Source organism: Notolabrus celidotus, chromosome 13, assembly GCF_009762535.1.
Source record: "Notolabrus celidotus isolate fNotCel1 chromosome 13, fNotCel1.pri, whole genome shotgun sequence".
Lineage (NCBI taxonomy): Eukaryota > Metazoa > Chordata > Actinopteri > Labriformes > Labridae > Notolabrus > Notolabrus celidotus.
In genome coordinates this window covers 27,540,400-27,684,578 of record NC_048284.1, presented here as the reverse complement: position 1 = coordinate 27,684,578, position 144,179 = coordinate 27,540,400, and the positions used below count along the sequence as shown (strand labels likewise).

At 39.8% G+C, this 144,179-nt stretch overlaps 5 protein-coding genes across 5 annotated transcripts; 3 read left to right on the top strand and 2 right to left on the bottom strand.

The window, feature by feature from the left end:
• Positions 1 to 1,371: 1,371 nt before the first annotated feature.
• LOC117824415 (tripartite motif-containing protein 16-like) lies at positions 1,372 to 3,045 on the bottom strand. The gene has a single exon (XM_034699887.1). It carries the CDS (start codon positions 3,043 to 3,045, stop codon positions 1,372 to 1,374), a length of 1,674 nt encoding a protein of 557 aa, XP_034555778.1.
• Positions 3,046 to 24,849: 21,804 nt separating this feature from the next.
• On the top strand, positions 24,850 to 49,815 carry emilin1a (elastin microfibril interfacer 1a). Its single transcript, XM_034700029.1, has 12 exons — positions 24,850 to 25,221; positions 39,432 to 39,548; positions 41,077 to 41,273; positions 41,569 to 41,668; positions 42,152 to 42,260; positions 42,356 to 42,529; positions 43,877 to 45,154; positions 45,801 to 46,215; positions 46,577 to 46,702; positions 46,866 to 46,883; positions 46,984 to 47,118; positions 47,894 to 49,815. The coding sequence occupies exons 1-12, from the start codon at positions 25,088 to 25,090 to the stop codon at positions 48,211 to 48,213; spliced, it is 3,123 nt and encodes a 1,040-aa protein (XP_034555920.1). The 5' UTR covers positions 24,850 to 25,087; the 3' UTR covers positions 48,214 to 49,815.
• A 759-nt stretch (positions 49,816 to 50,574) lies between these two features.
• ankef1a (ankyrin repeat and EF-hand domain containing 1a) lies at positions 50,575 to 60,197 on the top strand. Its single transcript, XM_034700051.1, has 9 exons — positions 50,575 to 50,777; positions 52,166 to 52,373; positions 52,778 to 52,939; positions 56,354 to 56,553; positions 56,696 to 56,845; positions 57,039 to 57,162; positions 57,303 to 58,122; positions 59,502 to 59,728; positions 59,984 to 60,197. The coding sequence occupies exons 2-9, from the start codon at positions 52,184 to 52,186 to the stop codon at positions 60,142 to 60,144; spliced, it is 2,034 nt and encodes a 677-aa protein (XP_034555942.1). The 5' UTR covers positions 50,575 to 50,777; positions 52,166 to 52,183; the 3' UTR covers positions 60,145 to 60,197.
• Positions 60,198 to 62,907: 2,710 nt separating this feature from the next.
• Positions 62,908 to 123,472, top strand: snap25a (synaptosome associated protein 25a). Its single transcript, XM_034700052.1, has 14 exons — positions 62,908 to 63,059; positions 64,844 to 65,010; positions 76,314 to 76,567; positions 79,365 to 79,518; positions 81,585 to 81,686; positions 83,304 to 83,386; positions 87,105 to 87,324; positions 104,455 to 104,598; positions 106,362 to 106,403; positions 110,227 to 110,275; positions 114,228 to 114,345; positions 118,500 to 118,619; positions 120,759 to 120,903; positions 122,283 to 123,472. Exons 8-14 carry the CDS (start codon positions 104,527 to 104,529, stop codon positions 122,349 to 122,351), a joined length of 615 nt encoding a protein of 204 aa, XP_034555943.1. The 5' UTR covers positions 62,908 to 63,059; positions 64,844 to 65,010; positions 76,314 to 76,567; positions 79,365 to 79,518; positions 81,585 to 81,686; positions 83,304 to 83,386; positions 87,105 to 87,324; positions 104,455 to 104,526; the 3' UTR covers positions 122,352 to 123,472.
• An 8,767-nt stretch (positions 123,473 to 132,239) lies between these two features.
• Positions 132,240 to 143,897, bottom strand: sccpdhb (saccharopine dehydrogenase b). The gene is made up of 12 exons (XM_034700091.1): positions 143,644 to 143,897; positions 142,930 to 143,042; positions 142,743 to 142,823; positions 142,440 to 142,569; positions 142,146 to 142,195; positions 141,295 to 141,425; positions 139,806 to 139,923; positions 137,482 to 137,601; positions 136,503 to 136,559; positions 134,946 to 135,057; positions 133,716 to 133,794; positions 132,240 to 133,541 (listed from the first exon to the last, which is right to left on the bottom strand). Exons 1-12 carry the CDS (start codon positions 143,837 to 143,839, stop codon positions 133,448 to 133,450), a joined length of 1,281 nt encoding a protein of 426 aa, XP_034555982.1. The 5' UTR covers positions 143,840 to 143,897; the 3' UTR covers positions 132,240 to 133,447.
• Between the last annotated feature and the right edge of the window lie 282 nt (positions 143,898 to 144,179).

Sequence of the window (144,179 nt, the reverse complement as noted above, 5' to 3'; positions counted from 1 at the left end):
CTGAGACCTTTTTTCTTCTTCTACTACCATGTAAGTTGGCATTTTTGGTTTTTGTGTGAAACATCTTAACAACCATGTGATCACATGTGATGGACTGCCATGAAATGCAGAACGGATACTAAAGGTCACCAGATGCTGTAGTGTGTTAAGGCAGTGGCTGTGGATCAAAGCGAGGAGGAGGTCTAGGGGTTGTTCACTAATTGGAACACAAGTTGACACAAGTTCTTTATTAATGCCAAAGTCACAGAGATGCTTCCTTTAGTTGGTGTCACAGGAAACATGGTCATTTTTCAAATTATGCAGATGGTACTTAACAATTCTTAACAATGAAACCAATCTCTTTACTAAAATTGAACCATACTTTAATGTTGCCAGAAAAAATGACAAAGCAGAAAATAAGGGACAGTCCGTCTTTAAAAAAATGGAGAAAAAAACAACTGTATAATTGCGTCTCATCGTCAGTCTCCGTCATGGGCCCAATCTTTATCTCCACCCTCAAGCCTCACTGACTTTGAGGCACGTTCCCGCTAAGTCCGTGAGGGCTTATAGGGCTGTCCCACTGTCAAATCATCGAGTGTGTGAAGGATCTCTCACAGACTTTTCGAGCCCCCGTGAGCATGGACAGGTAAACAAGCACCGTAACATGAAATAAAAAAAGTGCGACAGTAAAAAATAAGCATGAAAGTTGCAGTGATATTTACAGGTAAAAAAGTTTGCCTATTAAATCTGCCTATGTAATTTCTAGTAATGTGGTTATAGATTTTCTACAAATGTGGATCTGATCTCAGTATCATGTCTTTGATATCAAAAAATGAAGAAAAGAAAAACTTCGGGGGTCATCTCAAGTCATGTATTGTGATGCTGCATTCAGGGCACTTGTGAAAATTAGGCAAAAAAAGAGATTGTAAAACAAAACGTTTTTTTTAAATAACAATCTCTTCTACTATGAAAAATGATATTAATCTGATAAGATTTCTACAAATTTACAAAGTAATGAGATCAAAAAATTAACATTAAAGAAAGGTCTGCTGCTCTTTCTTAAGACTATTTATCTGAACAGAAACAACAGCATACAAATGCTAAAATGCAAATAAGTATAAAGTGTAATTAAGAGCAGTGACAAGTTTATATTTTCATGCAGAGAAATGTCAATTGGTGTCCAAAAATCGTCACGAGCAGTGAAAGCCTCCGTGGCTACACAGAGACAGCAATAAACTCAAATATGTACACATCAAGTGAAAATATGTCATTTGACATCAAGTTTGATTGACAGCTGACAATGATCAGCTCTTAGCAACAAACAGAAATACAATTTGAAGTTGAAGAATTCAAACAGAGAGGTTACCCCACTGTCCTTTAAATGACTCCTGTCTATTTCAGTTTACACATCTCAGCTGTGTCTCCAGGAGACCAGTACAACCCTATTCCAGCAAGCAGAGGCTCAGTGAATGTGGTCTGGACTCTGTGGAGGAGAGTCATGGTATCAGAGATGCTGTAGAAGGACAGAACACCTGCACTGTGATCAAGGTACACTCCTACTCTAGAGGACCGAGGACCTGAGACAGGAGTGTGGACATTTTTTTCCCAGAAGTTATAACTGTTGTTGAAACAATATAATGCCTGAGATTTGTCATTGTATCCAAATTTACATTCAGTCCAGCTTCCAGCTCTGCTGATACCCTTATATGTGACTGCTACATATACTCCAAATCCACTCCACTCTACCTCCCAGTAACAACGTCCAGTCATGCTCTCTCTACTCAGGACCTGACACCAACCTGTGAATCTGTCTGGGTGACTAGAAGAAGGCTGATGTTGTGTCATCAATGTTGCTTTTCTGTTCCCATCGGATAATAACAGCTGTGTGTGTGCTGTGTTTGGATCCAGTGTGATGTCACGCGAATATTTTAAGAACACGGCTCTGTCCTTGGGCTCTGGATGTGACAATAAAACATCCACTTCAGTCACTGTCGGTGAGATATTTGTGAAGTTCTCTCCCAGAACGTCCTGTAGTTTATCCCTGACTTCTGACTGAGCTGATGTCACATCCTCAAAGTACCTCAGAGGACAGATCTTGATGCTGAATGAGTGTGTAGATTCACCAAGTGCTGACAGTGAGAGGCAGTCTTTTAGAAACTGGTTGTGGTCCTCTGTGCGTAACAGCATTTGTAGCTCAGCATCATTTCTCTTCAGCTCAGTGATCTCCTGCTCCAGCATCTCCTGAAGCTCTTTAACTCGACTCACTTCCGCTTTCTGCTGGGATCTGACCTGCTGCTTCACATCAGAGCGTCTTTTCTCCATGAGACGGATCAGCTCAGCGAACATCTTCTCACTGTGCTCCACTGCTTTATCAGCAGAGCCATTGATAGCCTCCACCTGCTGTTGAAGCAGCCTCAAATCCTTCTCTCTGTCCTGGATTCTCTGCTTGATGTTTAGTCGACTCCCCTCGAGCTCTCTCTGCCTTTCAGTTCTTTCTGCTTTAGCTGAGACTGTGTCGTGGCCTTTATGTTCATCCACAGAGCAGAGATAACAGATAGCCTGCTGATCAGTACGACAGAACATCTTCATCACCTCATCATGACGAGAGCAGACGTTCTCCTGGAGCTTCTTAGAAGGCTCCACCAGCTTGTGTTTTTTTATCAGATCTGCTTCAAAATGAGGCTGAAGGTGTTTGTCGCAGTAAGAGGCCAGACACTGCAGACAGGATTTGCAGGCTTTTCGTTTTCTCCCAGTGCAGACATCACAGGCCACATCTTCGGGCCCAGCATAGCAGTGAGCAGGAACAGCTTGGAGTCCAGTCTTCTTAAGTTCCTCCACTAAAAATGCCAACATGGTGTTTTTCCCCAGGACAGGCCTTGGCGTGAAGGTCTGCCTACATTGAGGGCAGCTGTAGTCTCTTCTTTCATCCTCTTTATCCCAGTGGGTTGTAAGACAGTTCATGCAGTAGCTGTGTCCACAGGGAACAGTCACCGGATCCTGTAGTAGATCCAGACAGATTGAACAAGATAACGCTTCCCTGGCTAGATGGTTTCCTTGCTGAGCCATTTCTCCTCTCAGTGACAATCAAATAGCTCCTCTTTTTCTGGATCAAAACTTTGTCTGAGCTCTGAAGGATGGCAGCTGTCTGCTCTTGTTGACTTGCAGCGGTGTATAAGGTTTTTTTTTTTTTTTTCAAATGTAATTAAATACTCTGGTGTCCACACCCATCTTACCTGCAGCTGTATCAAGAGGTGTGAGAAGAGACATATTTTGATTGGCTGAGGCCCGCTGTTTGAGAAAGAGAGAATGATCTTCAGGTTTTACTGTGTACCGCAGGTAAATATGGCAGCATTATCATGCCAAAACTTACAAGAAAGTTTTACTGACAAGGATGTAGATGAGCCCTGCACACAAATTCAATAGCCAATGCGCACCTATTATCTTTGCGAGTGCCTGCACAAAACTCTTGTGTAAAATGTTCCTGCTTGCACTATATTTGAGCACGTGCAGACACTGAGTTATCCATGAGTTGGCAGGAGCAGTCACAGTGACCTCCCAGAATATCATTGGCTACAGCTATACAGTCCTTTTTTGATTGGACTCTCAGAATTTATTTTGTAAACTATATTAACAACAGATACAGATTACAATTTCTCACAGGAAGTAGTAAAATGTATTTGCAAAGACAAAAAAAATTTGGATGATGTAAAACAAATGGATAGAATATCAGTACTGTAGGGTGCAATGTAACAAATTACATTTACTCACATTACAGTAATTAAGTAGCCTTTTTAGGGCCTCAGCACCAAGTCGGTGCAAAGAACTAATTGTTATTCCTTAGACGACTGCATTATTTTTTTTTCTGTCAATCGTTGCAAATTTGAAGGCCATGCCTGAAAAGTAATGAAATTTGTATGTGCACCATGACTTACTAATGTGAATTTGATAATAGTTACCAAAATGAGCGCCAAAAATTGGCCCACTTGTGCTCCTCAAGCAGTTTTTAGTGGTCAAGCCCTTCTTGACAGTTTCACTTAGAGAGATTTTCTTTTGCACACACGTCCAGCACTTTGAGACTTAAAAAAACACCTTAATGCTGTGGTGTAATGTCAACAAAAAGTGAGATATTATGGAAAACAGTCAAAAATCACCCCTTCTTGGACCATTTCCAGGGGTCCCTTAAAAAGGGTATTCCCGATCCTCTTGAAATGAGGTTTTGCAGCTTAAAGAGACCCATATCACAAAAAAATCCATAAACTCCTTCACAAAAGTCTGAGGGTATGGCCAAGGTGAGCCCTTAAAATGTGTCTTTTTACTAAGCCAGTTGTTCAATCAATAGATGTTGTAGTGTCCCGTGACATTGCTACTCTGACTGCTAGCACCGACCCTTTTGTGGATGCTCAATTGGATGGAGACGTTGAATAAGATTAGCCTGTTGCTATTTTTTGCGCTAACTATTATTTGGGATTGAAATTGCCTAGTCCCTGTGTTACAGCATCTACTACAACAAGCCTTCTACTACTACTACTACTGCGATGATTCAAGCAGCAGTTTGTTCCAGTTGCCAGGTTGATTGCATCATCACTGCAAACAAACCGTTCCAGACTTTGATGAGAAGCCAGCCAAGACCGCCTCTTCTGGGCAATGTCGCTTGTTCTATTCCACCTCAAGGTGATTGCTGTGTTCACACTTGTTCAAATGATTAAGGCTAAGTTGTCCTGAAAAAAGACGCGACGCCGCACTGAAGCCATAACACAACCTTGCAGTGGTAGTTAGCCAGCCCCCTGTAGCCATCTCGAGCTGACCTAGCCTAGCTTCCCCCTGGCAGATCAGGGATGCAGTGGCTGGGTTACGGTGCAAGGAAAGCATAGACCTAAACAAACACGGGATTTGTGGTGATGAGAGGAATGAAGCAGACTTACTTGTTGCATGTTCCTGTGACTTTTTTGGTTTATAACCTTTTACCAGTTAATATGTATTTCAACAATCTCAACATGATTTGATTTTCAACATATATTTTTTTCACCAGTTAAAATTGAGTGCTTTGACCTCTAAGCTCCTTGATTGCCTCTGATTTGAAGCTTGATGATATTGTTGTAGTTTATTTTCAATGAAAAACGTAAAACCACTTCTTTAGGTCTCATTCCATTAGACTTAATCATATCTGGAAAGACAACAGAACTTTTTGAACCATGAAACTGTAGCTTATTTGAGATTCAAGGTCCTCACCTAACAGGAACCATAACTATTAAGTGTGTATTGTCCAAAGAAATAGGAAAATACTATAATTCAGTCTGTCACCATGCCGCTCAGTAGAGTGTATACTGCACCACAGGGAGTGTGTTTTAAACTCTACTTTTTATTAGCCAGAGGCCTGAAGTGCAGACGTGTACTGCTGTGTGTGTTTGATGTGTGTACTAAAGTGCTGGTTAAAGTTTCTATCAGGTCTTTTTTTTCTTCACGTCTGCAGAATATGGTTTGTTGGCGCTATTACTTCTGTTATGTGTGTGGTAAATTACCTTCTGTCTCCTTCCATTTAGTCTCCAGGCTAAACACATGTGACAGCCCCTCGGTGTTGTGGCTGACCTCGACAGCCAGCAGCCTATAGCTTCTGATCTCAGACCAGCAGGACTTCTCAGCGCAGCATGGAGAGGCAGCCACTGAGGCCTGACGCTTAGATAGAAACACAGAAAAGGTTCTGTTCAGCTGTCACTCCCACTAACTCCCACTAATATAATTAAACTTGTATTGTCTCACACTGTGTTTTCTGTCTTCTCATTGCCTTACACCAAATAGAGCCATCACAGAAGACATCTCATACAAAAAAATATCTCTAGATTTTACTCAATGATCAGAAATATTGGAAAATGTTTCATCTTATGATCTTATCTTTGACTATCTAGCTCAGCTGAGACGTGTCTCGACTGTGATCAGGCTGTTTGTCAGTGGGACTCCTCACAGCCGTAGGAGATTCGGATGAGAACTAAGCTGGAATCCGTGGGTTGATCCCTGAGGAACATAAATTAGAGAAACAGTGTGGCACAGCAGCAGAAATGGTGTGAAACATTTCTGTCAGTTTCAAAATGAGCTCATGGAGAGTTGTTATGAAGTGTGACTCCGAAGATCACATGATGATTTAAATTACCCACAGCTGTGGCTTCAGAGTAATGCAGACGAAACTGAGATGAAACATCGTGACCTGCAAAGAAACACGCATACATTTAAAATAGCCGCAACCACGCACAAAACAAGAAGAAAACATTAAACTGAGAGGAGAGGGAACAGGTTATCAATGAAAATCTCCTTTAATGAGGCCTCCAATAAATGTTACAATTACTGCATGCTGTATGAACTGAAACGAGACAATCACAGCACACACAAACACACACTCGATATAGATACAAATATTCAGCCTCCTGGGGTGAAAACTGAGGCCACAGTAGCTAAAAAAGGAGCCCAGCATGACATGTCAATAGTGATGGATGGTTAATTGAGGCCCTGTGTGGATTGTTTGCACTTTGAACAAATAGATGGATGCCTAAGATGTTTAGACACCAGGTGGCTACAAGTCACCTGGTTGAGTGACATTCATAAATGAACAACCTGAAACTGATCTACGGCTTTAAGCAAGCTGCAACACGGTTGGATGATAACATAGAGAGCATGCCATCAGTAGGTGTTGGTTTCATTCAAAACTACTTTTCTGTTGAAGCTTCCCTCTAAGGACAATTATATCATCTTGTTAATGCTTGTTTGAAACTTGAACAAATGATTAATTTTCAATGCTCTCCTTGATAAGTCGATCTACATTCCAAACCTTACCTATGGATCATGAACAGAGGAATAAGATCGCGGATACAAGCAGCCAAAACGAGTTCCTTCAAAGGGTGGCTGGGCTCAGCCTTAGGGTCAGGGTCAGGAGCTTGGACATCAAAAGGGAGTTTGAAGCAGAAACGCTGCCCATCGAAAGGAGTTGGGTGAGGTTGTTCAGGCATTTGATAAGGATGCCTCCTGGACGCCTCCCTTTAGGGGTATTCAGGACGCTTCTGTCTGGACGGATGCCTCAGGGTTGACCCAGAACTCGGTGGAGAGGGATGTTTGGGTCGATTGCTTAGACGGCTGCTTGTGACCTGACTTTGGATAGCGGGTGAATATAGATGGATGGACGCTCCCTTTGATATCGTTTTATCCACAGCTGTTTCAATAAAAGCATTACGATTATCCCATTCTTAGCGACCTGCACAGAACCAAAGAGTGGCCATCGTAAAGACTTGTTGGACATAGTGGACCATTTAGCAGCTAATGAGACGTGGAGATGTTTTCCTTCCAAATTGCTGCAGAGCAAAATCTATGCTGATCATTGGTCTGTGTTTGCTTGATGTCCAAATAAACTACTGTTTGCTAACCTTGTTGTCATTATGACACAACATTATGATCGTAATACATGACAGAAATTTTATTAAGTGTCCAACAAGGCTAATCCAAGAATATTTTGCAGGACTGAAACATAAATAAATAAGTTCAATGTGAATGACCTCAAGATTCTGAACCTGGCACCTGAAGGTTGAAGGTTATGTTAGGGGAAAACAAATATTGCTAATACCATAAACATCTATTAAATGTCTCACAGTAATGAGGTGGTGAATATCTGGGCCATTTGAGAATTGTACCCTGGGAACATCAAGTGCTCCAAGCAGCTAGCTTACTTAGCCTGCTGGTTGCCTTAGCCTTAACAACTGATATGTGCCGTAATCTATAAAGGCACTAAGTCACGGATTAGGTCGAATTCCAAAGATACGAAAATAGTGATTGCCTTAAAATTTTGAAATTAAATCGTGTGAACTTCCAGTCCTTACCTTCAAAACAACATCAATATCCACAAAACACCCAAAATTATTTTCTGATTTGAAAGTTAATTTTGTTTTTATGTGAAATTAACTTTTTGTTTCCTAACATTTTCTGAGTTGTCTTTGAGTTAACTTCAAATTTCCAATAAATGTCAACATTTAATAAATCCAACATTTCTAGAATGGGACCCCAAGGCTAACGTCACCCTTCCTTATGTTTTCTGTCTTGAAAACATCCTTGGTGGCAGAAGTTAATAATGCTCTTGAGCAGATTAAATTCCTCCGTAAACAGTCTCATTGTAGGTCATGACCAATTGATGGCAGGCAAAGGTCAAGTAAACATGTTGGCTGGATTCCTTCGGCTCCCCAAACAGTCGCTTGGCCACCTGCTGCTGATCTGCTAGTGGGCCCCTGAAACCACAACAGTGCCTGTCACTGTGATACTGTATGAGCAGAAAACAGAGTTCACTCTCATGTACCTTCTGATATAACAGTGTGTCACACATCATGTGGCAGCAAAATATGTATACATTTCTTTTGTTTTGTTTCGCATTGTTCATCCTTTGAAATGAAGTGGTGACACAAAGCTGTTTTCCAAATGTTTGGACACATGGCACAAAATGTCTAGAACCATCTCTCCGGCACACACACTTTATACTCTTACGCACACACACACACACACACTCAAAAGGATCCAGTGCTTCAACCTTGGCAGACGTTCATGTTGCTGGCCCCTGTGCTACTGCCTATGAAAAGGGAGATTCCCAAAGTGCAGCGGGAAATTAAAAAGAAGAAATAAGGTAATGTCAAAGGAATGTTTTACCATAACATTAGCCCGGAGACTTAACAGTGGAGGCACTGACTCAATGTGTATATTTCCCACAATCCACTCAGGCAGAAAGATAAAAGCAAATGAAGGCATATAAATTAAAAAGGGAAGCAAAGTCACTGCATAATAAATCATCTGATGTTAAATTTACAATGTTTGAACCACTGAACCGTTTTGACTCCTACACTTGAACCTCTCCAGATTAATTTATTTGAGATGTATCTTTGTTGGTAATTTGGAGGTGCTGATGTCACAGTTCGGTCTGAGAACAGTCCTTGATAGGCCGATGGCTGTCTGCCAGTTCTCATAGATAAAAGGAAATCATGCTCATAGATCTGTTAGCCCTGCATACTGTATCTCTGGCTTGTAGCTGAGGTCAAGGTGGCTGGTCTGCCCACACAGCTGGCACACATACAGCTCCACACTGGACAATGTTCTTGGCATACTCATCAAAGGAAATGTCTGGTATTTTCAATCTGAGTCTTCAGGTCAGACCACACAACATTCAGTGGCAAAATCTGTCCATTTCAATGATATCAGAGATTTGTGTTTTCACCAGCTGCAACATCCAGCACCAAGCTTCTACAGCCAATTGTGCAATTCTCTTTTTATGACCTGATCTTATTTTTTTTAATTATATTTTGGGGCATTTTAACCTTTAATGGGTAGGACGGTTGTAGATAGATAGAATATGCGGGGAGCAGAGGGAAGACATGAAGCAAATGGTGGAGGTCGGGAGTTGAACCTGTGACTGCTGTGACGAGGACTTTAGCCTCTGTATATGGGATGCACACATACAATACTAGGCCAACGGTGCCCCATGACCTGATCTTTAATCTTACCCTGGAACTTTTGCCAAAGTTTCTATAATGTTGACGTTTTACTATAATACTAACTTCATAGGAATCTAGTAAAGGCTGCGTTGAATCCATACCCTAGGTCTGCATAGCCCTTTTTCAACACAGAAGCCTATACATGTAATGAAATGTAACTATGTATTACCTACATCAGTTCACCTGATCACTGGGTGGTAGATGTCAGCCAGTCAGCTGGCACTCCTGCTGTTGATAGAAACCTAGTATCCCTTTTTACTTTTCATTTTTCTTTTAATCAGTAACTCATGCAGTGTAAAATGTATTGAAGTAGTATACTTCTTATAAAGACATACTTAAGTACAAGTAAAATTACTGATTTTAAAAAGTTATATATAAGAGAAACAAGGACCAAAGACTCTTTGGATGTAGCATCAATGATCAATTGGGGTGATGACTGCCATTTTTAATTCTTATGTTGACATTTTGACGGTCAGCATGTTTTTTGTTTTTTGGTGCCAGAAGTCATAATCGGAGAATCACAATCTATGTCAGTCCATGGCTTTTGCTCACCATTATCTAGTTTACACCATATTCCCACAGAATGTCATTCCAGCTGTGAAATATGATGACAGGTGTTGTTTATTTATTGGGCTAAAGAAGCTCAGAGAACTTGTGGCATAAAGTGGACTCATGCAGTCTCACACAAAACTCTTAGGGGAGAGTGAGTGGCGGATGCACCACACAGACTTGGTAACTAATACTAACCGTGCTTCTTATCACTGTGGCCACCTGTCTTCATGCAGGTAAAAGCCAACAAGAGTCTGAATACCATGTCTTTGGATGAACAACCACAGTCCTGATTATGGTTTACTTTAATCCTTGATTTAAGTCAATCAGGTGAGTAATGCAAACCTCTTTTGTTTATCCAGGCTATAAACATGATCCTTTCTGCAGTTAAATTAAACATTTTAATCTGAAGCCTCAAAGAGAGTGACTCAGTTTTGGAGCCATCCTTAAGTGGCCTATCAAAGAACTGCAGATTTTGGCACTGTCATGTCAGCTTCACTTAGCAGCCAGAGAGGTTGCTGCTTGCTTTTGAGGTAGTGGTAGAATAGGTTAACAGATGTTGTCTGTTCAGACTGCTTATGAAACATCTATCTTGCTTTGATATTTTATGATTTGACTCTAAAGATATCTCTTATCCAGGAATAAAGGACTTCTAACACACCGGCTGACACATGTTGAGCCACCGAAGCGCAAAAACTCGACACAGTCCTTGTAGTAGTTTGATCTATTTTTAGATAAATTGCACTTGTGTTTTCTAAGTTTTCATGAACGATCATACAATAATGTCTTTAAAACGTCTCTGTACTTCTGTCCTACCTATTCTGGCAGCAACCCACACCTTCCATTCCCAGCTTATATCTCTTCTTTTCTACTTTCACTTGAGTTTGGAGGTCGGGCTGGATGTTGGCTCTTTAAAAAAGATGTTTGTTTTTTTTGGGAGTCTTTAGGAGGCTTGTACTGATATCACTTGTTTTGCTTGGCTTCATGTTTCCCATTTATCTAATATGGGAAGTAGTATGTGAAGCACTACTTTTAGTCAAAATGGTCACTGTTATGGGAAAAAGACATCTAGTTTTTCCTTTAAAGCCACTGAAGAGGGCTTGACTTGAGACTTGCTTGAAACCCTTATGACTAAGTGTCTCAAACCATAGTTTATAGACACACTATTCTTACAGTAGGAACAACTTTTTCTCCAGTGGTATAACTCTATAGCCGCAGTTACACCTTTACTTTACTTGAGAATTAAAAGTGGTCAGGCTGGAAACACTGGTGCGTTGTCCTCAAACACTCCCCCCTCAGAAGTCAACATTTAAAACTGTTGGTGTGTTGAGGGGACTATTCATTCACTGCTTTTCATGTTGTTCCTTTCCATGAAATATCAGCTCTACTTTCCTCTCCATCCTGTTGGCTGCTGCTCTCTGTAGCCGTCAGAGCAGTGGGCGTCGAGGATGGTGGACAAACGTATGAATGCTGGGCTTTGTATGCTGGCATGTGTGGGTTATGATCACTAGTCTGGACGTTTAGGTGGAGGCATGAGAGGGAAAAAATCACAAGGTATGCCTTACAACTGGTACAGAAAAGCCTTCCTTTGAATTGGGAATACCTAACTTTCCCAATATAGAGGCAATAAATGGTGGTAATAATGTTCTAAACTGAAAAGGGTTTTGTCAGCTCGTTCACATCAAAGCGCTAAGAGGAGCTGGGATAGTTGTTGCTTGGACCAAAGTACAATGTTTCAATTGGAGGTAAAAGCTTTGGCAGTAATTTACATTCACTGGTTGCAGCTTTGGGCCCCTTGCATCCAGGGGAAATTTACAGGAAGGAGGTTAGCTCAGGAGCTGTGGAGAGCAGAGAAAGGTCTCAGTGGCAGGTCTGTGAGGGCCAATAATCAACTTTGCTACTAATCGTCAGCATGCATATTCAGGTGGGAGTATCTGTTTTGGCTAAACAGCTCTCCAGGGCCAGTTTTAAGTGAGGGTGGACTCCCACGTGCCTCAGCAGATCAATACACGTCAGTGTGGACAAAGAGCGCCTTTTAGAAAACAAAAATTCCAAGTAGCAGGAATCCAAAGTGAAACAGAGGTAGTGTGGTGTTTGCTTTGGATGGGGTTTCACTGTTACACCGCTACCTCTGCAGCTGAACCTGCAGCTGAAGGTGACGGGTGGTTGAGGTGGTAGTTTACAAGATGGTCCACTCCTACAAACACAAACATGAATACACAGAAAGGATCAACACATTTAGGTATTTCTTCACTTACCTTCCTCTCTTTCTTTTCCTCTCACACACACATTCATACACACTCTCACACAAAGGAAAGCTTTCTGCACTTGCTTGTTTAACTCTTACATTAAAGCCTCTGTTCTGGCAGCAGCGTGGCGTGCTGGTTTCATGAAGGAATCATTTGAGCAGACAGGTTTGGCCGTATTTAGTTGAGCATGAGTTTGACCCCAAAAGACCCGTCTTTTCAAGGCAAGAGATTCCCTTCTAGGGTGTTCGGCAGCAAGGCCGGGGTTGTGGATCATGCAATATTACTTTTAAGCATATAACAGTGAAATGGGATTACACAGGATTGATTCACTTTTGATGACATCTCAAAATGTAGACTCAGTGGTGTATGAACTGGAGGAATATTGAACATTGCATTTCATCACCTTTTTTTATCACTTATTTATTCATTTAAAGTTTTGTTTTGCCTTTATGGATAGAGAGACAGGAAATTTGGGGAGCAGAGAGTGGGGGAAGACACGTAGCAAATGGTCGTGGCCGGGATTCAACAGGCAACCTCTGTGACGAGGACTATAGCCTCTGTATGTGGGGATAGACCACTAGGCCACCAGCGCCCCATTATTTATTTATTTTAATGTTTTCCTCTTTGTCAGCCAAAACACTTTGCTTTTTTTCTCATGAATATGCTGTACATGCCACTCTTGTTACTCCTGGAAATAAAAAACTTAAGACTTCCCATTGGGTTTTTTTTGTCCATGAGAAAGAACCACTTGACAACACTTAAAAAAACAAAACACTGTTTACATTAACTAGGTATATTTAGAAAAAAAAAGCAGTGTTAAATCAGTTAGCCATATCAAACAAGTAACAGCAAAGTGAGAATACTTGAGGTACTATTCTAGGAACCTCTTGGGTATTGCTCATAATATATTGGTTATAATAAAATAACTGATTTCGCTATCACTGTCTTTCCCCCAGAGACATTTTTGCATGACAGATACACATCATCTAATGGAGAACAAGCACTTTGTTTCTGCTGCCCAACCTCAAAGCCTGAAAAAGTGACATGGCACACAAGTCTTATCTCTTGTCTTGTTCAATAGCTAAACTTTTGACCCCTGGTCTCCATTCATTTTTCAGCACAATACACTGAGCACAAACCAGTAGAGTAGACAATCTTTGGTAAGTTAGAAAAAATGTAAATGTCTCTAACATAAATGTCCTGAGTTCCTGCTAATGTTGTCCCAAGAGCACCGGCCTCTCAATGAAAGTTCAAACAAGGGGCTGTAGCACTGAAAACACACTGAAATGCAGATAATAGGCTGAGCATAGATAACAAAGACTACTTAGTTTTAAATAGGTTGTGTTCCCCATGGGAGAGCAAAATAACGACAAACAGCAACCACAAGATGCGTGCAATTGCCGTGGCCATATGGTTAAAATTTAGCAACATGTAAAACGCTTGTTAATGCAGAAAATTTGCAAATCTGTTGTTTATATTCATGTGTTTTGATGGTTTGTGTTACGGTGTTAGACTTCTGGTTTAAGTTTGGAGTTAAGGCTTTGCAGCTGTGCAGTGGACTGATGGACTCTTCCTTTTTCTCTCTCGCTCTCCCTCTCTGTCTGTTTCTCACGAAAAAAAACTCCTCATCTGGCCTCCCCTGCAGTCAGTGTGAGAAAATGTCTTTTATAACGGCGCACAGAGCACGCAAACTTAAACAGGAGTTGTTAAAACTATTTTACTGAGCGTTAAAGTGGATTTGCTGCAATGAAGTCGTGGTTTCTGCAATGGATTGAGTTTGATTGCGCTGTAGGAGGAATATAGAAACCATAGAGTTGTATAGTGTCTGCCTTTGTACATAAATGTTAAAAAGGGTGTATATATGTTTGTGTGAGTGGCAGGGGCCCCAGTCTTAAACTCCTGTGGTTCCTAATTCATTCTACCTCACATCCACATAAACATCCTGCTGCAACTCCCTCGTGGGTTGTTTATGAGCGCAGCCTCTTCAAACAAAGCCCACACAGGAGGTCGGATTCATCTTGTATGACGATGGGAATCCCAGCATCACTGACAGTTATTAAGCAGCTCACAAAGTGTCAGCATCAGCAATTATCTGCTATAAAAGATAGAGCAGAGTTGGAGTGTTTTCTTTGTAGAGTAAGCCATGCTATAGCTTCAAAAGTTGCATGCAGCACTTGAAGTACATTGGTATCTTCAACCTTGCATCTATTTTCCATTTAAACTGCATGATTCCTCTTAAAATCCTGTGCTTGTGCCATGCCAAGACAATCCATATGATTAGTGAAGTGGAGCATTGAAGGACGAATGGAAGTAATACCATCCTCATCCTCAGAGAGCTGTGCATGTGCAAGATTTCTTAGACAAACATCCTTGATGATAACAGCCAGTGGTAATGACTAAACGATAGGCAAATTGTTTCCCCTGCACCCCACCCCTCATCTCTGGGACACTAATTCAACAGTGCAGAACAGATAGAAAGGGCCAGGACCCTGGTCTGGATATTTATTTCTGCATGTGATAGCTCCGAGACGCTATCTTGGGAAAATAATCAGAGGTCTCCCTGTGTTTTTGTTGGAGATGTTGAGAGAGTGCAAGCTTTTAAAGTGAAAGTAAAACACTGACTTTACTACAATTTTACATCTGTAAAAATATCAACAATCTGTTCTTAATGGAGAAGGTTTTTGATTAGATAACCTTAATATAGTTTATGTGAGATGGATTTTTGTTTTCTGGTGAGTAAAAGGAAATAACACCGGACCCTGGAACTCCCTTGGCTTTTCAAGGGCAGATTACCACAGATACAATGGTTCCAGCCTTCGAGGACAAGAAGCTCCTGTGATACATGAGAAGCATGATCCTCCATTTGTCAAGTTTATGCCATCAAAATGTCAATCAACACAAAGTGTTTTCTGCACAACAACCACTTTCTTCATCTTCATCTTCAGACCTATGTATTTCATGCGACCACTCACTAAATACAAAAACACTCATGTTTCTAGTTTGTCTGTTCAGTGCTATACGCAGTGTTGAACCAATTCACACTAACAATAAACCAGTTCAAAGTTCAGTTCATACTGTCTAAAATAAACTAGTTCATGTTCAGCTCTTTCTTCTTCTTTTTTTTCTTTTAACAATTTTAAACTAAGTTCATGGTCCAAAAAGTGAACTATTTCACGTAGATTTGTTTCTGCATCTATATTCTTCTTCAGTAGAGCCTCCTATACTTCAGTCTCCAGCCCTTAACCCTTAAAGACCTAGACCATTTTTGGGGACACCAGACTCTCCTAAATTTATTTTGAATATGCTAAATGAGACAAACTGGAATGTCAATGGAAAGCTGAGAATGTCAGCTGTGAGTTCTTAAAGCTTGTTGACAGGATTAGCGGTTCGAAAGTTATCAAACATTTAAGAGCAAGTAGCTGCTGCCAGCTGTCTAGGTTCTTTGAGGGCTAATCACTGACATTTACTAAACTACATGAATTTCTGTATTCTATTTTAGAATTATAGACAGGTATTAAGGGTAAAAGCCAAGAAAATCTGCAGCTATGAAAACGTAGAAACACACATCTAACTCTATGACCTGTCAGCTGAATATTTGGCTAAAGAATCCAACTTTAACGCCCCAATACAGGGGGACAATCCCCTAATAAAGAAGAGCTAAAAAGAAACACTGAACAAACAAGAAGTAAAGTGAACTATTCCTTTCTCTCAAAAAGTTTCCCGTTCATGAGCTGCAAACTGAGCGGTTCAGTTCACCGTCTACTAAATTATGAGCGCTTTCAATAAATGCGTTAATTTTACTGTGTTCATGCACAACACTGGCTATATAGCATCAATATGGCGTTGTACTGGCGGCCTCTGTTTGCCTTTGGAGATATTAGCTTTCTTTCTTATTTAACAAAAGCAAAATGACTCTACTTTTGTACACTAATTTAAACATACTTAAGAAGATCATATTCCATTCTACCAAGTCTGTCCTGCTAAATCCTGCTAATTACCACACACTGACTGTACCTTTAAAGTGAAATTCAGACAGTTTGTATCTAGATTCTCTTTAAAAAAAAACACACATGGCCACAGGAGTGAATGAAGGCTATTTATGCAGAAGGCTCGACTACAAGGCTGTTAGTAGGTTTTGAAGTCATGCACAACGTCTCCAAGTGGTACTGATAGACCCTTGTATTCCTTTCATTCTGCCAACCACTGCCAAGCTGACCTATGCAGCATGGAAGAGGATGTGTATACCTTAACAGAGGTTCAAAATCATGCATCCATTAAGCTGCAAGATTTAATTCTAAACTTTCCATATCAGGTTTTATGCACCATCATGTTGCTCTTCATCTGTTTTATGAGTAAATTAACTGTTCCCATGTTCATCATGTTAACTTTATGAGGTGATAATATGTCAGATGTTTCCTTTACAGCTTCTTTGTTGTGCCCTAAATAGACCAACACATTTTTACTTCTGTGCAGCGCACCACATTTGCTCAATGCCAAGTCAGACAAGTTGCAGAAGTAGTTATTTTTGTAAATGCCGGTAATCTGATGTAACAGGGTAAGTCATCATTTGTTTTATTGTGAGGTTTTACTGGAAACTCCTGACTACTGCAGCTGAAGTCAGCAGGATTATAGAACTGAAACATAGCATTCATCATACTAACAGTGCAATAAAACCTTGATCATGTTCCAAGAACATAACTCAAGTTATGGATTATTACTGTGGGATATAAGTCATGCTCCCATTCTCCTACACGTTTCGACATCATTAGGAATTCCTTTTCCAGCACAAAGGTGAATCAGTGGAGCCCTAGAGTTTGAGTTTCTAATAAAAGAGGTTAATGAACCCTTGTTCTGTGAGGAAGGGTCACGAAAACCACAGAAACATTTATATTACGTTTTTGGGAATTTTGATATGCATGTCTTAATTAGTTTGTATGAAAGTGCAGTCTTACGACTCTTGATAGTAACCCTGATGATGACTAACTCACCTTAGACAAAACAGGCTCAGCACACTCATACAACTGATATGTTTCTCTTTGTCTGACTAAGCTTCAAAGTGACGTCACTTTTCGTTGGAACCAAATAAAAGGGTCGAGATACGTTTCAAAAACAGTGGCTCATGCTGCGTGAGTAAAGTCTGGAGGAAATAAAGGTACTTTGTGTGTAAGGTTTGCTTAGGACTACTGTATGTTTGCTGCACTCACACTGCAGAGTGTGACGTATGAATGAAGGCTGCCTTGTATGTACATGTGGCCTGGGTATCCAAAGCTGCAGAAGAATAAAAGCAGTCAGTGGGTCCAGAGCTTGACTGTAGGCTGACAGAGTTACACTCTAAAGAGACCTCCCTGAAGCTGAAGTCTTTTCTGTGCAGCAGAGCATACCACACCAGTAGAGGCATTTTAAAGGTTCCTCCAAAGTGCGAAATAACAACTGGGGGTCTCCCATAATAGTTAAAGCAAACAAAACACCCTGACCTGCACAAATGTGAAATGCAGGCCAAGCCTCGCAGAATGTCAACATGGCAGCCGCAAAGCATCAGAAACATGCGCCGGCCGAACACACACACACAAAGTCCAGATAAAGGCTGAGGAAGCAGTGGGAGTAGAAAGAAAAGGAACGGGGTGCAACGAAACAACAGAAAGGCAGAACATTTTAAGTTAATAGAATAATAAAAAGTTTAGATTTATTCACTACAGAAAGGTAGGTGTCCTTATCAACACATAATGTGCGTTGCTACAACAGACATCCCTGTTTGTTTTGTTATGTATGGCTTAATCCTCACTATTTGTGATGGCAAGAAACATTACCCCCCCTCCCCTCCTCACTGGAATGTTAATCTTCCCAAGGGCTTTGGTGGCTTTGGTCAAGAGTCCAGTAGACCAGCCAACCAACGCCACACAGCTGACAGGGTCAATCCAAGTACATCCCCACTATGCAAGTTGGCCCTTTAAGGAAGAAGCAATTAATCCAAAACCACAGGAAAGGAAAGAAATGCTGTCCAGTTGCATTCTTTGAAGAAAGCCTCACAGTGCAACCACATAAACCGACGAAAACGCCAGAGATTCCTGTGAATTAAAGCGAACTGTGAGAAAGGAAAACAGAAGAAACTCATCAGCAACTTTCCCCCTGCAGCATCAGCAGGAGAGGATAAGATTTAGCAGCGCATCAACTTAAAGAAACAGTCTGCCACACTAGGAGATGGTCAGATGTATAGAGCTCCTGCTGGATTGGACCCTTGGGTGTCTTTAACATGAATGTTAACACTGGTTTGGGACCAGAGGATGGTCAAGCCATGTAGACCCTGAGAGACATGAAATAATACCAACATGGGCAATCTTTCTAAAGAGGCAGACTTTCTTCTTTCTTGTTCCTAAGACTTATTAACACTGACCAAGCTATCATGATGACCCCAGGGATGGTACTGTGAGCCGGACAGTCAGGTGATCAGCCGGTTCTCTATTGTAGCTGAACTGGATTTATTTTAAACACAATCCTTTGAATGGATTACACATTTTATCAGGACATTCATGATCCTGAGGATAATAATTATTCTATTTTGGTGAATCCTGTTTCTTACTTTCTGTGTTTATGATATGTGGTTTGATTGAATTATCTCCTACTGCTGTATGGGTTTCCTCTAGATTTGGTATGACCCCCTCTGGAAATGGGGCTATGAATCTAGTTATACAAATACACTTAGTGACCCTGCAAGATCCCCCGTCTTTGCGAAATCAATAGTCTGTAACTAAAAACTCTAGGGGAATTCACTAAGACTGGACTGCAGCTGCTTTTTGCAACAAGAAATGCATGTTGTTTGCACCCGCTGTCTTCTTAGTCTCAAGGTCTAATTCACAAAGCAAAACACTTATGATATTGAAGCACACAATTCCTCAAAAAATGTCAAAATTTTGCCTGAGATGAGCTGCCATATCTCTATGTGCTGCACAGAGCTGCACTGTGCGCTCTCATCCTGATGGCGTTTGATTCTATCTACATATATGAGGAGCTGGATGGAGAGGGGAACTTTGTTGTACATAACGACACTTTTGTATGCATGTGGTCTGAGCCTCAAAAAGCCCCAGACTGATTTACCCCTTTATTATTATCCATAAAAACACAGCTAAAGTACTGTTAACAGACTTTATATGCAGAGATGTTATTATTAGGTCATCAAGAGGCTGAATCGTTGTTCTGATCACTGAAAAATTACCACCAGCTCTCAGCAGATGGTAAAAATGTAACTAACTGTGCGAGGGAGTGAGCACCAGAGAGGGAATTAAGTGTATGTGTGTTTGCAGTGAGGCTCATTTGCATAGAAATTGCTTGTTTTGCTTCAATGAATGAATAATGGTTCATTTAAATGTATGCACACAACACTGGTGCACAGTGACGCTACTTTGCTCTCCAGAGCAGTTTGTGGCACATTTAATCCTTTGTATGTGCTTTATGAATTAGCAGTGTCTTTATGGCTCGTTTATCAAGACTTAGAAGGCGCAAAAGACGCATTGTCTTTAGATGTGAGAGGGTGTCAGAGGTTAGGCTTTTAAAGTCTTTCTAAACCAAAGTCTTTTGGTGAATTGAACCTAAACTGACTGATTACTCTGGTTAACAGTTCCATTGGAGTCATCAAATTTGACTAGTTTGTGGAAAGCTGGAGCACTTTAGAGTATACAAGGTTTTTATTTTGTTTTTTTCATCTCAGCTATTTGTTCGTTTCAGCTGGATGATTTCCTACCCAAGGGGCAGTCTTATTATAGGAGCTATCATGTTCCTCTTTAAGGGTAAAAGGAGCTGAAACACAGTAATAGGAACATTTCCAAAAAGTCCTCCACACACTATATGAGAAAGCTCCAGGATGAAGAGATACTCTCTGTTTTGCACAGCACACCGAGGTTGAATGAACTTAGGTTTGTTTGAAAAGTGAACTAGATAAGCTCCCAGAACTGTCTCTGAATGACACACAGGACCATGATGCTCAAAGTGGTACTAAATTACACATCTGATCCTAGAAATGTTTCACAGAGAAGAAAGTGATTTAAGGAAGGAGTAAGGCTGAGAAAGTGAGAATAAATCTGTCAAGAAGAATTGCTTTTAAAGATTTATAGTTAAAGAAGAGGAAAGTAGGAATTAATTTGTGTGCATTTACAAGGTGTATGCCATCCATCTTCACAGTCTTCACCCCTTCTCCTCAACCCCATTACAGTTCTTCTTACATCTGTTTTGTGTCATGCATCACGTGGTTTGTGAGGCCTCTCATTTATTCTCAGTCTTATCACTGTAACTGCAGCCTGGCCAGTCTCTCACACCAGCCACAGATCATCTGAAAGGTAGAGTAGTCCAGATGTAGTCTGCAGCTACAGTTAACGAGCCATAAGCCTCATAGACAAAGCACAGAGAGCCTCCAATCAGCAGACAGAGGTCACCACTCACTGAGCTACTTTATGTGCTCCAACTTCTGTTTGGCTGATTTTAATACTTTGTTTTTCATGGACTCAAAAAGTTCAGAGGTTTATATGTGATGGATTACACTTTACAAGGGTCGTAGAGAGCTGTGGTAACTTTATGTGAATGTTAGAAACTTTTACTCTTAGGGGCTGCTGTGGCTCAGTGGTAGAGTCATCCCTCAGGAAGGCAGGGGGTTCAATAACAGGTCCTGCTGTAGCCATATGCCGAAGTGTCCTCGGGCAAGACACTTAACCCCAAACTGGTGGCTTCACCAGCAGTGTGTGGATGAGATTAGTTCTGATGGGGGCTTTAGCCTCTGACATCACTATATAAATGTGGTGTAAATGTAATGCAAAAGCGCTCAGATACCCCTTTTCCACAAGGCAGTTTCAGGGCCTGTTCAGAGCCGTTGCTCAATTGATAACCAATTTTTAGTGTTTTAAGTGTGAGAGAACCGGCTCCCAGCCAGGAAAACAGGTTCCAACTCAGCACTAACTCGTTGCTGGTCTAAAACAGTGAACCGCTTATGTCTGGGGCAAGGGGCAGGGGGCGGGCTTGCCGTGACCAAAAAGACAAACCAAGCAAGTTTTCACCATTTTCCTGCAGTGAAAAAATAACAAAGAAAAAGCAAATGGATTCCAAGGCTAAGCAGTGGTTGGTCGAGGAAACAGGCAGCCTTCTTGCAGTTCGGTCCTCACAGGAGATCTAAAACAAGCTGGAGGGATCGACCAGGACTAAATTCGGTGCTAGCGCTGCTGGGAAAAGCGGTCTCGTAGAAGTGACGTCATGATGTGGCTCTTCCATGGGCTTGAGCGGCTGGAAAAACAAACTGTTGCCAAGTTGGTTCGCAAGTTGAACCAGCTGTGAACTAGTATGTGCACCAGCCCAGAACTAGAACCAAGTTCACGTTGGTGGAAAAGGGGTAAGAGTGGTCAGAAGACAAGCAAAAGTGCTAAATTAATACAGTTTCTTAATCATTTTAACTGTCAACAAGATTCATAATAATGGTGAGTAACAAAATATAAAATAAAAATGGAAGCCATGGAACAGACTCTCAAACAGTGGCACTGTATATTTTCTTTACAACATTTACTTAAAGGCGCAGTTTGCAGTAATTAGTGACATTTAGCTTTACAGACATGATATAAATTGGATATAATATTCATAAGTTTGTTTAAATGAATGTATAATCACCTGAATTGTTTGATTTTTATTGACTGAGATTGAACCTTTAATATAAGGAGCCCCTTCAAAGGAGGGTGCCATCTTGCACCGCCATGTTTTTACAGAAGCACAGAACGGCCAACCAACAAGGGCCATATGTGTTTTTGTATTTAGTGAGTGGCCATCTGAAAAACACCAGTTAGAAAGCAAAGAAGAAGAAGAGAAGATCCATATAGAAAACACTTTTACTTTTGAGAGTTTTTGATGGTGTGAACTTGAAAAAAGGAGGATCATACTTAACGTGCATCACAACAGCTTCTCATCCTTGAAGGCCACTGTTGCTTAGGGAGCTCACCAATTGGATGAGTGAGTAAGGGCGCCTTCCAAACAATAATTTTACCACTAGATATCGTTAAATATTTCCATTTCCACACTGCATACCTTTAGTTGCCTTCATACAGGCCGATGTAGTTGATATATACTGTACTTGCATATGACGTGAGCAGGAATCTGGTCAACATCATTTACAACCAAATTTGTGTATTTTTCTTACCCTCTCATCCTCCCCAGCTCGTCAGCTCTCTCAATGGGGAGTCGCAGAGTCTGTGACAGAGCAGCTGGGAGAGCTGATCTCATTAGTGGACTGAAGGGAGGATTGCTGAGCTGGGCATTCCTCTGAGACAGCCCTGGAGGAGATGCACAGGTTCAAATGAGTGAAAATGTAGGAATAAACTAGGAGGAAAGAAGTGGAGGGAAAAGAAAATAACCTCCTACAAAAGTTCACACAAAAGTTTGTAATGAAGAGATAGAAAGTGTTTGAGGCTCTTTGAACACGAATAAGCAAGGACTATAAAAGTGAGCACATGTAAATAAATGGGGTTTAAAATATTCTCTCCATTCAGTGAAAATAAACTTCTCAGACGTGGAATTTAAACAGACTTTGGGTGATGTATCTGTGACCAGGGAGCTGCTTTGATTGTGTCTATTTTTAGCCTTTAAGCATAAGTGCTAAATTTGGATACAGATAGCGGCAGTAGAGAGGTGGAAGGGGGAATGGAGTGTAATGTTAATCATGGCACGGAGTCAAAGTCTGTCTCTGCTGTGGGAGAACAGCAGCATCAATCACACCTCAACAACAGCCAGCAGATAAGGAGTGCTAATATGAACTGTGTGTGTGTGTCTGTCTAAATGTCTCAAGAGGGGTCGTTAGATTTAATCTGACAGCCTTGAAATTGTGAGGGAAAATATCACTTATCACGACAGAGTCAGAATGAATGTTTTTCTTGACCTCTGAAGAAAAATAATGACAGCACGAGGTCTATTTTGAAGCTGTTGCTGCAATAATCCCATTTCAAGTTTTTCAAACTTTAAAAGTTTCACTGTAACTTAAAAAAACCCACAATTTTACTTTCATAAATGAAATAACAAGTGCGTCTTGCTTTATCACATTTTCTCAGGGGTTTGGCACTATTTCCTTTTACCTCTGAAATGACCAGTATGGGCCAGAATTGCATTTTTTTCTAGAAAGGCCACGAGAGGTCATTCTGAATGCTAGATACCAAATTGTATTATCTGTTATGATAAATACCCAATATAGAGAATAATGCATTTATTGTTTAAGGATATACTATATATTCATGAAAATATACATATATTTATATGAAACTTTTATCCGCTTCTTATTCAGATAGATCGCTGATCTGCGCTGTCCAATTCCTGGAACAACTGTCAGCTTCCTCAGCAGTCATTTCTCTCTTTGTTTTTCTCTTTGCCATAATTGACAAAATAGAGTTGTTTATTTTTCTCATTTTCAACCCAAAACCTTTCAAATTGCTTAGTACACTACAATGATAGTTGCCAAGCTACGAAGAGGTGTTTCCCCAGCATAAAAATGTATCAATCTAATCTTAAGAGTCATTATGGCTGCCTGGGGCTGAACTAGGTAAAAATAATCATATAATTGTTGCCTTTTGTGCAATTTGTATGAATGGCATTTTAAATATATAAACACACAACTTTCAAAAAAGTCAGGAACTGTCAGCACAGTAATCTTTAATTCAACAAAGTTACATGACATATAAATGTGAAAACAGTCAAAGTGACCCCCTTGGCCTTTCTAGTGTTAATGTGAGACAAATAAAGATAAGGAAAGATATTTCTGTATAGACCTAAGATGACTAAAACAGTTGTTTTCACTCAATGGCTGCCGTGTAGCCTACTGCTGACACATTGAAATGAAGGGATGTGATGATTCAGAGTAAAGGAAATGAATCAAGAATTCTGGGAAATGAAAGAACCTGCTGTTATTGTGTAGACCTAACTGGAATTTACCTTATTTAGTCATTTGAAAAAGTGACAGTTTCATTTTAGGCTGATGTTAAAACTCCTTAAAATCTTTTTAAATGGCTCATTTAAGTATCTGCAATGCCATTAAAACAAGAATAACTCATGCAGGATATGTTTTCAGTTGTGCTAATATTCCTCAAAACAAATAATATTATATGAAAATGTAAATGTAGTTAATGTGATTCAGGAGAATTCTAGATTTCACAATTATATCTTAGGAGTTACAGTGGTGGTGGTTTTCAATAAGCAAAGATTTATCATCTGACCTGAATTCTTTATTTCCCAAATATAAAATGTATAGGACTTTAAACACTCTTATGAATCAAGGTGTTAAGATCCACCTGTTCCAGGACGTTTTTTTAAACTTTGATTTAGTTTGATTTGGTGTCCTGAAAAACTACTAGAGTCCTGGTAGAGTGGTCTCAGATAAGTGAAACTGAGAAAAGTTCAGTCAAGTTGAGTTCTTAGAAACAGAGAGGAAATGTGCATGAGGGCAGAGGGAGAGAGAGGGACACATGGAGAGAGAGAGAGAGAGAGAGAGAGAGAGAGAGAGAGAGAGAGAGAGAGAGAGAGAGGCCCTGAGCAGAGCGGGCATGACTGCTGCTCTTGGAGCCTCTACAGGAAACTTTCCTCATGTTGCTCCACTCCTCCTCAGCAGCAGCAGCAGCGGTCTGCCTCCGTCGCTCCAGTTAACCCTCTGATATGCACTTGACTGGACTGTGCGTCGTCTGTGGGACTCTCTCAGCCTGTGAAGTCATGGCTCACCACAAGCATTATCCGACAGCGCGTCACTGAGGATAAGGAAACCAGGAGACTTTTCTTCGATAAACTTTGGGGCTCAATGACATGTATCTGACTCCGGACCTGAGGATGGAGACGGTGTTTTACCTCCTTGCCTTCATGTTGGCTCGTGTCAGTTGGGGTCTTGGGTATTCTGAGTCCAGTATCCAGACGGGGCAGAGAGCGGCCAGCAGACACAGGTAGGATCAACAGGAGCTCACGCGTGTGCTTAAATATTAACACCTATGTCTCGTGAGCTTATTTGCTTTTATTTGAAGGACAGAGAGGAGCAGAAACACTCATTAGAAGAAGTGTTTATCTAAGAATTCTCATCATGACAAGTGCCACCATGAGTGGTCTTGCGGTGTGGTTACCAAAATGAGGCCGGGGGACCTTAGGGGGTCTTTCGGCTCCTCAGTGCACCGAGGGACAAGTCTTTAATGGTTTAGGGCTGAAACGATGGAGGGAGGTAGTGAAAGAGTATTGATTAGTGCTTTCTTTAGTACTATTCAATCTAGAATTTATTACATTACATTACATTACATTATATTATATATTATTTTTTCTGGGGTGTTTATTGGTAGTATGAACCACTAATCAGTTAATACAATTTGACAGGTTAATTTATAATGGATGGATCTGAAGTTGTCTCCTTAACGTGTTTGTGTTTGACTTTAACTTTAATAATAACAGATCATATTGAGACCAACACAATTGGCTCAGTGAACACAATAATGACAATATCAGCAGCAGAGAGAATCAGTATGGAGCAGAAGTGCAAAAAAATCCCATCAGTACTGTATCTCATTTTGATTAACAAGGTTCCTTAAAGTCTTCATACGTTTAAGTGATCATCAAAGTATGTTTCGCAGACGCAAACATGCTGTAAGATCTCACATTTAGGAAAATGTTATTGGTGATTACATCCTCTGGGGGTCCTACCCGGATGGTGGATGATGGTTTTTGGTGGAGGGGTGTGATGATTCAGGGAGCTGAGAGCTGGACTGGGCTTATTGGGATTATAGTTATTTACTATTTTAGGGCCCCAAGTGAAAAGTTCTCAGGGAGTGCAGAAGTTTGATAACGCTCCCTCAGCCTCAGCCGTGTTTAAGTGGAATCCATCACTTCGACTGGCAGTGTTTTTAGTGAAGTTTACATGAACTGTCAGCTCTATGGGAAGTGAAAAACTACAGCAGCTGAATTATTTTGTGTGCCATTAATCAAAAAGACTAATAATATAAAGTGTTAGAAATAAAGTGACTCAGATTTAAGGTCTGCCACCAGTAGGTTTGTGTTATTGTGCTGTTACAGCCCCAGTGTGTTAGCATGCTGACGATGACATCCCTCATTTCTTTGAACAGTAGTTGCAACCTTGTAATTGAATGACTGAGGGACTTTGGGCTAATGTTTTATTGTTGTATGTATATGAATGAAAAAAGGGGTCACTCACAGTAGAATGAGTGAGTAAATGAAGGACAGAGTCTGTACCTCTCACATGTGGTCTGTGTCTGCTGCATGCCTGCATGTGTTTGTACTTAGCGTGTGTGTACGTGTGTATGCAAGGCAAGCAAGACTTCTGGGAGCTGAGCCCCTGCAATATGAGCTCCTATCAGGTTTTTCTCCACATCAGAGCTGCTACTGCTGCCTCAGTCATGATGTGTGGAAGCCTGACCTCTTTGCTGTAAGATGAAGTTGAAGTGTTGTACCACTGTGGATGGGAGGAAGGGGAGGATGACGCTGGGTAAAACATGAAAAAACAGAGGAAAACATTCAGTGAAAAGTGCAATTGAATGAAAATAAGGAATGGTTGGTGATTGGAAAAATATATTATATCCGATTGACATAAGATATGAGAAGAAAAGGTAAAGATAAGACAAAACAATTCATACAAAAACAATGTAAACAAATAAGCAGAAATCTAGCAGGACAAGGTACCAGAGTGTAAACCAACAGAAAATCTGCTCAGATGTGAGAGAAACCAAGCAAGATGACAAGGGCGGATGTAAAAGTGAGAAAAGTCAGGGAGTAGCACTTCAACAAGAGAAAAGACAGACCATGCTGAAGACAAGAAGAAAGGGCCTGGGTCCCTAAATGCCTTTCCCCTGCTGAAACCAGTAGGCTATGAAGGAGTCAGCATGACTGGCCTGTGACAAACATACACAATCAAACCACACACACTTCCATAGTGATGCATCGGGGGGAAGAATTTGCTGGCCCGTGGCAGTGCGGTTTGCCCCCCTGACATCTGTTTGAACTCAATTGATCTGTTTTGACAGATGTGTGAAGTATTCCATAAGTGGTAAAGGCTGTTGAATGAACTGAAGACATCCAGCAGGGGTGTAATGTGGGGGCTCAGGAGGACCCAGAGCGCTCCAACACATCTCCTGCCAAAACGTCTGAGCTGCATCCAGCTCATCAGCTCCGGGCAGCGACAGAGGAAGAGGGAAGGAGCTGTGTGTCTGGGGCTGGATGCAGGTGGACTGCTGATGTTTTGAGGCTCTCGTGCAGTTTGAAGGATGAGACATGAATTAGATACAGACATGTTTCTCTGCAGGAACCAAACGTTATTCTCCTTCTTCTTTTTTATTTGCATTGGCACAGGGCTTCTTAGAGGGGCCAAATAAGAGACACATGAACCTACGGTGCATTACTGTGAGTTCAGTCACAGGTTTTATTGTATCATGAGTTGTTGTTATTGTTTCTTTTTTGAGGCCTTATGCTGAGGATTGTAAGAGGACCAAAAAGTTTGAAATTCTAACACCTTTACGGTCTTGGGTCATTAGCTCTGAAATGTCCACTGTATGGCCAATATATAAACAACCCCCCTCGCTCATTCATGTTCAGTGAGTACAGCTGGAGCTTGAATCTAATGATGGACAGCATTTCCTTGTTGTGTGCTTCCAACTTTGAGGCAACAGTTTGGACAAGGCCTTTTCCTGTTTAGTGTCACAGTGCCCCCCACACACAAAGGCAGACCCATTCATTCAGGGTTTTGATGTGAAAGAACTTGCCTGATGTTCACACAGCCCTGACCTCAACCCCATCCGACAACTTCAGTGTCAGACTGGCCCTGACCGATTCTTAACCCTGACTCTGTCCTGCATTCACCAGAAAATAAAAGAGGAGTTTTCCCTTCACGTCCCTCAATTTTTTTTTTGCTTCCGGTTTGTTTTGAGGTCTTATTTGACAGTGACATCCAGATCTCTTTTTGTTCTCCCAGAGAATGTCTTTGAATTCTTTGTGATTTCTTTGAATGCATTCCTGTCCAAAGTGCACCTCAAACAAAAGAATCCAGGAAACACTTGAGCCTTTTATTCTTTTAATCACAACAGCTATCATTTGTTTTCCTCCAAGAACACCATGAAGTTTTTCAAACTTATTTTGAATATAATTTTAAACTTGATAACTTTAATATAATATACAAGATATGCTATAATCAGGTAAAGCTTTAATTGACCTACTTCTATGGTTTCACACTTTGTTTTTAGTACTTACTAAAGTCTGATCATTCCCACTTTACTTTTATTTTTAATTAGGAATTAGTTTATCACTAATGAGAAATGTCAATGCAAACATGTTGAAATGTAAAAGAGTAAACAAAGTAAGCATTTCACCTGCTGAACAGAACATTTTGCTCAGGATGTGTTTGAACAGTTTATCAATAACTGTGATTGGTCGTGCAAGGAGTTATTATGCTACATCTTTATTGCCCAGATGCTCTGATAGGGAAACGTTTGTAGCACACCGACATGATGGACTCTCTCAGGACACCATGGAGAGGAAGTGGACAGGAAAAGGAGAGAGGAAAGACGATGAAGATGATGAAGAGAGGCTTAAATGCTAGAGCAAAAATGAGGGGTGGCTTTAATACGTATAGCTTTTCAAGAAGAGGTTTAGTTTTAGTGTGATTGTAGCCCTCTGACCACTGGATATAAAGCCTTAAATCTAGTCTACATACAGTAGCTCAAGGGTTGAAGATGTCCTCCCAGACTTCTTTGATCCTCTTTTGTTACTATACATTTTCAAAATACAGCAGACTATCATGACTACACAGAGTACCAAGTGACTCAAATAGAAATTGCCCCATTAGTGCAAATAGTCACTGCGAGCATGTGTTGGCATATTGATGTTAGCATTTATCAGCCTCACAGAAAAACAGCTTGATGTGCTACCAGCAGGCTGAAGGTGATAGACTTTTATCAGTCACTCTTTAAGGGTGTGTTGTGAAATAGCTTTCATTAACAGTATATTTGCCACAGTTCAATTAAAAGCTAAAAAAACAAGCAACAACATTCCAAGATGTTCCGATATCACCAAGCATGAAGTCTCTAACACGATTGTCCTCATCCTGACGGGATCCTGGAAAAAATCCAAATGCACTTTATCTGTGTGATTTTCTGCTAATTAGAGGAGGAAACAAATCTCATTACATATGGTAATGCAAATGTGGGAAGAAGGATCCTTTTCAGTTCAAGTCATTGTGACCCAATTACCATAGTTCCCAGCATGCAATTCACCGGGGAAAGCTTTCTTTTTTAGATAAAAGTACAGAGTTCTATAGGTATTTGGATCCCTTCCTCAGTTCAAGGATGTTGGATCTCTCATCTTAAAAGAAAATTGAAAACATAGCAAAGACATGAATTGCTTCAGAGCAACTAATGTGAATGTACCTGGAAAAACACAGTTGTAGGGTTTTGAGGGAACTTCTGGTTGAAATGCATGTGCTCCTTAAATGGTTAAAATTGAAGCGAGTCACCAACAAGCCCAGAACAGACCTCAGTGCATGATGTATCGCCAGCCTCATGCTAAAGCAAATGGCAGTATCACAGACATTCTCTGTATATCTACATGACTGCCAGGCTAAACAATCAGAGACAAGTTTACACAGTCGCACTGTCCCTTGATGTTGGAATGAGTCCAAGGGTAGAGTGGTGTGTGTGTGTGTGTGTGTGTGTGTGTGTGTGTGTGTGTGTGTGTGTGTGAGTAAAACTGCAGTTTAAGACAGTGTAGAGAGACTGGAAGAATGTATGTGTCTGCCTTTGTTTGTCTGTCGGCGTGTGTTCACTCAAGCATAAGTGAGTGCACTCGAGTGTGTAGACTGTTGTTTGTGACAGTCTGTGTGCTTTGCGGTGTGTGTACATGGTTATACCTTTTACAAGGACATTGGAGGGGTGCTTGACCTTTGGGTCACAGTTCAAACATTAGACACACCCCTTTCCATCGACTCATTCAGGTCGCTGTCGAAGCCTTCCCTTGAAGTTAAATGAAAGATCCCCGAACAATAGGTACCGCCAAGTGTTTTCTTTGTTTAAGTATTGAACCCCATTTTCTTTCTTTTCCATTCTTTCATTCCTCCTTCCTCCCACTTAGTCACTCTAAGTCTCTATATCACTTTTGTCACAGACTATTCCAGTTTTACACACAATTCCCTTCCGTAGGGCTCACGCAGAGGAGCTCCTTCATAAAATGAACCTGGTGTGTGTGAGTTGAGATGTCAGGTCGCAGCTTCCTGCCCGGCAAAGTGAGTGTCTGTCTGCCTTTTATAAGGAGGAGACATTTATTGGTAAATAAAGTGATGCTCAGACAGGTGCAATAGTTTCCCTCACACTGAGTAATAGCTCAGTAAATAAAAACAAGACATGCACAATGAAAGTTTACTGCAGTGGCTGGCAGAGGAGTCATGAAATCATTGTTTGTATCTGCAGGTGAAGCACAATGTGGCTTACTTAACACGCATGTAAGCGTGTTAAAGGTTGTTCCCTGTGCTAGTTTTTATCTGGTGTGCTTTAAAAGCGTGTGCCATGAAACACTGGAGGATTAGAGTGACTATTTTTGTGCCGAAAATCAATAATTTGTGTCTACATACAAGCCATTTGGTCACTTGTGCTGACAAAGACACAATAAGGTAAGCACTGGACCCTGAAGTTCCTCTCAGCCATACAGAGCTTTACAGCACATCCTGGCTCATTGTTTTGGTTTTATGGTCCCACACTTCACTGTTTTGGTTTATTCTCACCACTCACATCAGTGTTGTTTAACAAGCAGCTGTCTGTGGCAGAAAAAAAGTAAAAAGAAAGTACAAAAAATGCACCAAAAAACCAACTGCACACCACTCTCCCACACCTAATAAGAAACAGCAGCTGTAAAGGGGATGGGCTTATTTCCAGATGGACTTAAACATCACTATAAATATTGGCAGATCTAAACTGTTTTCCTGTATTTTTATTTGTCTATAGAAATAATATGGTATTTTTCAAAGAACTAAGCAATAAGTTGCAATGCTTTGCAAAGAAGCTCATGTGCTGGGGCGCCGGTTAGGACTAGTGGTTAAATCGTGCATCCCATGAGGCTTGGAGTCCTAAGGCAGGCAGCCTGGGTTCATTTCCAACATGTGGCCCTTTGCTGCATTTCATTCCCCTCCTTCTCTCTCCCAGTTTCCTGCTCAATCCACTGTCCTTTCCTCCAAGTAAAAGCACAAAAAGAAACTAAAAAAGAAACAAAAACAGAAACAGAAGCTCATGTGCTGCTGATGGTCTACAGTTAACATGATTGATGGTTGATGGTTTTGATTTGCAATGGAAGCCTTGTAGCATTGTGACAGCAAAGGGAGGAAACCATTTAGTGTTTATGGCTTTAAAAACAGCTTTTAAAATGTTTCACTGGATAACTATTATGTTCATTCTACTTGAAAGGCTTGAAATATGCATGCAGCTGTCATAGGTAATAAACTTAAAGCTCCTGTGAGTTATTATCGGTCTGCATCACTTTTGGCCTTCCCTGTTGAAAAAGCAGTACCTCTTATCTCTTGATGATTATTTCCTGTACGTCTGTAAGTAGTCAGCTTTTTTAAAATAGTCAAATGTACCATCCATCAAGGACCTTTGTTGTGGGATTTTGTGAAAAGGCTGTATAGTGTGCAGTTAATCACCTCGTTTGACACTTCCTCCCTCAGTAGCATGTTCAGGCATTAAAAAATAACTTCAAAGAAACAATCAATTTGTATGCGGTTAGTTTTGTTTGCTTTTTAAGTCATAAAGAGGCATCAATATCAATTTCAGTCTGTTTTACAATCAGCCTAAAACTCCTCACTGGAGCTTTAATGTTATTTGTCTTTTTTAGTGCCTCATATTATTGAACATCATTGTCCAAGATATGGTTTTTTTTATCTATGCTAAAGCATTTAAAGAATGCAGCTTTTAATCAAGTCACTCTACATCATTTTACAGACCTTACTCCAGCTGGTCTTTATTGCATTGGTGAAGTTGGCCAGATGTGGATTTGCCAAACCAACCACTCAGACTCTTTCCACATGTTAAACAAAACATGGTGTTAGAAAACACTTCCAGTAAAAATTCTTTGGTTTGGTTAATTAACTTGTTAATCTTTGATAGAGAGCAGCACAAAACTTACCCCGTACACTGTTCCATTGGAAGCTTGTTACTTCAAATCACACTAAATAGGATATTTAATGCCATGTATTTTACATCTTTGGATACTTTGTAACCTCCAAAAGACTATAGAGTTTTACAGACTTTGGTTGCACTGCATAGTCCATACTGATTTAAGTTCCAAAACAACCCAAAGAAAGCACTTCAGTAATTTTTTAATTAATTTAATCTTTCTTTATCTATTATTTATTCTTCTAATACATTCTGATACTAAACGGTCAGGAACATTATGCAGGAACTGCACTGTTTGTTTGCACTGTTTTCCTGTGACTGATATTAAGGAAACAGATTAGCTGCTGAAAACGCCTTTGTAGGGAGTACACACACACACACACACACACACACACACACACACACACACACACACACACAATTCAAAGGGTTACAACTTGTGTTCCTAATATTTATTCTCTGTACATTTGCATGTCTGGCTGTGTTTTGAAAATGCATGAATTCATATGTTGAAATGTGTGTACTTAAAATTGTATTTTGCACTAATGGAAAGGATGCCAAGTCTCTGCAACCAATACTTGGTCTTTATTGGATTACTGAATGGAGTCTTAACTTCACCGTGGTCAGAGAGAGAGAGGGGAGAAAGTACTGTGAAATGTTGTAAGAGGTGTCACCCATGCGAGAGGAAACATGCACACATGCATAGATGCACATATAAACCTAGAACACTGTACTCTCTTTTTTGGAGGGCATATGCCTAGGCACTCCCACACAGAGACACAAACACACACTCTTTCAGTGCTACACTAACACTTAGTCATCCTCCCTAAGTATAAAGACTTCTCTCAGGGTATTTCAGTGGAGTCATGATTGAAGGATGGAAAACACACTGGCAGGAAGGGTGGTACGCACAGAAAGTATGGGTGTTTGGAAGCTGCAGAGACGAAAAGAGTAGTATGTTTGTATGTGTGTGTGTGTGTGTGTGCATCCACATCTGTGTGTGTTCAGTGGTGAAAAAAAGAGTGATGGTTATGTTTATTTAAATGAGACACAGAGCCTGTTCTCCATCAGGGGTGGTGGTGTGTAAAAGTTGCCAACTTTTTGCTTTATCTCTTCTGTCTAAGACCCTGAGAGTCACTAAGTCAGGATAACAGATTGTTGGAGCTGGCCCACTAAATCATGGTGACTAAAAGCAACAGAGTGGGGCTGCGGGGGGTAGAGACAGAGCGGTTTGATTTATCACCACTGTCTTGTTTTAAACATTTCTGATCCCCTCTGTAGCAGCCTAACTCCTGATGGAGATGTTACATTGTTGTTGAAAAACTTTCAGTCCAATGTACACATTACAGAATACTGACCCACAGTACAAGATAACCCAGCGAACCACCCAATGTTGTAATGAAATAAGGACCACTGTGAAGAACCGCAAGACTGTGGAAACACACGAGCAGAGAGGCAGCTGTGTTTGGATGTACTTGTGTTGGCTGACACCGGATATATGGTGGCAGACTTTCTCTAAATCACCAGCACTCCAAGCTATGATAGAAACATTAAAGGCCACGAAACAAACCACAGAATAGAAAATAGTAATACGATCTTGTGCACAAATAGAGGAGAGTGTATGGATCACTTCAACAAGCCACAAATCTTTGGAAATGGCGTTACAGAACTCCTCAGACGTTTGAACGCTGGTTGACTTCAGCTTAGACGTTCATTTATGCTCAGCTTGGTGCTGACTCCATTCTGATCTGATCCCCCACTATGAGCTTTTTATTTTGAGTCAGCTAAAAGCAACACGATACACTGTGAATATACAAAATAAGCCAATTTTTCACAGTGAAACATTATTCACAAGATTTTAATGTGCAGTCCATTCTCCTGTTGTTGTTGTTTTCTTCTTCGTTTTTGGGAGAAGGAGTTGTTTGGGTTTTGCGTTTATCAACTTTATACTTATCACATATTACTGGCCTCCAGTTCAATACTGTGACAGTGGAACAATCATTAGCATGAGCCTTCAGTTCTTTTAAGAGCTAGTTCACCCAAAAGAATGAAAGACATAAATGCTGTGTTGAAGGGGTATTCCTTTTTACTCTCATACATAACCACTGATATTTTCTCATGAGAAGGAACGCTGGTGTGGGTCTCAGTTTGTGTTTAAAAAGCAGCACACCTGTTGTGAACTCTCATGCTCATCTTCAGCTCACCACTTTGCCCTTTAGCAAGAAAATACTGTGCCATGGAATTAAGACTTTAGGCCAGGTTATTTGTTGGTCAATGGCAAAGTTGTTGTCTATGTCCTCAAAATAGCAATACACTACTTTGTGCCTGACTGCACCTTAATTTTGCTGTAGTCACAATAGATGTCAGACATTTAAAAAATTGCGATAAATTGCAACATTTTAATAGTTAATCACGATTAGTCCCATTTTTAATCAAATGCTTTAAAATCCATTATTTTGCATTTAAAACCAGTTTTATAAAAACAGTCCATATTAAAGATGTAATGCAATATTTACCAGTCTCATGCAATAAAATGAACTTAATGATCTTGACTTTTAGATTTATTGTTCAAATACAAACTGCACTGCTACACCAGTGTGGTCTGAAAGCTTGACTTGGAGGTAGGAGACTTCTTCACATGGTGTGTTTTTTTTTAAAGGATAACCTTGTTACACATAAAGAAATGTGCAAACGTGTATGAACAATTCAGCGTCAATATGGTGTGCAGTTTTTCAAAGATAACTTTGATTATTCACCGACGTCCAGTGATCTCTGGTTAATGCAACAGCATTTGCACTTTTAAGGGGTTCCATTTTGATTGCTCTCTCTGTTTCATACAGGTCCTGTATGCATGAAATTATTGTTCCTGATGATGGTATGGGGCATGGCTGGTCACATCATGCCAACCTGAGGACGTCCTTTAGATCTGAGCTAAAGGTCTGTGGCGATCCCACAGAACAGGATAGTGTCTTGTTGGCTTTAAAGATGCAGTTGTGGGGCGCTGGTTGCCTAGCTGTCTAAGCGCCCCACATACAGAGGCTAGAGTCCTCGTTGCAGGGTTGCTGGTTCGATTCATGTCTTCCCCCGCTCTCTCCCCACATTTCCTGTCTCTCTTTAGCTGTCCTAAATAAAAAAAGGCAAAAAAAACAAAAATACAACTTTAAAAAAAAAAAAAAGATGCAGTTGTGCGCTGACATTAGTCTGATCAGTGCGCTAATGTATACTTACCTAAAAAGTGGCTGCTTAAACTCCAAATACTTTGGTGATATTAATTAAATTTGACACAAAGTGGATATTACTTTTGACTTAGCAAAGCAACATGTGCAGTCTGAAAGCATAGCAGTGTTGTATTTCCCATCAGTGACAACATGAGCTTAACCATGGTGTGCCAAAGGGGACAAAAAAAGGCATGCCATTAGAAAAAAAAGCGTTAATTCTGGACCTTTATCACATCATGGTTAACAGATTAACAGCCCTAGTATTTACCCTCCATGGGGGCTGGGTGTTAAAGATGATGACTGTGTTAGGTGGGAAATTACAGTGACACAAGCACTGTGCACCAAGGGGCTTTGTTCCAGGTGCACGATAGAGCCCTTTAATATGTGTGAGATTAAGGTCAATGATCCCTTTGAATTTTCCCGGTGATTCTTGAGGAAAACCTGAAATGTACAATATGACAGTTAATTAGCCCTGTTCACTTTCCCACGTACAGTAGCTGCAGGAATAGGAGGCCATGAGGAGGAGGTCATCAGGGACAGGGGAGGATCGAAACATGATAATCTCTTTCTGTCAGTCACACCAGCTCAGGAATGAAGGGGAGGCTCAGGGTCTTAAGGGAACAGTGGAGAGGTGTAGTAACTCAGAGGAAGAGATAAAAACAAGTTGAGAGGAAGAGAAGGAGATAATAAACAGAGATGGACGGGGAGAGATACAGGCAGAGAGGGATGAAGTAGAAAAGACTGCGAGATGGAAAGAAAGAATGCCACACAGACACAGAGGGCCAAAAAAGGAGAATTAAATGAGTTCAGCAGACAGACGGATGGACAGACAAGGATGTAGAAAGACAGACTGATAGACAGAGAGAGGAAAGCTGTTGATTGACCTTCCTTCATGAAGGATCTCTTTGTACGATCCAACTTTTTTCTTTAAACCTTCCGTAGTTCTGCTCAGATGAATGCAAGAGTGACACTAATTGGCCATAATAACCATCAGGGAAATAGCAGTGGATGAGGATTCTGGGTAATAGGAAAATGATGATAGAAAGCAACTGAAGGACATCTGTGTCTCGAACCTATCTATGGTTCTTATCACAAGAGATATCTGAGGGTCACGGGGGGGTCAGAGGGGATAAGGACAAATTGAGAAGCGCATGTAGACGTGGGGTTGTATGTGGAGGTGTATGTGTGTGTGGGTTTCGTATAACTCCCTTCCTTTAAGATTGAGTTTTAAGATATGCATGTGGACACTTTCGTGGAATAGTTACAGCCTTATCTGTGCAGAGTACTTAAAAGTTAATAATTGAGTTAGGTTTTAAATCTGAAGTTTAAACCTGTTATTTTATGTATGTAAGTTTAACAAACCCATTTTTATTTCAGCTGCTACAGACAAAAAAGAAAAGTGCTTTAAAATTTCCACTGTGCCCTGCCAGATCAGCACTAAAGCAGACTTAAGGAGTTAGAGACTAGCTGCTAGCATGTCTACAAGCAGTGACCAAATTCTTCTCAGAGGAATTGGTGGAGGGCAAAGAAGGTACTCTAATGGGAGTGAATATTCCAGCTACATCTGCCAAGTTGCCAGAAACACGACTCCATATAACTGCTAATGTTGTTCAGTGTGTCTGGATGAATGAAAAGGCAGCACATTTGCTCGTGCCAAACACACAGAGAATTAGTAAAACAGCTCTCCACAGCCACTTTTTATCTCCATGCATTGGTTTTCCAGCTCACAGAGACATTATGGCGAGCTCTTAGCACTCTCATCCATTCAGTGCTGTTGAAGGGCCGCTTTCAAAGAGATCTTTTATGGGCAAAAAAGAAACTGTGTAAGCCAAAACAGCTAACAGAATAACCTGAGGGAAAGGCTGAATAATAAGATAATCATAGCGAACTTCAAACACAAATAGGGTTTTCACAGGAGGTGGTAAATACATACACAAGGTGTATCATAACTTACTAAACCAGTACCATCTTTGAGCTGTTTCTTTTTTCTCAGATCCAGGCTAGCCTCTCCTACTGCTTGAAGTCTTTATGTCACGATCTGACTCTTTCTTTTGCTGTTTTCGTCCAACAATTGACATGTAGATGAGTACTTAAGGTTTAAAACATTAACATGACTGTCATATAAAAAAAGTAAGTGAACTTCACTAAAACAATGTCTGGACTAAATCTATCTGCCAAACGTATCTTAGCTACCTGAAAACCAGCTGCAAATTGGTATCTAGTGAGGGTGGTGTAGTTTGGTCCTAATCTCTTTTTACTTAAAGATTAGTGGGACCAGATTTGGGTACCATGCCCAAAGATGTTTTGGCTTCTGTTTGTTGTCCAGGTCATATTGTCCACCAGAGTTTAACCTCTGGCATGTGCAAGAAAATGGTCTGTGTGGGAGTTAAAAGGAGCGAGAGACAATCTGTTATATGATCCAGGAAACCATTGAATTGCTGCCGTAGGTTGCCTGCTGCTGTGAACGTTCCAGCTGCTACAACCACCACTATATGTTTCACCACTATAAACTCTCTCTCTCTCTCTTTTCATCTCCTCTATCCCCCTTTCCAACCCCAACACTGTCTCAGCAGATGTCTGTCTAACATGAGTCTGGTTCTGCTCAAGGTTTCTGCCTCTTAAAGGTTTCTGCCTCTTAAAGGAAGTTTGTCCTTGCTAAATGAGTCCTGTCTGTAAGATGGGACTGAATCTTATCCTGTCTTGATGTTGGGTCTCTGTTAATAATTTAAAATGGAGTTCGGTCTAGACCTGCTCTGTTTGTAAAGCATCTTGAGAAAACATTTGTTGTGATTTGGCGCTATATAAATAAAGATTGATTGATTGATCGATTCATCAACAGTCCTTGATATAATTTCTCAACACCTCTTAACTTGTTGGTCAGACTGTAAACAACACAGCAAACAGAAAAGGAATTATTGTCTGGAAGCCTTTGATCCCTAAGTTCTGGCTTTACCTGAAGCTCTGGAAAGTTGGCCCTCAATCAGGGGTAATAACATGTCCAGAAATGTACCACTGGGTTCCAGGATGTATTTAGCCCTAATCTCTCACATTGATCCCCATAAACATGGTGAATTATTACTTGGAATAGGGAACCTTTAATGTATATATAAACAAGTAAGTACTTCAGATACAAAAAATGTGAACCCATGCTTTAACACGCAGACCTAAAGGAAATATTCATCTTCTGTCTCAAAGCAAGTATAGACACACTTCACAATACATCTGAGTTATTTCTGTATCCCAGAGGCCAATTCCAGATACACTCTTTCATTTCATTTCCTGTAAACTAATGCAAATATTTAAAGATTAAAATGGAGTTATACAAATCTGAAGCAAGACACTTTAATCTCAGTTTGATATTATTTGTGGTATTAATGCTGCCAATGGTAGATTTTCACATGGATATGCAGAATAAACCCTACAAGGATATGTACCCATGAGTGTGTGTTTCTGTGGGTTGGTTTGGGCTGAGTTTGGGAGACATACAATGGCAGCCATTGTTGAAATCCTGCAGTTATCCTGAACAGATCTGACATTTGTGCGGGGGAACAATTTCTCTTGAAAGTTGCAGAGAAAAATAAGCACTTTGAGATATGTATCTCAGACCTCACAATGGAGCCTAAAAGTCAAACAAGTGACAAGATTTTAGATTATAGCTTTTCCAATCATTCTTCTCTCTGCCTGAAAACAAAAGGCAGCAGCTGTGTGTGTGTCAGAAGGCTGTTATGTGTGTAAAATCATCACAAAGATATTTACTTGTTCCCTGTTTGCTGCTTGTGTGTTGTTTTATAGGAACTGGTGCGCCTATGTGGTGACACGCACTGTTAGCTGTGTGATGGAGGATGGAGTGGAGACATACATCAAGCCAGACTATCAACGATGTACCTGGGGCCAATGTCCTAGAGTTGCGTGAGTATCTGTCTCATCTGAGGTATTTTCTATCTCCTCTGATCTTTCTTCTGTGACTGAAACTGAATCTGTTCTGTTTAACCACTGCAACTTCCTGCCTTTGGATTCCACAACATCTTGAGCCCTGAGTTCATCCATCTTATCTTGTCTTTGGTGAAGGAACTTATTCACCACTGTGCATTTTAAGTCCCTTTTTTTTAAATCAGGAAAGATGTGTCAGATTGTGCCTCACTTGTTTTGCCAAAGCATCAATACAGATATAATGACAGCCTCTTAGTTACTGATGTTCCCATGAATTGAATTCTGGCCTCAGACTCGCACATATTTCTGTGGTGGAGAGCGACTATGCCAACCTTTGGATATTTGATATTTCAAATGTTGGAGCAAATGTTCTGTGTTTTGAACATGTTTTGCTAACAAGAAAACATCAATCAGGTGTTTGTGTTTTATATCTCTCAGAAGCGTTCACCAGTTTTGACACAGACCTGGTTGCTTGATCCCCGTGCCTGCTAGAGGCCTTGGCCTAAACCTGGGCTATGCTAAGAATGAAGCCGACAGGGGTTCCAGGCACCACAGTCTAGTCTCCTGTCTTGTAAAAACAATTTCTTCTTCTTACTCTTTCTTTCGTTCTTTCTTTCTTTTATGGCTCTCCTCCCTTCTTACTGTTTCCCTTACTGGACAAACTCCTCCTACAGCCATCTATCCGAGCCCTGTTTTTGTTTTTCCTCTGAGAGGACGTCGGATTCCTCTTTCTCACGCTCTCAAAGAGGGAGCTGGAGGATGAAATCTTCTCTGTGGCACAGAGGAAGACCGTGTGGTACCTACAGAAATGTTTGTGGGCTGGCAAAGAGGAAAGCAACATGCTAAAGTTTTACAGTGAGGGCTTGTTAATGCGCCTGCGACTCTGCCATAAATCTTTATTGAGACTTCAGCCGATACAGGTCTATTTATTGCATTGTTAGTCTAACACTAAGTCCTTTCAGCTGTAGAGCTGTGTGGCACATTTACAACAAAACTGTAAAAACAATCTTTATGTCAAAAAGTTCAGATTTAATACTGGCTAGATTCAGATAGTATCTTTGGGAATATTCCTTGATCAGTCTTTGATCATCAATTGATCCTGTTCAGTTGAATCCAGACATGTGCTCTTGAATATTAACAACATCTTAAAACAGAAAGACTGAATGAGAGAATTGTTGTTCTGACGGCGCCTTCATGTTGGTGAAGGAAATTAACTGTGACTCAAGAAAATGGAATTTAAAGTGATCACAAGTTTCAATCTTCCTCCTCTGTGAAAGAAACAGATGTAAATCACTTTGAGATGCGTTTAAGTGCTTGGCATGGAAAATCTGACTCGTACAGTGGTGAGTTTGGAGGCCACTGTGGGTTCTTCACTGAGTTAGCAGGTTCGCTCTGTAATTGTAAACGTTATATGGTGATCAGGCTGGAGTCAGCTTTCAAGCTTTCAAGTGAGGGCAAATAAAACAAAATGAATAACTCAATCTGAAATGTCCATTTCATCCTTTAGCTACCGGACGTACAGGAGACCGAGGTATAAGGTTGCGTACAAAATGGTGACAGAAATGGAGTGGAAGTGTTGCCATGGTTACTCTGGTGAAGACTGCCAAGACGGGCCAAGAGGAACCCCAGACACTCATGTCAGTGGAGGCCGACCCCGCGTCACACAGACCGGCTTCAACAACGGGGGCGGACAGAGAGGAGAAGGTAGAGTGTTTGAAGCTGGTTTTATGTGTTTTCTCTTAACCCACCAATTAATCAATGATTTAATCCTTTGATTATTGAATGCTCCTGACTTTTCGGAGATATATAACCTTCAGAAAGATTCAAGGATAGTTATGTAATACATCACATGTAAAGATAGGAGGAAAGGCATGAAAAGTATAAATGACTTAGATCCAATCTGACATACTGAATTCACTTTATCTGCATTAAATATTCTTGAGTTTTCAATCTCTGACAGCCAAATGATAATCTTTAGCATTACTTTCCTTGTCTTCAGGAGACTCTGAGAGGATCAGACAGCTGGAGGAAACGGTCCGTGGCCTGAACAAAGACCTACACAACATGCAAACCACCATTCACGGCATTAACCAGAGACTGTACGTAAATACTGTGTTCAATGAATCACAAACAAGTTCATTGAGTTCCTAAACCTGCACACCAAAACCTGTTTGCATCACATTTAACTTGCTGGTTGTTAGCTTTATGGGAAGAAATGTAGTACACTGTAAATACTTTGATATTTATTGTAGCTCATATTTAAAGACATAAGTTTGTGGAGGGAGCATACACTAATTCATTGACAGAGGTTTGTAATTAAGGTGGAAGATGCCAATTTTAAAGAACTTGATGCTACATGAACACACTGCATGTGTCTGTTGCGTGAAATGCTTTAAGATAATCAAGAAAGTTTGGACAAAAATGTTTGCCATCCTCTCCTCCCACATTTTGAATTAATATGAAGTCATTTGGAAGCTTTGTTTCATCTACTTAGATGTGTTGCATAATCTATCAACTCTCCACCTTTGATGATAAATATAACCAAATCTTAAAAAGCAAACTTGTATTCTTCTTCTTTGTAGGCCTGGTTTGAATGGGGCCACTGTCCCTGCTGATTCAGCTCAGCCACACATGAAGGACACCATCAACAGCATCCAGACTAAGCTGGACCATCTCTACAACAGAACACAGGTTAAAGCTTCATCCGTCTATTAACTATCTCCTTAATAAGAACTTTAAATGCCAAGATAGATCGTTATACTTTTAGTGGACGTTCTCCCCTTCAGGTCCATGACCAGACTCTGCTAACTATCAACAACCATCTCGTGAATGGAGGGGGCAACGAGCTAGACGGAGTGGCCAAAGATGGAGGAGGTGGGGGAAACCAGCTGAATACTCTGAAGGAAGAGATACTGACCGAGCTGGAGAGGAGAGTGTCTCTGTCCTGCTCCTCCTGCCAGGTGAGGCTCAATATGTACAAATCAGACCTGCGGGCCTCAGGCACAAACATCACTCTTCTTTGATCAAGGCATTTATGGATGTCATGATGTGTTATTTCATAGTCATAGTTTGTGATCCTATAAAATGTATACTTTGCTCCGCATAGTCTTCTGTAAGTGATATCCGCTGCATGAAATGTATCAGCCGCCTGCAGGCAGTTATAAAAGACATTGCATTCCTTTATAAACCACTGCATCAACAAAGGAAGAAATGCTGCACACGAATGCTGTGTTCCAAACTCTATTATCAAGCAACTTTGAAAGGACTGGAAAGTTGGGAATTAGAATAAAACAACATTTTTGGTCCAGCTTGGTTCCTTGTCCTAACTACCACGGCACCTACTGACCTCTTCACTTACAGCTTTTCTGCTTGTTTTCATTCTTTACTCTATACACCAAATGGAACTGAAACAATTTTTTGTTTCTTGAATGTTTAGTGCAGTTTAAGTAAAAGTTAATTGTGGCACCAGTAACCTAAGTAAGGGATAATGTATGGTTAGCAGGTAGTTATGGGAAATAGAATCTTGGTCAAAAGATAATTTTATTTATTTAAAAAGATTTGTATGTTTACAGTTTTTAATAAATAGTCCCAGTGGTTCCTCTGCAGTTAGCGTTCAATAACGATGGATTCTTATCTGTCTGTTTCGGTTGATTTAACATGAAACTGTCCTCATTTAGCTCTCCTTCTTCTCTGAGCTCTGCGGTTCACACAAAAAAATTAAAAGGAAAATTAAAAATAAAGGAAGCAAATGTCACAACTTTGAACCCTGCTGCTATCATCACCACCGCTCATGGTTTAATTTTCTTTGTAGTGACCGGTATCTTAAAGTTTAACTCACCTTCTCCGTTGCCGTTACTAAAATAGCTAGACAGGATCCAATATGTAAACATGCGTAGCCTGCTGATTTGGCATGCTAACTGAATGTGATTTAACCATACTGTTTGGTGCAAACAGAAACTAACAGTTTTACCTCACCTTATGGTCTATTGTGTCAACAAGCAGAAGCAAAATGTGCCGGAACTCTTTTCCACGGATTGATTTGACATGATGTGTGATCAGTTTGCCTCTGGTGTTGCTCATGTTAGTGAAAGTTAATAACTGAAGTCAAGAGGTATTTTTTACCAATCAGAATCCGGCATCTTACACAACCGGATGATCAGTGAGAAAGCTGGGTAATAAGCTCATTTAGATCCATCATTATTGTTACAAACTGTAGGTGTACAGAGGGCTTTTCTAAAATATTTAAGAAGTGGGATGAAACTATTTTGAATGCAGAGACATTGCTAAAAAATCCCTCTCTCTTTTAGGCAGGTGTGGAAGACCTGAGGCGCCAGCAGCAAGAGGACAGGGATCGGATCCAAGCCCTGGAGAAGCTGCTCAGCTCCATGGACCAGCACCTGAGGCAGAGCCTGGATGTCTCCCGTCGTGAGACTGAACGCTCCCAGTCCTGCTGCAACACTGTCACTGAGCTGGAGAAGAGGCTGTCTGCTGTCGATGTTCGCATCACCAACACAGCTAACAAATGTGACACCATCAAAGGGCGGCTGGATAAGGAGCTAGCCGGGACAGGTGGAGGAAAGGGAAGAGTGACAGAGGACAGACTGAATGGCAGACTGAGAGAGCTGGAAAAGAGGGTGAATAGCACAGTGAGGAAGACGGAGCAGAGGTGTACCAACACTGGGAACAACGTGAAGGACAATGTCCAGAGAGACGTCACACAGCTGCGCAACATGGTCACCAGCCGGCTGGATGACCACAGCTTCAGGATTGGAAAGATAGAGCTGGACGTGGCTGTGCTCGGTGATACGGTCACGGACCACAGTCGGCGTTTGAGTCAGTTAGAGAACACTACAGTCTTCCTGGACAGAAGGTTAACATCAACCACAAACATGTGCAATGAAACCTGTGGGCCAAATGGAAAAGGCCGTAAGACTGATGACACAGTTAAAACCCTGCAGTGGAGAGTCGTGGCCAACCAAGAGGAGATTCAAAAGTTCAACACAAGGTTAAAAGATTTGTCTCTTTCAGGAGACTCGCTGATCGACAGAGTGATTGACTTAACAAACGATGTCAAAAACATAAAAGATATAACCGGGGAGAACGGTGAGAAATTCAACCGCATTGTCACTGAGGTTGAAACACTGGGCCATGATTTGGAGGACTGCTCTATCTGCAGCAGTATAGACAAGGACTTACGCTCGCTCACCAACTCCACCACCATCGGCCTCAGCAAGTGCCAGACAGAGCTAACAGATCTGCGCAGAAAGGTGGACTCGGGAGAATCAGTCTGCTCTCAGGTGTGCTCCAACCTTCAAGAGGAGGTGGGACGACTCAGAGAGGAAGTGGAGGAGTGTACGGGGCAGTGTAAAATCAACATAAATGATCTTAAGAAACGTCTGGACGGTCATGGCGTCCACACTGGGAGGTTAGGTGGAGATCTGAAGTCCATCCAAGGAGAGCTGTCCGGAGCCATTGTCAAATTCAACTCCATCAATGACACTCTGAAGGGCCTTGGGAGGACTGTGCAGAGGCATGGGGACACGCTCATTGACCTCACTAACACCAAGGACGACATCATCTCTGAGGTAAGATGATATCGTGATTATGAAGACAACTTTTATTATGTTTATGTTATTAACCTTTGAACTGAAGCAATGTTGTCTAATCAGTTTTTAGAAGTGCTAATCTAACCTTTTTTGTGTTAGCAAAGCGAGAGATAGAGCAGTCAAATCACCAACAAATGTAATCTCTGTCTCGTTAAGTATGTTTTTTCTCTGAGTTCTTTGTTATATTTCCTCATCTTTTAAATGTAGCCCATGGCATTGCATGTTTAACTCTCTGAACTAAAAAGGTCTGACCATCATTCTGATAATAATAACAGTCATTTTGCATGTTATGTTTTTGTTTTATTGAACTGTACATACAAAAATACAACTTTCCTTCATGCACTTCAAAACAGCTTCGTTGTCAATCAAACATTCCTGATGGTTATCTTGGCAACAGTCTTTTCGCATAATATTATTGTAGTTAGAAAAATATTTGAGCATATTACAACCTTAAGTTCTTGACAGACATGGTTTAGATTTTATGCTTACATATATTTGTGTGTTTAAGATACCATATGAAAATAAATCAGAGCAAAGGTGGAGGAAAGTGGCCGTAAGCGAAAATGTTTTCTAAAGAAACTCATCCAAAACACACACATTAACAAGCATTTATGTTCCCTACAAGGTGGACACCCTGCAGAAGGAGCTGACAGAGCACGTTGATGACTCCAAGATTAGAATTGACAGTCTGGGCAGAGACATCCTGGAAATAAGGAGAAACTTTGTGACAGAGATCGGGGAGTGTCGGCTGTCAAGTGATGGCCTAGACCAAAGACTTTCAAAACTTGAAGGAGTGTGCGGACGCTTTGACTCTTTTTCAGACAGCCTGGAGAAGATCAAGGAGGGCCTGAACAGGCATGTGACTGGGCTGTGGACTTGTGTTAATGGACTCAATGTCACAGTGATGTCTCATGGAGAGCATATTGAAAATATCCAGAATGTCCAGCTGGAGAAAGTCCACTCCAACATTCACAGACTGAACTCTTCAGTGGTGGACTTGGTCAAGGAGTTCCACAGTTTCATTCAGCAGGACTTCGTGGGTGAGTTGCAGAGGATTGAGGGCATGGGATTTGTCTTTTTGGATGAGAGATAGCACTCAGTTAAAGGGAGTGAGGGTCAGGGTGAAGGAAAAATAGACCAAAGAAAGAATCCAGGCAGTATTTATCAGAATCATGAACTTTGAGAGTCTATTAAGAGTCCAGTTCCACTGAAAAAGGAGTTAAAGTAAACATGAGGGTGAAAGGCACATTGTGAGTCACAACAGATTAAATGTTTTAGCGGTCTTGGCTTACTGTGCATGCTTTTTAGAATCTCCCAAGAGAACCTATTACTGCTAAAAAGGATTTTCAGGAGTGTGTTTCCCAGCTGTGAGGTCTCATTAAATATATTTTTTGGATCCAGGCCCACCTGGTCTAACTGGCCCCCGTGGAGAGAGGGGCGAGAGTGGACCCCAGGGACTTGTTGGACCCCAAGGGAGGGTGGGACCTCAAGGCAGAGAAGGCAGGCAGGGAGTGGCTGGACCCCCAGGTAAGGATAACAAACTTTCTCTTTGAGTTATTTGATTAAACTTTTAATTAATGATTATTTTGTCTTCTCAAACGTCTGCTCTCTGTTGTCATAAGAGTAAAAAGTCAATTTCCTGAGTGGTAATGTTAGATGATCAAACTTCTTCCTTCATCTTACCTTTCAGGTCTGAGAGGGGAACAGGGTATGTGTTTTTTTTAGTTCTATAATAAAATGAAACACTCAGTTTTTTTCTATTTTTATTTCACTGTAACTCTTACATTTGACCTTTCCTCTGTGATCAGGTCCTGCAGGGTCTGATGCTCATGTGCCACGCCTTTCCTTTTCTGCTGCACTGACTCGTCCGATGAGAAGCGCAGGAACTATCGTGTTCAACAGTGTGTTTGTCAATGAAAATAATGTCTATAACCCCAAAACAGGTGAGTTTGTATCAGATGCAATTATTTGAATAGAGCTCTCCTGAAAATAATTATCTGTTGTTTTACTTTTCTGCTTTAAGATGACCCTCAGGAACAGAGGGGAATGTTTTAATGTGAATTCAAAGGATCAAAAAATCTAATTAATTCTCTTCGCTCTCTATGTAATCCAACCTTGCTAAAAGTAGTGTTTCTTTTGTTTCATTAAGGCAAGTAAAGCTTTTTAAAAATAAATTATGCCCTAGGTAATCAGCTGATTGTAATGTCAACAACTGAGGCATTTTAAAAGGCAAGTACTAGCCAGCTAAGTAGTTTGAACGTAGTAACAGCATAGGCGAACTTTGTGGTAAAGCGCCATTGAATGCCAGGAATCAAGGACACGCTGCGTGTATGGGTCCAATAATCAGATTTTTTATGTAGTGAGCATTTAAAGTTAAAAAAAAGCATTCATAGTGCCTACAGAACTCTGATTGGTTAATTGTGTTAAAACAGATGAAGCAGTTAATTTAAAGGTAGGTCAACACCACAATCAGAATTCCTAGTTTCTTTATTAAGTGGTTGCAGAAATGTAGTGATAAACATTCTTAAACATTGGGCAAGTAATCCAAAGTATCTGTATAGCTTGACCTGACGTAAATAAGACGATATGCATACAAGGATTGCTTGACGCTTTAAATTAGTCTTGTTTCCATACTTTGAATTTTGAAGCAAATCAACATGTACAAAAGCCAAACTCTACAACCTCAAGTCTTTGTTTCAATCTGCATCCATCCTCCAGGTTATTTCACGGCTCCAGTGAGTGGGAAGTACTTTTTCAGCGGCATCCTTACAGGCCACAAGAACATGAAGATTGAGGCGGTGTTGTCCAAGTCCAACAGAGGTGTGGCACGCGTGGACTCTGCAGGGTATCAGCCTGAAGGCCTGGAGAAGCCAATGGCAGAGGCAAAACACATCCCTGGAGCTCTCGCTGTCTTCAATATCATCCTGCACATGGAGGCAGGGGACACGGTCTGCGTCGACCTCGTCACTGGCAAACTGGCTTACTCCTCTGAGCCCCTGACCATCTTTAGCGGGATGCTGCTATACGAGACCGTCTGATTGAATAAAGTCTTATTGTTATCGGTCTCTCTGGGTGGGACTTTCAGTAGAGAGCATTTTATTTGTGTGCCAGACTGTAAAAGTCAGAGACTGAGTAGGCTAAGCAGTCAAGGAGACTGGAATTACTGGACTGAATTCATTCAGCGTGGAGATACTTTATATTTTACTGTACGCGCTTATAAGGAAGGGAAAAAATCCTTTTCAACCACAATCCTTTTTGTTTTTCACAGCTTTAAAGGAAACAATTTCTGCAAAAAGTTTTTATTTTCAAACATGTTTCTTTCATAAAAAGCCACTGCAGGGTTACCTTATTGTTCCATAGATCAGTCCGTGCTCTTTACTTGAATTCCTGACTGATTCCACCAGATTGCTTTTAGTACTTGTAATGACAAAAGGAAACTCTGTAAGACTGTAAAAGATTAACGATTTGGGATTTTCCAGATTTTGTGCTTTCAACTCACAGCATATCAAGTGTTCAGGGGTTATTGTACACTTATTTTTGTAGCTGACGAAGTTTCATTTCTTCATGCTCATTGTTTCACTTTGACCACAAGCAAACTTCCCAGAAACATTATGCTGGATGCCAATTGTCTTGGAAAATCAGTGATGTAGGAGGGGTCACAGTCCAAACCACTATTCTTTAGAAGGAAATGCTCAAATGAAGTCAGTGACGGTTCAGTCGAAAAACCACAGGATTTTATAAATCATACGGCGGGAAATAATAAGACCATTTTAGGACATTAGCTCTGCCCAGAAACACAAGGCAGGCTGGAAGATGGCCATGGGGAAGAATGGGGATATTTTTTCTCTGTCCTAATAAGGGACATGTAAACTTCTGGAGGATTAAGTACTTAAGGTTATGAACTGTTACTATCAGTCCATCTTACAATGGAACTTTTATGCAGAGCTAAAAATAGCAAATAATGAAGTTAGACTTCCCCTTTTTTCCTTTTAGATATCCTACCTCTCAGATGAATACACACACACACACACACACACACACACACACACACACACACACACCTCCTACATTAAGAAGTGTGATACAAATGCCTCTGGAAGAAATGTGTGCATGAGCTTGTAGATATTATAATATGGATTTTAAAAGGAACTTGCACATAATCAGAGAGACGATATGATAAATGGTCCAGATATTGTGTTATACTGACACTGCTGTGGAAGTAATTCAGTTTTAGCACCAGCAAATTAAGTTTATTTTACAGTGCATACATTTTTAACTTTGTTCCCCCCTGTGTTAGGTGTGAAGTTGTATTCTATATGTTTTTTATGCATTGTATAACAGTGAAGGAATGTAAATATTTTTTCAGCAGTTTTTCCCTTTTCAAATGTTTATGAGCTACCACTTCACCTTACCAGGTACTGTATATGTTATTTGTATGTTTTGCCACAAGTATGCCTCAAATACAGAAACTAAGTTTTACACAGCTGGTGTCAGCTCACTTTTATCGGGTGTATGTTCTTTTATCAAACGAGAAAGCATTGGCCAGTTTGTGTCCACTGTTTAGCTTTCTTTTGAACTTATTTAAACTGGCACTTCTTTTGCTTTTGCAAATACACACAGCTGTACTGGCTCTTTCTTGACTCCTGAGGATTATCTTGGGTCTTTCTGCTATCTTTACTGGGCTTATTTTAAATGGAGACCGAATCCTTTTGCTGCACTGCAGTGACACCTTGTGTTCATTATTATGACTGTGATGGTGCTGCTGAACAACCTTGAGGCAAAGCATGGAAGCAAAAAGTAGGCCTACTTACATTTGTTGTACATTATTACTTTTTGATACAGATTATAAATCTCTTTCTTAGCATCTCAGCTCTAAGTAGCTATTATCCCCCTGTCACTCACACAAAGCCCTCTCCAAGACTATGTAAGTTGATCTATGCAGGGGCGGTCAAGGGCTGCGAAGCGGTAATTCTACCTATGGTACTTAAAGATGTAAGGATGCATTGTAAAATGGCATGTAGAGTAGGCTCCTGTTTTCATGCTGGTACTTCACTGTGGACCCTGTTAAGACTGGTAGTCTATGGGGTTAATGAGTGAGAATAAACCAACAATTTCCTGATTGAAATAGTCAACACAAGGGGGGACTAAGCCTCCAGCCTACCCCTGAATGGAGTTGTAGAAGCCTAGTGGGACCAGTACGAAGTAAGTGGGTTTTTTTGCATATAATTGGGTTCATTATAGTAGTGTTTCTAAAATTTGACGTGCATGTCATGATGGTGGAGCTTTAGTCGTTATGGTCATGCTTTGATGCGTGAACTGTGATGAACGGGCTTAGCAGCGGTCCTTGAAAGCAGCATCAGGAAACATCAAAGGTCCTTCCCAGAGTTTTCGCGCGTCCCGTTGCCATGGAGCTGAGTTTGTTTCCTTCCTGTCGCTTACACAAAGTGAAAAGTTGTGCTTTATAAATAAAATCAATGCGGCGTTAAAAAGTCCTCGTTGTCCACACATGCTGGGTATGTGAACAACGAAGTGCACGGGGAGTTCATGTTTTCCAGCTCGGTGGCAAATAAGGAAGCAGGGTGCAATCCTTCGACCTGTGCAGGTGGGTGTAAGGATAACTTAAGGTCAATGCACACTGCCTTTAAATGCAATGCAGAGCTGGCAACATTTGTATTTCCCGTGTTTTTAAGATCTAGTAGTTTTTAGTTTTTGTTTTATTAGTGCAATATACCCATCATAGGTCAAAGGGGTCAAAAGTTAAAGGACAATGCATCATAATAATAACTTAAAATGTATCTTAATGATTCAAATTGGCACTTATACAGAACTATTGATAAATAAGGATGTAACTTATTTAATGTCATAAAGTACCCTACTTTGTGGATGTGGATTCCCGTAAGACTTGTGTTTAGGTCATAATTTAGGGTAAAACGTAAAAATTGGAGAATACATTGCTCTATAATTTGTTAAAACCAAACAACGTGTGCGGGTCGTTGACAAATAAGCCTCTAAAAGTTTTTTTTTACAGTACACATTACGTTTTTTTAAGTGTTTCAATAGTTTTTTTTTTTTTACCCTTTTCTTTACTTGAACACCGAAAAAATGTCAGGTGATGCAACCAGATATTTGTCAAAATATATGTACTTACAGTACCTATCATTTATTCTAACTGAAAGTTTTAGGAAGTATCCCTTAGAGTGGTTACAGTGCTTTACACATTTGTATTTTGTGAATATATTTTTTATTAACAATATATCAGGATTATTGCATTCTATTGGCCAGGTATAAAATATAATTTTTACACTTTTAGGTCGGTTGTACCACCTGACATGGAAAGTGTGACCGTCCGGCTATAAGTTGATAAAAGCTTTTCTATTATTGTTTAAGAGACATCTACAAACCTTTTAACTCAGCCATGACAATTAGTAGGGTCCTCTGAATTGTTTCATATGTTGAAGTCCATTATAACTACTTACTTTCAAAATAAAAGCTCCATGAGTACAGTGGTGCCACCCGGACATTTGAGAACATGCAAATTGCTGGACAAAAGTTTTTAAATAACCTTAGGTGCCTTTAAACTATTGATATTTATGAAATTATGTTTATTTCAAAGCTCGTATATGTAAAATCATGCAATGGTGTTTTAATTTGAATTTATTCTTATTAAAATACATTGTTTATAGTGTTTTAAGTCAGTTCACTTGCTCGGACGGTTGCTCCACCTGACCTTTTCAGGGTTTTAGATACTTAGAAATAAAATAAATCTCAATATTTGAATTTACTGAAATTGTATTCAAAATAAGCAGGTATTATAGAATCAATTGATGTATGTCTTAAAAATAACAAATTATTTCAAAAGAAAATAATGGATTCAGACACAAAAATATGCAGGTCTTGTCAATGACCCGTGTACTGTTATGAGTTATTGTCACTATTTTAATCTTTATAGCAATCAATAAGTTACACAATCCCACTTCTTCTTCTCTCCAGGCCTCATTTAATCTCATAATGAGTGGAAAAGAAGCAGAGGGCCGCTTGCAGGTCCTCCAGATCTACCGCCTGCTGCAGTGTGTCCATGAAGGGGACAAGGTGCAGATAGAGAGGATGGTGAACATTGGGGTGGAGAACCTTATCAATCTCACGGAGCCTAAAGATGGCACGGGTGTGCTTCACGTGGCAGTTTCGGCAAACAATCAAGGTGATGGACCTTCTCTGTAGTCCATCATAGGTGCTGCACTGGCCTGATGTAGCAATCAGAGCCTCCTGAAATGAAGACTTGTCTGAGGCCAGCGTTTGGCAATAACATGCAATGTGACATATCATTAAGAGAGTAAAACCCCAGTTTGATGTTTCACTTACAACTCCCAAAATACCCTTTTGGGGATTTTTTGAATTTACAGTGAAGTGTATCGGCCTTATCGCTGTACAATAGCCATAAGAAGAGGGCATATAAAAAAGATAGTCATCCAAGTTTGAGCATGCTGATATAAACCTCATACCAATCTAGCAAATTCCCTTCCAATGTACTGGTAACCAAAATGTGCTGCTTTAAAGTTGCATAATTGTCCTGACTGTATCCATACTCTGCCTGATCCCTTGCAGACCTGGTCAGCTTCCTCCTATCACAGGGAGTACACCCTGATATCCAAGACAAGAAGGGCCGCACTGCAGCCATGTTGGCAGCGGAATTGGGCAATGATGCCATAGTGGCACTGCTGACCCAGAACCAGGCTGACCTGATGCTCCAAGACACTGAGGGCAAAGGTGAGCAGCAGCATGCATCGGGATACAGTTTGTGCAAACTCTGAAATATTGGGAAATCAGAAAAGTAGTACTTGTTTGGAATCAACACTTGATCAGATCATGCAGGTTAACAAGAAACCTTGAAGTTGCAAGAGAGACCTGAACACAGGAGGACGTAGAGAGATGAAAAATGATCAATGATAAGTTTAATCTTTTAACAAATGAACAGCAAACATGTAAAAATGACTTGTAAACAAATAAGGAAAACATTTTTGACATAAACAATAAAATGAGACCATACAGAAGCACGTAAAATATGTTTGGTTTAAAATCTAGCTTAAATTATCCAGGGGTCAAGACAACCATGCATGTAGTTGTTAGAGGAAGAGATGCAGAGATAGAAGAAAGTAGAAGAAGACAAGACAAGATTTACAGATCAACTATACGACATACAATGATTGAAGTTTAAAGGCATATCCAATTATTTACACTCAGTGATCATCAGAAAAGTTACTTGATTGACAAGTCGGATTAACTCTGGCTATGCAGTATAATATTGTCTTGTCAACATAGGGATCATTTTTTCCATGAGTAAAGCTCTTAGATGAACTCATAAATGCACCTACTGTCAATAATTTAGTAGCTTCAATCAGTTGAGGTAATGGAACAGCTTCTCCTCTTATGTATTCTTATTTGAGCTTGAAGTGTCGATTTCTCAAATAGATGTGTTTTCCATCTCATGTTGGAGCAGCAGGCTGGTTCTGAATGCCCTGCCTTGTCTTACAGCTCATGAAAATGCATGCTGCATCTGTTTACATATTGATGAAGGGACAGTATCCTGGACAACTCCATTCAGCGAACCCAAACTTGTGCTTCAGAACCGTTTTAAACCAATTGTGATAATGACCCTAATTACAGTGTACCCAGGGCATCAATTACTGAGAGAACAAGAGAAGGGGGGAGGAAGATAGGAAGGGAGACAGAGGTCGGATTAGTCAGAAAAGTATTAGCATGTGTGCTTCTCTGCAGAAAAGCATGCTTTTGTGTCATGTATGTACTGCATGTTGTATTGATGTGTAGAGATGTGTGCATGTGTGTGTCAGGCAGCGTCAGTACATCTAATTACAGATCAACCACTAATGGCAACCCTCTCTTGTGCTGAGTAACCTGATATGATCCTGCTCTCCCTGAGGACTGGTTCAACTAAGTCTCAACACTCACAGCCAAGTCTTTCCCCCTGTAGGCTCAGTGTCAATACTCATCTATTTGCATGTTTTAAAGGGATGGAAAATAGCTGCATTTGCTCTTCTTCATGACTTCAACCAAAGTACTATTAAGTCCTCTAACCCCCTGATACACAGTATAACTGAATTTTTATATTATACCAAAGGAGGGATGTTTGGAGTCATTTAAAGCTGACTGATGATACCGATAATTGATCCTGATCCAAACAAACTTGATAGTACATTCTTGAAGTATATAAAATAAATTATAATCAGGCCAAGAGGTATTCTTAATTATTTTTATTGACTTTTTTCTTGCTAGACTTCTGTCGAATTTACAGTGATGTGGTGCGTGTGTTGGTGTATTTTCCCAATGTGTGTCTCTCTGTGCATCCACACAAGTACATTTCAATCAGGAGAGACAAGTTAGTGAAGTAAAGATGATATTTATTTTACAAAGCTTTGGTGATTTTGAATTTATGAGGCTGCATAAGATGCCAAAATACATTCATGATTTATTGTCAGAGTTTCTTTGGCGATTGAACTCTACAGGGAGATAGGGTGATCGAAGGTTGTCTGCTCTGAGCGGCAGCAAAACCTATCCCCCCATGGAGTTCAGACCCCCTACTTTTAAAATGAGAAAATATTCAACGTAACTTTTTGATTTTTACAAAGTGATCAAATATTTGAATATTCTAATATTTGAAAACCATTGCCAATCCCTAAACCGAACAGTGCAATAGCATGCAGGGTCTTCCTGTCTGAACTTATGCAAGAGCTTCATTTGTGAACAACTTTGTATTTTTTTTTTCTTTAAAAAAAGAAATCATCGTCTGAAATCAATTAACTGTGGACCATTTGCTTTCTACACTTCTGAGTACATGTTGTGAATACTTTCTCCACACACGCTCTGTAAGTAATCAGAGGGAGAGAGAGAGAGAGAGAGAGAGAGAGAGAGAGAGAGAGAGAGAGAGAGAGAGAGAGAGAGAGAGAGAGAGAGACACATGCCATGGTTTTGATTGTTTTACTCAGTTGGTTGGTGCCCTCCACTTTCCTTGTAATAGATCATCTTGATGGGCTTCATCATTGACAACAAGCCTCCTCCACACATGGGTCACTAGCTGTGAAATGGGAATATCAAGTATAACTTGTTAAAACAAGAGTTGTGTTATTTGTGCGACTGCATACTGCTGAGGAAGAGATGTGTGTGTAGATGTGTGTGTGTGTGTGTGTGTGTGTGTGTGTGTGTGTGTGTGTGAGACAGGAGAGGTGAAAGAGAGCGAGGTGTGCAGATTCGAGCTGTTTTTGATCAAAAACGCTAAAATAAGTTAGAGAATAAAGCACAAAAGATAACAACCTCTCTCCCACAGTTATTCCTTCATCAACAAACAAAAAAGAGAACAAAACCAATCAGTTCTTTCAGCAAGCACTGAAACTTTTCAATTTACATGTTCGAAAAGGAGTAGGAAGAAGTAAAAATGTATCTAATCCTACCCTTTTATTCACTATTTTCTGGCACTATACGAATGCATTCTCACAAAACAAATCTTCATAACTCATCTTAGTAATTACACAAACAATCAAAGCTAACCTCTCATGATTATTATCGCATTTCTTCCTCCCTGTACCTCATGACAATCATTTCTTCATACTTATTCTTGAACTGGATTATGTTTTGGCATTGTTGTAGCTCCATATGGAGTCTGTTCCACAGTTTTACTCCACAGATCGAAACACAAAAACGTTTCCTTGTTGACCGAACACTCCTAATCTTTAAATTGAACTCCCCTCTTATGTTATAACCCCCCTCTCTTGCAAAGAACACTCTTTGGCTGTGTCCAGACAGCAGATTTCTCCTTGCCTTATACACTATTTGTGCAGTTTTAAAATCCACAAGATCAAATAATTTCAGGGTTTTGGAGTTGAGGAACAATTAATTTGTGTGTTCCCATTGCCCTACTCCCATTCTTGTTTCCTCATTTCATACAAGTCATTTAATATCCTTCAAGTTCAAGTGAAGATGAATTGGGGAGAAAAAAGTTTCATAATGTGTTTTTCTGTCTGTCATGGTATGCAGTGTTTCATCCTAGGCCAAGCTTTGCCTCTTCTTGTCTACATACTTGCAGCTCAGTGGAGTGGATGAGAAACAGGGTGTTGGTCTTGCACTATTGATCACCTCCTACTTATCTTTTGTACCATGTCCTCCCATTAGGTGTTCTGTTCTACTGCATCTACCCCACCAAGCGTCACACTCGCTGCCTGCAGGTGGCATTAAAGTGCCAGGCAGACGTCAACAATGCTTCAGCAGAAGGGAGTCACGTCTTCCAATTGATGTGTGAAAGAGCCGAGGAGTGCACCCCTATGTGTCTCCTAATGCTGGACGCAGGGGCAGACCCTAATGCAACAAATGAGGTGAGAACTGCATGCTGGGACTAACACTGAGGCATTAATAGAACTGAGTCAGTGCCCTGCTGAAAAATGCAGCTGAGGTGCTCCCCAGTTGTGCGTTTAACTTCAAGACTTCATTTCTGCCCTCTCTGTTGTTACTTTCTAGAAAACTGGTGTCACTGCGTTGATGGGGGCAGCTAAGGCCGGCTCACTCCAGCTGGTTCAAGCTATTCTCAAGAATGGCGGAAACCCCAATGCCTTGGACCAAAAACGTCTGGCAGCAGTGCACTATGCTGCTGTAGGCGGCTTTTTTGAGGTGATATATTTTCTAAGCCAATGTATAATTAACCAGATGACCAATTAACAGGGAGATAGGGACCAAATGATCATATGATTAGCTCCCTACACCAGCTGAATATTATAATAGTTTAAAGGAGTTAACATTGATTACAACAGGATTTGAGATTAAGTATTTAGATGTGTTGCTCTTCCTGGTTTGTGTCTCCCAGGTGATTAAGGTGCTGTCAGCATACTCCGCAGACATGGGCGTGCTCAACCTAGAGGCCTGCACACCACTACATTACGCTGCTGCCACAGGCAATGCCAACTGCTGCAAGTTCCTGGCCCAAAGAGGTGCTACAAGAGGGTTTATAAGAACATTGTTTGCGATACAAAGACAAAACAATGACATCTCTGTGATAAATTACCACTATATTAAACATAGTTATTATGTTATCTGATTTTTCATTCTTCAAACTGTGCTGTTGCTCCAGGTTGTAACCCCAAACTAAAGAACCAGGAAGGTTTGCTGCCACGTCAGATTGCCAAAGATGCTGGTCACAAAGCAGCTGCTAAGGAGCTGAGGAAAGCAGAGAGGCAACAAGGAAAAGGCCAAAAATCCAGCGGTGCCCCCCCCCTGTCAGATGTTTGGGCTCTGAACCTTCATGACTGGTCTCATGAGTATGAGACAGACATACGGCAAGCCTGTGGGGACAAATCAGACACAGTTACCACAGAAATGTTTATTTCAGTGCTAGAAGATCTAAAAGCCCCGGTTGAACTAGACCAGCTTAATGCAGTCATCTCAGCCCTCGACAAGGGAGGAGAGGGCTGTGTCAACATCAATGATTTCATCAAAGGTGTCAAGTATATCAAGAAACCATTCCTCCTCTCCTCTTATGTGCCGAAAAAGAAGGGAGAAAAAGCAGGAAAAGGAGGCAAGAGAAAGGGTAAACTTGTCCTCCCCTTGCCTATTTGCACACTTCCTCCAGAGCTCATGATCCGACGACCCGATGGAGGCCCTCCCCGCTTCATGATTGAGACTTACTACAATTGCTCAGACCCCCGTCGATTTGACGTAGGTCACCCACCAGAACATCCCATAATAAATGACTCAGGGTGGTACCTAGAAAAGCCACAAAAGGTCTACCTCAATATCAACTACGCTGTGAAAAGTGGAGACCTGGAGTCTCTGAACCTGGCTTTCAATCAGGGAGTTCCTGTGGATGTGAAAGATCAGTTTTACAAGACTCCTCTGATGGCGGCCTGCTCAAGTGGAAACTACGAAGTGGCCCAGTACCTCCTCAGTCATGGGTGAGAAACATCTTCTCTTTTGTCTTTGAGCCACTAGAAACAAAGATTTATTACAAGTAATTATTACATTTAAGTGAAGCAGATGAAAAAGATTGTGAATTTAAAAATGTTCAATCAAAAATATATTATAACGTTGTATCAAATGTCAATGTGAAAACAGTGTGGTATTATGAGAGGGTTTGTAGCTCCAATCAGCTCATAGACAGCTTGTTGAATTCTTCTACCTGGATGGTATTGTTTTCTTTGCATGTTGCCTACTGTGGAGTTCAACTTTTTTGCTCTTGTTCCACATTTTGAGTCATTCATACTGTTTCTCCCTGACTTCTCTCTCTCTAAACAAACAACTATTTACCAAATTTAGCCATTTCATCCTGTCAGGTACTGTATGTCCAAGGTCACATCAGATACATCCACAAACACCATTTTTCTGCGCTGGCAGCAACCTCAATTTCAAAGCACCTCTCACCATAAATACTTACATAAATAAAAATAAGTTATAACAAAATAAAATACATCTAGGAGAGACAGTAGAAGCCTTACATTGTTCACAATCTCATAAGAGGGCAGTCCAGAGCAGCTGTAAAGTAGGCTTGACTTACATCCATGTCAGATGTCAGTACTTTCTAACAGAAGACTGCAGAGGAGTTGCAGACAAGACGTTTTTTCAAGTAAACATTTAACCAAATGAAAGACATCATGTCATCATACCAACAGCTCTAGACCCGGGAATGTACCCTAAAAAATATAAATAGTTATGTCCCCCGATACAAACCTCCGCCATGATGGTTGACAAATTTGGTATCAGAAGTCCCGCCCCTTCTTGATTTTGATTGGGGGGAATGGAGACGTGACATCGATGAGAGTGGTGTTTCAGTACTAGTTGATTGAATATGAGCTTCCATAAAGCCCTGTAATGGACTGATGACCTATCAAGGGTGTACTCCACCTCTCGCCCAATGACAGCTGGGATAGACTCCAGCTCCCCTGCGACCCCAAATGGGTTAAGCGGTACAGATAATGGATGGATGGATGGATGGATGGATGGATGGATGGATGGATGGATGGATGGATGGATGGATGGATGAACTTTCAAGGTTACTAATGATAGCACTTGTTGTTCTTAAATGCTGTAAATCTCTGAACTCTGGAGGCAGCAAACACTCATTTAGCTGTTGTTCTTTATCTGCATTATGAACTACAAGTGTTTAAAACATGACATGGTGTCAGAGAGAGTAGTTTTCTCAAACAGTTCACTGCCACAGCAGCAGGTTAGGATGTCTTTAATAGAAAAAAAAAAGTTAAACTATCCAATCTTTACTATTTGTTTTTATGTAATGGCATTGAAACGTATTTGCACTGTGATACTTTTTTTCCCACAGGGCGGATGTGAATGTAAGCGACCAGTTCTCCTGGACACCTCTCCACCATGCGGCTTACGCTGGACAAGTGGAACTTATTGAGCTCCTTGTGCAGGCAGGGGCTGCAATAGATGCCAAGACCCTCAGTGGAGGGACGCCCCTCATGAGGGCCATTGAGAGCTCTCGTCCCTCCTGCGTTGATTTCCTCATCAAGGCGGGTGCCAGCGTTCAGGCAGAAAACAAGAAAGGTTTGTATTTGTTTGCATTGGAGATGATCTTTTTAACATACTAATGTGAACATACATACAACGAAGAGGTAGTACTATTTAGTATACTAGTAACAGTTGATTTTTAGGTGTTGTCATACATTTGTTTATTGAACTGTACTTTAAGCTAAATTTACTGACAAAATCACTTCAGTGATGGTGGCATGCTGTCCCTCATTGGTGGTTAAATCATTTCTTTATCTGTTATTTGACTGACCATATTTTCTTTTCCCACAGAGCAAAACTGCCTCGATATTGCTCGAGCTTTCGCAGACTCCAGGATAGTTGATTTGGTCAAAGACAATATGGATTCTCTTCCAAAACCAAAGGAGTCATCAAAGGGAAAGGGGGGCAAATCTGAAAAACCTAAAGGAAAGGTATCCAAGAAAAAACATTAAAACCTTCTGACCACCAAATACAAACACATTAAAACCTTCTGACTGCAAACTTCCCTGTTCTCTATGTGTGTTTCTCTGAGAAGAAAACTTAAGTTTCCTTTTCACTAGTCCTTTCCACTTCTCTCACTGCTGCTGCTATTTCCATTCTAGTGTTCAAAATTAAGACACAAAACCACTTACTGTAAATAAATGCACCTTGAATTATGTCAGAGTAAAACTATATCAAAATTGGATGGAAGTTTCTCCTCACAGGTTTTTTTTACCAGTTTACTCTGGTTGTTCTTGCAGCGTTTGAAACCTAACCGTGTAAAAAGATCGGATCACTGTAGAGAAGAAACTTGTTAGCAAATTAGACCAGAAGTGTTACATTACAACTAGAACACACTACTGCTTAAATTTTCATTCCCTACCTTTGGCTTGAATCTGACAGTCTTAATTGGCTGTAGGACTGAAACTACCTGTTGGTGCCATAGAACATATTTATCATAATACTCACAACTTAATAAAGCAGCAAGTAGTTATCCTGGAGGGGCTAGAAAAAAGTCAATCAACAGAATACGTTACACACAGTTACAACGTGGTGCCGTCAACCCACACAGCATTTATGAGCAAAACAAAAAGGGAGACTCATGGAGAGTATAGCCCACTGGTTGTTTTGTCCCAGCCTCGTGTGTCTGCAATGAATGACAACAGACAGTTGCATTATTCACAGAAATGCATACATTGACTCACTGTAGGAGATTTGATTAGCTTAACAGGTTGTATCTAACATGAGTCAAGCACTGTAAATATTGCAAACATCATCTAATTTGATCAAGAAAACAGGGAAGAAAAAGCATGGCACTCATCTTTAGAAGGGTTAAAACGCCTTAAATTAAACTTGCAAGTCCTTAAGGTAGAACATAATTTAAAAAGTCTGTTCTGACATGTTTCTGCGTCCAGCTTCATCATGGGACTATTTTTGTATTTTGACTAGTTCAGTCTTTATTTATATAGCGCCAAATCACAACAAAAGTTATTTGAAGACTCTTTACAAACAGAGCAGGTCTAGACCGTACTCTATGTTAGATCATTAACAAAGACCCAACATCAAGACAGGATAAGATCCAGTCCCTTACAGATATGACTCAGTCTGATCACATCTTAATCCACCATGAGCAGAGCACTTTGCAGCATTTAGCAAGTTACAGTGGCAAGGACAAACTTCCTTTAACAGGCAGAAACCTTGAGTAGAACCAGACTCATGTTAGACAGATATCTCCCTCTAAATTCTTCCTTGGTTATTCATCTTCCAATTTAAGATAGCACATTTCTTATATATATATATTTATTCATATATTCATATATTTGAGCCTGTGATTCTGGGTTAAGTCAGATTCAATATTTATCTTAAATCAAAATCAAGTTTTAAATGTTCTGCTTTGGCAGAAATAGTGTATCGTTATCAAACAATACACATAATATAAGTTGTTAAAGATGTCCAACACTAGACAAATGAAGCGAGGTATCCTTTAAACAGAAGTAGTTGGTTTTACTGAACCAGCATCATTTAACCATTTGTATCTCTAATCCTTTCTGTATGTTTATTTTACTAAAAGTTTTCTGACAAAAATTTATTTTCATGATAGCGAAGTGTTCTGAGATTCTTGTAGTCAGTCATGAGAAGGTTAAAACTAGACATCAAAGTCTATTTTAGCATTCACTGTTGAAAAGACAAAATGCTTTAACATAATTATGTTCATCTCTGTAAGCACATACGCTCTGAGGCTGAGCCGTCATCACAGTTTATCTTCAATTCCAACCCTGTTCTTTGATGGATCTCTTCTCTCTTTCACCTGCATGTCCTGTCTATCTTCTGAGGCAACACACCTCCCCATACCACCATGATACCACCACCCACACCCATCCACCACAACCACAACCCCCACTAATAAGAAAAGGGTCAATACAGTGGTGGTATGGGTCGGCTGATATTGACCAGATCATTATGTCTCAATCCAGAGCCTTTAAACCAGCCAAAAGACCCATTGAGGAAATTTAAAAGAGAAGGTTAACTGCAAAATCAGTTGCAGGTTGCTAACACCAATATTTCCTACACTGTACCCTGTTATATTTGATTTAAATATCTGTTATCAGCCTTCAAAGTAAAGATACCCTTACTGAAGTGAAAACCAGAGTGTTTGAAGGAAAAAATAGTGTGACTGAAAGAAGGACAAACTTAAGTGTTTTATGTATCAAGATTGTGTTATCCTTCCAGGGAGTAACAGTCTGTCAGGGGCAGCTGTACACATCTGATACACTAACATTGCTACAGCTGCACTTTCTCAAAGCTTACATTTGTGTATTTGTGTGTGAGTGATTATGTGGGCTAGGGATGTAATATTTTACAGTTTGCAGTAAGTTACTCCCAAGAAAAAAACTGAACTTTAATACTATCCTGCAAGTTTTGTTTATTTAATTTTGCAGTTTTCTTTTGTCCTCTTAATTTTACTTCTGAAACCACAACACGTTTAATCCATCTGTTCTATGATTTATCCCTAAAGGAGGATAAAGTTTTAATTCCCAATCTAAAAAGTCTCACACTTTCATTTCTTGATCTTACTCTAAGTGTCTGTGACTGATGTGATGCTGCTATCCCTTCCGGATCTGATCAGTACCCTCCTTACCCGACTGACTGTAATCTGACACAGAAGTGACCTTTGCACAGCACAGCTTGGATGAAATTAAGACAGATCTTAAAGTCTTGGTGTTCCCTTCAGGGTGTTGCTGCCGAAGTGTCGGTGCTTACAGAGACATCGACCGCCACAGCAGGGAGGAGCTCTCTTCAGAAGGATTCAAAGAGCATCATCCTGCAGAACACCAGGATCACTGCTGGGAAAACCAACACAGTGGATATCACCTTTGTGCCAAAAACAGTAGGGCTCATTCGTTGTTTACTGGAGGCTGCCTTATTGTCTGCTTGCTTTCGCTTCCTATCTGTTGAATGCTATTGAAATATATTTTGTGTATCACAAGATGTATTATATCGTTATAAGATACATTAACATTTATGAGATGCCTGTGAAATTTGATCTGTACGAATATATTTTAATATTTTGGACTCATCCTCCTCTAATGTACACAAAACAGGTGGTTTGGCCAAGCTTTTAAAGCCTTACCCCATTAAGTTATTTATTTATTTATTTATTTCCCCTTGTTGTGAAAGATAAATACTGATGTCAGAAGTAGCGTGATCATGTATCATGTTTCCAGCTCAGAAACAATTAAACAAGCGTTGTCTGAAGTGTAATGTGCACTAAGTAGCAATGAATGCAAGGTGTACATAATAACTGTATAACTGTACATTACAATTTCTTTTTTTTTTTTTTGTGATCAAATTTCTACTTTATTGATATTTGTATACAGATAATACTAATAGGAGATATAAGCAAGGTAGTGATGAACACAAACAGCAACAGCATCCCTGTGAGAAAAAAAAGAATTATAATAACTTTATTTAAATAGCTTGACAGACAGCAGGGCACATACAAACAAAGCATAAGAACTCAACAACAAAAAGAGCTTGAACAACAATTAAAATCAGACATCAAGAACACAAAGAACACAAAGAGAACCCAAACAACAATTTAACCTGACATCACAGGCAACACAAGAACCCGACAATATGAACTGAGGGCAGAGGGACCAAGAAAGTAAGACGATTAAAAATATAAAAGGCAAGAAACAATCAAAGAGACTACAAGCAGTAAAAAGGAATAAAGCACCAAAAGAGGGTTAAAACTAATAAGGTGAAATAAAAGCAATACAGAGATAAAATCATTAATATAGATAAAGCACTTGAAAATATGAGTGATAAAATAAATTTAAAAAGAAGAAATGAAAGCTAAGAAGCTAAAAGACAATAACAAGAGGTAAAGACATGAAAAAAAGATAAAAGCATTATATGCAGATAGAACCAGTTAAATGAATAAATAAATCAGGATGAATAAAAGCAATAAAGGCAGTGAACGAGGTATTAGGAGAGTAAAACAATTAAAGGAAATAAGATGGGATAAAAAAAAAGTATAATGATAACAAAAGCATTAAGAAGATGACGACATCACATGAAAGCAAATCTATAAAAGTGAATTTTAAAAAGTGAGTTACCAGATCTCTGTTGTCGCCTCTTTTGCTCATGCATGAACTCTGGCTGTTGATGGTTAAAGGTACACAATGTCTAGGTACGTTAAGATCCATACTTGAAAAAAAAGTGAGTGCTGGGGTTTCCAATGCGTTGCAATGAGATTTATCGCTGCTGTGAGGCCAGCTAGTACCTACCTTTTCCTATTAAGTGTCAAGCATATATTAGCAAGATTATTTCATATATGTGTGACAGTTTGAAAGAGGGAAATTGATCTCAGATATCTCAGATAAATTGGAGGAAACCATCCCCAAATAGCTGGCCACTGGACCCTCCCACTCCCAAAACATATGAGCAAAAGTACTGAAGGCATGTAGGGTCAGAAATCCCATTCATAGAACAAAGCGAATAAACTCTATGAACAAAGTTACGGTATATTTGCTGGTGATCTGGTTTCCTGGATGTCAAGTGAATATTTGCCCAGACTTTATCCCATTCAAAAGCTGAATCAAGATCAGGGATTTCTGCACATACATTTAAATTTCCTTCTCATCAAACTGTGTCCCCTGTCTTCTTCAGATGTGGGGGAAACCGCCAACCACCAGCCAGCTGATGTCAAAGATAGAGCGTCGGAAGGAGCTCTTGTCCCTGGAGGTCGACTTTGAGGACCTCATGATGCCTTTCAGTCAGAACATCTAGAGGGAGAAGCTGGAGCTGGCCAAAACCACAAACTAGATTCAGAGGAGGTTAGGCAGAGAGAGGCACTGACACTTTGGAGTTATAGTCTAAGACCAGAGCTGACTAGTCACACATCACATGTGTCTTAGGTTGCTTTGGTTAGTCTCTATATGTCAGCACATTTAATCAATCATTAATCTAGCTGAGTGGCTTCAGGAGATCAATATCATAGTAAGACATGTTCAGCAGGTAGCACATCCCAGCAATGCACATTTATATTCAAAGGTTATTTACTAACTGTAGAATCTGTAATAATGTTCGAATGACAAAGATATATGAGTAAACACTTTTATAAACTTAAAAGTAGAGGTAACTCTCAGGTTCAGCACTTTCTGTTCACAATGCACAGCAGGACCATCGTGTCACTTGGCGACTGTTAAACAAATGTAAAGATCTGCGTCTCTAATTGTAAATACGTATGAAAATGCTCTGAATAAATAATTCACATACAAAGAAAGAACCAGTTGCAGCTGTACTTACTCTGTGTTAAGGTATAGTTTTCACTCAGAACCATGTAATATCTTAAATCTTATGGAGACATAAACTGTAAACCTGAACACTACTTCTAACTCATCCATTAAGGGTACAGCACTCAAAACCAGCTGTTTAGTTAAACCAACTATTCATTATTGAGTAATCCAAATGATTAATGTTGTTTTAATTATATATGGATCAATTTTATTGAGTTAATATCCATGTCCAAATAACCTCTTTTGAGTGTACAGAGGGACACTGCGTATGACTTCATCAACGTCACCACGTAAGTCTTCATACACTTGATAAACCACAATGGCTGTGCTTCACGAAGCAGCAAGTAACAAGGAAAGACAACGCCAAACTGCTGTACCGGTACAGGGAAGACGAACAATGATCCAACAAGGGACAGGGGACACAGAGGAACTAAATACACAGAGTCATCAACACAGGTGTGAACACAGGACACAGGTGAGACCAATGAGGGGAATCACAAAAGGAGGAAACACACAAGGACATGACGTAAAACTAAACTGGAGATACAAGGATTCAGAACTACAAAATAAAACATGAAACACAAGGCTAGATTAAGAAAACACAACAAGAGACATGGATCACTAAACACTGAAGAGAGACAAAGGATAACTAACACAGAATAAACACAGGGAGGAACCAAGGAATGAAACCCAAGGATAAAACTAAACTAACCAAACTATGATATGTACTCAGTTTCATCTAGTATGTATGAATTTTAAAAATATAAAAAAATGTAACTAATACATTTGAGTTAAGGACACTTGAAAATGATTTTAAAAAGAGAAAGAACTGAACTGAAATCGTATTTTATAATATCAGTTATACTCAAAAATTGTATTTCCGCAACTTAAAAACTCTTCTGTAATCAGTTATGACAAACATTTTGAGAGTTTCAACTTGTTCACAGTTTCACAGTGTGAGAAGCATTGTTCACAGTTTTTAAGTCTTATGTATAACATCGGTCAGGGTCCTTCAGTTCCTTCAGTGCGTACTGTCACAAACAGGTTATTTGCACCTGGCCCTGTTGCATACTTTGACACTCATTGATAAGGAGGAATTGTTTGCAGCAGGATGTTTGTATTATGACTTTGCTCTTGTTAAGTGTTACTCAGTCAAACAATCCAGGCTACTCATAAACTTCCTCAGACTGATGTCCTATTCAGCATCAAAGAGCTCAAGTTTGATTGTGCATAGCGACAACTGTACTGTAAGTACATACTGCAGTCATAAAGTTGGTTAAATCCTCCCCTGACTCTGCAGTGTCTGGATCTGCAGTGAGAGACGTGAAGAGTCTGTTAGAAGTGGCAAAGAGAAGCTGCTGAGGGGAGGAAGTGACAGAGGCTGCTGGCTCACAGAATACATAACTGCTAATTCTTTTTTTCTCTCTATCTCTCTTTCTGCTTTGCTGCATCTCATTCTTTGTTTTCCTGATTTGCTGTTTTTTCTCCTCACTTTCTCATTAATTAGAAAGGCAAGTCATGAGGCCAGCTGTACGTTTACCAGCTCTCTTTATGTCCTTCCTGCTTTGCATCATTCCCTACCGTCTTTGCATCTGCTCTTTCTGTCTTTCTTTCTTTTCTGAACATCCTTTGTAGTGTGTGAAACATGCACCATGACATGTACAACAGTCACACAAGGGAAACCCACATTTTCCTCTCAGATAATCACCTCTGAGTGTTTAAGTAGTCTCAGACTTATTTACTGTAGTTGCAAATATCTTCCACTGACTGTTCTGGTTTTTACTGCACAATTTATGTTGCCATGACTGACTGCAAGACATTAGTCTGCTGTCAGAATATAATTGTGTAGCCAGATGTAGTTCTGTTTTGTCACCAGCGTGTGGTGCTGTTTGGCTAACTTAGCAATGCAGAGGTTTGGTTGTTTATAGCTGCGTTCTGGGAGGACAGAAAAACTTGGAGGGAGCTGTTGAGTTCCCAGCACAGAAAGACTTCAAAATGGCAGCCGTGTGTTTACTGTTCACACATTAGCCACTCAGACTGCTTTGAACCAAGAATCTTCATCTTACATAGAGATTAATGAGGAGTTCAGTAAATAGTGTGTACCTCTATCCTCCGTGTTGTTATTACACCATAAACGTCTTACATAAATGTCTACAGAGCGGCTGGCTGCAGACAGTTTTTGGGTCATGCTAGATATATTGATGTTTGAAACAGAAATCATCTGAGACAAAAGACATCTTTGTCTTAAAAGTCATAATGATGCACTCTCCCATCATCACCTCCAACATCTACTGATAAAATTAGATTGCAGTGTCCTCAAGGTCCATGGGGACGCAGTTATATAATCAAATAAACAGGCAGGGGGGCGAGCAGGGGGTTGGAGGCTTGGAGGGTCATTATTCATGGACTGGACTGTTTTAATATTCATTGTCACAATACTATTGATGACAAGTGTGTGAAGGCAGAAGCAATGCATTAGAGCCATAAGAGAGAGGTAGAGAGGGATGAAAGCAGATAGATAAGGCAAAAGCGGCATGCACATATGTAAAGAAATACAGAGACAGAGAAATAGAGAGAGGAAAACATCAGCAGAAGCATTCATAATGAGGCAGGAAAGATGAGGGAAGTGGAGGACTGACTGCAAGGGAAGGGAAGGCGAGGGAAGGACATGAAGATAGGAGAGGAGAGGGGGTGGGGTGGAGAATGAACAGCAGAGGGTGACTCAGAGGATGGGGAGGCAGCACGGCAGAGGGATGAGATGGGAGCGGAGGAGTGGGTGGGAGGAGAAGATGAGGGCTTTTCTAGCACAATAAGTGGCACACGGGTTAGAGGGAGTAAACAAGGCTGCTGGCTCTGACTGTCCGCCGTGACGCAGTGTGTCTGTCAGGGCGTGGGCTTCGGCTCTTGCAGTGTGCATGCTTGTTATGAGGGCATTGTTAAAGGTGTCCCTGTTGTGCAAGCATGTGTCAAATTAAGAGAGAACAGAGAGATAGATTTGGCTTTTTATGTGTAGGAATGCTCATGGATAAGTGATGTGCATTATAAGGCATAGATAGATTATAGTGTGCCTTCATGAACACAGACTTTGTGGTGCGTGAGTGAGTGTTTATATTGTACCATGTGCACCTGCATCTAAGCCTTTGTGCATTTGAAAACATGGATTTTTTTTTGTTTACTTCATAACTCAGCCTTTGCTTTGCTTAATATAAACATCACATTGCAGTATGTGTTGAATATGTCAGTGTCAGTGGAAGTACGCGCTAATATCTTGTATCCTGGAATTTTTTTCAAAGTTTCAAGCCTTTGCCTCCTCTTTTTTCTCCTCTCCTCTCCTTTCTTCTCCTGTCCTCCTCTCTTCGCCCTCCCCTCCCCCCTCTGCTGAGTATCAGTCTGAGCTTGGATCAGTGTGTGTTGCTGCCAGCAGCACTGCAGTCTCCCAGCTCTGGTCCTGCACCGCTTACTCAGCACTCAAGTTTCCAACCCTTCACTTCCCCAAAACAACCAACTGGGACACACACACACACACACACACACACACACACACACACACACACACACACACACACACACACACACACACACACACACACACACACAAACACAAAGACACCCGAGCACTCAGTATATTGTAGCTGTTTACCACATGATATGATGTTATTAATTAGATCTATTAAAGCATTTCCTACATCGAGTATGTGTGCAGACAGATGTGCTTAAACGTGCATATAATTCAAAAATTGCAAGCAGGCGTTCACAGATGCTCTCTGTCACATACGTATGCACATGCAAATACTGAATACCATGATGCATTGGCAGTACAGTGTTCCCATGATAAAAGTATACATTATGGCTACTTTGTGAACGACAGAAAAAGACAAAGCCGAAAAAAAATTATCATTTTACCACTGCAGAGAGCAGGGAAATATTTAAGGCACTTTTTCTTATCTTACAAATAGAGGCAATGGAAGATTTGCATGAGCAGGTCTCAAGCTGATACTTGTTCTGTGAAATAAACAGTCTGATATAATCCAGTGCAACTGCTCTGCCTCATATTCTAGCTTTACAAAGCTCAATAGGGCCGTTTTTCTTTATACTGTCTGAGAGATGTTTACTGAGTTAACTGTTATCATATACTAGACTGCCTTACATTGACATTTACCTCAGACAAGAGACAACATTTGAACCTCTTCTCTTTAAATGCAATCAATTTCAACAGAACCAGCTGTAACTTTAACATAACCCTCTCAGACAGCGTTAGTCAAAGCTTGCATCAGTTCCTTAGTAAAAGTAGAACTTGCGGCTCTGCTGTTGTTTTGTCTTGCTGTGGATTTGGATACAGCTGTACCCAAGACAGTGGCCACCAGGAGTAGATGCAGATTAAATCAATCCCAAATTAATCAATCTCTGTCTTTTTTGCCTCAATTCACAAGAAATGTTTTCTTAAGAGGCTTTACAAAAAGACAAGGTCATATTATTATTTACAAAGACCCAACATCAAGATATATAGACCATCCTGTTCCATCCTATAGACAGGACTCAGTCTGATCTCATCTTAATCCACCATGTGCAGAGCACTTTGCAATTTAGCAAGATACAGTGGCAAGGACAAACTTCCTTTAACAGGCAGAAACCTCGAGCTGGACCAGACTCATGTTAGACAGATATCTGCAGAGACTGTGTGGATTGGAAAGAGGGATAGAGGAGATACAGAAAGAGAGAGATGAATGGAGCAGACAATAACAAGAGCAACATTAACAAACACAGTTCATGCAGTTGGTTCGTGTGTTGTATTAAAGTCAACAGATCTAATATATTATACTGTATATATAAGCATTTACAATTATGATGTTGACAACAGAGTTAGATCAAAGACATTAGTTTCAACTCCAATGTGGACAGTCAGGACAAACACAACGATCACATTTCATACTGGTTGTCATTGTGAAGCAATCTCATTTAGTTTCAGGCTTTCTATTTTTTGATTAATAAATTGAATCAACAATTTCAAATCCAGCACAAATTAAAACTGAACTGACTTCAAAAGTTAGAGGTGAGAAAACGTATTCACAGTTTCAGGTTCAGAGAAAATCCATTTCCTGTAATTTCACGCTGAGCTGGACTCAGTAGTCCCCGTGCCTCTGTTTCCCAAAAGAGTCAATAACTGTAAACAAAGTATCAGGGGTCTGGAAATGCTGTGTCTAGCGAAACAATGGTAGTGTTGTGCAGATCCAAGTTTACCATCCATTATTGATGAGGGAGTCATGTTTCACACCAGCCTGACAGACAGTATGTGACACTACAGGAAGGCACATGTGTCCACTGCTTGTCTGTGCAAGCATTTCTGTGGTTCTCTGTGGATGTTTGAAACCAGCGCAGGAAAACTGAGTGACCAGATGTGTATCTGTGTATGCCTGCATGCTTGTGTGTTGCAGTGATTCATCATTCATTAGGGCAGCCTTGGCAATTCCATAGATCTTTTTAGCTTTCCAAGCTATAGATTCAAATTTGCTGCAGCCTGGGACTTTTATTACGAGGATATTGATTTGAATTTCATAGTGGGACCGACGACACTGGGTGGTAAACAGAGGTCTGAGTCTTGGCTCAGATAAACGAACCAGTTCTAGGGAAAGCAACCAAAAATTGATGCAATAAATATCTCGTTGGATAGACTACAGCTGCAGCACTTTACTACCAATACTTACTTCATAAACGGGATTTTTAAAACATATAAATTGTCAAAGATGAGATGGTAGTTTTCAGTCTATCTAAGCAATAAATAAAGAAATATCCTGTGTAAGAATGAGAAACAGTATTGTTGTGCTGTTAGGGATTTTCTGTTAGGTCAGCTTCATGAGATACTTACACTATTGAACACATGTTGTTGTAAGATATGAAACAGCTTCTGTTTGGGGTTTAATAGCAGCATTATTTGGGTTATTTACCTGCTTTGTTTTAGGAGAAGTTTTCTGCTCCCTAAAAACAGCTGATTAGTGTTTCTGGCAGTGATCATGAAAACCAGAGAGATGCCTCTTGGCTGCAACCACAGTAGCTTCTGCTGTATTTTAATTTGGCTCTCTGTTTATCATTGTGAATTTATTTTAGTCTATAAAGTCTTTGTACAACATCAATGCATTCATACACATTTAAAGGTGACTGTACTACCTTCAGTGTTCAATGTGTCACAAAGATGTTAAATAATATCCAGTGAGGATCTATTCACGGTCAGTGAAAAGCTAAGTGTGTATTTATATCTAATGACTGTTATGATCATACAGCCACAATGTGGACCATGAACAGGGCGGGAACACGTCAGAGTTATGTGAGGCTGTGGTGGACAGGCAAGAATCAAAACATATAAGAGCAATTTGAGTTGATGACAAACAACAATCATTAATGTTTGGGTAGTTCATAGAAAGTATTTTAGTGTCTCTCAGCGCTTTGTTTTGTGTGATGAACTGATACTTCACTGTTCAGGTTAATTGCCATTACAATAAGCGTCCTTTCCATCTCCAGGCTGCAAAAAACACTGTATGCCTCTGCTTCGTGCTGTCATGTTAAAGAGAAAACAAAAAGAGGATCCAAAATGCAGACTAACATAAAAGTTTAATTAACAAAAGAAAAAAAGAGAAGATAAAACAAAACTTACTTAACACAAAATCCATGGAAAACACAAGAAACACAAGAGCACTGGGAACACAGGAATCTTTGAAACACTCAGGTAGACTAAACATAACAGTGAACTAAACCGGAAGGGAGGAAACACAGAGACTAAATACAAACAGGGGCAATCAGATACAGGTGAGACAATGAGACACAGGTGGAACTAATGATAATACAATAATAATAGAGGGAAACACACAAGGGAAGTCAGTGGCTGTTTTCCAAACAGCCTGCTACATACTACCTACGAATGTAATATGCAGTACACCATATTAAATACTGGGTTTGAAGGTAGTATGTAGTATGACTGTTCTGTTGGATCTGTCCTGCAGTATGTTGGGTCAGGCGTCACTGGATTTCCGGTTTTCGGAAAGCAGAAGTAAACAACGGCCAAGCTGATAACAAAATTTCTTCTTTAGCATCGCTTGTGATTTGAAAAGTTAAGAAGTGGTTTATATGTAATTTAATAATTTTCACAGCATCTAAAAACTGAGTGCCCCCGTCAAAAAAGAAGAAAAAATAAAAGGGGAAAGTTAGCGCTGTGCATTGTGGGAAACAGTATGGGAGGGAGACTGGTCCGCTGCAGACTGAGACACTTTCCCAAATCAGTACGACTTCCAGGGGGTTGCTCTTGTTCACATACTACATACTGAATTCTGGCCAAATCAGTACGTACTGCTAGTTGTAGTAGGCGGTTTTGAAAACAGCCAGTAAACATAAGCAGATACACACGGGGCAAGATCTACAAAATAAAACAGGAAACACAGGAGACCAAACAAAGAAACGCAAGAGAAAATACATACACAAGACATGAAATACAGGGAAAAAGACAACAATTAACACAGGAAGAACAATACACAAATCTTAACAAAAGCAACTCATGACATGCACCAAAGATCAGGTAGAAAAGCATTAGCATCTTGTTTGTTAGGTGGGTTTTTTTGGTTGTTGAAAGACACTATCAGAGCAGAAGATTAAATGAATGTAGGACTTCGCTTTATCAGACATCCACTCAAAATGAAACCCTGTGTGAGTGTGTAAGCAACGTTATAGCCTGTTCCACCTGCTAACATGTCCTGATGTTGTCTGAAGGTTTTAATTGCTGCCTCTTGTTATTAACCAACGTACCATGTTGAAATGCTCCTAAAGGCTGCAACAAGTCCAACATTTGAGAATGTAACAGTTGTTGTCTTTTAACATTTAAACTGCAGTATCATCTACACCCCCCAAAACGGTCTCCTCCTCCGTCCTTTGGAGAAAGGAGAAAAATGCTGACTCTCTCTCTCTCTCTCTCTCTCTCTCTCTCTCTCTCTCTCTCTCTGTCTCTCTCTCTCTCTCTCTCTTTTTTTTTTTTCTCTCTCTCTCCCAGTGTACACACACACACTTGTGCACACACAAACACACACTCTGTGTTGATTAAGGCCTCCTCAGTGGCCAATCTCTCAGCAGTCGTCTGAATCCTGAGCAAGAAGGATATTTTAATCAAACTTCAACCAGAAAACAGTCATAAAATATAAATGCTATATCAGTAATTTTCATCAGGGCTTTCTGATACGTGATGAATAATACAGACACATATTATGTAAAGGAGGGAGGCTGATAAACAAAGAAGATCTTTTTTATATCTGCAGCAGTGTTTATTATTGAGGAATAATCATATCTTTGATAATCATATTCAGATTTATGGAGATATTCCTTTTATGTAGCATCTTTTATGACAGGAAGTAAAAATGTCAGAATATGTATGTCCTTTTTCAGAGTAAAATATGTTAGTTTCTTGCTTACACGATGCATTTGTCTCATCATGGGGCCTTATTGGGAAGCTGATGAGTTTCTCATTAGAAGGATTTCCTCTGAAGCTCCTTTATCACAGTGACAGATCATTAGTTATCTCTTATATCTGGGTGATTATGATGCTGGATCCATGGCTTCATTTTCCTTTAGCAGGGAAATACCGAAGCTGCTAGGTGTAAACAATTAAAACAATGCTAAACATCTGTGAACAATTAATGTGTCTGATGTTTCTGTATGTGCCTGTAAAATATGTATACACTGCAGGGTGGGACGGACTCAGTGGGTGAAGGATTAGGCCCTGCAGATTACAAATAAGAGTAACCTGAGGAGGGGAGAAAGGAGTGGCCTCAAAGAGGATGTGCATCGGGGTTACGGCAGGTCAAGAGGGTTTTAATGTCAGACACAGCAGAAAGTCAGATGGTGAAGAAGCATGGCGGAATAAGCGTGTTTGAATTATATTGGTATTGGTATAAGAAGACAGATGAAAAAGGAAAAGTGATGTTGGGCTGTATTCTGGAAAAGTAAATAGTCATTGTTGCATTAGAAATAAACAGGGATGAGGAGGTGTCCTTAAATGTAGGAGGGGAGTGAAGGGGGGAGTCACCAGTGTGTTGTGTTTGGGCTGGGGGCTGACATAATGGATGCAGAGGGAGGGAAAAAAGGGGGTGGTTTCCCAAAGCTGGGTAGCCACTGCAGTGCCTGAGAGTGAGGAGGGATTTTTTTTTTGCCAGAGATTTGTTATGCTGCTACTGCTGCTGCTGCACTGAATCGATGAGGAGAGGAGGGAGAGAAAGGAGAGAGGGGAGGAGGGTCAGCCTGGTCGAGGGGTGGCTCACTGCAGTGGTGGCTTTTGGTCCTCCCCCTCTTACTCTACATTGAGAGACCCCATACCCTTCTCTCCTCTGCTGTCATCCTGACAAGAGTATTTTCTGTTTGTCTTTGCGTAACTCTTTGTTCTTCTGTCCTTATCCTCATTTCCCTCAGGACGTCTGCTTTCTGATACTCGGTGCCCTGCTGTCTAGAACTAAACTGGCAACCTGTGCTACAGTTGTTTCTGGGATGTGCAGTGCCAATGTATCTCAGAGCTAGCCAGGACCTACGCTGTTATGTATTAGGTGCATCAGCACCTGCCAAATAGTGACTTTGCAGTATTGCATAAAACTTATACTAATAGTTGTCCGTGAGGCAGTAAACAGGAGTAAGGTGTGTGTTTAAGATAAGATAAGTTAATACTTTATTCGCCCCACAACGGGGAAACTTACAGGGTTATAGCAGCAAAGTGGATACTGCAAACATTAATAGCAAGCATATACAAAAGTAAATATTAAATTATAAGTAATTAAAAGTAAATTAGTGTATCCTATTAAAAATATTTACAGAAATAAGCATAACATTGAATAAAAGTAAATGTACAGTATATTTAAAGAACAAATAAGATGCACATGTAGATGACAGAGGTTGCAGCACACTTAACAGGGGAGATTGCGCTCATGTTCTTTGGATAAATGACTTAATTACTTTATGAAGTCAAAGGAGGGGTGAATGCTTGTGTCCTGTGTTAAACCACAAGTTAACATTAGCTTTCTTTTAAAGTTTATTTTTATTGTCATGACAAGAAACTAACAAATTCAGTATATATTTAACTCTAACTATGTTCATACTTCAAATTGTACCAGTTTGTTTTTGCCTGAAACCGGACAAATTCAAGACTCTTTCCAAACAGAGCAGGTCTAGACCGTACTCTATGTTATATTATTAACAAAGAACCAATATCAAGACAGGATAAGATCCAGTCCCCTCTTACAGACAGGACTTAGTCTGATCTCATCTTAATCCACCATGAGCAGAGCACTTTGCAGCATTTAGCTAGTTACAGTGGCAAGGACAAACTTCCTTTAACAGGCAGAAACTTCCAGCAGGACCAGACTCATGTTAGACAGGCATCTGCTGAGACCGAGTTGTTGTCAGAGCTAGTAATGAATAATGACTGTGGGTGGTTTGAACACCTCTGGTCCATAAGTTAAAACACATCTGTTTGCTCAGCTATTTTTTAAAGAACAAACCTGCTCGGCAGCTTTATTGTGTTATTTCCCCTGAGATCCACATGTCTCAAATATGCTTCATAGTTGTTGTTGATATGATGTGCCTGATGGTGTTTGTGCACAGCATGATTTGTGCTCAGTGTGAAGCTATGTTGCATACTTTAAATAATGCGTTAAGATTTAAAGACAGTGATTTGTGACCAGTACTTTATCTTTGAGTAAATGTGTGTGTGTGTGTGTGTGTGTGTGTGTGTGTGTGTGTGTGTGTGTGTGTGTGTGTGTGTGTGTGTGTGTGCGCGCGTGCGTGCGTGCGTGCATGCGTGTGTGTGTGTGTTTCTTTTTCAGCAAGCATGGTGTGGACAACTCAGAGAGGAGGAGAGACGCAGACAGTAAAAAAACGACCAAAGTGAGAGAGCGAGGGAGAGAGAGAGAGTGAGAGGGGGAAGCTAATAAAAAGGAGCAGGAAACCAGACCAAACATGGGCACAGGTGACGCACAGAGGATACCCAGTTTCCATAGCAACAGGCAGGTGCAAGACACTGGGAGCTAATCTAGCATTTTCGATCTGCTGAGGTGAAACATTGCATGCAAATTACAGTGTGAGTAGCAAAAAACACAAGGCACACAGAAACGCATACCAGCACAAGACGAGATGAATCTTAGAGGAAACCAGACCACACACACACACACACACACACACACACACACACACACACACACACACACACACACACACACACACACACACACACACACACACACACACATACACACACACACACACAAACAAACAAACATGTGGAGAAACACTCTGACATAAATGAAAAGCCTGCTGAGCTCAAAGAAATACCAAAGCAGGCCATGTGCCATGACAAATATGGGTATTAACTGGTTGTTGTAGAGAAAATGTAATTGGCCATCCAGAAACCTGACCTCACTGACCCCATGCATGGGAATGCCTAGCACACTTAAGACACAGAGGGATGGCAGGAGGATGAAATGGAGTTGACAAGAAAGGAATAGGAGGAGAGGCATGGCTGAGGCAGGAGGGTGAGATTAAAGGGGAAACAGAGAAAGAGGGAAAGAAGGGTTGATTCGTGCCCTGGGGGTGAAACACATGATAAAGGAGGGGGAAAGACAGGGAGGGGGATGAGGGTGGGTGTAGGAGGGGAGAATTCCATGTGGAAAAGTAAGTTAAGGAGAAAAAGGGTAGGAAAGAGGAACAGAAGTGGAGGAGCTGAGAGGGAAAGATGGGGCAGCTACAGTTTCTGTTCAGGAAATCTTTTTCTTTTGATGAGAAAACATGGCCTCTTAGCAAACAAAACAATGAAAATGTGATGCTTCTAAAGCTCACAAATGTACAGTTGTGCTAAAGGCTCTGTATACTCTACCGGTGTACAGCACCGTTCGACATAAATGCTAATGTCATCATGCTTATGTTCTTCTGACGATGATAATGCTGGCATAACTTTTTGGCTTAAGCACGAGTGTGGAAAAGTGATTCAAACTTTGACCACATGATGAGGCACTGGTTAAAAGCTTTTCAAGTTCATATCTGTGCCAATAAACAATCCATCCAGCAGTTGTCGAGACATTTTACTCATAATACAAAAATCAATGTCATGGTTGCTCTAGACAAAAACGTGATCACAAGGAATCATTATCCGAGACAATGCCTACGGTGGCTGACAAGGGCAGACGATCTGCAGCAGCCCCAATGATCTTCATCAGGAGATTCGAGCAAGCATCAACTTCTGGCTGTGAGAAATGAAGCCATTGCGGAAGTGTTTAAAACTGTAGTTCATAAAGTGTCTACTTGAGGAGAAGTACAGAAAGCCACATATACACCCTTTCAAAAAGCCCATCTTTACAGTAAAAGTAAACATGTTTACAGCCTGGTTCCAAAAGTGGTTTAGGTCGAGGAGCTAATATCTCTATCGACACACACTGTACAGTGGGTGATTTTAATTTATAACTCATTAGTTTAGAAAATATTAAGATTGGCTTCAAAACTCTGCTTCAGAACAAACGTGACATCAGAAAGACTACGTCCATTTATTATACAGGCAATGGAAACAAGCTGCAAATGTAGAAACAATATTTTTTCATGTATTTTAAAGATGCATCATTTCTTCTTCATTTGCGGCTTGTTTCCCTCATCAGCCACCGTACAATACACTGTATAGAACTTCTTACCTATCACTGAGTTGATATGGGGATATAGGGTTCATATGTGAAAAAAGAAATCTGCTGGGGAAAATAGCGATACAATCTGCAGTCACAGAAGTCATTAGGGTTTGTTCTCCAAGGGCCACGGACATCAGCTCAGCATTTTATGTCAATACATCCAACAATTGTCAAGATGTTTGAATCCTGACTATAGTGGAGGAAAGTGCCATTCCTCAAGTTGTTAATGATCTTGATGAAAATCAGTGCATCCTGTAAGTTGTTTTCAGTCTATTTGTTCTCAGTGTCACCTCGTCAGATGAGTGATGGGGACATCTGTTTTACCGCCGTCTGTTACAGTGTCTTTTTTTAAACAAATAGGCTTACTGCAGGAAATACACTTTGGAATTCTGCAGACAGAAGCTTCAGAGTTTACGTAATTTGTCGGCACTAGAGTGAGTGAAATATCTTTTTATTGCTTAAATAGGGCTCTTTCATTAAAAGCAAGGGGGAATAGAGAAAGAAAGTGAAGGTAAAACGAGCGAGCACTTACAACTGGGAAAAATTAATTTGCTTATTTCATCACTGACCGTGTTCAAGATGCCACCACAAACACAAAACGTCTTCATGTCCTCATCTCCACACAGAGCTCATCGCATTTCCCTGCCCACTGGGCTTTCAGCTCTGGTCATGTAGCTGGGCAATCTCAGCTGTTCAAACATTTAGACACACAAACCAGCAAACACACACACAAGAACACACACACACACACACTTTATATGCACCCATGTGCACATATGGAAGATTGAGAGTACGCACATTTTGAGTTCAGTCGACAGTAATGTGCCACTTCCTGTGAGTTAGCCAGGAGGGACGTTAGATTCTGGGCCAGTGCACCCTCGCAAATTCTGTTCTGTTGTTTCCTTTCCTTCCCTGAGCTCTCTGCTAAAGTGTTTCATACCTTTTATTATATTATGTTACATTACCTTATCCTTTGTTACTTCATGTGACACTTCACATGATTTGTGTGTTTGCAGTATTAGATCAGGATACTTGATGACTTACATAACCTCATGTTGCATCATGTTGTGATTTTTCTCTCAGCCCATCTGCTTCACCGTGCTCCTTCCTGTTTGAGTGTTCTCATCTGCTTTGTTGTACTTTACTTAGCTGCTTAAACACAAGGTTTCCAACTTTAGCCTCTGCTTTTTTTTGTTGATTCTAAAATAGTAAAGCCCGAAGTCTGTGTGATGAGCTACTGTAGAAGAGAGGAATAAAGAGGATAGAAGAGGAGCACATTGAACCAAAAAGGAGATACAAACAGGGAGAGATGTTATATGGAAAAGGGCAAAAAGAAGAAGGAAAATATAAAAGCCAAGGATAGGTAAGACAAGAAGAAAGAGGCCAGAGAGGTGTAGAGAAGCTGGTCGATGTGGATCGATCCTCCCTCTGACAACTATCCTCACCGTTAAATGTGAGACCTTCAGTCGCTCACTTATCAATGTCGCCACTCACTACCAATTTATCAATACCTCAATTATCAGCTGGAATATCACTCTTCCCTGTGAGCTTGCCAGAAAGCTATTCTTTTCATGCATGTCTTTGCTGATGTACATTGGCTCACAGTTCAGTGCCTCTGTAAGGAAGAAATAGCTCAACAGGCCTGCAGGTGAATGCCATCAGTAATAAAACAAAATATCCTGAAAGGAGGAAGAGGACACAGATAGAATACAGTAAAAATATTGATAAACAATAGTAAACACCAATGATCGATTATGTAAAAGACTAAAGCTATACCATATCTCTCACACAAAAAATCTAAATGTTATATTTTGTTTAGAGTTGTGCATTTCTGAAGACGTTTTGTCCATTTGCTGCTTTCAAAATAAAATTTAAACTTTAAAATACTGTAATATGACAAAGCTTTGTCTCACAGTGAATCAAACTGCCAGATCTGACTTTTGTGGTTGTATTATTTTTTTCTGCAATATGATTTTACTTGAATTCAGCACTACATTTTTTATTTTAATTTTTAAGACACATGAATTCTTGTTTGAACAGAAAACTAACTCTATTGCCTGAAGTGATAAACCCAAAAAGTTCATGCAAACAATCACATCATTTAATTAAGTCACTGAATCATTGCTTTAATATAAACACAGTTATACACAATAAAAAATATGTATTCATAATGTTACTTCAGTCAAGTATAATCAGTAAAATGCATTGACATTTTCAAAGGAAAAGATAATGAACACAATGTTTCATGATACATTAATATACATTATGTTTAAGAATCATTATTATATAATGTATGATTGTGCAAGAAACAGTGCAAATTTCAACTGCGGCTTTGAGCCAAATGTTTTCCACTAATATTATACCTGGTAGTTCATTCTGTAACAGACATGATGGCAGACCTGCTGTTTAGTGTTGATAAAAAGAACTGAAGTAAAAGATAGCTCGTCAACATTTGTATTCAGAACACGTCATGTAATAAAAGCAGATAACAGATATATCCAAAGCACTCATTGCTATTTCAAACATGGCTTACAGCCCTGTACAAACATGTAAGCTTCATCAGATTGAACAATTAAACATGACAGCCAAATCATATGAGATGAAGTGCCATGACAAACCCTCACAGCCTGATGAGGAAGAGCTGTAACGACAGCGTTTGGTACAATGACTAAGGACTGATATTTGAGGAAAGGAGAGAGGGAGAGGCAGATTTTAATGCTGAGTCACAGCAAGGCTGCTGCAGCAGCACCCTCCCCCACACTGAACAACACAGCCTGGCTGACTGGCTTCATCTCTCATCCTTTCCTCTTCCTCTCCATACACACACAAACACATACACAGTCCCCTCTGTGCATCACATGGAGTGTGTTTCGTCTCTGTCTCTCCTCATCTTCAATGTTCTGTCTCGGTCGATTATTCTTTACGAATCCTTCACACCTCTTTGTCTGGTTTTAGCCTGCATCTATTTTTTTCTTCTTTTTTTGCTGTGTCATTCTTTCACAGCCCACCCCCTCCTCTTCCCTCCCTCCAGACTTCCACCTTCCTTGTGAAGTTTAATTAAGAAAGAAATCAGTCAGTAAGCGAGGGAGATCAGAGTGTGCGACTTGTCTACTACAGGGTTGATAATGCTGCGGCTAATCTTCTCCTCCACTTGCTGTGTTTTGCTCTTTGACCGTGAGATAAATCACTGCTTCAGCCAGGCTCTCCATTCCATGAGATCCTCAGACACCTGATACACACACACATGCACACATGTATGCACACACACACACACACACACACCCCTTCAAAGACTTCACAGACCTCCTCTGAAAAGTTGGTTATTCCCTTTAATCTCATCTAAGAGCCAAAATACAGCAGGTGTGAAAAAAGAGAGTTTTTAAAAACCTCCTGCTTTCAATGACAATGCTCTTTATTTGTACTTTCCAGAATGTAAATCATCTCACCATCTAAAGGCATTATGACATAATGCTAATCGACATTCCTAAGCTCACCCCCAAATCCACACGCCAGAGGACTGAAAACCTGCAGGTTTAAGCCTAAAGACATCCAAATGTTCAATCTGGAGCTTCTCTGTGGAGGAAAGCATGTGACAGATAAGCAGCAGCAGTACCAGTGACTGGCTGCTGATAACCCCGGTAGACAAAAGTTAACATTGATTTAAATTCTTATGGTATTAACAGAAAATAATTTAAAGGGGGGTTAACCTGAATCAAGATGGAGTAATACTCTGTCACAAATCTGGTTCTCTGGGTGAATGAAAATGAAGATTTGGTTATGCTGAGTCACTGAAAGACATATTTAATGTTTAAAAATCACTTGGGGGCACGACATACGGCAGAAATATTAGTTAAAAAAAGAGCAGCAGCCTGATGGAATTAAAAAAAAACATGGGTTGTATCTGCGTAGGCATAAAAAGTACATAACATTGTAGACATATTGATTTGTCAAACTTTTCTTTATCAGATTTGATTTAAACGTCCACGTACTTAGAAAACTGATGACAGTGAAATAAAAGGTCTGCAGTCACTTTTCGTACCCTGTGGTCGTGTAGAATCACTCTAACCACTCAGCTTCTGAGCACCCTCATGATGAAGAGTACAATCAGAACATGGTGAGTTAATGAGGATTTGACTTGGATCAAAAAAGTTAGCAATGAAGAGGGGCTGCCTCCACAGCACAGAGAAATTAGCTTCATTCATCTCTTATGTCTCAGCTAATCAATTATTTGTTTATTGTATCAAAGAGCTTCTTATATTATTGAACAGCTTTGATAAGACATCTTGACTTAAACCAACTGTTGAACAACATAAGAATTTCATGAGTAGGTTTCTTGTTTTTCGGTGGCACCTATGGAGCAAGTTTCTTTCTGGACTTCATACCAACAGAGATCCAAACAGAATCCTTACTGCCTGTTTAATTCCCTGAATGTCATTTTTTGTTTAACTAGCAAATGGAGTTAATTGTTTTAGTCATCAATATTTTTTTCTTATTCAGACATTGTTACTCTTAACTAGCAACTAAGCACTGTGAGGCTGTAGAAAACCCTGTCACTGCTTATGAACACTCGCTTGCTGACCAACCACCGCTGAGTGTTGGCCACAGCTCTTAATGTGGCAGGAATGTGGACACAACATATAGGCATGGTTTCCACTTGCGTGTGTAACTGATGTCTGTAGATCTTTAAATAAATATATACCTCTAGTGTTCACAGTAGAGCATGCATTTCTTTACTGATGGATAGAAAAATAATAAAGACAATCTGTGTTCAAACTTGATTAACAAATGCTCTTTAGTCATAGAAGCACACCTAACCATCAACATTTAAACAGAATGGAGGGGAAACCGCCTGTTAGCATGTTAGCAGACTGTCTGTTAAGCTAGCACACTGTCATGTGGTCCAAAACCTGCAGCAAAAGTCACATTTGGTAAATGTATGGGAAACAGATTCCAGACCAAGTTATTACAAAGGAGAAGAGTTTTCGCAAGCACATCTTTAACATGCTGCTCTGTTTTCAACTTTGTTTTCTATTTATTTATCATAGATGATGTTTATTTAATGAGTCTGTTTTAGCTTGTTATCTATTTTTGTACGCTGCTGGAGCTGAGTAACATTTTTGTTCCTTCATGTTTGTAACATGTTCACAGCAAAGTGAACCTTGAACATCGATACCCAGTGTTCAGAGTCCAATAGGCATGAATGGACTTCAGACTCTCGTCCCTACACATACGTAAGTAGAAACTAGGTGTTATTTCATAATAACAAGGAATACTACAAATGGCCTCTAGTATCCACAGACCTTGGGCTATAACAGCATTTTGATGACTAATTAGGCTAATTAAATGGACATCATTAGATTATGTCCATTAATTATAGAATATAATATAGTAGGATAAATCTTTATTGTGCACCAAGCTGGAAATTTGCCTAAGGCTCTCCAGATGCATACTTAGGCATAAGAACATTCACAGTTAATGAAAGAGACAGACAGAGCAGCAGACTTACACATTACAACAGTTCATGTCATGGTTTAGATCTCATCAGTCATTTTGTAATGTTGAGGATGTTTATCGCACTTCAGATGATGGACTTCTGAGACACGTTTTTAGTTGCCAGATGGACTCTACAACGCCTCCCTGAGCTCAGAGGCTCAAACTGGCAGAAGAGAGGATGGGAATTATCTGCTATGATGCTTTGTGCTTTAATACTCGTCCTATCAGTGAATAGTTGAGACAGAAGGTTTTGAGGTTTCACTTTTTTGCCTTACATTGATACAATGATTGTCTTCTTAAATGATTGTCAGAGGAATTACTCCTTCATATGTCATGAAATAAAAACAGGCAAGCACACAGTGAGAAAGATTTCCGTGGCATGGTCACACAATTTCATGTCCCCCAGCAGATGAACTTTACTACACAAACATTTTATTTAGTCCAACATTTTGTTTTATGTAATAAATAATACAAATATCTGTTAAACTAGCCACCACCAGTCATGCTCTGAGTTTCAGTGCCAGTTAACAAATTTAAGCATCCAGGATGTGGCAGTCAGGCATTGAACTAATATCACTAGATGTGTCATGGTGCTGAGACCCCTTGACCTACCTACGAGGCCATTAAAGGTCCCATGAACCTCAGTTTAAAGAACCTAATCAGATCCGACAGGTTTCTGTTGCCTCCGTTCACACAGAACTCCAATCATCCACCTCCATTTCTTTCTAATTTGATTTGTCATACTCCTGAATTATTGTTTTAGAGGAGACTGAATGAATGAAGGACCTGTAGATTTATTCTTCTGGCTTTCTTCACACACACACACACACACACACACACACACACACACACACACACACACACACACACACACACACACACACACACTCACACACCCAATGCAGCCATGCATGGAGCAAGCACGCACACACACACACACACACACACACACACACACACACACACACACACACACACACACACACACACACACACACACACACACACACACACACTCCCTCTCCTCTCTGTTCTTCTCCTCTGGCTCTCCTCTCCAAATGGATTTTTCATGCAGAGTTATCATTATCATTAATTTAGCAGACAGGTTCGCTTCAGAGCAATTCAAGACACATTTGTTACAGTGCCAAGCAGCTGGGGGAGAGGAGACGGGGGACATTCCCACGCTGCTAAGTCCACAGACAATTCAGTGTGGACATGCTGAGAAAACATCAATCGCTCTCTTGTTCATTTCAGTAAGTGATCCCAAATAGCAAACCTCCAGCCAGGGTAAGGCCTTAACATTTCCACATGAGGCAGCGATGCTTTGAGGAAACAACTGAGAGAAAATAAATGATACATTACCTGAAGAAATGATGACCCTTAATTGAGATATGTCAATTTTGTTAACATACTACCCAGTCAGTGCGAGGATGACCGACACTCAGAATACAATTTAAACTGTATTTTCTGATGAGGGACTAACACAGCTGATACGCACACTGTCAGGCTGTTTTTATTTTAAAGAACTCAAAATGAAAAGGTGTTAAATGACTGGTCTGTTCAGACACCAATAAGATTCCATATTCAAAACTAAATGTAATGAAATTCTGTATTTTTGTGATTGTCAACAAATCCTGTAAAAACACCAAAAGCAGTTTTATTTCCCCAATTATCTCTGACAGTTATCTGACTTCCCTTTCTGCAACCCTCCACAAATTATTACCCTGCTCAAGACGTCCTTAAAAAATGCGGCCACAAATATACATATTCACTTCTTTAAACAGGGCTGTGTTGTTCCTAAAACAGATGTACTTGTATTGGTAAATTTGTAAAAAAGGATAGATAAAGATAATAATAAATAATGGCATGCAACAATTCAGGCAGTGCAGCATCCATCATGTGGAATCATTCAGTTCTGTTACATCACTTAGTTAGACACCCAATTGTATTCAAACACAACTGCACACTCTGTGAAGTATCAGAGTTATCTATGTGTGGTGGATCCTGTAGCGGACACTTTCAGCAGCAGGACATTGTGTCGGTGTTGGCTAAAAATAAAATAGTTTAATGTTCTTTGTGATGCATGACAGCCACTCTAACAGTATGGCTCACTGATGTGTTGCATTACAGTTTGTGGACAACAAAGGAGCTTTGTGGTACACACGATATGTAAGGTTGGATACACATGCAGTTGTGGGGTTCATTTATTGTTCCTCTGTCTAAGGATGAATCAGTATCCCTTACTAATGTGACAGAGCCTGTATCCATTGTAGATTCTACAACAGGCCTTCAAAATTCTTTAAAATGTTACCAAAACAAGGATAGACTGTCCTCCTCTGTTACACTGTGTAAACAGTGATGATACAGCAAAGACCCACACAGCAGGATATCTACTGGCCTAAACAGTCCCAAAGGTCTGGACTGGAATACATTTGAATCCACTCTACTCGCTGCCTGTCAACAAGTTATGTGCTTTCTTGAGGGAGCAAAAACCTCTTCATGGTCAGATCAACCTTCTGTATCTCTATTTGCCTCCTCTGCTGTGTAGTTTCACTGTGCTTGGGTATCACAGTCTTACTGGTTTGTTGAGCTGTAATACAACACAAATCCTTCAGGAAGATAAAAGCACCTGTACAAAGAGAGTGGTGGTAATAACAGGGGCCCAAATCAATCTGTTTGCCTCTAAAGATGAACGAAACACACAAGATAACTGGCCAGATTGCAAAAAGTTGGAATTCAAATCAGTTGATCTTCATTATACATGAGCTTACATTTTACAGTGCATATATATATACTGGATTATGGACACATTTCATATTGGTGCCATTAAAAGTATCACAATTTGATCTGCAAAAGATTGAAAAGAATCATAGACTCTGATGCCTCACTCCAAGATAATACAATATACACTATCTGGTCTATTTTGGTGTATGAAGTGATATCATCATGTATAGGTTACTGATGGAAGCTTGTCTCTAGAGAGACATGAATCATTGGTAACAACAATGATGGGACCAATAACATGAATCATCTTTACTTGATGCATGACTCATGATTAAATGACTTATTGTTGAATGTGTCATGGATTGTTGATGCTCACATTACATCGGTCGACCTCCTTTGACTGTTTGAGATTTGGTTCATATTTCACTTAATACAATTTAATTCATAGTTACTTCAAATATTCATTGATATGCATCACGTAAGCTTGACTTCAGCCTCGTGAAATAAATGAAGAAAGAAAGAAAGAAAGAAAGAAAGAAAGAAAACAGGCCCTATATGGCAACACAGAGAGAGTTGCCAAACATACAGCAGTAACATTTCAAAATATCTTGAATGGAATTGCAATCCGTGCAACTGCCCATGATAACAAAGACTTCTTGAAGTCTCTCTCTCTCTCTCTCTCTCTCTCTCTCTCTCTCTCTCTCTCTCTCTCTCTCTCTCTCTCTCTGGCAGACATCTATTAATACTGCTGCTGACGTCAAAAGTGTCCGCCATCTTTGACGAGCGCTGCACTGCTTCCCCCCATTGAAGAAGAAGTGAGGAGGAATCAGCCGACGCGCAGTGCCTTTGCAGCATCCCAGTCATACAGAGAGAGAGGCTGGTAACGGGTAGCTGTTGATATACGCAGGCATTTCCTCCCATTCTGAGTGCGGGGCACCGACATCAGGCACAGGTAAGACCCGTTATATTTTATACTACATTTTAACTGTTTTATATTGCTGTCTTTTGATTTCATTTCCTTTAAAGCAGCAGAGTTTTGTTATTTGTGAAAGGCGAGCTTTGGATGTCTGTTTTCTTCCAGTCTCAACGATCGCATCACGGAAACGCATTTTTGCATTTTCAGGATTCATCTTGTTCAGGGAAAGGCTGATATTTCGCTGCATTGTTAGTAGGAGGAGAAGGGTGGAGGGAAAAGAATTAAAGGAAGAAGGCAATGCGTGACCTCCCGGGTGATAAATCTGAAACGCGCAGTGGATTGCTGCGAGGAAGGATGCGCTGCGCTATAATGCGTATATTCAATGTGGGCGTTTTCAATGTTTCAGCACCGTGGACAGCGTCAGAGAGGGAAAACAGCGAGGTGTTGAAAAATGCCTTTGATTTTTTGTGTCCAAACACAGCATTGTAAAGGGTGGTGAGGTTGTTTCTGTGCTCAGCATTTAGATGCTTCTCATTCACATTAGTGGAGCTGAACGCGAGAAACGCATTCCCATCCTCTGAGCCGATGGAGGCAGCAGGTAGGCTGCTGATGTCGCAACAAGGTGCCGGAACATGAATCAGTCCGTCGCACTCATGTCAGACAGAAAAAAAAACAAATGAGGGCCTCCCCGCTGATTTGAACAGAGGACTCATGGTGGTTGCGCTGGATGTGGGGTGATGGGGAGAATATCATGTAATAGTAAACTGCGCCATGGTGAAGTCGGTGGGAGGAAGGTAGCAGATATAAACAGGAGGGAGGGGTTGAGGCATGATCCAGCTCCATGGATGCGTCGCTTCTTTCATTCCTCTTTTTACGCATTATTCTCTCCTCATAAACGCCACACTGCTTCGTGAGGAGAGGTCTAAATGTCCCGGCGCGGTTTCTGTGTGTATGTGTAGGGGGGGTTATTCCTGGGAGATGTGGGGGGGAAGAGTGCCGGGGAGGACCGTGGTGAAACCCGCACTATGACACCCAGCCCCCCTCCTCATTTTCCTCTCTCTGAGTTTCCTATCAAAGCATCCAGCCCGCCGTCTCCGAGGCGACGCTCATCGCTGTCAATAAGCCCTGCACCCGATGTCTGTCAAATCACGCATGGCGCACGATGGCTGGCTGATAAATTGACACCTCCGAGCTCCACATGCGCAACGTGTACCAGTTTGGAGTGCTGCATTCATAATGCTGGGTATCAAGCTGCAAGCACACAACTCAACCGCATGGCAGGGGTCACGCGTGATTTGACCAACGTTTTAACGAGTTCGATTTTCACATCTAGCTTTAACAACTGACTCACCTTTTTGGTGAGAAATAATCGACAGACGTCAACGTCTTGTTTTTTGTGATGAAGTGACGCAGCTGTGTTGCCTGTCACGCACAGCGCACAATACCATAGCTGATGGGAGAAGAACCCGAGCCTCATGACGCAGAAAGAGAGATATGGTTGTTGGTCATCATGTTTGGCGAATCCGTTGATTAGATATTAACGTCGTGTTGATCTTTGGCGCACCTGACATTATATCATATTACCACATGGGGCGGTAGGGTCGCTGACAGATGCTCACTGACAGAAGCTGTCACTTTAGGGTCGATTGAATATTTGTCACACCACTGGAAGTCAAGCATTGTGCCCTGTGACACATGGATTACCTTTACTATAAGAGGTCTTTCAGTCACATTCTGTCAGCGAGTCTATTGATCTGTGATGAGGTGAAAAAAAAGATTTGATTGTCAGAAAAAAGTCCAAAGTAAACAAACGAGTCCTTTCCTAAAGGACTATGGCTTTGGACACGGACAGCTGTGTGGTCATGACAATGGCAGATTACAGCCTACAGTACACAGAGAGCACAATAAAGCCCCAAAGGATGGCCCAGTTGCCATGACCGCTATACCAATATCACTGCGGCTTGCACTGTTTGGACTGCAGTGAGGAAGAGAGACAGAAACCGGGAGAGGGTGGTGGTGATAGTGGCGGTGGTGGTGGTGGTGGTAGTGAGAGGGGGTGTCAGGCCTATATACTGCACACACTGCAAGGGACTGCTTTATGGATAAATGGTGACTCACAACACCATCACCATCCTCTGATTGTTTCTCAGAAACACCCTGGCTGTTGTTCATTTCATATGGGTGCTTTAATGCTGCCTTTACTGCACTGTTCTGTGAGCCTCTGTGATCAATGATGGGGAATACAGAGACGGCTGGCTGGCTGCGCATTGCGTGTTTTGGTGAAGGTTCGGGCCTTAACTTATTTCCTGTTGCAGCTCCTTTTGTTCTCGATCTTTCTGATTCAGCCCTCTGCTTGGAGTAATAATCAGCTATAATCAAGATGCAAGAAGGCAGAGAAATACTAAACTGAATTTCAGTTTTTGTGGTTTCAAAGGTTGCTGACAGGCCCAAACCGACCATTAAACTGTAGTCTACGCATGCATAAGGACCTATACGCAGTAACCTCACACTACAGCCACATCATGAACCCTTATACATTGGTCTAATGAAATGAGACGCAGTCACATTTGTGGTTCCTAGTTAGACCTGCTTCAACCAACACAAAAATATATTTGGAATATATTTGGATCTTGATGAGAAATCTCTGTAGTCTGGGTATTTCCTTCATATTTCAAACACCTTTATCACAGAGAAAGATTTTTGCCTTGTTTTTCATGCAAATGTTGTGTTTCGCTTGACACACTAACTGACAACCTTGTGAGGAATCACAAAGAGCCGAACATCAAAAAGTAGTTCACGCTTGGATCTGAACCAAACAAAGAGCGGGAGATTAAAGGACTTTTCCTGCTTGAAGTAGAGAAAGAGGAGCTGGAGCCTTTGGTGAAGGGCATTTTCAAACTGCCCTTGAGCAAAGAACGAGACACTGCCTCGCTCCTTTTTAGGTAAAGCACTGTGGACTGTGTGTGAACTAAGTCTACTGCGGTAATGTCCCCCTGTCACTGTGCGGTTCAGGTTTTAGCTGCATGACAAACAAAATCATCCTCCTGGATTCAGTAGAGCTTGTTCTGCTGTCAGATTTGTAACTTTAAGATGTCCAAATACCCTGTGGGGGTCAAGTGCTTTTTCTTTTCCTGTTGTTTTTCTCAGTTATGAGGGCCATTCACATCCAGAGCCACGGGGGTCGTGTTTCCTGTCTGAAAAGATTGTGTTGATGACATTAGAACACAGATTATTTATTATTAGTGATGGTTCACTTCTGTCGGTGCAAAGTCATCAAATGAGGAATAAAATATTTACAGTAGGCCTAAATACTTCCATTTTCATTTCCCCATGTCTTTGGTATCACACAAGAATAATGTGTGTTGTCTGCTTCATGGCCCTGAGGGTAAGAGAAGACGGTATAGATATTACAGTTTAGCTACGTAGTAAATTGTTCCACTAATCACACTTTGAAAGGTTAATTTAGTAGTCAGAAATGTGCAACATGTATAAAATAAATGTTTAGAATTATACGACTGAAAACCAGATAGTTTAAAACATTACACTTTTTATTTTCTAGGGAAAGTTTGATGTTTAGGAAACAACCTTTACTTTTAGTCGACCACTTACCTGAAGAGTTGAACATGTAGCTACACAGCAAGTGGCTAGTTCACTTAGTTTAGCTTAACAGCTAGTATGGCTTTGTTTTGATTTGAAAGATTGATAGATATATAGAGTAATAATTAGAACCAATGGTTTTATGAGGGTTTGTTTGTATCCATAATCTTTAAATAGCATGAATTACAATAACGCTACACTCTGTTATGTTTCTGCTTTAGTTTCAGAAAGTCATGAGATGTTAGTGATTAGCTTTTTACGTGGTAAAAGTTTGATTTCTTTCAAATGTAGAAAAAGCCAGACAAGATGTTCAAACTTCATATATGAATCAAAGTCATGAGGGGGAAAAATAATCATATCTCCTAGAAAGACAGTAAAAAAATGTATATTTTTCATGTCGAGCTGCTCCTGTAAAGAAACAGGACAGAAGAGCCATGATTCAGAAGAAACTCAGACTACAGTCTGAAGTTATTCGAGAAAAAGCAAGAAGTGTGTTCTTCTCCACCAGGGAGTGTGACGTATACGCTAAGGATAGCTAAGTGGCAGCCAAAACAGCAAGCCAGGATGAAATTCAGAGTTTAGCTTTTTGTGTCCAGTCAGCCCCCATGGGACACCCTCTCACTTTCTCAGAGACACTCTGCATGTGAACAAAAACACTGAAACAAAATGGCTGCTCCCAAGGCCTTGAAGCTGTGGCGAAGCCTGTAGAAAAATGAAGTGGTTCGTTGGCTCGTCACCAAACCACATAATAAAACCACCTTATGTCACAGTGTCTGAAACTACGACACGGCATTCATTTGCTGCTTTGTTAGTTTTTATCACAAGAGAGAAACTGGGTTTTATTGTTATTGTTCAGTGCTTCTCTTTTTAGGATCTGGATGTTGTCTTTTAAAAGTTGTCTTCCGTGTTGTCTAAAACTTGGACATAGAGTTGTTTATAGCTTTATGGTTATTTATAGAGCTTCATTGCAGATTCCAGGAGCTCCCACTACCTCTCTGAATTCTGTTTCATTCATCTAACTTTACTTGTGTCCTTCCACAGAAGTGATATGACAATAAAATGTCCCATGTGGTGCTTTCACTTTTTAAGCTTTTTTGGAACTGAAAATTAAAAAACTCCATCTTTTTACCTTTTCAAGTCATGTCTAGGAGACAATTATCTGTGAGGCTGAGCCAATGCATTGCCAGGCGTTGTCATCATTCTGCCATCTGTCCTCTGTCCCGCGCTCGCAGGGTTAGATTATTACTCTTTTGATTAATGGAGGGAATGTAGGGAGGAAAAATGAAAGTGATTATAGGGAAGAGAGGGAGCGAAATTAGGAAGCTAGATGGAGAGAAAGAAAATGGAGAGTTTTATTTTGAACATGGATTAATACTGCCATGAGAAATGACTGCTTCATTGAATCATACGAAGAATAACGTGAATACATTTATGTGTGAAAAATGTTTAAATAAATAAAAACAAAGGCAACAAATCTTTGTTTCTGGGGGAACACTTCAGATGTATACGTGTTGGAAGTAACAGATTACACCTTTAACAGAGTTTGCTTTTCATAAACCTTTGGTTGTAGATTTTACTACAGTAAGCTGATAGCTTGTAGTACAGTCACTTATATTTGTGCTGACGGAGAGTAATGCAGGCGGCTTCAGTTACACATTGATCTTTAGCCTCAGACATATCACTTTCACCACAGCATTAGCCATTTCTTCTTCATCCCTGTATGACTAAAGCTTTTATTTCCAGAATAAAGTATGTATAGACTTATTATTCCTGCGTCAGTGAAGCATAAAGTCACCAATTAATCTGCTCGGGTCAACATGAATACGCCCTCTGTCCTCTAGATTGCATGGCATTGTGTGCTCAGGTGCCGGGACAATACTGCTGTATCAGTCTCCTGCAAACATGGAGCTGTTTGGAGTGTGGGGATGCTTTCATGCAATGATTAGTGGAGTGTTACGTGGTGTGTTTTGGGTGATATTGTTGCTGTAGGTCTTTCTGTTGGGTTGGGTAATTTATGATGCTGCAGTGCAGCTTCTTGGTGCAGGGCAGTCTCTGCAATGCATTTATTGAAACCTTAAACAGATGGATAGTGTAGAATAAGGTTTCATATAACATTTGATTGGTTGTTTTATGGGATATTGTATCTTTGACGTCCTTATTGAGCACACTAGATTACAAATTCATGCATTTTAGGGGATGTTGTCATGCATGATGTGATATGTTAGGACTTATGCAACTGATCGGATTAGTGATGAAGTTGTTTTTAACTGCACAGTCACCACTTGCATTATAATTAATACAGAGTGTGTGTATTATTGATTATTTTTAATTGACCTCAGAACTGGAGGTCAACATTACCCTCTGCAGCGTTTACTATTTAGAATTTTGACATGAACATATTCTCCTGATTCTGTTTCTATATATAAGACACTTTAAAAGCCAGTAATGATGACTCACTTTTACTGGTTCAAATATATAAAGAATATACAATATTTTTTGAGGGGGAAACATTTCTTTGGATTCAGCAAATTATTATGACAAGTTTTCTCTTATTCCCAACGTTTTGGGGACAAAAACTGAATCATGAATGAAAACTATGGAGAGCTCTGCAGACAGTCTGCTTATCTGAATATGTTGTCTGCTTTGCTTCAGAACAACACTGCTTTTCTTTCATACATTGCAGCAGTGATATATCTTACTGTTTATACTTTAACGGTATACTTTTATCTGTTTGTCAAACATATTGGAAAGCCAAATGTTTATCTTTCTAGTCTTTGGTATCTTTAATGGATACGTTGGCAGAAAAGATGGAATAGGATGTATTCAGAGCTTTTTGATGTCTTTGTTTTTATGACATCTGACATATTAACAGGCCCTCACCAGTTGCTACTTTTGGAATTCTTGTGGAGTCTATCCCCAACAATATGCTCCATGCCAACAAGCCAACAGACTGACTGAACACATCAGTATTTATAAGAGTTTAACAATGAGATGCTCCATTACTGCAGCCTCACTAAAACATCTGGATTTTTCTCTTTGCAATCTGCTGCTGACTCGAACATTTCAAGCCAGGGATTCCATCAAACGTGCAGTTATGAAAAAGACATCGTCTATATTCCACCCCCACAGAGTGTAGCATCTCCCCACTCTGACGTTTATTGCGTCGTAAAAAAAACAAGAGTGTGCTACTAATTCAAAACAGGCGGCTGAGGCCTGTGCAGAAATTGCTGGCTTGACTGCTGGTCATATGTTCCTCCTCACTCGTCTCTTCAGAGCCTCCACCATATACTTACAGCTAACATGAGCGCCCCTCCCTGCCATGTTTTGCTTGTCAAATGTCACTTTGCCTTGACCCCACCAGGCCGTCAAAACGTCATCTTTAGTAGCCACATGGTAATAAATGTGGCTCTGGGGGCTCCTATAGGTGGGCTAATGATGCAGCGAGGACCCCTTTCACCTGTACGGACACCACAGAGGAGACGGTGAACATGTAGCTGCAGGGCGATGGCAGTGGACATCTTTAGTAAGGTTTGGTGAACATGTTGAATTCATCTTTATATTACTGCTAAGATATCACACTTTTTTCATCTGCCTAAAGCAGCTTAAAATAAACACCTCAGTCTGCAGCGCTGAGATGCTCTCTTCTTGTCCTTCCATCTATTGTCCTCTCTGCTGTGCTCCACACTTGTTTCCAAGGAGCTGGAAACAGGCTGATAAGGAGCAGTGCAGCTACAGAGAGAGATGAGGGGGCGGTCAGCCTTTTATCACCATGCTTGCCCTTGTCTTCACCCTCAGTCAATCAGGTCTCATTTTGCTAATGCAGCAGCAAAACCACCATCAAGAGACAGTGAGAGTGTTGAGAAGAGCTGCACCTAACTCAGATTTGTGTCAGTTCAGTTTCAATTTAGCTGTTTAACACAAAGATTTAAGAGGTTGGGGCAACGGTGGCCTAGCGGTCTATGCAAGCCCGATCTGCAGGGGTCGCCGGTTCAACTCTCAGCCACGACCATTTGCTGCATGTCTTCCCCCACTCTCTGCTCCCCATGTTTCCTGTTTCTCTTCAGCTGCCTATCATAAAGGCAAAAAAGCTCAAAAATATATCTTTAAAAAAAAGAGATTTTGTAGATTCCAGTTTCTTCCAGTTCAGTGTAAACCCAAACTCCCATATGAGTCGTCATGAGTCTCATGGATATCCAGCCCAGCAATGTCTTATTGTTTCATGTGAGATCAGCCATATTTTAAGATCATAGATTAACCAGACAAAATATGTATGTCATCAGAAAACTGCATCTGGAGTTATCAGAGGAACAAGCAGTGTGGAAGTAAGGAGCAGTTCAGCACCAAAGAGCCTTGGACCCTTGAGAGACTGATATTCAATTAAAAAAAAATCTCTAATATACACCGTATGAAGGACAAACACTGGAGATTTATTTTGACACAGTCTATAAAGTTTACAGCCTGCTATATCACTCCTGCTTACCTCTTTGATACAGCTGAAAACTGAAGTGCAGAGATTGCACTTAAAACTGATATGACCTAAACACTTATCCTCTAATGATTGAAATTGTTGACTTTCAGAGTGCAGCCCATATCATGACATAGCTTTTACTCAGATGATGCATGTGAATGGATGACCTGTACTGCGGCTTTAACATTAACATACACATAAGTCATTGGGGTATCCCTCAAGCCGTTGAGTGAGTGGTCACTGAAGAATTGGCTCTTTGAGAGCGGCTGTGTGACTGGAATACAAAGTGAATGACCTGCAATCACTAATGCAAACCACACTCACTTCTCCATCATCTTTAGCCACTCCTGATTCAATAAACACATCATAAATTACCCACACTGACTTCCACCTCCTGTTTCTAACCCTCTAAACACTTAGAAAACCGCCTCGGGCGTGGATAGACACATCCCAGCTGATCACCTGTGTGTTGTGTGACGTGTTAACAGATCATGTTGAGATGTTGATAGTTATTTATCTGAAGAATACATTATTTTAGAGTCCTGGTCTACCCAATGTTACGGTGACCTTCTTACAATGGGATATGCATAAATGTCTCCTAAACATAGCATATTACTAAATGTCTTCAAGCTGTCCCTTGGCATGATTCAAATTCCTGCCAAGCTTGGCGGTCTTCTTTGGCCTCTTTTCCTGTTTACATTGGAATCTTCATAAAACAGTCATCCAGAACCACTTAAATAAATCTTTATGCTTCAGGCAATCTTCTTCCTCTTTATTGCATCACAACATGGTGTTATCGTGTCAGAGGCTGGCTCGCACAAGGACTTTGGGTTTTTTTCTGCAGGAGCTACCATAATAAATCTAATAATGCAATCAATCTATCTATCAAGCTTTATTTATATAGCAACTTTCATACAGCGAGGGGAAACAAGATAAAAAGCAGAAATAAAATATTGGCAAAGTGTACTAAATATTAAAAAACAACAATTGAATTTGAATTGGAGACTTATGCACACCACCAACAAAAAAATATATGTCATTAAAAGAAGTTTAAAAAAAATCTAAAAAACGATAAGAATTTTAAGTTAAAATAAATACATAAAAAAGGGTAAGGATAAAAATTTAAGATAATCAAAGTCAATTAGCTAAGAAAAATAAAACAATAAAACATATTAAGATCTTTACAAAACATTAAAGTAATAAAATTATGAAACTCTACATGAAAGCCAGACTGAATAAATACTATTTTTTTTTTGTTTAATATAATTTGGAATCAGATTTTTTGCATGCAGGTTACTGATCACATAGCAGCCATGTTTTTGTCATTTTCAATAACTAAAATAGAAACAGGCTTCTTGTCACAGATGACAGTCATGTACTGGTACTGTTTTGTGGGGATTGTTGTTCAGAAGTGTTGTAGCATCAGATTTATTCACCACTTAACTCTGCCGTTGTTTTCAAATGTAATTCATTCATGTTTTAAAACGCTCAGGTATAAAAAAGTGCTTTGAAATTCATGCTAACCACTATATCTATTGTACCACTAGGCATGGCACCGTGTTGCAGCTTTAGTATGTTAGCATGCTCAGTGTAACCAACAGGACTGACTACCCGACTGACTCCATACAGCAATGTTTAGCTAAACTTTTCAGTTTCATCAGAATACCTCATTAGCAGGTTTCTGTTTATTGAGTTTAGACTCATTCCTGTCCCTATGTGGTCTCTTCCTCCCTGAAATCTTGATTCGGATGACTAAACACCGGTTTAGCTCTCCTCAGAGCCTCAGTTAAGAGAACGTCAGTAGGTCGTCCTGTAAGTCCTTCAGTAACTCCTTAAGCAGCTTTTAAAGTGTTATTCTCTGAGGCAGGTATACAGCTTTGTTTTGATCTTCCACATTCTGCTTTTTAGCCATGTGTTTCTGAGATGCGGATGGTTACAGTGGGGCTTGATGAATAAGTGATGGGGTCTTGGACTTCTTAGGTCAATAATGCATGGTATTCTTCATGGAGCGGGCCACTGGGATGCTGCTGTAGCACTTAATGCTAGCTCCTCAGTGGAGAGAGAACTCCAGCTGCAGAAACACTTTGGCTTGTTGTGTAATGTTACATCACTGTTGAGATTATTTAAGCCCTCACTTGTTCCTCGAAGGGTTGTGCCGTGTTGTCTTCATGGTCATGTGATGAAACCTCCAAACATGCAGGAAAAAGAATCATACATTGTTCTGTTGTGTTTTTCTTTTTAATCCAGATAAATAGTTTAATGTAGTATGATATTATTTTATATTAATCATCTGTTGCAAATGATAATTCAAACGACTTCAGTGCCTTTGTCCCTGCAGTCTTCTGCACAGGCTCCATCAAGTGAAGATCTGCATAAAAGCATCAATACATCAGTGTCTCATCAGATTGCATGATGTGTGTTACTTTGTCTAGTTTTCAACAACCAGGCCTGATGATAACCTTTAAATCCATCTAGTTTCAAAGCTGTGTTCATCCATCTCTGCATTAATGCTTTCCATTTCATCTTAAGTTTTTTCCATAGAGCAGAAAATTAGATGCCTATCATCTGGATAGATATTTTAAATCCTGTGACTAACTGCATCAACCACACTTGAGCGACGTCTCACAATCATTTCATGTTTTGTTAAACATACATCAGACATTTCCACCCCACAGTCTCATCAAAGGTCATATTTTAGAAGGGGAAGACAAATGCTTGATACAGAGACAGACATGAAGCGTCTGAACCTGAAAAGGAAACAAAATGGCAGCCAGCGTGCACACACTGAGAGCCAGAGGAAAAAGGGACACACACAAGCAACTCAGTTTGCATCAAACTGCGAACAAAGTTCTTTTGTCCTTGTAGCCAGGAGCTGTAACAAAGCTGCACTGTTCCTTACCTTCATGATTACTTTCTTTAACATAATAGTAAGTCTGTTTCTCAGGCTAAAGATAGCTTTGCTGTAATAAAAAAGGACATAAAACCAACTATTATTGTAACAGTAAAGCACTAAATAGGTGAGTCATACTAAGCCTGGCTGATGAGGTATAATACATTTTGAAACTGTACATTTTACAGTAGTTTGAGTGTTATTTTTCCAATCCAACAGTATGTCATTAATAGACAGGAAGTCATCTTGTCTTTTGACTCATCTTCTGTTTTTCAGACTTAACAGGAGTCCTGCAGGGTCATGTTTTTGGTCCTCCTCTTCTTAATATGAATAAGAAACAACCACAAACATGTCGACTGCAGAAAGTTCTTCATGTATGCAGATAATACATGCAGGCAATAGGAGGTACATTTAGAATGTATGCCTTACACTAAAGTAAAGAGAAGCATGCTAACATTTTTTGTTCTTCCGTGTTGATAATGATTTCAATTTGAACAGATGAAATAAAAAACTACAATTTGAAAAACAGGTTTCAAAAGCTAGGGTTTCATTTAACAAGCAACTGTAAATCATCTTCATCGCAATCAGCTTCTATAACGGCCAAGCCTCAAATGATGACACACAACCAAGGAAATAAAATAACAGAAAGCTTATAAATGCTGCCTTCTTTAGAATGAAAATGTGTTATGACAGATTTTAGATTTGCTATCTTTAATTCATTAATAAATGTTTGAATAATCAGACTCCTTGCTTCTCTCTGATGTTGCTTTTCCACTAAAAGTGATAGGTTCAGTAACATCTGCAGCAAAAACCAGGAATTGAAAAGTGCCTTTTTGTGCACAAACACACTTTTGTTTCTGTTTTGGGGATTGGCACGTGGAATAGTCTCTGAAGTTGATTGAGTCACGCAATCATGAAGGATCTGACACTTTATGATTTACAGTTCAGTCTAAAATTTCAGTCTTGTATTTTTCTGTCTCTTTGTTGAGCTCCTGGTTTTGTGCTCTTAATGTCAATAGTCCATCTTGATTCTTTGCTCTTTATCGTATCATTTGTTTTTGTATATTGATTTTCATGCTTTTAAAGGCCCATCTAGAGAGTTTAATATCAGTTTGCATGCTACATGCTGCCCTCTATAAAAATAAATACGAAATGGATGAATATGGTTTGATACCCTATAACAGGGTTTTGATAAATATTACATATTACAAAGATACATATTGATTCACAGTGTATATGGTTCAGTCCACAACTCTCTTTTTTACCCAGTGAAATGAAGGAGAGAGACGGAGACATAAAAAACAAGAATGATGCAGGAGGAAAATGAAGGACAGAGAAGAGAGAGGTGGAAAAGAAATGAGGGAGTGTGGAGGGGAGCGGCTGGTGGGGATGGTAATCTTCTCCAGGTAGAACGAGATTGGACAGGGTATGAAATATGCCGTCCTCCGGGGTGCAATATGGGGGATGGAAATAAGGGTAGCTTCATATCTGTTGTTATTGTTCCCATGGTGATTACACTGAAACGTCACTCTTGAGGTAGTAAACACGTGACGGGATGGATGGATGGATGGAGGAGCTTAAAAGCTTGAAAGATGAATGTTCTGTTTAACATTCATGAGACTACAAGTGATTCACAGCACGTAGAAGCTGATATTAAGCTGTGGTTTTTACAGCATCTTTTCTAGTATCACAGATTGAATCATGCTGCTCATACACAAACCTAATGCATATGCGTATATGAATTCATACGCTCATGTATACGCTGCTAGCATGAGTTCATGTGTTAAGTGTTCCATGATACAGCTGAGTTTTGTCGGATGAATCACTCCAAGTATTTATGTTCTTTTTCTTTATTGCTTTCCTGTTGACCCGGGGTCAAAGGTCACACTAGTTACCATTTCCTGCCGTAAATGTCAGCGTCAGTGTAACACATTAGAGAGAGGTGATAAAAACGCAAGGGCACAGGAAGTGTGAGGATAAGAAGGCTTAGTTTCTAAATGTACTTCATATTGTCTGCATGTATCATCTGCATACATGAAGAATGACATGGTGGCTTATTTCAAAATGGAACATGGGTATCTCGAGCCAACTGTGTGGCTGATGTTGGTGGAAATAAAGGAGATACTCTGTGGTAATTGCCTTAAAGAACATCACCTCTGTCCCACTGACTACATGTAACAGCAGTACTGTTCAAATTGGGTAAATTGTCTCCAGCAAAGCAGTATCTCTGCTTGATTGGCGGTACACAGTTTGCCACTATGTTGGTTTCTTATTCAAATAGAGGTCCTATAACTGTGCATGTGTTATATAACATTTGATGTTATAATTAATATGACATGTTCAAATTAGAGCTACCTCTAAAAACAGCATGTCACATCCAGATAAAACAGTGATAGAGGTTGATAAAATAAATATTAAAGACGTTCTATAAAAAAACAGTTATCATATTTTTTAGGATCCATCCTAAGGATCTACTTCACCTCGTTAAATATTTAAGTCCTAAACACAAAGTAACTTATTGTGTCCAAATGTGTACTGTTACAGAATCTGACCCTGAACCATGCACACTCTTTAATGCACGCAGTATAAAAGAATATCACAAAATGACTGCTCCACCAGGGGTTTGTGTTTATTCTTCAGAAAACTTGATCCGCTTTTGCTGAGGCCAGCACACATGCAAAGTGCAAAGCTTGTAAACGGGACATTTAGTCAAATTTCAATGTGGCCTGTTAAACCTTAATTGCCTGAAATTGGTTATGTAAGTGGACAGGACTTGGATGATGCCCTCTTTTCCTTCAGCGAGTCGCTCTGAAGATCAAACTCAATACAGACATTTAGCTGCACAGTCCGGTTAGAGGTTTATATAACCCAACATGGCCGCTGCTGTTGTGAAACGATGCAAGAAGTAAGAATAGAAGGAGAGAAACCAGGGCAGGGATAGATGACTTAAACATGGAGCACAAATATTATGGTTTCTGAATCATTATAAACAATGTTATCTATAACAGCCTGAGTATATCAGCAGTTTTCTCACCTTCAGTATATGAATATATAATAGTATATAATGTGCCTATTAAATAAATGGCCTATCAAAAAGGAGCTTGGAGACAATGCAGGACTTAATCATTATGATGCAGCTGTTGATCTGAGGATATATAAATTACTTAATAAATCTACTGAGATGAATGGAGATGATCTGGATACTGCCCGGGGAGGCTTTATGATTCAGACCATGACGTTGTTATATTGCTGGGGCAGTAAAAGAAATACCTTCATATCCTGTGTGTGCAGCAAGTGCATGGCCAGCAGATGTTGTTGTGAACATCTCTTGACACATGAGTGGGAGAAGCAAACACTCAGGGAACAGCAGAACCTCTGAGGCAGATTATCAACCAGACTGCACGCTCAGTCACCAGGATGAGACATGTCCAGGTGGGCAAAGCCGTCTGTCCAAGAAGAAAGACTTTAATAACTTTGGTCTCGAGATTCAGACTGTTTATATAGGGGTCTCCATTAACTCTCATTGAAAACGATTGCTCATGGAACCTTTTATGTTTTATTATTTGTTTGATTCAGTGTTTGGATGTCACATAATAACTTTAGAGACATCAATTCTATAAGGAGAGTCCAGTCCAGTAAATTTCCCCTAATCTGTGTGTCTTGGAGTGCAGTGTACAGGGATTTATATATCATTGGTTGAAAAAGCGAGTGTACAGAGTTTGCCCTGTATTTTTCCAGCATTGCCTTTATCTCATGACCAACAGTGTCTATGCAAACAGAGATAATTGGCTGTAATAAATTTATATCTTTGATTCAACCGGGTTACTAATGAATGTCCTTTTAGATGTACTTTAAAATCTGCACACGTTCGCTGAAGTCTCTGTAACTTACATTACCAGCTTTTTTGTTTTGCCATTCCTGGGCAGGAGAAATATTCCACATTGGTTGCATTTAATAACTTTATAAATGTGGTAATGTAGTGAGCAGGGGTGGGAGCATATATTTATAAAGTTACATCACCATCATGGCTTTTGCAATACAATAATCATGTCACTAGGAACAAAAATGTGTTATTTTAATTTAGACATAATATGACCTTGCCATTTACTCCTAAAAGGTTTAGCTTTAAGGCATTTTGTGTTTGTCAGTTATCAGATTTCATGATGTATCATTACATTTTTGTCAATAATTGCAGAATAGCTGTATTCAGAAGTTATTGTTATCATGGGCAGTGGGATTAGTTGAGTTGTATCGTGCCTTGTCATGTTGTTTTGTGTCGTGGTGTCATTTTGTACTGTGTCGTGTCGTTTTTTCACGTGTTGTATTGTTTCGTATCATGTCGTTTCGTGTCATGTTGTTATGTATCGGGTCCTTTCCTATCGTGTTTTGTCGTGCCATGCCTTTTCATGTTGTTTTATATCGTGTCGTGTCGTTTGTATAGTGTCATTTTGTATCGTATCGTGTCATTTCGAGTCATGTTGTTTTGTAAAATGTGGCGTGTCGTTTGTATCGTGTCATTTTGTATCGTATCGTGTCATTTCGAGTCATGTTGTTTTGTATTGTGTCGTGTCGTTTGTATCGTGTCATTTTGTATCGTATCGTGTCATTTCGTGTCATGTTGTTTTGTATCTTGTCGTGTCGTTTGTATCGTGTCATTTTGTATCGTATCGTGTCATTTCGTGTCATGTTGTTTCGTATCGTGTTGTTTCATGTCATGCTGTGCTGTTTCGTGTTACCTTGCGGTTCCATCCCTAGTAGTTTTATGTATTCCAGTCAGATAAAAACATCTGACTGCTGTAGCTTTAGGCACAGTTGAAAGATACATTAAGAGCAAACAAATCAGTTATTGCCTTGAGGCCAAATAATGTGCTGAAAGACAAAAGGCTCTGTAGAGATAAAGGATAATGAAGACTTTAGTGGATTTCAGCCTAAAATTTGAAGAAGTACAACTTTCTAAACACTATGTTTATTAAGTGGTTTTCTTAATATATTAATTTGAGCAACAGCTTGAAATGCCTGAAGCCATGTGATTGAATGTTGAAATACTTTGCAAAATGAAATAATCAGAAGATTGAAAGGGGATTTAAGCAAGAAGCCTCTTCATACAATTTGTTAAATAAGATATCAATAGTTGTTTGAATGGTGTAATGAGAACAGTGATGCTCCAAAAAAGAGGTGAAAAAACTGAACTAACCTTTGTGAAGCTGCAGTCGATTATTTGATTTCAGTGGCATTGGTGGCACAAGTGGTCTCCTCATGTTTCATTCATTTTGTTTGGTGCTATTATCAGAGACTTTTTTACAGATATGTTTTGGTGGGGGTTTTTTTCTCTAAGGATATTCATAAAAATATGTTGCTCCCTATTTCAACCCAACAGCCAATGAGTCACCATTATATCTCAGTGGGTAGTAAGGGCCATCATTGTTCGGGGATTACTGTGGGAAGGAATTATATTTGATCCTTTGGGGGTTTCAGACATTTGAATGTTAATTGTAAGCATCTCTTTCAGTCATATCCACTGCTGATCTCTAACTCATCTGACACATGACAAGATGTTTCATGATCAGCTCTAGAGTTTGCTCCCAGTAATCCCACATCTGGTGATGCCTAACCATTTGGCTCGTTATACCAGCCTCTCATGACCTACAGAGGGAAGGAAAGGATCAAAGCTACAGGACTAACAGGCTGTTTATGTCTCTCTGTGGCTAATCCTCCAAAATCCCAGTCAACCCTGTCTGAGACTGGCATTCCTCTGCAAACATCAGTCGCCTGCTCTCCTCCCATTGATTCCTCACAAACTCCTGCTGTGGTGGCTTCTTAATCCTCCATTATACAGGCTGTGATGGTAAACAGAGACTTTGTAGACAGGGGCTCTCAGCTGGCTACCTCTAGCTTGTGTTTTGCTTTTCCCTGTAGGTCTTATTAAATGAGATCAAACATCTTTTGGTCTTTTTGTTGCTTCCCGTGCTCTTTCTTTGACTCGTTTTTCTTCGTAACCCTATCGACTGTTTTGGCTGCTGCTATTCAGACATGAAGCCAGTTGGTTAATAGCAACGTTTGTTATCTTTCGAAATGCCAAAATTATCACTTAATTTTTCATGTGTTTAAAATGATTATGCTGCCGCTGTTTATGCCTCATTGGCATCAGCTCTTTGCATTCCAACATCCAGCTTAATGTCCCTCTTTTCTGTTTTTTCTTTCTTTCTTCCAGCCCTCCCCAAATTCCCACTAGGATCTTCTCTTCCCTGTTGGAGACCTTCTCCACCCCCCACATCTAGCAGCCATGGCAGAAGATGCGGACATGCGCAATGAGCTGTCAGACATGCAGCAACGTGCTGACCAGCTGGCCGATGAGGTAAGAACAACGTGTTTCCTGCATCACTTTGGTTTTGGATGTGATGCTGCGTGCAAGCATCTATCCAGAGTCACTCATAGAGACTGAATCGTGTACATTTAGACACATTGCATAATAAATACACAGCTTTTAGGTATAACAGTATATGTGTTTTAAAGATATACCATATGAATTCTTAAATGTATTTGTAATTTCATATTGTAGAGGAGGTTTTAATGATAGAAGCAAACTCGATTCAAAAGAGTCACAAATGTAATTCAGTTCTTGATGCATAATAGTATCAAATCTACAGCACCATACTAATGTCTGCCCAGGGCTGTGGCTGTATTCATGTGTGTTTTGAAGTATGTGTGTTGTGTGTGCAGGTAATAGATTATTCATGCAGCTGACTTTACGTAATACTACATAGTATCATCCTGAGTGTGTTTTTTGTGTGTTTGTGCACATAGCAAAATGTGCACACTTATAAGTGTGAATTTTACAGAAGTGATTGTGATGGTGTGTCCATGTTCACGTGCTGGAATTTGTCTTTGAGCATGTATGTGTGTGTTTGTGTGCGTTTGTGCGTTTGTGCGTGTGTGCGTGTGTCATCAGCAGTCAGAGTTATAGACAGAGATAGTCTCCGCCATGGCCCAGAGCAGATGAACTCACACCCCTCCAGCTTCACATATGACTCACACTGGCACAGCTGAGCGGAATATTAAACACACAGTCACACACGAACACACACATGCATGAACATAGGGCATGCACAAAATGGCGGCATCAGAATAATACTTTTTGCCTCAGTGACATTGACCTACGAGATCTCTTGGGATCGGAAAACAGCTTGTGTTTTTGTTATTTCATATTGAAGATTCAAGCCCAGGTTCTAGACTGATGCAGATGAATTCTCGCTGCTTGACGTCAGATGAACAAGAAACAAATAGAAATTGAGAATCTGTGAAAATAAGAGATAAAGGAATGAGCATGAGCTGGAAAGGAGGAAGAAGGGACAATAGACTGACTACATCAAAGATGGCAGCTTAAATCAAAGCTAGTTTGATTCCTAACACCTCTTCTTCATCCCTCCTTCCCTGCTCCAGTGGATCAGCCGGGCTCCCCATGAGCTGTCTCATTGTAAGAGGAAGTTGTTATAACAGAGTGCCATCCCTGCAGAGTGGTTATGGCTAGCAATTTGTGCTGTGCAGCCACACTTCTCAGAAAGGCATGCAGCTGTATCTGTGTGTATGTCATTATCAGCACACAAGCTCTTAATGATATTAGATATCAAACAGACTTAGCGGAGGGTATAAAGAGGGAGACTCAAAGTTACTTTTCTGTGCACAGCTGCTTCATTCCAGAGAAATAAGCCAGATCTGAAACATGTTGACAGTATTCTGGCTTTGAGATTAAATCCAGATCACTGTTAGACTCACATTATTGACAGTTTTATAAGCTACATATGTTCAAAACTACCATAAGAAGACCAGGCATATTCATATTTAAGTACAAACAGAAGGTCTCTGTGAGTTCATGTCAATAAACATGCAAGATTGATCCATTTGTGTCCCTGTGATTGGCTGGATCGACTCAACTTTGTTATTCTGCATGCACACTTACACAATTCAATGACCGTACATACCAGAGACTGAAGACACCTTAAGATATGTGATTTATTTATTCTCCTTTTCACATCTGTTCTCTGTCCCTTTGATGGTGTCTTAAGATGTTCATTCATCACAGTGATTTTCAAACTAACCGTATCTTTTATTTCTCCACAGTCCTTGGAGAGCACTCGTCGTATGCTGCAACTGGTGGAAGAGGTGAGAACAATACAATCATTTTATAATTAAACTGTAAAGAATATACTACTCTGAGTCTTGGCAGAGGTGATTCACTTAGAAAAAACTGCTGCACCCTGTTCTTTGCCTGGCTCTCCTCTGGCTTTCACAAAATGGTCGGTAGTCCTCTCAGGGGATGGATAAAGTAGGATTCTGTTACTTTTATTGGATTTTTCCTTACAGAGGGGAGGAGGACAGGCACACCGTGTTAGTATAAAGTAATAAGATGTGCATATTTTGAGCTTTTTAGTGGAAAGTAATTATATTTTATAGATAAGATAATTTACTTTTGACAAATTGGACAAACTCTCAATTTCTAAGGAATCTAGGTTGGAGCAGAGCTGGATGCTAAAAGGTTCAGCGACAACTGTAAGAAGCTCCTTCTGTTTGGTTCAGATGTTGTTATATAATAAAAAGGTAAGAAGTGTTAAATATGAAAGTCAGCTTGTCTCTGTGACGGAAAATTAGAGGATTTAAACGGTAACCATGAAGTCTTATTTTGAGGATTGCAAAGCTGATCAAAAAGGGTGTTAACAGGTAGCATGGTGCAGTATCTCAAGTTTTTAGCAGACCATGACATAGCAGAGAGACTTGACTAATGGACAGTAAGAACATCTTACCCCCTCAGAGAGCATCCATCTCTGTTAACATTCAACACAATTTTAACAGTCTAATCTTAAGGCTCTGTCGTCACCGCCTGTGCACTTTTATGTTAATCACATAACGGCATAATATTGATCCTCTAGTGTGGGATTTTTCATTGCAGAAGCAGGGGAGGCACATTGTGTAAACACACAGTGGGAGCTTCAAATGCACACACAATCAGACGTACACACACACACACACACACACAGGGCTGTTCCATCCTGCCAGCTGCGCTGTTCTACGGTGCTGCTGTCTCGCCCTTGTGACGTCTTTGTGACTACCTTCAGTGCCGGCCAAGCAGCGAAACAACTCGGCCCAACCATCACGCCTCTGTGACATTTACATTGAAGGCGAGATGTTACTGGGCCGTAAATATCCCGGCAGTATACATGGGGCTTAAGACTGAGCCAGGAGACTCTTAGACTGCTCGCTTAGCCAAACACTAAGACTGGCAGCATGGAGAATCAGCCAGTCTGCCTGTTTCCAAAAGTTAAAAATACACCCAAGTTTTAAAGCTTAGTATTTAATACATGAGACATTTTCTGCTCTAGCTAAAGATGCACCAGTCTTATTTCTTTTCTAATCAAGGATGGCCTGCGCAAATGATTTGTGGACTGACTAGCAAACTGGCCACTGTTAGGTCTTTTGGTTGTCACCGTATTGATTTATAAACCTACTGAATCCATATTCAAGACTCAGCTGTAACATACAAATTATTACAGTGCTGTGCTCCAACTTGTCTCGTCAGATGCTGAGTAAAGGTAATCTTTATTTAGCTGGATGTCATATTTGAATAAAAACAGTTTCATGACAAAAATTATAGAGCAGCAGCCGACACATGATTAAACAGAAGGCTTTTAAATCCCAAGGAAAAACACATTACATACAGTAATACATCAACGAGGCAGAAAGATTGAGTTATGTGTTAGTGAGTAAAAATTGTTTCAGCCTTAAATGAGCACTTTAATTATTTAACCATGTTATGGATCAAGGATGAGTGAACCATGTGTTGTATTAATAGCATAATATGTGAAATAAACCAACATCAGAGAGTCAGAGACAGACATAAGCATGCACACGCAGACCATGTACATTGCTGTCCTACACTGAGACTAAAGGCAAGGAGAAACAGGGGCAGGAAGACTCAGAGTCAATTCAAAAAGCCGACAAAAAATGGAAGGAATGAAAGGGAGAGTGAAGGAAAGAAGAAAAGGCGTGGACAGCCAGTGGGGGTGGGGGGGCGTCTAGCAAGCTCTCTGTGCTGATCTCAAGGTCATATTGATCATCAGTCGACGTGTCTCACCACACAGCCCCACCCTCCTCACACTGCAGGAAAAAAGAGATTAACAAATACAGCTTTTGATGTTTCTACGCCATCGTCACACAAACCGGCAACAAGGTTTGCATGCTCACATTTAGGATACTCTTGATATGACTCATTAATCATTCAAACGTGTGAATTTAAGAAATCCATCAAAATGTAGAAGAGGGGAGGGGTGGTTTGAAATGTTGCAGTCATCACTTAATATGTTGCTTTGAAAAAATAAAGAAATACTGTTAAAGAAATGACTGTGCCTCAGTTTAGCTGCAATCATGAGGTAGAAATAAGATATTCAGATGAACGAAGAATGTCATTATACTCTACTTCCTGTAGGATCTGACTGCAATGTCTAATCCATAATTTGGTGCTAATGAAAAAGCTGTATATGTGCTTTCATTCTGCCAAATTATGTTTAATATTTACATATAATAACAGCTGATTTGAGTGAGGCTTCAGCACTGAACGGTCTCCAGAGCTGTATTTGATCACGTTGGATTCATCCTCGGAGATCATCCCTCCACCACTCTGGGATTTCTCTTGGGCTGAAGCTTGCAGAGCTACAGAATAATTGATACGCCACCTTCTCCTTATGGCTCCCTTCTCGCCTCTCAAACATCAGTGTGGTTTCCTCCCAAACTGCTGAGAAGGCAGGGGGGGATGGTGTGTGTAATCATGTGTATGTGTGCATCATAGTGTGTTTGTACCCTGACACACCATAATCGTATTTATGCCTATCAGGCTGTACCAGGTGCCACATCTAAGCATGGCAGAGCTGCATTTCTAAGGAGCAGAGAGGAAGAAGAGTGTAAGCAAGTGTCACTCTCCTCTGCCTGCTCTCTGCAGGATCAAAACCTGCAGCAAACCAACCCTGTCAATGACTTAAAGCTTTACTGCTGCACTCATAGCCCAGCTGTTCAAAAGGGTTATAGTCTGAGAGGAAGGAAAATGTGAGGGCTGAAAAAAGACAATCTTCATTTTAAACATGAAGGAAAAATAGTCTGGCTTAGATCAGAAGCTTTACTTGTGCAAGGTCCACGGATCTAACAGCTGCTGATTCTCAGACAGAATGAGTGTTTGGATCCTGGGTTATTTATTGTGCCATTTGTACATTAAAATCCAACTGCATCCTTTGCTGTCAGCAGTACTGTTGTTAATCTCCTGGGGTCTATTTCATGCTTAAGGTGTAATGGCCAGATGACCACAGTCTCTCTAATCAATACCGACCTCCAGGCTAATGTAAGGGGAGCAAATATTCTAATTTGTGTCATTGGGTGAACAAGAACACAAACAAAATGATCCCAGGGTATTAGGTCAAGTAGTTCATCAGACATCCTTTGATATTTGAAGTTGTGTTCTGTGTTTGACTTTTGATATTTAGTGAAATAAATCCACATTTTGGTGCCAAATAAAGCTCTTCAGCGTCTGGCTGTAGCTTTATATGAAGGAAAAGAATGTACAGACTTGTGATTAATATAGTTTCACTCATATAACTCTACCTAAACCAGTTATCAAAACCATCTCCACACTGGTGATCCAGGGCTAACCTGGCTGAGTGTCATTATCTGAACTCATTGTATTTTAGTGCATTAAAGAATCTAAAATCAAACATGCTAAATGTTGGGAAACAGTAGGTAACAATTAATATAACTGCAACTCTGCACCACAAAAAAACATTACTGTGAAAGGTCAAAAAGCAAAAGGTGAAGGGGAAACTGCTTACGCTTGCTCATATTTTTCAGTGGTCACTGATTTGTTAAACTGCTGTAGCCTCATACCTGACCTCTATTTCCTTTTATGCTCTCTCCCTCCATCATCCCTCATTTCTACTCTCGGGAATAGAGCAAAGATGCCGGCATCAGGACTTTGGTTATGCTGGACGAGCAGGGAGGTAAGACTGCAAGGAGGGAGATACTATTTTGTGACATTCCTGTTTATAAAGCGACTAAAAACAAAGCTATTAACATTTAATTAAACAGTTTAATGATTATATTTTCTGTATTCAGTAAAATAAATAAGTTCTGCTTTTATGAAAAAAGGGACATTATAATCTACACATAGCATTGTTGGTGATATTTTTATCGTCTTTGAACACGTTAATATATTAATTGTTTCATATGTAGTTGCTTGTTTTCATTTAATGCTTTTTCTTCTCTGATTCATTGTTTTTATTGATTTCTTTAGATTTTCTGTTTGGGTTTTGATTCTGTGCATGGTCCGTTTGATGAAGAGTGCCCATTTAACTTGAGGAACTTTCTTTCTTTAGCTTTCCTTAACCTTTTTTTCCTTTGGCTAACATTCTTCTTTTTGTGTTTGCCTAACTGCTTTTGGTTTGCCACAGGCTTTCTTTTATGTTCTTTAGATAACAAGGGCAGCAGAAGGAGATTTATTAAGTGCCAAATTATTTCATGCTAACCCCTGCAGTGCCAAAACCTACAGCTCATCATCACGATAAATCACTCATGTCCAGAATTTACCTGGGTCAAGTGTTGATCCTGTAGCTGCTGATGGCAGGGGGGCTGTCCTTGGATCTATCTGGGCTTCAGTCTTCTTCAGACATCAAAACATTTTGATGTTAAAATGATGCGAAAGAAGACATGTTGGTGAAAAAACAACTCGCCTTAAGTGTGATGCCAACACATTATACATTTCACAACATCAGCTAATGAGCTGTGAATCAACAAACAATCAAGTTTACCATATTTAGCAATGTAACATACGATAACAGTGATATTATCCCACTGGTTTTGGCCTTTCCTGTAAATAATACAAGGAGTCTGAATGCCCAGCATGTCAGAGAACGCCTCAACAGGCCCTGCCATCATGCTAACAGTCCAGCGGTGTAAAAACACAAGTGGTGGATTTTTAAAAGAAGGCAGAAAAACGATCGATTTAGCTGGTAGTGACAAAATTTGTATCACTTCTCCACCAACCCATACACTGATTTGTACAATCCCTGGTCAGATGCAAAAAAAATGAAAGGTCAACTGTGCAACATTGACTCGTTGATATTTATAATGTGAAACTGTAAAAGGGAATCCTTCTCTTCATTCAGCTCTAGGTGGGACTTAGCCCTCAGCTTTCCCATTGGCTGGGAGGCATGTTTCACCAATCCCATCAGAGAGAGCTTTAATTGCACCGTATGATTGTTTACTCAAGGGGATAAAAACTCTATCCCTTTTGTGATCCATTTATCCTCTCAACCCCAGTGTCCAAAGAGCTATTCTACACCACAGGATCACCTCTCCAAAACCAATTTCAATGGTTGGCTGGACACACAGGCGGCTGTAAGCCTGAGCTGACCTTTGACCCTGTGTTATTGATTTTATGCAGGCAGGAGCCTGTAGCTAAGTTGTATGTGATTCTGTAGAGGTTTGCTTTTTTGGTGAAGTTAAATATAAACCCATGACAGCTGATCATTTTGTCTTTACAGTCATTCTTAAATCAGCACAGCATGACCAAGCTATTACCCCACTCACTGTAATAACACAGATATAACATGCATCCCTTTCATGGTTTAATATTCAGTATTTACATGAATGCATGCCATCCAGGGATTTTACAAAACTAAAAAAATGTCAATGAATTACTTTTTGAATCCGCTCCATATTTAACTGTGCCTCACCCTTTCACACGCTGCCTGCTCCCTGTTTCCTTTAACCACAAGCAGGATGGTAAATTCTTTGTGCTGCAGAAAAGTCACCAGCCACCACATCAGCATGACAAAGGCCCTGACGCTCATAAACCAGAATCCTATTATACTTACAATCCATGAAATTCCTGAAATATTTGCAAAGCCAGACAAAGCAGTGCAGGCGGTTTTAAGCCAAGTAAGCAGGTTTATTGACTACATTGTGGCAGCAAATTCTAACAATGCGATAAGTCACATGTGATATGTGAACCAACAGAGAAGCTTCTCGAAGGGTTTCTTTATTTAGAAACATATGACTGCCATGCATCCATTCACAGCCTGTAAGGATCATGTATGTGCTCAGGTGTATAACCCCAATTCCAAAGAAGTGTGGACGCTGTGTGATAGAAGTGCAAATACAACACATCAAATGCAAGAAATTGTAATGTTTAATGAGAAATATATTCTCTTCAAATTGAGGTCAGCAGCATGTCGTTAAACAGTTTGGACAGGTACAAGAACACACTACAAAGCTTTTTATATAAGTCATCTGGAGGAACGTCCCCAAACTGATTTGGTTAACTTGCAATGACGGGCTCTAAAAAGGGCCAGAGAGGCTGAGTCTCTCAGAGGTAAAGATGGGAAGATGTTCATCACTTTGTGAGTGACTACATCACAAAATAGTACAACAATTCAATTTGATATGTTGTCTTTGAACTATTTTAAATGTGATACAGGGTTTATGAGATTTTCAATCCTTCAAATTCTGTTTTACTGGCATTTTACGCAGAGCCCAAACCTTTTTGGAAATGGGGTTCAAGTAACATTTATTATCAGCAGCTTGTACAGCTGCCTTAAGGGCTTATTCAGGATAAAGAACATGTATTATTGCACAGTGATAAAGCTACCCAGTGTCTCGTTCAGTTTAGGCTAAGAATGATGTATTATTTTGAAAAGGAGCAACTTTAGCTCACTGCTGGAGCGAAAAAAACAAAAAAACATACTAACTAAACAAACAAACAAACAAATGAATAAATAAATATAAAGTGGTAAAATAAAAAGTACATGATGCATTCAACATGTCTTTACTTTAGACTAGAAATGTTTTAACATTAGCTCTAAAATTGATTTTAAAAATATGTACTTCTGGGGAGCAGTTTCATAGTCTTGTTCCCTGGCTTAGACACTTAGCATGTGTAAAACGACAACAACTAAAAAAGAATAAACATTTAGTGTTTTTTTATTGTTTCTCTTTCAAAGAGCTGGATAGAAATGGGACACACATTTTATGTCTGTATGCTAAATATGAAGCTACAGCCGGGAGACTGCTAGCTTAGCGTTGACACTTATTAAAGTAGCGGCTAATGGCTATCTCAGCTCTCTCTTTGGTTGGGTTGCTACAAACATGTCTAAAGATCACTCATTGATGTCTCATGTCATTCATATTAAGTTCGCAAAAAGTGAGGTTAAAGAACAAGATGGGTTTTTCTCTAATCTGTGGTCAAATCCAACAAAAGCTAATAAAACTGAGATTATTTTTTTTAGCGAAAGAGCCGGCTAGCTATCACATTTCATTTCTTGTTTTTATGAGACGCTACCCAACAACTTGATGTAGCTTTGTTTCAGCATACAGATGTAAAATGTAATAACCATCCTAATGTAATTCTCAATACAAATTGAATAATACATTTCCAAAAGTTTGAGGAGACGTAATATTTTAAGTTAAGTCTTAATTTCGAGTTGTGATACGCAACGCTTACACACAGTTGAGTAAACGTTTCTCTCAATTACTGCTCATCATGACTCATATTTCTGTCACTCAGTCAATAAAATTCATTCCATTACTGTCATCCCTTTGTCCTGACCAGAGCAACTCGATCGTGTTGAAGATGGCATGAACCATATCAACCAAGACATGAAGGAAGCCGAGAAAAATTTAAAAGATTTAGGGAAATGCTGTGGGCTTTTCATATGTCCATGTAACAAGTAGGTACTGACAACGTGCCCCAAAGGTCCTTTACATATGTGGTGGCGTCCAGTTTTTCCTCTTTTTTTTTTCGTTTTCGCATTACTTTCTTTCGTCACAGTGAGTGTCTGAAGTTGTTGTCTTCTCTCCTTTGTCCTTTCTTTATCTCTCTCTTCTTCTCTTCTTCTTCTTTTCTCTCTTCTTGTGCTTCGTTCTGTGGGGGATAAATGACTTGTGTTTAATCAGAGCAACTGGAGCGCATCGAGGAGGGAATGGACCAAATCAATAAGGACATGAAGGATGCAGAAAAGAATTTGAACGATCTAGGGAAATTCTGTGGTCTTTGCTCCTGTCCATGTAACAAGTAGGTGCTGCTTGCCTGCCTGCCTGCCTGCCATTAAGAAATAAGAGTAAATATCTGAGGAATCAAAAAAATAATCGAGGTAGAAGTGACATCATGATGGCCATCAGCCAATACTCGCTCTTCTACAGTCTGAAACAAACCTAAACTTCCCTTTGCATCTTTACGGAGTGGACACAGGAGGCCATGACGCACTGTCAGATATCGAACACACAGTCACACCTGAAGTCAACTGAAATTTAAATTCTTCACATTCAACGTAAGGGAAAAAAATCAGATAATACTATTTGAATTAATATAATTTATCTCTAACAGCTAGCATTTTAAGATGCTGATGATATTTTACAAATGTGGGACCCATCATGTTAGCTTCATATTCTGCAGTGCAAGCTAGCAAGTAGCTAAACAAGTTTCTCAAACATTAGCTGTTTTTATTTCACTTTGAGTTGTTCAAAACACAGCTGCTGCTAACCACTAGCTTATGACCCCAGTCAAACATTTAATGCCTTTGTGTTTGGTCTAATAGGACAAACTACACCTATTGAAATACATACTGACATTCTCTGTATTAACCAAAAAATCATGCTCCACCCAGTGAACTTTAACAGTGCCATCACTGCAGTACAATGAACAAAACCTGTTACCTTTTTGGTATTAACAATGTTTACAGAACAACAGCACTAACAACACAATCATTTATCAATATACTCAGATTTTTAATCAAAACCAAATTTAAATTTCAGTTCCACTTTGAGGTGAATTCAGACAATGCAGACACACACTGCGGGCACATGCAGCAGCCTTTGGTACTGTTGGACGTTCACCAACAGATTGGCCCCCCGACATACAGTATCCCAGGATTCATAGCTACCTAAATGTATCTTTGCTGCTGCTTTTGCACTGTCCAACCAGAGATGCACATATGGACTGGGAAGATCCAAATCCTTTAAAGCCATCCTCAAAAAGTCCAGTCCTTCACGTAAGCACTTCCTCACTTAGTCAAGGTCATGGTTCATCTTCAAGTGCCTCTCTTATCACTCTTCTACCAAGTGCCATTCTCCAAGCGCCCTATTCTCTAAGCGTCCACTTCTCCAAAGACCTTTATAACAGGAGTCATCTACAGTATATGCAGCTGCAGCCAATGTAGAAGTCTCACTCTTAATATTCCTCATGATTCCTCCAGAAATGGAGTTAGTTGCATTAAAAAGTGGCCCTCCAAACATTCAAATGACAGAGATTCAATCAAAAGAGCAGGGCTGTGGCTTCCAAAGCATCTTGGTAGTCTGATCACTTCGTCTGTTGACTCCTGCTGGAGATCTGGTGATCTTGGTACTAAAATGCCTTTGGTCAGCCTGGTCCAGAACTGTTTGACACTTCTCCTCATCTGCATGATCTCTACCTCTATCGCACCGCTCTAACATTGCGTAGATCTTCACCTCTTCGCAGGATACGAAACCTTTCTGTTTCCCCCCCAAAGCACCCTTCTCCCCCTACTACCATTTTGAACCACAAAGTGCCAATGACATGGAATGACTGGCGAGCATGACCCTTTGAATGCTCATGCATGCATGACAATGCAACTCATAACAGGACTGCTACATATGATGATGCTGTGATTAACAATGAAGTTGATATTGATGATGTCTATGGTGATGATGAACAAATCTTTGTTTTATTCAGCACAAGCAGTATAAAGCCTGCTGTCTTTTTTTGGTGAATGGGGATTCAAAAGAAGAAAGTCAAGTCAATTTTCTCTTTTTCTTAATTGAAGAATGCTTAAATGTAAAACAGGGATTTGAGAAAAAGTAATAAAACAGACACAGGCAAGACGTTTCATTGTGAAAAGAAAGGCAGTGAATGCATCACTGAAAAACAAAAGTGACCCAGTGTGACACGTTCAAAGCAAACTGAGAAAAACAGGAGTGATCTGAGTCGTTCCTGGGAGATGGAAACTAGGTTAGGACACATGCGCAGTAAGATATTTCACTGTTGCAGACATGTTGGTTCTGTAAAATGGGTACATCATGCTGCTGCGCATGTACCGCGTGGTACCCTTGACTTTACATGGCTGAGCGTGGCGATCCAGCACACTGCCTTGTTTTCCTTCTGCTTCTGCTGCAGTTTCTCTGCAGTGCCACCTCTCCTGCAGAGCACTAAGCTAAATTCCCCTTTTATCTGGCACTGGCTGTTTCAACATTACTGTTCGCTAAGCTGCCTCTCCTGAGGGGCGCTCACTCACATGTAGGTCAGCCGTATCAGATAGTGGCATGATAGCCTGCTGGGAAGTTGACTCAAAGTGAATGCACACATAGATGGACGCTAGAAAGACAAAGGACACGTTTTTCTGATGGAATTTTTCAACACTTAAAGAGAGAGACTTAATTCCATTATACGAACCAGGATATGTCTTAATCCCCTCAGCATGCAGGCTGTCAGAATTAGCTGACTCCTGAAGTTTTGGTGCTTAATGTTTTGGATTCTGACTGTCTTCATGCCACTGTTGGTGGACTTTGATTGTTGTAAAGCTTCATTTGGAGTCAGCAAATGAATTAAAAAGGTTTCAGTTTTACCATTGGGTCTGTAATACTCATAAGATCTAATCATATCATCTCATTTCAGCAGCAAAGCTGATTAGAAAAGTGCATTATATCCATTCTGAGGCTGCAGGGAAGCAAAAGCACAGGATGATAGACTGGATGTCAAATGAGAGGAGAGAAGAGGAGAGAAGAGGAGAGGAGAGGAGAGGAGAGGAGAGGAGAGGAGAGGAGAGGAGAGGAGAGGAGAGGAGAGGAGAGGAGAGGAGAGGAGAGGAACAGACTCAGACAAGGGTAGCATGTGTGTTTACCACACTGGTGAGTGTCAGCAGGGACAGAGAGCCAAGCATAGCTTTGCCTCAGTCCATTTCTATTAATAAAGCAGTGTAGGAGGCTGAGCAATCACCATCCCTGATACAGCTAAAACACATCCACACCGCACTCTTTGGTTATGCAAAAAGAAAAAAAAGATCCTATGAAACTGTTGAACAGGTGCAGACAAAATATGTATAGAAATGAGATTAACGGCTCATGAATATGTGTGTTAATCTGCCTGAAAGATAAAACATGTCAGCCTGGCCAGTCTTCAAAAAAGCCTTAAAATATATGAGACACAAACATGATAAAACTTCAACCTCTACCTCTGAAACCTTTCACTCTGTTCCGACTGTGTGGTGCCAAATCAGAAGCTGAATCTTAACGGCAAACTGAGGTGACATTCTTGATGCCACTCAAAACAGCTACAATTTAATAATCTAATTCTTTACACTGTAAAGACAGACGTGTATACAGATGAATCTGACTCCTCTTCATCACTGCTGAGCTCAGAGTCTAGAAGCAGAGCAGTGATATTTAAAGATCACAAAGCGAGGGAGGGGTTAGAGGTGCGGGTGTTACAGCAGGTGTTATTCTCTGTTAACTCACTCCAGTTTCTTTTTTTTAATTTTGTTTTGTTTTCTTCTGTCATTTGGCAGTTTGTTCTCCACGTTAACCGTCGTACCTCCCAACAGTGTTACAGTCCTGTACACTCTATGTTTTGTGTGTCTGCTACAAGCTTGTCTCCTCTCTGTTTTCTGTCACACTGGGACATTTAATTGTGTGTGGGAGGGTGGGGGGTAAGGTTTATGATTTCAACCTCACAGAAAGTGGGATGGTTTAAAGAAAAAAGTGGAAAGGGGAGAAGTATTTCTCCCATATTTGGTCATATTACACGTAGAAGCTTTTAAATGCATGCTTAATTTCAAACAAGAGACAGATGTGACTTGTGCCTGATTCTGAACAGTATGTTATATACCTACAAGATATAACATCACACACATTGATATTGTGTTAACAACAGAATGAGTCTGAACTTACTAAACCCAATCTACCAACCAGTCTCTGCCTGCTATGCTTTGCTTGATTTAGTCTAGTCCCTATCATATATTTATGTACCGTATGCATGAACCCAAATAACACCTTTGTGTCAGTTGATCACGCCACATACAGAACCTCAAATCCAAGGCTATCTATGTAAATGTAACAAATGGGAAGCCTGCCTGGTTGAGGTAAACAATAACATGTTTGGTCAAACTGTGGAGTAACTGTCCCTCCTCAATCCTCACCTTCGCTGTCGATGGACAGGATGAAGAGCGGAGCCAGCAAGGCCTGGGGGAACAACCAAGACGGGGTGGTGGCCAGCCAGCCCGCCCGCGTGGTCGATGAGCGCGAACAGATGGCCATCAGTGGAGGTTTCATCCGCAGGTATGAGAGGCTTGAGCTTTATTCATTGAAGTACTTGAAGTTTAAAATAGACTGGTAGGAAAGAAGGAAGAGGGGATGATGTGATGGGTTGTTAAGGTATGAACAGGTGGACAGAGAGAGGTACTGTATGTGTATTCATATTGGAGGAATATGGGTGTTCTGGAAACGGAGAGATGGTGCAGACCTTTAGGGGTGTAAGCATATTATGAATGGATGCACAGAGAAAGAAATCGCATAGTAAGTACAGATTTAAGATGAGACATTTTGAAAATCTGAATTTTTGATTGCTCTCTGGGAATTAAATATAAATACTAAGCTTAAGGCCTTATATCAAATATGAAACTACAACAAGGATATAGTTAACTCTGGCATGGTTAAGGGAACCAATGATCTCAAGTCCAGCAACTCAGATCACTACTTTTTTGTAATACGTTGTTTATTTGAACATTAAAACATAGTAATGTCTTCTGCCGGAGACAAGAGGAGAAAAAAACCTCTGACCAGGCTTTCTTTAGCTTTGGTTGGGAGAAGATCAACTATTTCTAGGAACCCTGTTCCCTTACAGTGAACTTGTGGAGTTTAAAAATGAAGTGAGTTGTATAGGGAAAATTAAGCATTTTCCCAGCTTGACAAAAAAAAAGAGATAAGATAGGAGAGGCTTTTTTGCTCCATTATGCCTGTATTTGATAGGAAAGCTGTAGAGAGACAGGACATGTTTGAAGGAGAGCGTGGGGAATGATGTGCAACAAAGGGACGAAGTTGGAACCCACAGTATCTACGATAAGGACTATCGCTTCTGTATACTGGGCGCACTTTAACTGAGCTAAACCGACGCCCCAAGAGAGACTTTTTAATCACACGCACAAGAAAGGTTCTCTCTCGAGGATCAGCTGCTAAACCTTAAAGACCCCATATTTAATCCTGCTTTAATAAATAATATGACAACACTGGCTAATTTTTTATGAGCATATACTCGCTAAACTCATAACACCTGGCATCAGCCTGTGAGTTGTACTTCACAGTATTTAGTTCTGTTTAGTAACAGAAAATGCTAGCATATAAATAAGGTGGTTATGATAATACCCATAAAGCATCAACATCTGAAAAACAATCATTGTAGAAGTATAAGCATGCTGACAGTAGCATATAGTTCAAGCCTTAATTTGATTTTGATAATGCCGCATTGTGACCGTTAATTCAATTTAGAGGTGTGCTAATGAGCTGTCGCCAGTGAAAACACTCTGAGTAACATTTATAACTACAAGTGAGGAAATTCTACCAGCATCTTTAATGGCATCAAGAGGTTATGTGACATTATCTACAAGTCTGCTGGTTGGGTGTTTAGGGACACGAGAGAAAGCTGAAGTTAAGTGGATACGAAGAGGCAGAAAGGAGGTCAGGAGTTTAATTAATTCTGTGGCTCTTATTTCTTTGTCTCATACATCTGTAATATAAAACATCTGTAAACTGAAGTGATGATGATTTGATCCCAATAGACTTAGACAAGCAAATGTGCCGTGAAAATTTCAACAACCTGCTGGAGTCTTTATGTCGCACCTTACAAATTGAAGTTCAAAGACTGTAATGATCAAGAGTAATATTATTTGAGTTGTATTTTATGTTTCAGTCCTATCCCAATATTAAATCTCTGCCATGTGTAAATGTAATTTTCTTTTAATCCATATTCATCCCTGTGAACTCAAAATGAATTCAAAAGGTTATTTTGTTCTTTTAATTAAATTGGACCAGATTTGAAAATGGGGAGGTATCGTACTTACTGTGTGTTATCTCTGTTATTAAATATTAAAATTATTAATCAGGTGAAGCACATTGTAAAGGACAAAGTATTTTGAGCAGTAAGTAATTAGATCTACAGGAAGTAATTACTGGGTGTAAACAGAATATAAACTCTGATGCAAAGATTCTCCATAGTGTCCAGATGGCTGCTCTGAGTTCAGACTCCGGGTTCTTTAGAAGACACAAAAGAGATCAGAGGGGAAATATGGAAGAGAGCATCACAAAGGGCTCAGGCATCACCTTCCTGAACCTGGTCAACATGGCAATATGTGGTGTGTGTGGCCTGGTGTTTATACAAACATCAAAGTATTAAAAATCGCCCTTGTGTGTGTTTGTGTTTAGGGTAACAGATGATGCCCGAGAAAATGAGATGGACGAGAACCTGGAGCAGGTGGGAGGCATCATTGGTAACCTGCGCCACATGGCTCTGGACATGGGCAACGAGATCGACACCCAGAATCGCCAGATCGACAGGATCATGGAGAAGGTAACACACAGGAGAAGATCTATATATATTTTTTTGTCTTGTTTATTACACTCTTATATTTATTAATTTTGCATTATGTGCACAATTTATCTTTATTCAACTATTTCTAACTTTGTAAATGATTTGAAATGTTTAATCTTTATAGTATAGTATAGTATAGTATAGTATAGTATAGTATAGGATAGGATAGGATAGGATAGGATAGGATAGTACAGTATTGGCTAGTATAGGATAGGATAGGAAAGTATAGTATAGGCTAGTATAGGATAGGATAGGAAAGTATAGTATAGACTAGTATAGGATAGGATAGGATAGGATAGGATAGGATAGAATGGCATAACATTGTGTAGTATAGTACAGTATAGTACAGCATAGAATATCATAACATAGTATAACATAGTATAGCATAGCATAACATATTATAGTATAGCATAGCATATAGTATAGTATAGTATTGTATAGTTTAGTATAGTATAGTATAGTATAGCATAACATATTATACTATAGTATAGCATAGCATAGCATATAGTATAGTATAGTATAGTATAACATATTATAGTATAGCATAGCCTAGCATATAGTATAGTATGGTATAGTATAGTATAGTATAACATATTATACTATAGCTTAGCCTAGCATATAGTATAGTATAGTATAGTATAGTATAGTATAGTATAGTATAGTATAACATATTATAGTATAGCATAGCATAGCATATAGTATAGTATAGTATAGTATAATATAACATATTATAGTATAGCATAGCATATAGTATAGTATAGTATAGTATAGTATAGTATAGTATAGTATAGTATAGTATAGTATAGTATAGTACAGTATAGTATAACATATTATAGTATAGCATAGTATAGCATATAGTATAGTATAGCATAGCATAGCATAGCATATAGTATAGTATAGTATAGTATGGCATATCAAAGTCAAATTCCTTGTTTACTGAAGTCAAAATTTCTTGTGTGTTCAAGCATACTTGGCGAATAAAGCTGATTCTGATTCTGATTCTGATCATAGTATAGTATAGCATATAGTATAGTATGACATAACATAGTATACTAAAGTACAGCATAGCATAGCATTACAGCATAGCACAGCATATATCGTATTTTCACTATATCCAAGGCCCTCAATGTTAGCTAAAGCTATAATCCATCATAATTCCATTGTAGTTTTATGGTATTCATAGATCAAATTTAAATTGTATTTAAAAGTTGTTACATCTGTTTGGCATTGAGGAGATTTCTTACTACTCAATCTAACTGAGTTGTAAAGAGCATAAATATAACAATAAAAAAATATTGTGAGATAGCAGCAAGCTTATATCCTTCTCCTGCTTCTGTCTCCTCTCCTCCTCCACCCAGGCTGATTCCAACAAGACCAGGATTGACGAGGCCAACCAGCGCGCCACAAAGATGCTGGGCAGTGGCTAAACGCTATAAGTTCAGAGCGTGGGCTTCCCGCGCCGCACGTCGTCAGGCGCTGACATGCTTTCATCATGGTATTGACCTTCTAGGTTTGCACACATGCACATATCACCTCCCCTCCCCATTGTAAATGTTGTTCTGTGTGTCGTCTGTCGAGCTTTTTCAAGATGATTGTCCTCGTAAAAAGATGATTTCTTATACTCCGTATATCATTCTTTCCAAAGGTTGTATATAGTGCTGACTTGATGGCTCTCTAGCTCACCTGTGAAGTTTTTATCTCTTTATCAATATATATATATCATATATTATAAAATATATCATATATAATATATAATATATATATATATTTAAAAGTACACTGCTCTGGATGATACGTATATAATAGGAATGCTATACAAGCTGTTTGTTTGATTATTTTCCTTTTCAGTATCTCAGTATCGTCTTAGTAAAACTGTGTCATTCCATTTAGGCTACTGTCATGCTCCTTATTTTGGTGTTGTTATGACAAAAGGGAGAAGATGACGGAAAAACATGAGTAACGATACACTGAGCAACGATACAGATGTAGAGGATTGCAAAGAGCACTTACAATCAAAAGGCAGTTGGTACATTTTCCTTCATTGCAATCATACTGAGTTACTGTTTAGACAATGTGCAACTAGACTCTCTGTAGCTGTATTAGACATTGCATTCCAAGTGATGTGAATTGTGCGTTCTCTGCATGACAAATGGTAGATTTTAGTCTTATAAATAAAACCTGTCTGAAAAATATATATAAAAAATGATAACATGGCAGTAGCAAATTGACAAAACGCATGCTCAGTATTAGGACACAGTTGATCGTTCCATACTCCTGCAAGTTTGCAATAGTGCCACTCTTTTTGTCTCGATATATTTACCGACTGTGACCATCTCGTTGTAAAATAATGCAAAAGGGATCAAAAAAGTGAGTTCAAGATGAAAAAATACGAGGACTTGGGGTTGTATTGCAAAAAATGACCTGTTTTCTAAATGATTATGCAGTTCAATGATGACGATGTTGACTATGTGCTGAAAGATGAGGACTGGTTGTGTACTGTAACATAGGTTTTGGATGCTCTGAAAAAAATAAACGTTTGCAATGTAAAGCAAAGACGCATATTTCTGAGAGACCTTACTTTTATAAGAAGACTGTATCTGTAAGTTTATTCTCCCCGTGTGGTTTGTTATTGGTAAAAATAATAATAGTACAAAATAACAGTAACTATACTCTGAAACAAAAAAACATCAAAAGGGTTTTTGTTGCTTCTGTACTTTAGAGCTATGCACACCAAATCGCCAAAATGCTGAGTAGTTAGAGTAAGGTGATTAAATACCCAAACCTGAATGACACAATAGGTTAAACCGTGAGATTGATGTCCTCAACGCATGTAATATTAAAGACTCCCTCTCTGTATCCTGTCAGTGTGTGAAGTGGTGGACATTTTGTAGCTAGCTGAATTGATTAAAAGTAATAAACCCTAGTCCCAATGGTGTCTGTCTTTATTGCTCCTGTGAGTCGAGAGCCTTTTGAATCACTGAGTTACAGTGGGATATTTAAAGAGGAACACGTTGTGCATTTGTACACGTAGGCTATCACTGATGCGGCAGACAGTCCACCTTGATGTCAGTCTCTTCACCACTCGTTACAAAATCCTTCTCAGGCAAAAAGCAGACCAAGCTTGTCAATGAAATCACCGTCAATACATTGCAAGAGAAAAAAATATGCAGGCTGAGAGTAGTTATTTATTTCTTGGGAAAAATCTGTTTACCCTTCTTTTCTGAAATGAAGAGGATCCAAAAACTAACTGAAAGAAAGAGCCAGTGAAAAGCACTCCTATTGAGGATACACATTCCTTTAACATCGCAGGCCCAGATGAGACTGTCTCAAATGTATTTATACAACATTTTATCCTCAGTGATGATACGTGTTTGCTTTGCTGCTATCTGTTACACGCTGGTGTAATCATAATAAGTTAAATTACATTTAACTTAGAATGAAGAAACACTCAAATGTTCAGAATATTAGTTTCTTTGCTCCACTGCACTGATCCACAATAAAGACAAAATGAGAAGCATTCCTGCAAGGGGTAAAAATGAAATCTAGTCTGAAAATATAACTGAATTAAATTACATTTATTTCATAAATTAATTGATGATATCTTTAAAACTTTAAGCTTTAGTCTCATGTTCCTACTCAACTTAAGAGCGCTAATCCAAACTGATGAAGCTGTCACAATAATATCACAATATTTACCAATAATAGCAATAATTATGAATGTGTCAAGACACAAATAAGAAAGGTTAAGTGTCGTCAAAATAAAGTTATTTGATCAATAAAAATGAATGTGCTGTTTTCTCTATGTGCATTAATCTGTGAACAAAGTCTGAAGTCAGCTCTGTAAATCAAACCAAAAATGTCCTCAGCCCCTAAAGAAAAACCATTCAGCTTTATTCAATTCAGCTTGAGTTCAACATCTTGAAGCCATCACAATAAAAATGCATTTTAAAGAAGTACATCTACCTAGACAATAAACAGTAAAACCTCAGACATAATAAACTCTTCATGTATATACACTAAAAAAGTCTATTATACACATTTGTTCCATTAATTCCCTGCTGGTTCAGTAGGAGGTAACAGTATGATACAGCGTGATGAGTCATTACGATGAGTTCGACTGATTTTTAGTTTAACAGCTTTATTAAAGCTTTGATTCAGTTTATGGAGGAGCATTTATCTTGACTTTAGCTTCCATAATCTACAAGCATAGTTGATATAAAGAAATACAGGTTTGTAAGCACACCAAGTGAACGATTTCCAACAACACACCGGTTAATATCATGTGGTACAGTAGCAGTGTGTCTTCACATATGACAATCACTTCTAGTTTTAACTCCAGACCAGGGTAGGTCTAAGTCTTGAATAAGAGGACAAGAATAACTTCAATGTCTATAAGATGTTGTTCCAAATATGTTGTTCATTAAATCTGAAATCTGCTCCTCCGTGTTTAGCTCTGACCCTCAGGACAGAACACACAGCTGTCTCATTCGTGCTGAGAGATCTTAGTGGTTCATGGTTTGACTCTGATGCTGTCAGTGCCTCATTAACGAGAATAAGAAGACCTGAAGTCTCATCTAGTCTAAACTTGGTTGAAGATCTTGAAAACATTTCACCTCACAACCGAAGCTTTTTGGATTAAGTTGCACTTAGCTTCTTCAGGAATGTAAACCAGATCCAGCTGCCTTCAGGATTAGAGTTTGGATTACCATGACCTGGATGACAGAAAATAAAAAATCTGTTTCCTGGGTTCTGGCTGATGTGATCCATTTTCCTGGTCTAAGTAAGAACTCTAGCTGCAGTAATTTAAAGGAGCTGTAGCTGCTTCATCAATATGTTGGAGAGACCTGTAGAGACAGTCTTCTGGCTGATTTCTTTGATGTTTCATTACTAACGTGGTAATTTTTCACACTATCCTTCATCCATCCTTCTTGAAAACCAGATCATGTTTTTTTAATGGATAAAGTTTATTTTAAAATTTGATTCTGTTTTGGAATTATTTTCTTAAGTTGCATTTTGTGCAGTGCCCTCAGGGCCACAGAGTCAGGAAGGCATGCTTGGTTCAGACAAGTAGTCAAGTCTACTTTGTTTATCTGAAATCAGGATTCTAATTTGCCTCAGGGGTCTCTACAATTTAGTCATCAGCCCACAGTTTATGTCTTTTAATATTTTCTATGGCGAAATAAAAGTCCAATATGAGGCTGACGACTCAAATACAGGAGAGATAAATACAACATTCACACAGCACACAGATAAGAGAGACGAACAAACAGAGAGGGAGACCGGATGATGTGCAACAAAGGAGAAAGAGAAAGAAAGAAGAGTCTAAAGTCTCCAGGGGGACCATGATCCAGATCAATGTCTGGATGAGCTGCTGACAGCCAGGAGAGAGAGGTCCCAGGACAACCAACGGTCACGCACAAAGAAACCTAAAGGAACGAAAAGAGGGAGAAACCAGGAGACAGAGGGGATGGTGTTAGCAGAAGCAAAAACAAAGGTGGGAACAGACTTGCAGTGGTTATTAGGTTTACTGTTAATGCTCATTGGGTATAAGGATGTGGACTATAACAAAGGTAAGGTGATATTTTGAAACCAAACAGAGCTGCGGCTTGACTGCCGTCCCTTCAAAGCAGGAAGTTGGGGATGTAATTTACCTGTAAAAAGAGTCTTTAGATAGAGCTACATTTAACAACATTCACAAATACAATTACAACTATTAACTTTTGGTAATCCTGTGTCACGACAAAGTAGTATAATATGTAGAGAAAGCATTTCTGTGCCAAATAGGTCCTGGTTCATTTATGGTGTATTGCCTTCTTTTATAATAGCTAGCTAACCAGTTAGCTTCCCAAATTGCTTGCAGACAGCTAGCTAACATATAGTAACAGCTAGCTGTCTATAAGATAACCTATAAGATAACCTAACAAAATTATTAGAAAAATATTATAGAAATGTATTCAAGCCAATAATAAAATGATATATTTAGTGAGGCAAACATATACTCAATAAAAAAACATAGAACTTAACTTATGTGACACATTTCTCTAAATTATAGTGTATGTAGAGTTGCTACCTCAGCCAAATCTCTCTTGTGAAAAATGTTTAATCTCAACTGGATTTCCTGGTTAATTAAAGATTTAATATAATAAAAACATATGTATATCACATCATTGATTTTGATGATTTAGGCCTTTGCATACAGAGTGAAAGCAGTTGGCTTATTGCTTATGCGTATTACACTTACATACTGTCACTTATAATTTTCTTTTCAAAGTAAATCCTAACAATTAAGATTTAAGCAACTACGAAACACAACCTTATGGCTCTATCACAGTGCCACTGATTCATGCAGCTGCTGTTGGGATCTATGTCTTAAGGAGATAACACAAATGTGTGTTTGTCTTCAGTTCAAAGCTGCTCTGTCTTATGGATAATCTGAATGATGTAGAATACATGTTATTAGCTTTGTGAATAAAATGCACTCCCTTTTCTTGAGTAGCTATGCATCTGGGAATCAAAATGGAACTAATTGTTGCATTTCTCATTTCTGATTGAATCATGACTCACTTTAAACAACATGAAAATAAGCCTGTTATAAAAAACTGGAAATAATTGAAACAGTTTTTATAGGTGCAAATTTCAATCATAACATCTGTTTGGAGACTTAGAACTTTCTATACCAGGTCAATCAATCAAATTTGTTTCGTATCAAACCGTTGAGTCGTGGTTCACAGGATCGAGGCAAAGACTTCCCAACTCCACAACAAGAGAAAGCATCAGCGAGAACAACTACTGCAGTACGGCCCAGTCGCCAGAGGACTATCTCTCCCTCTCACTCTCTGTGCCTCATCCATTATTCAAAGGAATAACAAAAACACCCTTGAAGGACACTCGAGGATGGTTCAGGAACAATGTGGATCGTTTCCTAAGTGAGTGTAATGCATTCTGCCTCCTCATCTCACATTAGCCTTGCCCACTTTGTTGTACATGTATCCACTTTTATTTCAGTCTTTCCAGGTAGGACCTTTGAGCACATGCAGGAGTTAAATAGGGCAAGACCTCAACTTCAAAGTGCTGACACATGGCACAGACATACAGGAGGCATACACAGAACTGAAGACTGTAATTTTTTTCAAATCTAGTCCTTTCATATTCTCAAAAAAATATGTAGAAGAAAAAAACCTTTTCAGTCAGCACTTTGTGTTGACAGTGAGAAGTCTTTCTCCCCCTTCTTTAATGATCCAGCAGACACATAGCATCATTACCATCCAAATGCAAGTCCAATTTCAATTCCTCTTCAAGCTCTGTTTGGTCTCTCTCATCTGGGGAAGGTATCTGACTCTTCAGATGCTACACACTCCACACACTATGTTCACCAGCAGGTGAGTCTAGTTTGTCTTTGTCAGTCTGCAGCAACTTTGTAGGTCAGGTTGTGCAGCTCCCTGCTGAATCAATAAAGGGCACTGATTTGACTTTAACAATAGATTTCACACAATGTTAGAGTTTATGCCTACTTAGTGTCATGTGTATCCCTCAATTTCAGCCTGCAGGAGAAAATTTGTATGTTTTAAGATAATTTTTGTGCACAAGCTCTTTACGATCATCTACCTTTAATCAAGTTCAGTCGTCTCTTTGATGATTACACATCACAGCATTTAAACATTCAATGCATGCGTCAAAACAGGTTAATGTTATCCTCAATTCTCTCACTGCGGGTTCCTGAAGGTGACTTGTGGTCATTAAAACTCATGGTTGCAATGGGATGTGTGTGTGCGTGCGTGTGTTTGTATGCACACGCAGTTTCTTTCCCCAGGCAAACCCCTGAGCTCCTGCAACTCCTGCTCTGTCTGCAGACTCTCTCTCTCTCTCTCTCTCTCCCCCCCCCCCCCCCCCTCCTCTCTCTCTCTCTCTCTCTTTTTCTCTCTCTCTCTCTCTGTCTCTCTGTGTGTGTCTCTCTCTCCTCTCTCTCCTCTCTCTCTCTCCTCTCATCCTCTCTCCTCTCTCTCTCTCTCTCTCTTCCCTCTTCTCTTCTCTCTCTCTCTCTCTCCTCTCTCTCTCTCTCTCTCTCTCTCCTCCTCTCTCTCTCTCTCTCTCTCTCTCTCTCTCTCTCTCTCTCTCTCTCTCTCTCTCTCTCTCTCTCTCTCTCTCTCTCTGTCTGATGCTGACACAGTCCTGGACCCGGTTTTGCTGGAGTCAGCAGAGAGAGTCTGCAGAAAACAACAACAAACAAGAACCTTTTCACCACACGCATTATTACACACACAAATTTATAGATGACACAGATGATTCTATGTATTAGACAGTTCTTAAATTAGTTCACTTAGATGTACAAAAGTGTATCACTGTATCAGCATTATATTAATGAATGCGCATGCAAAAGTAATATAAGGATTTGGAAGAATTAGTATGTTATCCAGCTCCTTGATTCAGAACAATGGCCTCCTCACATGAAGTCAAAATAATCCGTGCACACACTTTATGATTAAGATTTAGATTAAACGTTTTTTCTGATCCTGAACCAAAATATTACAGATGACAGAAAAGTAAAATAACCGTGATTATCATATTTGACAGACTAGACACTATCCACAGTTTTTTAAGAGGTTAAAGAATACTAACCAGTGCATTGAACTGTGTTTGTAAAATAGCTAGCACCCCCTTTTAAGGCTCATATATGTAGAGGGAGAGAGGTCAGAGAAGGAAAGCAAACATTCTGTCTCTGCCCACATTTGCAGCCAAACCAGGGCCCGAGTGGAAGAGATGAAAGTGACTGATGTAATGCTACTGTATGTTGTGTTATGTGTGCATGAAGAAAGAGAAGTAAACAAACAAAACATCTCACCAGAGAGAGGCCGAGAGATACAAACAAAAACACAATGAAAGATTCAAAGAGCAAAACAGTCTGCACTTACTTTAGAGTTAGACTCAGAGCTAGACTCCCTGCTACACTGCATTCATGAAAAGTAGACTGGAGGGGAAGAGTGTGGGAGGAAAAGCTGCACAAGCAACAGGGATAACTGCAGCCTTGAGAAGATCTTCAAGAGCAGTCGATTTAAGAACTTGGGAGAGCTTTACAAGGAGAGGGACTGAGGCTGGTGTCAGAACATCAAGAGCGACCACACACAGAGACTGCACCTGTCCCATTCTTTATATCAAGACTCTCCTGAACTAGAGACAACTTCAGATGAGTCTTACCTGGGCTCAGGAGACATATAATTGGACTGTTGCTCAGTGGTCCAAAGTCCTCTTTTCGGATAAAAGTAAATTTAGTAAAAATATGGTTCAAATCAAGAGTCTGGAGGGAAAGTGGAGAGGCGCAGAATCCAAGGTGTTTGAAGTCCAGCGTGAAGTTTCTGCAGTCTGGGATGGTTTGGGGTGCCATGTCATCTGCTGATGTTGGTCCACCGTGTTGTACTAAGTTCAAAGTCAACACAGCGTCTACCAGTAAAATGTAGGGCCCTTCCTGCTTCAATCTGCTGACAAGCTTTATGGAGGCAATGATTTTCTTCTCCAGCAGGACTCATCACCTGCCCACAGCGCCAAAAGTACCACCAAATGGTTCACTGACCATGATACTACCGCGCCTGATGAACCAGCCAACTCACTTGTACTATAGATAATCTTTAGGATATTTGTGAAAAGGAAGAAGAGAAACACCCGGCCCAAAAATACAAACAAGCTTGAGGGCGCTATCAAAACAACCTGGGCTTCATTAACACCTCAGCAGTCCCACATGCTGAGGCTCCATGCCAGGCCCCATTGATGAAGTAATTAGTAGTAAAGGAGCCCCAACCGAGTATTGACTGTATAAATAATATACTTTTGAGAAGTTGGACATCTCTGTATTTTTAAAGTTTAAAAAGTGTACCTTTTAGAATTGAACTGTGAACTGTTCTCATTTTTTGAGATGCACCTGTACAGTGTAGCATTCATTTTACAACCTTGTAAAACACTTGTGTTATATTGTTACCAAAGACCCAACATTAAGACAGGACTAAGTCTGATCTCATCTTAATCTGAGCAGAGCACTTTGAAACATTTAGCAAGTTACACCAGCAAGGACAAACTTCCTTTAAACCTCAAGCAGAACCAGACTCATGTTAGACAGACATCTTTCTTGACTGATAGTTTACATTGTTTGATACCAAGCACCAAACACATTTTAATAACAGGTCAGTTTTTCATATGAAGGGTAGGTTTTTTCAAACAGATGTTCAGGGTGAAAATATGCTTTCGTGTTTCATAGTTTGGTGTAAAATTATTTCAAATTTACAAACCCTAAAGTAGGATGATCTGATTTCTACCATACTTGATGACAGTCATGCCAATAAAAACTAACTTGATCAGAGATTTCAGGCAGATCATTGGTTAGGCAGAGAGCTTTAAAGAGAGAGGAGGTGAGGGACATGACTTGAATATCTGCAGACCGAAGCCATGTGCAGGGGCAGAGGAGAAGGGTGGGGCTGCTCTTTGCTACGCAAGGGGAAACAACTGCAATCTCTCCCCCTCTCTCCCGTTCTGATACACTGACACAAGGTAACAATACCACCGCACCCACCCCTTCAGCATCTACTCATCACACTGAACTTAGGGCCTCTTCAACAAAGAAAAAAACCCACTGACATCTCCTGGAGGAGTCTGTATTCACTGCACACAAAAACAGCTCTCTGTGTGTATTTATGTTTTGTCAGTGTTGGTTTATGTGAGTGGTGGTGACAGCTGGGGGGAGGGAGGCAGATGAGACAGGGAGACTAACAATAACTCACAACCAGGAGAAACAGTGAATGCAGACAATTGCTGCAAGCTCTTTGTGGGCACAGCGTCCGATTCACAGATTTGAGATGTATGTTCTGTTACATCAGACCCTCCCGTGGTTGTGAGCCCGGTTCTACAGATTTAACAGGGTTACCCGCAGCCTTTTTATGACGGTCGTGCACCATGTCTGCATCCTCAAAGGCATCAAATGACCTCTACTGTCATGCCGTGTAAACATTTATCAGGGATGAGCAGTGGGAGAAACACTGGCACCTGGTGGCAGAAAAGAGGCTTGGCTCAGGATGTTTGAAATGTGACTTTTATCATGAAGATCTTTATGTGTGAGCAACGAAAAATGGGATCAGAACATCTTTCACTTCAAGGATTATTAGGAAGGTTAATAGTGCGGCTTATCAAGGTAAAGAATGGTTGCATCAAACAGCACAAGAAACTACAAATGTTTGATTTCTTCCAGCATGGTAAACACTCCCTCTTTAAAGGTACGGTTTTAGATATGTGCACTTTCAAGCACAAACATTCAAAACAGTCAACAAAAACCCAAACACTTTGCATCTTATATCTTTATTTTTGTCAGCACATCAAAAGAAAATACCACAACTATACACATTTTTCTATCTCTTAATACTCTCAGAACTCTTCTGTCTTCTCTCTGTCTCTCAGACATTTGTGTCTAATAAATAACATTCATTACTTCATTTGAATAAAAAATGTGTCATTTCATAGAAAGAAAGCTCAACTCTGTTTTTGCCAGTTTTACTCAAACACAAATAGATAGTTCTTCATCTGGGGACTGTTTTCAGATGTGGTTTTGGTGCTGCAGGATTTCTGAAGCAGAGTGGTGAATTTAGAGTTTAATTTAAACCAACAGTATTCATCCATGAAATGTATAAACCTGTTACACAGTGCTTCAATGCACAGGATGAATTTATGGTTTGGGCTGGTCTTTCAGAACATAATGTAGAATACTGAATGATTCATCATTTCTGATAACGTCCTTTAAGTTTCAAATGTGTTCCCTACAACCTTGACTTTGCAAATCTATCATTTCAGTATGTGTAATTTATTTAACTAATCTTCATATTAAAGACTGATTGCTGTAGTTGTCGGTGTATTAACTGACTCTGTTTAGCCACTAAAAACAAGCCAAAATATGTTCTCTAACTCCAGAGCTGTATCCTGTTACTGACTGAACGATAGATCCAATATATGTCACAAAAGAAAGCTGTTAGTGCTATATCCTAACTCTCGGTTTCTTCTGTGGAGTATTTTAAAAAATGAAGTCCCTTTATTGTATTGTTACATCTAACATTTCTCTGCATGCAGACTTCGATCTTTCATTGAATTTGGCGAAGCTTACCTTGCTTATTTTCAATACAGAGTTAACAAACTAGTTTCTGAGATAGGCCTGCTTTTTTAAAACTGTTGAGCTGCAGTATTGATGTGTGACGACTTAAAAGTGATATAAAGAAAAGTTTTAGGATCCATTCACTAAGATTAAAACACAAGTTTTTGCTTTGCAATGGAAAGAAAAAAGAAAAGAAGATAAACAGTCTCTGAAGTGTGCGTGAGACTAACACAACTAACCTCTCCCTGCCTCAGAGGATCTGTTACTGACTCTGATCCTCTGATGAATTACAACATTGAAACTCACAACTGTAGTGGTGAAGTCGACCGGATGACAGGTTAAGCAACATCTTAAAAAGATATTAATGATTTCACCTTCACAGTCGTCACTTCTGAAAGGCTGTTGTTAGTTTTTGACTGAGAACATAAGGCTGTGATTATTGAGGCGCTCGATGATACTGGTTTTATAGAAGGCAGCTCCTGGGGTGTAGACGCCTCCCCTGTCAAGAACAACAGAGGGAGAGAGAGATAGAGAGAGAGAGAGAGAGAGAGAGAGAGAGAGAGAGAGAGAGAGAGAGAGAGAGAGAACACTTTAAGCATGAAAGTAAGCAGCTAACGAAATGAAATGTGTAAGAGAGGGACAAAGTAAAGGTGACAGAACAGACTAAACCGACCTTCTTGGTAGAGAGTGCAGCTCATTCAGCACGGTCACAGCACCTTGTACCATTGCAGAGGCGGTTATTAGATATCCATCTGTAAATACAAACACAATAAACAAACATGTGAAAATCTGCAGAAACGTTAAACGACATTTTGAGTATGGATGTTATAAAGCCACTAATTTCCCTGTTTGAATGAAAAAATTGAATTCAGACTATGCCGACTGAGGTAAGAGAGCGCTCAGAAAAACCACAAAATTGTCAATCTATTTAACTTAGTTAGTAAGTAAAATATATTTATAGAGCACCTTGAAAGAACAGGTGTCATAAAGTGCTTCATGATTAAAAAGTAGGAGTTTAATCAGGGAATCAGACATTAAGGACTAACAATTACAGAAATGCAGACATAGACACATTGACAAATCTAAACAAATGGGTCTTCAACTGCTTTTTAAAATGTCTAGTGTCAACAGTTCTTAATTGATTCAAGACTTTTAAACACAGGATCACAGGATCAACATCAAATTGGTTTGTGGACTGTGGCTACCATTAGCAGAGCTAGCAGGTTTTTCTTGCAGGTTTAACATCCACATGCCTGTGCTTGTTATGCATTGCTCTGGTCAAGTGTATGAATGTGAAACAGCCTATGTCTAAACCAAAATACTGACAAACAAGATGCCATCTGTCATCTGTGCTTGTTTACATCTACCTAGTAGAGCATGATAGCATCATGACAGTCATCTTTAACCAGAGCTACAGCTCAGGCTACTAGTGGTGACTGTGCTTCAGCATTTGACCAGTGTTTTGGGCCTACATTATTTAAGATCTAAAAGTATTTAAAGGGAGGTCTGATGGACTGAGAAGCATTTGAAATCACTTCACTATTTGTGTAATTTAAAAGAAAAAATTATTAGATTAGGTTTAGCATTATTTTAAATCATTATTTTTAATGATGCTGAGGTTGAAAATGTATTTTCCAAAGTTTGGAAAATGTTGCCTACACAGCAGCTCAGTACACCATTATTTTATTTTTTTCACATTTTGTAACTTTAAAACAAAAATAAAAATGGATTGAATTTTGTGTCTTGTTTTTCAATGAACACATAAATATACGGCAGCTGAAGCAGCTTTGTGAATCCAGACATTATTAAATGTAATAAATAAACACTGTAGTACACAAAATAAGCACACACTAGTTTCATGAAGGTGAGATATCTGAGCATGCTGTAGTTGTGTCAGTTGTACCTGCTCCTATGACCTGAGTGCAGATCTTGGCGTTGGGCCGACCCTGTGTGGGATCTGAACCCTCTGAGTAACCCTCCCCGTAAAACGTCATGCTGAAAGAGGAGTCTTCGATCTGAGAGAGGAGGATGAATGAGGAGGGGAAACAGACGAGTGGACAAATCAATGAAAATTTATCACACATCATATTTCATATTACAAAGTGTGGCATCCAATAAAACAGAAATTCAAGCCAATGTATCAAATGTATCTACGTTCATCAAATCTGTCAGGTCCATTGTAAACACCCACAATGTAAAATAAATACAAAGTCATGACGTGTTAAATCTGCTCTGAGAGAAGGAAAGTGCAACAAAGCTGGAGTTAGAAATCTAGTACATCATGTTTCTGTATAACTTACAGTAGCTAACAATTATCTATATTATATCATATTATATATATTATATTAAATGATATGACGTAATAGTTATTAGATTATGTTAAATTCTATTATATAATTATTTATAACTGATCAATTTACTATTATATAGTACTTTTTACTATTCTCTATCTCTGTATACTGACATATCTACATACCCATACATATTTATGTATTTATATTGCATATCATCTGTCATAATCACACCATAACCACACCATGTCAACGTGTCACTACTGAATAATATTTGCTTACTCCCTGTAATTACAACTGTTTACAACATATGTGACATTTGTATATATCTGCATTGTATTCTATCTTTATTCTACCTTATTTCTATATTTCTATTTGACTTATTTTATTTTACTAATTGAAACTTTTTTTTTTATTGTACTCTCAGTTGCTGCAACAACTGAATTTCCCCCCGGAGATCAATTAAGTAATATCTTATCTTATTTTATTCTTATTTTATTTATCTATTCTTAATTTTATTTTACTTGATTTAAATTTACTCTCTATGTGTGCTTTATCATTCTTGTGTTACTCTTGCTACTATGTCTGTGTTGCTGCAACAACCAAATTTTCCCCCCAGGGATGAATTCTGATGAAGTCTTATCTTATCTAATCTTATTTACTATTCAACTAATTCAAATTTCCATTATCATAATATTGAAGCCTCTGAAACTTTGGTTTTGTTGCATAACGTTGTATACTCACAATTAAACAGTGTACAAGTCTGAAATACAATGACATTCTTACTGAAGACAGAAGAAGTAATTTCATGTTTGGTTTGGACCAAATCCTAAAAGTGCAAAGATGAAACTTTAAGCACCGTTTATTAAACAAACTAAATCCCTCTGACCATCATTTCCTCTCCATTGATTTTAAAGCTCAGTGATTCGGTTTGCCCGGATTCAATTCCAGCCTTTCCCACATGTCACTACCCCACTCTCTCTCCGTTTCCAGCTCTATCCACTGTCCTCTCCTCTCTAATAAAGGTTTAAAAGCCCAAAAAATTGTATCTTAAAAAAAAAAAGCTGATTGATTCATAATAGCAATTTCACAAACTCCAAGGAAGCTTTTGATCTGTTTCATAATAAAACATATAAATATACATCCAACTCCTCCAGTCCATGTTTTACCTGCTTCATGGTTGGACCAGATTTGGTGAACATTCCACAAGAGAAGAACGATGGAAACTTTGGGAAGACAAAAAATAAATACATAAATACATCAAACGTAATTTTCTAAGAACTGTGTAACTAACATTACATTAAAAAATGAAGTTTGTAAAGACATGTCAGTCTGTGCATAAGATCTAAAATGCTGGCACCCTCTCTTCAGAACTCTTGTTCTTGAATTATAGTGCTTATTAATAAAACATTCAAACTTTGTTTATTTGTAATATTTTTCCACTCTTAATTATTGTGTAATATCACAGTTGTTGCCACTCTCTTCTGCTACATTTTACATGAGTAGCTTTGGGTAAGCCTCTCATACGGTGGCCCTGAAGTGCAAATCACAACGGCAAAACAGAAAACACAACGGCAAATCAAAAAACACAACGGCAAATCAAAAAACACAACGGCAAATCAAAAATTCACAACGGCAAATCAAAAAACACTACAGCAAATCAGAAAACACAACGGCAAATCAGAAAACACAACGGCAAAACAAAAAACACAACGGCATTAACAAAACTGGAAGAAGAAGGTACCCTCCGGGGACATGACTCGTCGCTGATTGGACTGAGTGTACCTACTTCTTCTGGTGCCGTTGTGTTTTCTGTTTTGCCGTTGTGTTTTTTGATTTGCCGTTGTGTTTTTTGATTTGCCGTTGTGTTTTTTGATTTGCCGTTGTGTTTTCTGATTTGCCGTTGTGTTTTTTGATTTGCCGTTGTGTTTTCTGATTTGCCGTTGTGTTTTGCACTTCAGGGCCACCGTACTCTCAGCTACATACGCACACCTAACTGTGAAGTTCATGCACATTTAAACAGCTGTGGATAACCATCTAACAGCTCCTGTCTTTACATCACCTCTACTTCTAAAATGAACAACTCCAGCCAACGAATATCAAGGTTCAATGTGACAAAAAGAGGTTGATTCATGAAAATGTAGCTACCCTGGTGAGGAGCTTTCTGCCCAGGCTGAACTTAACCATGAACCAGAAAACCAGACCACCACAGAAGAGCTTCACGACAGAGAGGAGGCCCCCGATCCCCACGAAGGGACTGTACTGGACCTGTGGATGTGCAGCAAAAATGTCAGAATGTAAAAGATAAAAAGATAAATGAAAGGTGGCAGAGACAGACAGAATAAGGGGAAGCAGATAACAGGTGCAACTGAGGGTGAAAGAGAGATGAAGGGAAGTTGAAAGAGGAGAGGCAGGAGGGTAGGCACATGAAAGGAGGAATAAGAGATTAAAGTGATAAAAGGAAAAGGGAGGAGTAGAGAGAATTAAGGAGAGGAGAAGGAGTAAAAAGGACACAGACAGAGAGATAAAGGATAGAAGAGAAGAACAAGGGCTAGAAGCCATGCAGTATCAATTTAGTGAGAGAGGAGGGGGGCATGGCGTGAAAACAGAAACAGTCAGAAGGATACAAAAAGAGCGCTGCAAGGGGGGGGGGGGGCGAGATGAGATGTCAAAGGGAGTAATGAGCAGCAGGGAAGAAAGTGATGAATCACTATAGATGACTCATCATATTTCCAATTTGCAGGTAGATAACGGTCTAAACATCGTAATGAGGTGGTTTCATTAAGGTCGTGTCTCTGGCTGTGATCAAAACACTGACAGCTGCAGGAAAGGCTGACCTAGTTACAGGTACAGCAGGGAAATAGCTTTGGTTTTCTAAGCAGGGACGCAGACCTGCAGTGGAAATGAAAAAATGCACTCTATTTAAAAAACATATAACCACTGTGTCATGTAATACAACACATTATAGTGTCAGTCTGAGGGATGAAGATAGTTCTGAAACATAAGGCGGTCTTTCACATCGGGCAGGGCAAAGCATTTTTCAGCATGCCTGGTTGTTTACTGCCTCGAACAAGGCATGCCAAATTATTGATTTCATGGGAATTTACATTTATTTATCTGGCAGACATTTTTGTCTAAAGCCACAAACTGTGAGATACAATCTAGGCCACGGTAATTCACGGAGCCAAGTATAGCTCGGCGATGCCTCAGGGTTAGAAAATAGAATACGCTGTTACATAAGAGAAGAGACTGTAATCTGTGTAAAATAAAACAGACACATCTGTAGGATTGTTTTGGTCAGGTCTCCCTGACAGAGGAGGGCTCTGACCTAACAGGACTTAAATGGCATGGATAACAACTCAGTTTCCTCATCTTAAAGTTTAGACACAGCTAGGAACAAATGTGAGATGCTTTGCTTCACAAAGAACAAAAATCAAGCTTAATGACTTTGCTTTAACTACATCCACTGTGGCATTGAGTCAGAATAACTGCTAATGGCATATGTTGAAACTTAACAGTAGTACAAAGAGAGGAGTTTCAGAGTGACAGAGTTACCATAGTTGACTGTTCATACCAAAGCAAATATGTCTGTGGAAGCAATAAGCCTAAGAGGACTGAGCAATATCTCTGCTTTATCATGTGTTGCGTGTGCTGTGATTTTATTTTCAAGCTGTTCCTCTGATCAACAGCTAGGGGCAGAGCAATGCTCACAAATCTCTGCAGTGCTTCAAGAACAGTGAAACTAATTTCACATCGTTAAGGGAGATCACTATGGAGTCAGTAAATAGTGACGTATATTTTCAACTGGTAAAAACATGATGTAGTAGTATGAAAAAAAAAGATTTTGTAACTTGTAAATAAGTTTTGTAGCTATATGGATATTTTGTGCATGTGTGAAAAAGGTCTGTAGTTGTAGTGAGGTGCTGATTGGCTGGTTAGCTGAGGCGTAAAGACACAGTCATAATCCATGTTTGGAACTTAAGGGTTTATATGCATGTAATGTTCATAGCTCATACTTTATCAAATCTTTCAGCTGAACTTTTTCTAGCACAAACTCGAAGTAAACATACACTGACCATACACATGAACTTTTTTAAAATGTGCAATTCATAACTGTGCTCAATTTTTCTACACATGCACATAATATGTATGCAGCTAGGAAACCTTTTTTCAAATTAACACTACATTTTTCTAAGACTAAAACTTTTTTTACATGCACAGAATATTTATACAGTTACAAAAGTGTTATACACATGTACAAAACATTTTACAAGCTACAAATACTTCACCTGACTATTCATTGACTCCACAATTCAGCTTTTAAAATTTTATGAGAAGAAGAAAATGCATTCGGCACATTTGTTAGGCTCTAAGTTATAGTTGAGCTAATAAAGTTAAATCGACCAGGTATCTCTGGCTCTCTCCACTACATCCATGAAAAATGGGAGAAACGTGTGTTAACATAATCTCACCGGGGACTGTTGTTCATCCTCATACAGGAAACGCTGAGTTCTCTTTACCACAGAGCGGTCAGACCCCATAAATGGAATAGTGTACTGCTCTATCTCTTTGCTGAAAAAGAGAAAGCTCCTGGACAAACACACATAAACAAACACACAGCCATTAGAAAGTGGTTGCTTACACTCACCGAGCCTGTCTATGTTTGCAACATGAATGCTGTAGTACTGGAGGAGGACTGGGCGATGTGTACAGAATTTTGAAGATACATGGATAATAAAGCATTTGGTTCAACAATAGAGTTTTGCAGATATAGTTTATGTTGTGTTAAAATAGCATTATATGTTTCACCCATAGAATGTTAAGTTTATGCATCTGTTTAAAGACATTGACCAAGGAACCAGTTGCCTAGTCACAATTACTCTGCAAGAGAAGTACTGCCAAAATGTACTGTAAAGTCAGAGAGAGCCTCACCACACTTCTCACAAAAAAGTCTCAGTCACTGATATTTGGTACAGCAAGACCTGTGAGCCACATGATTGAGACACAACACTTCATGAAAGACTAGATATGAAAGGTGTCTCCAGACCAGCTGTTGTTACAACTTACAACTTACAACTCTGCTATAACAACCAACAATGGGAGTAATGTTGTCAAAGCAATGAAACTCAACAAGTGGTAGTGGATGCAGTGTTTTGGTCACAGACTTCATCTGGTGGGTACAGTGAATTGGTTAAAAGATGCCGGGCCAAGTGCTCAGTAAAAGATTGTTTACAATAAGAACTACTGACAGTAAAACATTTATTGACCATGAGATAATCTCTTCAATGTTAATTTCAAACAGGGAATTATCAGACAGCATACATTTACCACTTCTGGCATTACAGTTATTTCCGCTGTAGTTAACAGTTATTATAGGAGCATTTTTATTCAATTATTTTTAATTTCACAAAAAGATATATTTATTTTTGCAGCTGGCTGCTAAAAGAAGTGTCTGTGTGACATTTGACTGAAAAACAGACTATGTTTTTTAATTTCTTTACAAAAATAAAATATATACTACTGTCTCTCCATCCCTGCCAGGCCCAACATTCAAATAAAACCTCACGGAATCTCTGTGAACGTCTGTAACAAACATTGAAACTGTAACAGAGCAGGAGTTTTATACTGTGGCTGTAAGTTGATCTTGTGTGTCGGTAGACATCAACCAAACCATTCAAAATTAGGCAATTTATTCAAAGTATTATTGAATTTGTTACAATTTGTAATAAAAAGCATTTGCACCACATACATATTGTGTTGCGATTAATTATTCATTAACAAATAATTGGAATGAGGTCAAGTGTTGAAAAGATAAACAAGATAAAGTGAGAAATCCCTCCTGCTGTGCACTGAAGAAGCAAACTTTATCCTTCCTTCAGCCCTATCTTCTAATAAAAATGTTATTGCTTAAAGTCCAGTCTTTAAGCTTGACAGTAATTGGTCAGTTACCTGACCACTTACCTCTGTTTGACTTTAGCACCCACCACAGGCAGCGGCTTGTGGCCAAACTTCTTCCTCAGCTGCTGGAGGGATCTGCTGTCTGCAAAACCGTACACGGCAGACTGCCAAGTGGCATCATGGCCAGAGGATCCCTGTGAAGGGTGACACGGACTTTTAATTCTGACACAATGAGGGAACACTGAGCTATCAAAAAGTGCCATAATTCCCCATTCAATAAACACAGTTATAATGTAATTAACTTCTTTGTTTTGAGGGATACATATCATTGACTTGAATCATAAAAAGGTTGCTTATTGAAAACTGCCACAGCATATTTAGTGATGTTAAAAAAGACCTTATAAAAAGGGTTGGTGCTTTTGCTCTACAATCAGAATCTGCTTCCAGTTTCAACAGAACTTCTGTGGGAAAGCTTTTTGATTAATGGTTGTGCTCCTTACAAGTGTCAAGACTTATTCTAGAAATGTTTCTCTTTTCTACTTTACACTCAGGAGAGGTCAATCAAAATACACCACTCTACTTCCTCTTTTCTTTTTTAAAGATTGTTTTTGGGGCTTTTTTTGCTTTTAATGAGAGAAAGGACAGCTGATTAAGATGGCAAGAGACCTAAGGCAGGGGTCAACCCGCGGAAGCCCCTTTGACTGTATCCTTTGTACATGGAGTGCACAATGTAACCACTGATCTTAATTGCACCTCCTATTTCAAAAATGTTTCTGATAAATATAATCAACTGTGCCATTAAAACAAAACACATTGTTATGTTAGTCATTACATAAATTAGAGAAGGGTTAGAGAAAGTATATTAGACTACATTTCCCATCATGCAGTACAGAAGATATAGTGGTCCAGGCTACCTCAGGCCCACAGCAGAACTTCAGGAAGCTTTCCACGGCTGTAAGTGTTCCTGAAATCAGATAAAATGAGTGATTAACACTATTGAAAAATAATTCAAGTTTTCAATTATTTTATTTTTCTTCAGTTGTTGAAGATTCAGGGGTAAAAAAAAAATATATATATATTAAACAGCACTGCAGTTTTTGGTCCATGCAGAGTAATGTTTAAACTTATTTTAATACCATCTTTAGGAAGTAAACCAGTTTCAGAATTTTGGGGGACCAATGCTGACTCATCTTGTGTTATGTTTTTACCTTTAAATTGCTTCTGCATGTACAGAATACCAAGGTCTGCAGGTATGGAGTCAAAGCCACAGCTGCCTATCACATAAACCCCTTTGTCTAAGGCCTTGGTGTGGTACTCCAGCTGCATACGTTCCAGGAACTGCAGAGGAGAGACATCATATAATACACATTTAACATAACAAAGAACATTAGATCACCGTCAGCCACATAAATCCAAACTTAAACAGTCAGGTTACTTTAAGTTCAATACAAAGATCAAATCAGTGATTCAACATGCAAAATAACCATAGATATGAACATTCATTTCCGTACCTGAGGCTCCCCACTGATGTCTATGTAGTGAGCTCCATTCGTTATGCACGCTTTGACCACCGGTTCACCATAAAATCTGTACTGAAAAACCAAACACAAGATGACCGTGTTTTTTCATAGCTTTAAATCCACTTTAAAACCTTTATCCAGAGTCCCCTCACTGAAACACTCTTGACAGCATACTTACAGGTCCAACACAGTTCAGAATCACCACACCTTGCTGGCACATCAGGGCCAAGGACTCCTCAATAGACACATCAGCAACTATGATTTCAATGTCTGTCCTCAGCTCGGGCATGGCTGACAAAAGAGAGAGAAGGAGGTTTTCATTCACGGGTAGTTCAGTTGACAACTCGGAGACATCTGTATGTGTTCAGGTCAGGATACATATGCAACACATGGGCCACTTCAATGCAGGTCTTTAGTCTTTATGAAAACTTTCACTATTAGATGTAATTATCAGAAAATATCCCTTAAAAATAAGATGTGATCATACTTGTGAGTGTTTTAAGCTGTGTGAGTGCTCAGGAGTTAAATCTGTTCAGAACAAAGTGTCCTCAAACACTGTATTCTTCTGTAGACTGTAGAAACATCCTATAAATAAAAAATACTTGCTTGTCAGTCAAACTGGGGTCAAGCTTTAATCTGTAAAAACTGCTGTGCTGTTCTGTTGTTCTTAAAACCTTGTATTGTTATTTATTTCAGGTGTCAGGTAAAGCTGCTTCCTTCTAGCCACATAACCACCCAGAGAGCAAGACAACAACAAGAACAGCAGCTCAGACTGATTCTCCTGTCAGTCAGGTGTGTAAAGTATCCTGCTGCAGTGACATTTGATCATTAGGAGCCTGTCAGTGAGCACTGTCTCCTCGGTTATCTACCGAACACCTAGTCAAGCACATACACAGCCTCCCCGCAGCTTGTTTCAACACGTCCTCCAGGCGCTGTCTGCTCCTCCCGGCCACGGCCCACTTCAGGGGGGCTCCGCCGGGACTCCCTGCAGCGTACCGGGCGACCTCCTCCACCACAAACTGCCCGCTGAATCCCGAAGCACCGAAAATGATGACATGGTATGGTCGGCTAGAGGTGACAGCCGCCATTGTTTATGTTTTAGTTCAAGGTCCCGCCTGGAAACGTGTGTTCCGGTGTGCTGTCAGCTGATTGGTTGAGCCGATCGTGCTATGATATTAAATGGACAACGGTGGGAAACTGCAGCACGTTTTAATGCACGGATTATAGCATCATACTGATACCTCAAGACGTATTTAATCACTAATATAACTAAATAAAGTTGTTGTTTTTTGCTGTGTTTGTTCAGTGTATTGACATTAAAGCAAATTCACTATGCTCTCTGCAGTCCTCTACAAAACAGACAGCAAATTCTCGAAGATAACATGTTTAATGTTAACATGTTTCATTATATTTAAGAACATTGCCTCA

What these genes read in the sequence shown, in the direction of transcription:
- LOC117824415 (XM_034699887.1), bottom strand. Translation starts at nt 3,045, where the DNA reads ATGGCTCAGCAAGGAAACCATCTAGCCAGGGAAGCGTTATCTTGTTCA.
- emilin1a (XM_034700029.1), top strand. Translation starts at nt 25,088, where the DNA reads ATGTATCTGACTCCGGACCTGAGGATGGAGACGGTGTTTTACCTCCTT. An exon ending in CACGGCATTAACCAGAGACT is followed by an intron (nt 41,669 to 42,151) that starts GTACGTAAATAC and finishes TCTTCTTTGTAG; the next exon opens with GCCTGGTTTGAATGGGGCCA. An exon ending in AGGACGACATCATCTCTGAG is followed by an intron (nt 45,155 to 45,800) that starts GTAAGATGATAT and finishes GTTCCCTACAAG; the next exon opens with GTGGACACCCTGCAGAAGGA.
- ankef1a (XM_034700051.1), top strand. Translation starts at nt 52,184, where the DNA reads ATGAGTGGAAAAGAAGCAGAGGGCCGCTTGCAGGTCCTCCAGATCTAC. An exon ending in AGTTTCGGCAAACAATCAAG is followed by an intron (nt 52,374 to 52,777) that starts GTGATGGACCTT and finishes GATCCCTTGCAG; the next exon opens with ACCTGGTCAGCTTCCTCCTA. An exon ending in ACCCTAATGCAACAAATGAG is followed by an intron (nt 56,554 to 56,695) that starts GTGAGAACTGCA and finishes GTTACTTTCTAG; the next exon opens with AAAACTGGTGTCACTGCGTT.
- snap25a (XM_034700052.1), top strand. Translation starts at nt 104,527, where the DNA reads ATGGCAGAAGATGCGGACATGCGCAATGAGCTGTCAGACATGCAGCAA. An exon ending in CTGACCAGCTGGCCGATGAG is followed by an intron (nt 104,599 to 106,361) that starts GTAAGAACAACG and finishes ATTTCTCCACAG; the next exon opens with TCCTTGGAGAGCACTCGTCG. An exon ending in TCGACAGGATCATGGAGAAG is followed by an intron (nt 120,904 to 122,282) that starts GTAACACACAGG and finishes TCCTCCACCCAG; the next exon opens with GCTGATTCCAACAAGACCAG.
- sccpdhb (XM_034700091.1), bottom strand. Translation starts at nt 143,839, where the DNA reads ATGGCGGCTGTCACCTCTAGCCGACCATACCATGTCATCATTTTCGGT. An exon ending in GCAGAAAGCTCCTCACCAGG is followed by an intron (nt 136,560 to 137,481) that starts GTAGCTACATTT and finishes GTCTTCCCAAAG; the next exon opens with TTTCCATCGTTCTTCTCTTG. An exon ending in CTGCACTCTCTACCAAGAAG is followed by an intron (nt 133,542 to 133,715) that starts GTCGGTTTAGTC and finishes TGTTCTTGACAG; the next exon opens with GGGAGGCGTCTACACCCCAG.